The sequence below is a fragment of the Chroicocephalus ridibundus genome, chromosome Z, assembly GCF_963924245.1.
Source record: "Chroicocephalus ridibundus chromosome Z, bChrRid1.1, whole genome shotgun sequence".
NCBI lineage: Eukaryota > Metazoa > Chordata > Aves > Charadriiformes > Laridae > Chroicocephalus > Chroicocephalus ridibundus.
The window spans coordinates 46,777,292-46,893,115 of record NC_086316.1 but is presented as its reverse complement, the minus strand read 5'-3'; the positions used below and the strand labels follow the sequence as shown (position 1 = coordinate 46,893,115).

The following is a 115,824-nucleotide window of genomic DNA, read 5'->3' as shown; positions in this document are numbered from 1 at the left end:
TGTTGAGAAAATAAACTCGTGGTTTAACTTAAGGTTACAGCACTCAAGAGCAACCCAAGGGGAGAAGGTCCAAGAGGAGACCAGCAATTCTTTCTTCAATTATGAAGACTTGAATCACATTTAATTGACACATCATTGCAAAGCAAAAGGTGAAAAAAAGAAACCGTAACAGGGTTACAGCTCCTGGGCGTGAACAACTCCACCTGCCTACAAGAAAACCAGTGCGTGACCACTGTATTAATTAAAACCTTCGTGAAGTGGTGAAATTTGGATATAAACTCAAACTTTTGAACGCTGAGGTTCTTGATCTTCCTGTTCTGCTTCACTTACCTTTTTTATCACTTTTTCCACGCTGACAGAGAAAACCCAAAAGAGGAACCTCAGCACCCCTTCAGTCTGCCGCAGGGTTGCAGCCGTTGAACACGCTGAGGACCACAGCCATGGGGCCAAAACAAGCACCTGCAGCAACTATAGCCAGTTGCACCCAATGTGGACTAAGACAGCACACATACGCCATTCTCCCTTTATTGTGAGTTTCACTTTGTTTCCAGTTTCCTCTATTTCCTCCAACTTGTCTCTTAAACCTCACTTTTCTTTAAATCTGCATTTTCTTTTGTCCCAAACTTACCCTCTTCCTATAATCTACTCCAGCCTCTAGTTCTTTGGTATCTCTGCCCTGTCCTCTCATCCGCTTCCTGCCTTTTTTTTTATTTTATTTCACAGGTTTCAGTTGTGCCACTGTATTGCCTGTGAGGTCCAATGTCCGCCCGCCTCTGGATTTTATCTTTCTTTCCCATCCACTACTCTTTCTAGAGGTTTCTCTCATTTTCTGGTCTCTCTGTTTCTAATTTTCCTGCCCAGCCAAGACTCAACTTCCTCCATAGTGCCCAGCTCTCCCTCCTCCTCCACTCCAGGAGAGCCCTGCCTTCGGACCACGCTGTCTCAGTGCAGAAACCCAGGAGCAAAGCCTCTGAGAGCACCAGGCAGAAGGTACTCCCACTGTCAGGTCAAGCACCCAGGCTCAGCGGCACCCCGAAAACCAGTGCAGAAAAGTCTGCTCAGCCCTGGGACATGCCTCAGGGCCTTTTGAAGCATTAGCTGTTAAACTTAGCAGTGGTTTCACAGAAAGTATTCTTTCTAAGACAAGGAGGATAAGAAAACTTCTTCCAGTCTCCTCCCAAATGTAAATTTCTGCTTCTTACACTGATGCTATTTTGTCTTTAGACTTCTTACATAGTAGGCCTTAAAGAAAGTATTACAGCTTCCAATGACAGAATGCACTGCTAGGAATTTTAGCGGGTGATGAACAGCATGTTCATTCTTTCCCTAGTTACACCTTTTTAGATCTTAAATTATTTTCAATTACATTTTCTCAAACAAGTCATCCTGAGTCCGCACAGAAACTTCCAGCACAATTTGCTAGTTTCACCATGTTTATAAATGAAAGAAAGAAATGTTCTTTTAGTAATACTTATCAGTCACTGTTACCAGGCCTTTCTTCATATGAATCCGAACCCCATAAGAAACCTGAAACACAGGTATCCCAGCACATGCAGATGCTCTGGACTTTGACTGGAACATAGCTAGGTGTACATATTCCTCTGACTGCAAGCATTTTCTTAATTCCAAATTTCTGCCATTTCTTTCCAAGTTGTGCATCCTCTTTCAGTTATGAGAAACTCTCAGCTTTCCCTGGAATCAAGAGTCGTCATTCGTAATCTAATATGAAGACGTAAAAATCTGTTCTGCAAGGCCATACAAACCAATTCTCATACTGCAAATTCTCGCACCCCAATTCACCAGCACTTCACTGATATGAAAACACATGTGGTGTGTTTTATGACAGATATTTTAGTAGTTCAAAGTCTACATAACTACCATGTACTTTTCATCCTGTTATTTTTAGAAATCATAACTGCTGAGATGTCATCTCCTGCAGTCCTACTACAGAATATCAATCCTATTTCTACAGACTTACCTTAAGATCAGCGCTGTCTTGCTTGTCCATCCTTTATGCTTCTTTTTTTCTTAAGTCCTATATTCCCAGTGTCTAAGCGGTCACTTCAACAGCAGTGCAGCCAGCTCAATTCTTGGATGCCCGTTAGGAACAACACTTCATACCTCCTGCTTTTCACGTCCTAAGTAAGTGAAATGCAGACATGTCAAAGTATGACTGCATTAATTCTTGCATAACCTTCCATTGTTTTCCAAGTCCAAAAATCTGCTACCAAAAAGCGATCTTAAAGGAGGATAATACACTTAACAGAAACTTTTACCAAAACAGGAATGGCTTTGTTTCTGTTGTGACCATAGAGTGCCTGCAGAGGCGCAGCATCCAGATACCCACTCTGTTCACTGTGTTCTGTTAGAGCATACCTCCTATCCAGCAAATATATTAAGATGGTTTTTTCCGTCAACCATGTTTAATCAGGCAGGCTCTATTAAAGGAGTGTCCAGATTTTGGAATGAAAACGCCAGAACTAATCTACATCTTATGCACTGGAGGGAACTCCCAGTTTCATTGTTTCATCATCTACAAACACACTGAAGACACTGAATTTCGTAAGACTATCTACAAACTTTTACCTTTGCCTTAGTGCCCTAGCAGATCTTCAAGAACTGATGAAGCAGCAAAGAGAGGAGCAAGGAACGAAAGTGCTAAAGACTGCTTCTAGATTTCTCCCCTCATTCCATATCATCAAGAAATCAGCCTGACACAAGGCTGATTTACCTTTAGCTTCCAACATGAATAACAAAGTCTCATAAATTAGTCCAACACTGAAGGCCAGCAACAGATACGCTGAACACACCCTCCTCAGATGATGACTGTTTCAGCTATGCTTCAGCACGCTGTGGAAAGGCACCACAGCAGATTATTTTTCATTACAGCCCACAACTTAAATCTTCCTTTTTACCATGCAGGTTCTGGACTAGAACAGAACAGAATCTTCTGCCTTGGTCTTCCCCTTCAACTTACAGTGCATAGAGGACTCCTGGAGTGAGCTTAAGTCATCCTTTATTGCTTATTTCACAGTATGTGAATATGCAATGATTATTCCAGGTCTGATTGATTGTAGTAAATCTTCCCTCCTGCTGCCCACTGCATGCTGATATTACAGAATCACAGAATCAGAGAATCATAGGGTTGGAAGGGACCTCTGGAGATCACCTAGTCCAACCCCCAGACACTGATATTAGACACTGATCTGCCAACAAAGGTTTTTCCAAGAAGGAGAACACAACTTCTCTCATCACAAATAAACTGATTTTTTGATTGAAGTTAAGGATGACAGAACCCAGGCAGGCACGCATATAAATGTCCATCAGCTACATGATAGATGCACTTCAACAGGAGGCAAGAACAAGGACAGTCTTGAACGCTGAATTACACACAGCCAGGATGCCACGTGTTCCTACAGTGTTTTTTTAATCAGATCGTTCAGTAGTTGTGACAAGTAGTTATTGATATCTGAACATGGCTCAAGATCCTTCAAGATAGTTCAGACATTGTATTTGCATGAAGAATTATTCAAAGTCAAGAGGACTGCAGAATTTATTCTATGAGAAAAACTGGCTTTTTAAAAGTTTTAATTGAAGTCTGTAAGCAGCCAGGAATGTAGTGGGGTAGGTTTTGTCAGCTTGATGGTCACAGGCACAAATACCCAACCATCAATTCTGCCGAAATGCATTCTGTAAATACCTTTGAAGTCAGTGCAGACCCAAAGAACAAAATGTTTGTTCTCATTACCACCATGAATAGTTTCTGCGCTTCTAGTGATAGTCCCGTGAAAACCAGCACATAGTGCTTCCTCAGGTAGGACACCACTGCCCACAATTGAGAAGTAACATTTCAGATGGTGTCATTGGTCTCTGCTACTCAATTGTCATAATAGAGGTATGGAAATGAGTGAGGAAGGCCTAAGAGGACTCCGTGTAGGAGTGTGTTCTGCAGCTTTAAGACGTAGTAGTCTCCATCTCTTGAGAAGAAACACTTCACGGTGACAGAGAAGCACAATGTACTTTTGTAGGGCAACAATCATGGAGGCAAGCAGGAGGAAAACGCAGGATCGAAGGATAACCCCTTCAGCTGCTCTTCTTACCTCAGTATTAGAGACTCCTCAGATTATATGTGTAGCTAAACAGTAACACCTTAAAAAAATTTCTAAGTTTCTGAGGAGCTTTTCTTGAGTGTTAACACAATCCCTGCTTCTAAGAATAAAAAGTCTTTAAGGGTTTTGTAGAATAGTCTCAGGGAACACTGTCTCTCTCCAGTTTCCTCTGCCGTTCCTTTTATCCCTCAGGCTGGCTAACAGATTTTTCAAATGTGTCATCTTTCAGAGTACTCCTAGAAAACGTGAACTCTGACTGGTCAGCTCCCTGGCCTGGGTCAAATGATAGGCATATGGGTTCTTCAATGAGGCTTTCTTCAAATGTGACCCCAGAACTTTCAAATCCTCATGTTAAAACAATTTTCAAAATCTGTTAATTTCTTTCCCACCATTTTCCATACCAGAAACAATACACCCTTCTCACAGGAACCATACACAAAGTAGAACTGGGGGTTTGGAGGTTTGTGTTACTATTGACACATGCCAAAGGAAATGCTTCAAGCTTTAGAGAAAAGGAGACAAACAAAAAACCTCCTGCTTGAGACTGAAAAAAAAAAAACCCAAACCTTATGCATATGACCTCTTTATTTTGAACTAATCTAAAACTGTTTACCTAAAAATTAAACAGGGACGAATGTACAGGGAGTGCTGTGCTTCACAAAGGAAGAAGGAATTCTGTCCTGTAGTGACCCGTGGCTAGAGGCAACAGGAAAACCTGAAGACACTTATTAAGGTGTCAGTCAAGCACCCTGAGCACACGCTGAATTCGTCTGTACAGAAGACTTAATGACAGATTATCCAGTGTAAGAAGATGGGCTGATTCATGCAGAATAGTATTGTCCCAGGCCAGTCTTCCAAAGGCTGGGGGCAGCTTAAGGCACATCCCTGTTCACGTGACACTGTGCGTTTAAGGTATAATTGCTGACTGCTCTGCAGGCGAGTCCAAAACACTTGGCCGTTTGGTTTCTGGGGCTGTGCTGGCAATTGTGGATTTTGGGCAAGGGCTCCTCATGCGGCACAGCCTGATGGCAAGGCCACGGCACAAGAGGCAAGTGACCATACAGATTCACCCTATGAGCTGGATCTGCTCTTCAGGGCATGGCTTTGACCAGTCCCCACTGAAAGCAGCAGGCAGTCAATGGCAGGCAGAAATCCCACAGAAAAATACTGAGATGCGAGTGTGAGCTAGGCAGGGTGCTGTTGTGATTATTACTGCTTCCAGGCTGTGTTTTGAGGAGCTATCACATAGTACATGACAGAAACGCACCACATGGTGAACCTTCAAACTGATTAACTTGGCTGTTTGTTGCTGGCTGGTTAAGTTTCACCTTTAGGTACCTAGATTTCTAAGAAGAAAGCAAAGTAAATTAAAGCTTACTTCTATTCAGCAAATAAGTTTATTTTGGATTTCTCCTCTGGGCCAATCATCCCATTCAAAAACAACATTCTTCTGCTATGACCCAGTGCCTTAGCCTTTACACAACTTTTATACCAATGCATTTGCCAATTGCTATATTGTGTTTTTAAATGGTAGCTTTTAACATAACAGTGATCAGTACTGGCAGCTTAAATCGTTCTCTAAAATACTGACCTCAAATGAAAACACCTTATGTATTTTTTCTTTCTGAGGAAAAACTGACCAGCCTAGGAAAGGAAATGAGTTTGGTTGCATCCCTGGATCAAAGTGGTATATGTGATTATTTTTTTGAAAATGTATTATGTGATCAGATAGACTTATTTTTTTTTTAAGAAAACACACTAAAAATACTGTTAATTGTTTCCTTGACTACTTGAGTTTTAAGATAAAAAACAAGGACCTGCTCTTGCAAACAGAGTTACTGCGCATTACTGTGGGCTGTCCTGAAAGCATGAAAAGAAGCACATCGCATTTAGAGAAACTCCAAGTCAGAATACTGCAACTCAAAAAATCAAATTCCACTGCTTTAACCTGTAGTACAACAGTACCACTGAAATACAGACACCTTCAAAATCATATCTTGAAAAGGCAAAGTGTTTCTAATTTTCCATACTGAAAAGGAAAATCTAATACTGCACTTTTATCACTCTTCTAAGTCAATGATGGACACTGGTAATTGCTATACAACGTGGTCTAAGGAATTTGAGTAAGAGCATTTTGATTGATGAACTCATTATTGCAATGACTGGTCTTCGTAAATTAGCAATTCTGGCCTCAGAATAATTCAAGACCACCCAAACAAAGATAAAATGTGAATCCCAAAAGGGTTTGAGATTGGAATAGTTAGCACTGACAAATCCAGGGTATTCACAGACAAGCTGCATGATATAAATGGGGGAGAAAGGAATGCATTAAAATGCGGGTACCAGAATCTGTCTCATGGCTCAAAATAATGAGAAATAAAGATAACGGGGAGCCTCTTGTACCTTTTATGCTATTTGTCGGCATAAAAGCAAGTAGGCACTCTCAGTACCTATTTGTTTGACTCACTGACCAAGCTGTATCCTTAAAGCACTTTGGGCATATGTGCATTGTATGTATGGACTCTGAGAAGAAAAACCCCAAACATATTGGGCATCAAAACCATCATAATTTCTCTCTGAAGCCTTGCCATGTCATGGAAATTAAGGCATTTTGATATTTACACTCCAGGTTTGATAATACTATTAATATCCATAGTATAAATACTTTTTGCTTGTTAGCCATACCTTTCCCTCTCATATCATACCACATTTCACAATCACACTTTAGAATTATTTTTATGGCTTCAATTTAAACAGTGAAAAGCTGTCTTTGGTGTCTCCGTATTTGCACATTACACATTTGGAAATACAGAGGTTTGCCTGAAGTAGATTTTCCTCTTTTCAATCGCAGGTTTCTCCAATTCCTAAATGGTAAAAACAGAAAAACTATTGAGGGATACACAGATGCAACATGCTGTGCTTATTTGATAAAAAAAAAAACCATTGCAGTTTACAATTGACAATCATGAAACAGTAGGATTTTGGTAGCTTACTTTATGCCAAAGTAGTTCTTACATAATAATTGCCTTTTATGCAATCGGAAGAAAAATTGGTTTTTTAAAATGCCAGGAAGTAAAAGAAACTGAAAGCAATTTTCACAGTCTGCAAGTTGAAGCATCAAAAGGAGATATCCACAATACAGCATGAGGCTTCAGAGAGAGGATATTTGACATTTAGAGCAGATACAGTGGAATGAATTATCGTGTGTTCCAATTTAATTAGAAAAGCACTGTGCACTGCTCAAATGAGGGACATGACAAAATTCACCTATGTAAGAGAAGAGTGGACAGACGTGGCTCACTTCCATTCATAGCTCTGCATGAAAAAAACTTTGCTCTGGCTTTCACTTCATTGAGGATAGTACAATGCTATTTTTGCTTACTTTTCTCTCTCTCATACTTGGTAAACCATTTATTTCATCATATTCCAATCCAAACATGAACTCTCTGGGTATTCATATAAGAATACTGGTAAAAATTGTAATGTTTAGCCTGTCCATATCCCTTCTTTCAAAATTCACTATTATAATAGAAGAAAAAACAAACCCAGGAAAACTACCATCCACCACAATCATTCTTAAATGCAAAATAAAATTAGAAACAAAAATTGACTTTGTCTTCATCCTCCTTTCACAATTTTTCCCCTGGGAATGGTAACATATAAATAATAAGAAAACTATTTTTTCCTTCAGCAGTGAAAAAGTTACAATCTGTATGGCTTTAAGAAAAGAAAAAACAATTATTTTTAAGCCCTTAGAAGTGACTAAGAAGTCATGAATGCCGTTTTTTTGACCAAGAGCCTTTAAAACATACTTATTAATAACCAACGACTTCACTTGAAAATGAAGTATCAATAATTAAAATTTACTGTTTGCTGCATTAACATCAAATTCTCTAATACAAGAAGTTTTAAATAGGAATTTTCAGTAAGCAAGCTTTTAATAAGACTACTTGAAAAAAACTATTTGAAATTTCCTCATACATTTCTAATATACTGTTACCTATATGCCAACATTTAAACACTACTTCATGAGTTAGTTTCTCAGGAATTAGCACTTACCTTTTTCTTCCCCATATTTAAGAAGTACATTTCAAGTAGCCTTCAACCACCGACCGAGGTTTCCATCCAACATACAGTCCGATAAAGCTTGCTTTCCAGTTGTAACTGATGGAAACAGTGCTGAGCAGTGACAATGAATTCCCATGTGTTAAATTGGTAACTTTTTTCTTTTTTTTTGGCAGGGGGAAGAGAGAAACAAGAGGTGGACCAAAAATTCTTCACAAAATGTTTTTACTCCAATTATGCTGAAGATCTCATGTCACCTTTTAATCAGGAACTTGTGACTTGATCTGCCTTTATTTATGTATCACGGTAAGGAAATGATTAACATTCATGATGTCACTACTCAAATTTTCAGTAGCAGTTCAGAATAAAAGCATGCTCAAAACATTTTCCAGATTCACTGTAGTTTACTGGTTTACCGTGTATGTGTATTGCCACCTAGAGAGTCAAGGTTATAACTGTAGGCATGGAAATAATTAAGCCAGCCCAAGCACACTAGCTATTTTGACACGCTTCTTTGACCATAAGCTTTGCTATACCAAACAATTAGCCCATGCAGTCGAACATCTCCTATTGCAACTGCCATCAGCTACTTTCACATAAATAAATGTGAATTCCCCACAACAAATCCGCCATAAACAGATCTAGCTGCCAAATGCTGGACAGCAATTACCTTTGGTGCCACCCGGAAACATACATTTGCACTCTTCTTATTTTCAACATGAACGATCCTGTGGATTTTCCAACTACCTTGATAGATAAGTGTGTACTTTTTTAACGTCCATCAAATTACTGACTTTGCCAACAGGAAAAAACATCAAGCAGTAACAGTCAAAACACTGAAAAACCCTAATAAATTTACTGTTGATCACCATATTCACAGTGTTGTATATGTTGCTGTGCTGAAGATGGAGCCAATGCTGAAAATATTACTTCATGTCATTGCTCTGTTGGCTAACTATGCCTGCGCTCAGTTGCTATGCTACCTCATCATCACCTGTCTTCCATTCCCCACTTTCTTCTTTCTAATTTCTTTCTACCACAGTTTACTTACCCAACACATGGTCATTAATGCAGCCTGTTTTTCATAATAGTTCTTCACTTTCCTGATTTGAGGAAGCTTTAGGTTTCTCCTGGAGGCTTACCTATCTTAGGAACCATAAACATAGTACAGGCCTTCCATAAACACAAATCAGAACATGTAAAACAGGCTTTAAGTTTAGAAGGAGACAGGAAATTTACAAAGGCCGGCACGCTGATAATATTACTTTGCTGTTTATATCTGCTCTGAAACGTATTTACCTCCAGCATTTCACTTCTCATTAGAATGCCCATACCTTTACTGTCCTCCTTCCAGATACAACACCCTTACCAACCTGGGTTGGTATCTGGGTAGTATCTAGATGATCTCTGTGGTGACACTGTACATTTTCTTACTCCTTTGACAGTGGTTCTTCCTGTCACTGGAAGGACAGGAACATTTTAGGCAAATGAGAGAAACATTTTAGACAAAAGCAAACACCCAATTACCTAGAGAGAGTATAAACAATTTTTTTTTCTGAAAGTTTAAGAACATATCAAATGAAGATCATCAGTTGGTAGGTATTATGCTACTCCTGAGTTGAGTAAAATTTGTGCCAACATTTTGTTATTTCAAAAGAACATTTTCTTCTCACTGGATATGAATGCACATGCAAATTAAAACATCTTTAGTTTACTTATAGTTTATGCACAGCCCTTGAACAAGAGCTCTCTAGAAAAATGGAATCAGAAGTCAAGACCAGTGTTTTGGTAGCCCACAGGGTCACATGGTATACAGAGACACCAGACACTGCGCAATGACATGTCTTGATCACACCTTCTGACAGCTCTAATGCTAAGTTTATGTAACCCATCATTACTCCCCTTACCTTGCCCAGCCTTTTGTATAACCCAAACTCTCAGACCCATTACAGAAAGTTTTCCAAGGCTTTTAAATTTGCCTCTATTTGCAAACAGATGAATGGAAAAAATTAATCAGCTCAGCAAACACTCTGAAAGTAGCCATAACATTCCAGCCCATAACCCAAAGCCCACGACTGGAACAAGCTAAGAGGAAAGTGCTTGCCTACAGCATAATTGCAAATAAAGTAAACATACGGCCTACAACATAGTGCAAGCTTGATTTGTTTTAAAGAACTTTTTTATTTTGTATGGAAAAGCTCAAATATATATTTTAAATACATTAATAAAACCTCTTCTGTCCTTTGAATATAATGGAAAGGAGAGAGATTTTAACACTAAAATGCACTCTGTAGCTAGGACGCACCTACCGTGTACAAAGCTACAAGAAGTTTAAATGACTAAAGTATGTCTGCAAAAATACAAGCTAGTAACACAAAATACTGGATCCTGAGAATACTGGATGTTATGAAATATTACAAAACCCAAAAATATAGGAATGCATATACTAGCTAGGGTAAAAAAACAATAACAACAAACCCCAAAAGAAACACCTCAACAAATTAATAAATCTAATTCCTTACCAATTTATTTTTGGTTATAGTAAACATGAAATAGCAGTTGCATTCTTGCCAGAAAAAGAGTGTGCTTTTAAAAACAGTTGTAAAGTACTTCCTAAGACAAGCTGATGTACTTGAAATTTAAAAATCTAATTTAAAATGTGTGAGAAAAATAAATATTGTTTAAACATGTATCTAGCTAATCTGATTGCTGGTAGAAGCATATGTAAACAAGCACCACAAAATGCTTGAGTCACTAAGCCACTTCCTTTCTTCTGTGGGTAGTAAGAGACACTAGCAATCTAAACAAATAACCAATTAACAAATACAGATACCTTACAGCAGAAATAACTGAAAAAAAGTTTCCAAATGTTTACTAAGAAGACTGACAAGCTAACTAGTTTAAGCAAAAAGCCCTAATAAAACGACAAAGTCATAGAAGCAACAATCTTAAGACATAAAGTCAGGAACTTCACACAGTAAGAGTCCCAAAGTTTTCAAATACACACAGCCAAAACTTTATTGTCCTTAGCAAATACATTACTAAAAAAAATAAAATTCACAAGTTGCCTTCTTCAGTGATGATTCCAGCAAAAATACAGTGTTTGCTATCCTTAAAGACAAATCAAATCTGCAAAGTCTGACAGTCTGCCCATACAACTTCAGGCTATTATTAAAGACAAGTATTTCTAATTGTACTTCAGCTTGTAAATAAGTTACAGAAGACAAGCATTAAGTTTGTATTTCACGAAAAAGAAAAACCCAAACACTAAATCAATGAAAATTTGAAAAAAATTACTTGAAAAGATTTGAAAAAAAAATACGTTTGCAAGATCCACAGTCTCTGTAAAAACTACATCTCAGTCAGTCAAGTTTGAAAAAGCCTATGTGGTAATCTTGCATTAACTTTTCTTGACACATCTGCACACACCTGCCATTTCGATGCTACCGACTGGTTCAGAGCTAACATCACAAAGAATAAGAATAGCATTAACTCGAGAATGGACCAAAAACCTGAAAGCTGGGTGCCCACTACTTTGGATAATGTGAAAGGAGAAGGTGAAAATACTTTTTTGCAAGGAAAATGAGAAAAACTTAAAACAGTGGCAGTTTACAGAAAAAAATATCCCCTTTTCCTTCCTCCTCCCTGACACACTTGTTTTTGGTTTGCATAGAAAAGGGAATGTTTTGTCTGGTTTTGGTAGGCTCTTATTTTTTGGTTTAGCTATTACACAGAAAAAAACACATTAAAAATCACTACAGTCTGTGTGCTTTATGATAAATTCACATAAGAAATATTTCAGGTACCACAGTTACATCTTTTTGTTCAGGACAGGCAAAATGACTTTCCATTTCCTTTCAACAACATGTAACAAATCCACCCATTTCTTTTAATTGCATCCCAAAGTTCTAATTTTCTCTAGTCTTCTTTTAGCCTGCCTCCATGTGTTCAAGCATTCTTGCTTGACATCATAGCCTCGTCCACACTGTACACCTCCAGACAGCTTACTATTAAGTACCTAATAGCGATTATCCCATCCACTTAAGACAACTCAGATTTGCTTTTGCAGACTAACATAACATTGTTTCTTCAAGAATGCAGAAGCATGCTTATTTTTCTCCCAAGAAGAACAACCTGAATGCAAATGGAAACAAGTTTCCTGTGAGTAGATGTACAACTATGAAACAACTGATCAGGTCTCCATTTCAGTCTCCATGGTATCAGTCCTTGAAGGAGTTTTATTAGCTTCTGGTGGAGTCTCTCCATCTAGGTTCTGAATATCAGACAAATCAAGAGTAGGCAAAGGTGCTCTCCAATACAGGAATGAGTTATACTGACAGAATTCTTCTTCTTGCTATGAAAAAGACAAACAAACAAAAAGGCAACAAAACATTACTGTATATCACAACAGTACAAAATAATAAAAACAAACTTTTATATAAGAAACTGAAACAAGGAAGAGTTACTCAGCTGTTGCACATTAATGGTTCTTATAATTTTATACAGAAAATATATAAGCTATTTCTACGGAAAACACCACAGAAAATCTCAACCACATGATAATTTACTTTTGTCTTTTCAAATATTCTTGCAGAGGACTACTGTACAACATCTGGGAAATATTCCATAACTCCACAAATTTCTTCAACTTGCAATCTATTGCACAGAACAATACTGTAAAACTTGTGCAACTATTGGACTTTGCATACAAAAACTGTTCACTGCTTTTTCTTCTCAAAATGGTACACAAATTTAATGTATGTTTAGAAGCTGGTATTCAGAAGAATGTATTTAGCTATTTTACATCAACTCAGAGGATGATATTTGCAGAAAAAGTAAAGCATTGGGTAATGTTTCTACCACATTCTGCTGCTTCTTTTCTGTATCTACATTTTGTACTCGAGTATACATGAGAAAAATTAAGACCTCTTCTAGGGGCAGGAAGGGGAAAATTTAAGAACTAGTAAGTTGTAGAAGAAAAACCTTGGAGGAACACGTACTTATGTACTACTTCAATATGGCACCACAATTTAATTTTTATTTTTTTTTTTAAATCTCTGTTAGAAAACACACTGTTTGTTTATAATCACATGTTGTGGTTATAAACAGTAGCCAACTGTGCATATTTCTATGGACATGATACACATAAGAAGAGGTATTCTCAAGTCATTCCTTAGGTCTTGAGCATATACTTTCTTCTGGTATGTAAAAATATTGAATGCTGCCACAAACCTAAAATAATGCATTTCCATATAATATTGGTTTGCATTTTTCCTAACATACAATCAGAATTTTTAAATATTTTACTTTAATGTCTCAGCTGTAACAAGTGCTGAACAGAAGTATTTTTAACAAATGAACTGGTACAACTGTTTTGAAATGGCTCTTGAAAAATTTCATGCTTTGTCTGCTGGCTCTACAACAGAATAAAAAAATGTAATGTTCAAAAAATCACAATAAGTATCATCCATAAAGCCTCTCAGTTACTGGAAAAATTATGCTTTCCCCCTCTGCCCAAAAAAGAGAAGTACATAAATTCACCATACTTTCCATTTAAAGAATACATTTTTCTATTTGTTACCACACAAACCTCTCATGAACTACAATTTGTTGTAGTAGGTAGCCTGGTTATACTACAAAAACCCTGTATATCATGATTTTGTGATAATTAAGAAAGGCATGAAAGGTGTAGACATTTCATAGCAGCAAGATAGCTGCCTGTCTATAGAGTATTACTAATGTGAATTTGCTCACTAGGAAAAGATCATCTTCAGGAAAAATTAAAGAACCAAAGCTAGCATTAATGGAAATCAAGACCAAAACCAATTAAATAATATAGTGCCACAGCAACAGAAGGATTGATTATATGGAAACTGGAAGAAATCCAAACTATAAGTAGTTGCACATATTTGCATAAATATTCTTGTAAACTGAAATTTTTGTACTGCACAGCATTAATAACAGAGCGCAAAAGAGAAAGGAAGATTTTCCAGCCTGTGGAACCACCGATGCAGCGTCACTCACACAGAACTGTGCAGGGCAGGTGGCTAACAAATTCTTTGGAAAAAGTCTCCAGCAATGGAGTTTCAGAAACTGTCAGCCACCCTTACAAATTCTTCCTGTGTTTCATCTGAACTACCCTTATATTTCAGTAAGTTACTGCTCACAGTGTGATACCTAAGTACTTGAAGTCAGAACACCCCTGTGCTAGGTGCTTTGTATGCACAGAGTAAATGACAGCATTCTTGTTTCAAAGAGATTATAATCTAAAACTTCATAACCACAAAAATAAGCATACTCTTAATTTTAGTTATTTATTTAGACTCTTAAATAGTCTTAATTAAGACTGCATACAGGATTAATCTCAAGAGCATTCAAGTCTCCAGAAGAGCAGTACTGCAGTTTATTGGTACCTCCCAATAAACTGGGGGCATAAAAGACAGAAGCAAACGCTAAACATTCATATATAAAATGCAAAATAAAACATCAAATATTCACATTCACCTAAGTATCTTTCAAAACAAGTTTTCAGAAGAAATTCTAGCAAGGTAGGTACAGCTCAGATTCTGTGGATGAAGGTGTTTAATTTTTAAGGAGTTAATTTTCCAATTCTAGCAAATAAAACTCAAATAATATTTCCTGTCAACGGTAATATAATTAGAATTGCTCATAACTTTAACAAAAACACTATGAAATTTAAGTGTCCTGATCGTGATAACTAGTGTAATGAACTACACAATCCACAAAAGAGGAAAGAATAATCCCAACCTACAGCTGTATTTTCCAAAAGGTGCAGAAATCATCATCAGAAATATCCTTGTGAAAGACTTAAAATATACAGGTAGAACACACAAAAGATGGAAGAAACACCTCTTGTCTGCTTTATTTTACAGCAAAAAATATATTTTTTATACAATACTGTACTTCAGAAATCAACCTGTGAAAAATACAGTCTTACAAAAATATTTTATACAGAGAAATATTCTTTACTGTTTGGAAATCTAGGGGGCTTTTTTTTGCCTTCCTACCACTGGTAAACCTTACAAAACTATGCCTAATAACCCTACAGATAAGTAAAGAATTCAGCATCATATTCGTGATGGAGTTCCATAGAGGTCTGCTCAATTTGTTTAATTTGCTTTGCTTCAGAAGATGCTTGTTCTCTCTTCAAAAATGAAAGATGTGACTATGTTTAAAAGGTGCTGCCTAAAAAGCATGTGAAATTTTCATAGGACATAGAATTTTTTCCTCAATTCTTTTATGCCTTAATTCTACCATCCATCACAGGAAAAAACCAAAACAAACCAACCAACCAAACACCAAAAAAACCCACCAAAAGGCAAAGCCTGAAAAAGAAAAGCCACAATGTTCTTTACAGATCATAAATGCATGTTACACCATCAAAGGTCCCAATTTTTCAAAACCAGAGAGTCTAAAACCGGAGTTCAAAATCCATCTGACCTGATTAGACCTTCTGCAACTCCCACATCACTGGATCAAATATTTCAGTATCACTTAAAAGGTCCAGGTGGGAGGAAAGGTGAGTTTACATATTTCAAACTTATAGGCAAGCACGAAATTAGACCTAGCATTTTATTTTTGCAAAACTAAAACTTTTTCAGCATCATATTTTGTTTTCTGGCCTACTGTATAAAATGTGATCAAGGCCAGGGAAAAGAATGTACATTTTTCAAAGTCAACCAGAAACGTCAGAAGTCAACTGCGCATTTGTATATATCCTGATCATTAAATAACTGATCCTCTTCCCCTGACCACTGCCTTCACTTTCGTTCCTATCACTGCTAAATGCCCATCCCAAACAAAAAGAAAGAAAATGGCCAGATGTTGTAGTAAGCCTGAGCTGCAGCCTGAGCTGCACTCTCAAACAACAGAGATTATAAAAATACTATAAAATCTATAAGATACGTATATATATTAGATATTTAAATATATTTTTATATATCGATATATAAAAATACATGTTATCTATAATATATAATAAAAAGAAACTCTTCCAAGCTTCCACCACGCTTTTGGATGGGGGATGTCGCTGAATACAGACTTAACTAAGGTGAACTCCAGATAGGCTGTTTGCCATCAGTTTTTCTATAGGGAGGGAGGGGAAAAAGCTAGACGCGTTACTTCTTTTGCTTCGGGAGATGAAAAGAATATATAATAGCTTTTAAGGGGCCCACAACCGATCAACACCGGGAGGAAGGGCTGGGCTGCGGGGCGCCGGGGGACTGCGCTGCCCGCCCGTTCTGCGCCCATGCCGGCCCTCCTGGGTGACACCCGCGCCCCGGCGCAGCGGGCTGAAGTGGCCGCCGCACGGTAACGCCTCAGCGGCCACCGACACCGCCCACGACTTTCTCTCCCCGGCGGCAAGCAGCTCGGGCCCGCCCACCGCAGCATCCTCCCCTCCGGGCCTCTCCCGCCGCCCCGGCCCCGCACCGTTACCTCAGCGGCGGCGGCCCGCTCTTTTCCCCGGCCACCGGCGCATCCCTCCGCCGCCCGCTCGTCCTGGGGCGCCGCGGACCCGCCGCGCCGCCGCCGCCTGTCCGCCGCGTCCCCCTGCTCTCCGCGGGGGCCGCTCCCCCGCAGCCCGGGCCTCTTGCCCGGCGGCGCCTCAGCCTCCTCCAGCTTCCGCTTCGGGGCGGCGGGGCGTGCGCTCGCCTCTTCGCCCCGGGGGCGCCGCTCGGGCGCGGCCGCGCGGGGCGGGGGCGGCGGCTCGCGCAGGAGCCGTTTGACGGGCACGTGACACAGTAACGGCTCCGCGCGCCGCTTGGCCATGAGGGGGGCCCCGAGCGCCGGCGGCTCGGCGGAGCGCGCGCGTCCCACCCCCCCCGCGCACCGCTGCAGGCCGCGCCGCCGCGCGGGGGCAGGGCGCGTGCGCGGGACGCGCGGGGGCGGGGCGGGGCACGAGTGACGGGCGGGGGGCGGAGCAAAGGCCCCGCGGGAGGGAGCGGGGGTGGCGGGGGGGCGGTGGGGAAGGCCCGCCTCGGCCCCGAGAGTACACGGCCAGAAACCGCGCCGGCTGCGGGCTCCGCCAACGGGGCGGTGCGCACAGGGCGAGGTGGCGCTTCCCCTTCTGACCGCGCGTGCTACGCATAAATAAAAATACAGGACGCTTCACACTCATCGAACTCGTTCCGTGTCAAGGAGTACCACGCTGACGGTTATGCAGCATTTTATTTTACACCCGATACCACGTACAGTGTAACAGCGACCTAAATCACACGGCCTTGGCTTCAGCTGACAAACACCTGAAGGGCTTCTCCCTCCGTACGCAACCGAGAAGAAGAATGTGATCACAGTCAATAATACACAATTATTCCTGTGCATAAAAATACCAGCGATTAATTTTAAGGACTCACAAACAGAACTGCAGGTAAAACACTACTGACTCATACAGCTTATGCACAAGATTGTTCTGCTTCCAACTCGTTAATGCCTCTGTTAAAATTTAAAGGGAAAACATTGGGGAAAACTGGGATTTGTTTCCTAGATTAGAAACACAAGCACATTGCTATATACCTGACGTAAGTCAGTAAGAACATTTTCCAAAAACACACCGAAAAAAATGGCACTTGTGACAACATGGGGTGGCAAAGAACAAAACCACTGGAACAAAGGATACTGACATCCAGCCAGAAAGCAAGAGTTCCATTTCCTATTTGCAGAAAACAAGAACACCACATTCCAAGTGTAACTACAGACTGGGCAGGAGGAAGAAATCAGGCAATATTACAGATATATATACTACTCGGTAATGGCATAACTGACTTTCACCTCACCTTGTTTTATCCCAAGGAGCTTGAAAAGCACTAGTCATATTCTATCTTAAGGAAAAAAAAAATCAGAGTGAAGGCAAAGAATCATAAAGTCCCTAAAAAAAAAACCTAAATAGTACAATAAGGAAATTAAATCAACTTTAAAAAATTATTTTTAGGTGTGCAAGGGCTTGCTGCAGTCACCATGTTTCAGCTTTAAACACATTTTTCTTGGAACAGGGTGGAACTTTGACAGTTCATTTATGGAGCTAAATTTTGGTGGTGCACTTTTAGAAAGAAGAGACAGTTCAAATAAGACTAGTTTAAGCTAAGCTCTAATTGAAAACTTCTGTAGACCAAAAACCTTTATTCTCAATACGGATTCTCAGCAGAAATGGGCACAGTACTGAAACACACCCTCTCTTACGCAGTGCTAAAACTATTAAAAAAAACCCAGTTTCTGTTTTCCCTCCTTGCAGACTTTCAATTTAGGAACAAAGGCACAAATTTCTGGCCTTAATGGGAAAAATCCAAAAGCCAGTAACAGATCGATTAAAGAGATGCAATTAGGATATCTCCATGAAAAAAAGAGTCTAGAAATAGTGACAAACAAACAAGCTGTTTTCCAGGACCATTATGACCAAATATGAAAAATCAATTAATTCCTTATGATATTTTTGTACTTTAAAGAAATTTTTGAAAATGGATAAAAATGGTACTTAAGATAACCAATATATTTAGAAAACAAAATGGCTAACATGACACCTCCTCTCAGCACCGCGATTACTACTTAATGATTTCTCATGTACATCTGTCACTTCTAAGTGATAGAAGACCCAGCCTCTTGTATAGTGTCATGATTTGTAGGTTAAATATTCATGTAAGCCACATCTGCTAGTAAAAAAAAAACCCATTAGGATAAGGAACCAAGAAGTCACTAAGTCACAAGGCTAAAATGCCTGAAGTTCCAAGTAAATTGTCTACCAATTAGTCTGCATATGCTGACTCAGGTAGAGATGATTACGTTACAGCATGTGTTATTTACATGTAACTTTTTTTTTTCACCCTTTGAGAAACAGGCATTTTTCTGTTGCACTACCTACACATCGCATGGGTAACTCAGCTATGTTATCAACTTTAAAAAAAGAAAAGAGCTCAAGGTATGACTTTCTGTTAACTAATTTTAACAAAAAATACCGCTTCACTGTTTTGGCTTAAGCAGTAAATGACTTGAAATCAATATATTTTAAGACGGTAAAGCATCTAATATATTTATTTCAGTTTCAACACTAAGAGATTAATCAAAATTGGTGTCATTCCCAAAATGAGGTTCACACATGGCTTCTCTGTGACATGCTGCTTTTCCTTCACTCAGTACTCTGCTTTCACATAGTATTTGTAATTGTCTACAGGCTCTGTGTTTTGATTAAATTCGTAACAGTGGTACAAAGATTAGTATTTGCATAATAATGTATTTCATTTCAGTTCCACAGAAAATGCTGTATCAGTTCTGATGGCTATTGTATCTATCAAGAATAATTTTATCACTTTCCAGACACTTCAGACTTCATAATTTAAGTACACGTTTGGAAATACTTCTCTAAATGTGACAGTACAGTACAGTACAGGCTAGTACAGTAAGCATCTTTATGCATTCCTAACATCAGAAAGCAGAAAAAAGAAAATCGTTACAAATCTATGAAAAATGAGGCAGCATATGCCTCATATTAGCGTGGTTATGGAAAACATTAAATGTTACTCTCAAGAAAATGTTTTTGCTTTTATTTTCAATGCATTCCAAAGCACAAAGACAGTGTATGTGAACATCCCCTCCTCCATTTTCACAAGTATTTTACAAATATGCATGGCATAGAACACGTCTGGATAGCAAGAGATATTAAGAAAATAGACACTATCTAAATCCTATTAGGAATAAGAAGGCACCACTGATTTGAGGTTGTGTCCAACATCACCCAGTCCATTTTATTCTGATTTCTAGCTTTCAAGCCAACATTTCTTTCCGATTGGCCTATTCAGACCACTTCTATTCTGGTTTTCTCACCACAAACAACACGCATTCATAGTAGTACTTCATCATGGAGAGTTCATTCACAGTGTAAGTTGACAGTACAGATTCTTTTTCCACCTGAAAAAAAAGCAGCAGCTTTCAAAACACCTTCTCTACAAGAACTACGCAAGTTTCTCTTAATAAGAAAGATACTGCTATACACCTACTAGGTTTCACAGCCCATCTATACACTTTTTAAAAATGCGGAAAGCAAATAATTTGCAACACACTTACAAAGATGTAATTCTCTAGAAGTTATTAACATATGCAATTATGTTGAACTAAATTTAAGGTAAAGATTTATTCAAAGGAGTTCGTCTGGTTTATACCAATACTACTTACTGCAAACTACAGCATCTTCTTACCTCTATGTGGAATCCATATTGCAGTATAACACTTTTTATATCCTCATAGCTTAATTCTATAGAAAGTTCATTTCCCAAGTTTTCGAAGTGGTAAAGGAGAGGACCTAGAATCGAAAGATACAATGGAAATGGCTATCAAGAAGACAAAAATGTTTTAAAAATCAAAAGCACTGAAAGCACAAAGAATGCTTATACCCAGACTTATGTATTCAAATACAGACAAAAGAGCACATTTCTGTCACTCGAATATGATTTTTATAATGAATTTCAGAATCAATGCAAAATGAAAACAAATTAGTTCAGCTGCTTATTCAACAATGAAGTCTCATTTCCTACCAGGTTGTGTTTTCTGTATCTTAAAATTTCTTCAGTCTAGCACCACTGCTGTCTCTTTAGAAGAGAAGGCAGGACACCCTGTGATCTACCCAAGAGCTCTGCTTGCATTCTACGACTGGCCAGGACTGGTGTAATGACTGACTAGTGACTGACCAGTTTCTACAACACAAAATGTTTAACTCCTGAGTTTTGCGTGCCATCCCTTCAACTTAATTTTTCTACCGAGACAAGGCATACATAAATCTAATTCCCAAAGCTTCTGCTTAGAAGCAGCACAGTACAAATTAGAAAACAGATTAAGAAAAAAATGCAAGCATGTATTTACACACAGAGCAAGTTCCATTTCCTTACAAAAATAGCAAAAAAAGATTACAGGACACTGCATTTGTCAAATAACGAATGTCTGATGCACGAATGCAAAACCTGCCACTGGGAAGATCTACTTCTCTATTTAAAAATCACGTGGTCTTGACTCGATTATAACTAGCAAACATCCGGACATTTTCTGAACACACCTGACATAATTTCCAAGCCCTAGATGTTTCTAGCTCTAGAGTTTTCAGTACAGACACACTAATCCCCATAACTCTTTTCAACTACTAGATGCCTGTTATGAGATCTAACATAAGTCAGGGCTAGCGGGAAGAGAGGTTGGTCACACTTGCCTACATTTATCCATATTCCGCCGGGCTTTAATATTTTCCATATAGTATCAATGTAATCAATAACGTTATGTGCTGTATCTATGAAAAAGCAAGTTGCTACGCAATCCCATGTATCTGCATAAAAAAAGCGAAGTATACAAAGATTAGTTTCAATGTTTCCACCCCTGTAAAAGTTCATCATTTAATCCCAGCATTTGTTTATACGCTCAGCATTACGTTCAACTAACAACAGCTGAAGGTTACTAATTTAATTTACAAGTAAATAAAACATTTTGGTTTATGTTAACAACAGTTATGTTTGGGTTCATGTGACCTACAGATAGATATGTATGTGAATATATAAATACACACTCTAAAATATTATACGTATTTATTATTCATGCATCTTATAAAATTGTTCACACACGTTAGATAAAATGAGATATACTTACATTATATAATGTAAAATGTTAATATTGTAACATATTTTATATAAATGAAGGCCCAAGTGTGCTTTTACTCACCTGTCCTACGAACTCAATTACCACAACAGTTAAAAATACAACTGCAAAAATACCCAGTGATTTTGAGCCTTTCTACTTAATATCTAGAACAATACAAGTCTGTACACTTAAGTGTAGTTTCACAAATCACACAGCTTTAAAACATTTTATTCAGTATCTGAACACTTCTCAGCTGTTTTCTCCTAGTTAATTTGACAAGCAGGATCTTTCAAAGTCTACCTTTTAAAGCATGAGTCTCCCTGTTTTTCTCTAAACATGTGTCCTTGAAATTGCAAAAGTTTTAAGTTCTGTAAATAAAAAAATTAGAAGTCTCAATTTATGCCAGTATCAGACTTTCTAATGTAAGAGAACCTTCCGAAAATTATGCAACAGTAAGGAAGGCTCCTGCAAGAAAGTATCTGGAAGTCTACCTGCATAATAGAGGGTAGATTAACAGCTGTATAATCCATGTGAAAAATGGCTATGGGTCTAATAGGTACAGAAAGATGGAAACAGAAAATAAATGCCCGAAGTGATAATCCAATACTGTGTAAGGAGAAAAATGGTGACTTCTAAATAGGCTTATATTAGCTTATTGGACCACATATAAAAGAACTGGGTGAGTGCTACCCTTGATCACATCCTAAACATGTAATTGGTAGAGTAGGCACTACACAAGATAGTCTTCTGCAGGTTAATTCAACATTACGTGAGTCACAAAACATTACTCCATAGCTGCAATGAGGACAGCACAACTAACCTAGTATCACACGGAAAAATAAGGTTATTTGTACCGACAGAAGTCTCAATCTTTGATAATTATCATCCCCATAATGTGCCTCTGAAATATTTACTATTGACAGTCACTAAGTATATACTGTTTCCATTTCTAATTTCGTACTACTGAAACAGTTTGCTTTGCTTATACAACAGGAAATGAATCAACAAAAAAACCCTCTTTTTTTTTCAGTAAAGAAGGGAAGTCACTAGTTACATTGTTCCCTTTGTCACATCACTTTTCTAAATCAAGTGTATGCTGTCTTATTCTGAAAGAAACTACTGCAACAAAGACGTGTTAGGCAAGGAGGTGTCCATATTTTTTGATAACTAATAAGAAAAGCTGATTTGGAAAAAGAAAATTTTGCTACAGTTAGTACTTTATGCTTAATGTTTGTAGATACAATTCCCTTCTATTTGCAACCATTAACTGTCCCATAATAAATATTCTGAAGATACAGTTATATGGATGGCTTTGAAGTTTGCATTTACTCACTGCACTCGGAATAAATTTCTTGAAAATCCCCTGCTGTCATAGAGAAGTTTGAACCAGAAGGAAGACTGTGAGGATCAACATCAGGGAAATAAATTGGACGTATCTGATCAGCAGATCTTCTGTTATTGCTGAACTGATGAATCCAGGGGTAAAGCTTACATGAGTTAATTTCAGAGCATCTGCAAAATACAGAAATCATCACAATTCAGTTTCAACTAATTGCTTATCTATTATCCAGAAATGCAGGAGTCAAAGACTTTCACAAACATCCATTGTTTTGTTGATAAAATTCTTGCAAAAGCTACGCATTTTTAGGGGACTTGTATTTCACAACACTTCAGACTGCCCATCAATTTATGAACTGATCAAAAAAACCAATTTTACTCTGACAGACAAATTATCATCACAAAATAACTGTCCTTTTTAATTTTAAAATTGCCTTTTCCCACTTTTAATAATTTTCCCTGACTCACTTCTCCACTGAAAAAAAATGCACAAGATTCTTTTGTAAGATTAATGAAATTTATGATTTAGTATATTCAGAAAAGCTAAGCCTTTATGGATCATTTTTTCCTATTTAATTAAAAAAACAAAAAGAAAAATAGTTCCACTATTAGTTTCATTTCTTTAGTTCCATGAGTTTTATTGGAAAAATTCGTTCTCATTCTAGACTTTTGTCTTTTCTGAACCATAATCATAGGCATTTTGAAGCACAGCAGAACAGCAGCATTTTTCGGCTGCTTTTAGATTTCAAAAAATAAATAAATTCAATTTTGCAAAGCATAGTAGTTTTGCACTAGATATCTTTTTAAGTTAGCAACATCTGCAGCATTGCAATTAAACTAAGTAAACATGTTTTTGCAAAATAAAATTTGTGGGTTTACATGACCAACTAAGTCAACTCTTATTTTACAACGTGATAAAATATAGCATTGAAGTATAAAAAGCAGCTTTCCCCACAGCCATTTTCTTTCAGAGACAGAGGACGTATCTGTCCCATAAAACGCATGTCATCAAACACTTAATAAACCGCAAGCAATCTATCAGGTTATAGCAAGTGCACTCTTTTGGCTGGTGTATAGAAAACACCAGTGGTAAAGTCTCTGAAATAACATTTTTTACCTTCTTCATGTCATATTTGTATTTCATTTTATCAGTAAAAAAAATACAAAACCAATCTGCAGGCGGGCAGCAGTATACTGCAGTCACCAACCGCCTCCATATAAAATGAATAAATAAATATCAACCAGATATATGCAGTCAGTCAAAGCAAAGAAAGCATGGAAAAAGCCCTGATAACATAGGCATCATTTTCTTCAAGAAAGGCATTTCTATTTTGGTTAAAAAAGAAAAACAAACAAACATCAACAAAAAAACCCACCATAACACCACCACCACACACCCAAACACCAAAACTTCCCACTCTGGCCAAGAGAAGTTGTGTGTTAACCATTCTAGCATTCTCCATGTGTTCCCAGTCAATTTGTATTATCCTCGGAACGTTATTCTTGTTATGAATGATACGAAAATTTCATATCATACCAAAACCACTGAAAATTTCCCCAAAAGCAAGGTAAAGAAAATAAAGAGATCTGAGTAGATTAGAAAGGAGCTTTTTTCTGAGCTATAAGGGAACACAGACCTCCTTGTGGTTTTTTTTTTCCAGCATGAAGAATATTCATGTAGCCTTTTGAACAGCTCCCAAAGGATTTTCCAACTTAATATAAAAGACCAATCCCTCTCCATATTCAAGCCCGAAAACCCCCCTTTCCAGCTTCAGTAATCTATACTTCAAAACTATGTACTGCAGTCCTTTACAATTTCATCCTTCCAACAAAGAACACACGATATAAGTTATGTTATAAAAATTTAACATCTTTAACTAAGTTTTATGCACTTCACTATTTTCCATAGGGGCAGGGCATTTACTGTTCAACATTCAGTGGAAAAGACGTGTGTGTCAAATCCTACTTCGTGTGTGTCAAATCCTACTTCTGTCAACTGAATTAAAGATAAAATGCTTAAGAGTTTTCATTCTAAAGCATTCATGGACATGCAACAAATACAATTAATCAGCCTTCTCAGTGTCAAGATCTAAAGTTGCATTCTTTCTGGAAAGCACAGATTACCCAATTATTAGCACGAATTCTACTGGTATTAATTAAAGGTTTTTTAAACCAAGCCTACTCTGGACTTGAGTACAAAGTCATTTTATATTACTTCAGCTGAACTTTCTCAAATATTCATAAATGGGATTACTGCTACTGAAGGGCTGTTGGATCAAGACAACTGACCCTGTCCTCTGAATCTCCAGCTGCTGAAAACAGCAAGTCAGCACAAGCTGCTCCTGTCTCCTCCAGATAGATACGACCCCAGTGTTGTTTCCCCTCCTGTCAGATGTCAAAGTGAAGCAACGTGTGTCCTGTGCCTCTAGACTGCCTGAAAATTTTGGTATGCTTTCCAGAGGCAGGAAAACAGCTTACGCTTTGCAGTTTTTGCTCTTCCAAAACATGTAAGAAATTAAACGTGTCTGTACGTCACCAGTGATGACCTCTGCCATCTGTCATTGTACCCAGAACTCACCTAAACACTTGTCCTGGTTTGAGGTAGAACAGAACCAACTTTCTGTTTTGTAATTTTACTTTTTAGCTGGGCCTCTTCTAACTGACTAAACTCTGAAATTAACAGCATATTGTTCAGACACTGTTCACTCTCAGTGACAAGACCTGATTATACCAAGGAATGGTATGCACAGAGGCTCTTGCTTATACTTATTGCTATAACAACCAAGGTCAGCTAACTTCGCTGTTTGCCCCGTTAGAGGGTCAGATGCGGAAAAGCATAGAGGCGTCCCAGCCGCAGGGAGGAGCGGGCAGGATAGGTGACCCAAAACTGACCAACAGGGTGTTCCATCCCATATGCATCAGTATAAAAGCTAAGGGATCAAAGAGGCAAGTCTCTTTCTTCAATGGCCGATGTCTGAGGAGGACCCTGTCTGTTCCTGCCTTTGATCCCGATCCGAGCATTCCTGACTCCAGATCCAGAATTCAGCTCCTGTCTATTGTGGACTCCAGTTTGGGACTTTCCCTGTGCCTGCTGGTGACCCGGTCATCATCCTGGGAGCTGGATACGGTTGTGTATATATTGTGCACTTTTTGTTTATTTTATTATTATTTCCTTATTTATTATGATTTTCATTAAAGAAGTTTAGTTCTTTTTCTAAACCTGTAAGTCTCATTCTCTCTTCCTCTCCTCTCTTTGGAGACAGACAGGGCAGGGAGGGCCATCTGTCATTCTGATTGGCCAATCTGGCCAAAACCATGACAATACTAAAAAAACCCACCAGCAGTTAAGAACCTTACCCATACAAGAAAAAGCACAGTTTCCCATATGGGGACTGCAGCAGCCTTGGAGCCATTGTAGCTTACCTACTCCAGTGTCACTTTATTTTCAAATTAGAGCTTCTTCAGTGGAATAATGCTCTCTAACTAATTTCAAACACTTTTAGTGACCACAATTACCCCTGGATGCACTCTCTACATAGCATGCTATGCAACTTTATCCACAGTAACAAAACTTCACAACTTAAGAGAATTAGATTTCTTTTTACAGCAGATACCACTTTGTATACAGAAGACTTAAGTCACTGTACCACATCTAGGAGCCCACTGTTGTAGTTGGCTTGACACTCAAGACAGTACTTTGTCTTCCTAAAAATAAACCAAGGTCAGAGAAAGAAGGTATATCCAAACTGTAAGCACGTTAGCAAAATCCTCATGTTTTTACCAACTGAAAACAAAAAATAATTAAATTAAACCTCTAGTTAAAAGCTAATTTGAAAAATCCTTCTTTCTTACCACTCTTCCTTAACCGGTAAGTTTAGTTCATATTGATCATTCCTGTTTCTTCCAGTTCCAGGAAGGCAAACATGCCCATTTCAGAAGGCTAACTAGGAACAGACACTTAAGACTAAAATAAAAAATCACAGAAGTCCCTAAAACTTTCTTAATAGACATCCCAAGCCTAGGCTGGCAGAAAGGAATGCCTGGACTTCAGCTGAATTGGCTGAAATTCATACTCAGGTTAGCAGTATTCTCTTCCACACTAACAAGGAAACTTGTTACTCTTAACTTGCCCAGCAAGGATGAGGACTACAACAGCTGAGCAACACAAAATTTTGCTGTCTAAAATCTAATACTGTTAGCAAGTCTAATGCATATACACCTCTTTGTTAAATATCTTATATAAATAGGAAACTCCACATAAGCATTAGATGCTTAGAATGATTACTATCGTAAGCTAAGCATGGATTTTCATGAGAATTCCCCATACAGGCAGGAAGGACAAAAAACATGTCATCAGAGGTAGTTAGGGGTGAAGTTAACTTTCAGATTTGAAACACTGTGTCAGCTGATCAGCGCTCCCAAAGATGGGAAATGAAAACTTTTATGCTGCTTTGAATAATTTCAAAAGTTCTAAAGAGCCTTAGAGCCAGCAGGGCTGTAGAGCTAAGCATGAGAAGAATGTGACGTCCTTTCAGTAGCTGCAAGGCATTAGATCAGCTCAACTGTAATATGCAATTTCGCCACCAGATGAGTCATTTAAGAATAATGTAAAAAAAAAGAAGACATCAGCCTCTAGCAAATATTTATTTTCATCACATTGAACACTACTGTTTTAAGCAGACATGCACCAGGCATAATAAACAGTGTTTTCCCCTTGTTTTTGAACAGTAAGCTATAACATATTTAAGATTATCACAGTCCTCTGTGAACAATCAGGGCTCCAAAACATCATGATAACAGAATACAACAAGCCAATAATTTAGGTGTTTTCAGCAAAGGTGCATAATCTCAGACTGAAGAATGACCTGGCAAATTCTGTCTCTCTGAACTTGGTATAAAGCAAAAGCAAAACATCCGCCACAGACCTCCTTCATAGCTGCCCACCCACTACCAGACTTCCCACCCTCCTTCTTCAAAGAATGTTGCGTTTGTTGCCTTCTTTCCTCTGTAACGAGTTCATTATGAAACCAGGAATTTCCAGTGCGAGTGACAAGAGTAACAAATATAAAAATTTCACTCTAAGTTAAACCTATAAAGTGAAATTTACTACATTCAAATTTAGTACCTCAGCATTAACTGCAGAACTATTAACTATATTGTTTTAACAACTTGCTTAAGAAGCGGTTCAGCGTGCTTTGGTGGTTGTTCTTCATGTCAAAACAGTGCCTAGAATTTTAGTATGGAACGTAACACTTTCTTTAACACGTTTCCTGTTACTCATCACCACCACTAAGTACCACACACATATTAACTAGTCCATATTTGACACCGGTGAGACAGGTGTGCATTTTACAGAAACAGATGTGAAATAAATCATAAAAACCTATTCAAGATAATGCAGAAAATCTGCAGTACAGTCTAGAGATTCTAAGTCTCGTAACTTAAAAGCCATGCTTCCTGCTATAATCTTAATGACTTAGATACAACGCTTCCCTCCCCCATTTGTCCCACTGATTTACTTCTTTTTTCATTAAAACATCCTAAAAAGCGGTTCTGTGTGTCCTGTGCTAGGACTTACAAATCTGTTCTTGTGAGTTTTATTTATTCAAGTTTTTCTCATTTATAATTTTGCCTCCCTAGGTTTCAATCAGCAAGTAAAACATAAGCTATATACCTGTTGAGTACAAAGTTAGAAGAAAAGAGCATAAAGAGGCTCCATTCATTTCCTTGGCAAGCATAACCGAGCTTAGCTATTTCCCACGCCAATCTACCTAGCCCAGCACCAGGTACCAGGATATTAACTTTGGAGAAATCCCTGCAACAGAACAAAAATAATAGTTAAGACTTTATCTGATACCTCTTAACAAAACTTAAGAGGTCCAGTCAAACATTTTTCCCCCCATATACTTAGATACTATAATGTAATTCCTGTATGACTTTACTTTTAAAATACAATCTGAGCCAGTTCTGATCAGATTGGTTAACTGTACAAAATAATTCACAGAAATTATTCAAAAGAACATATACAACCCTCATTCAGAATACAGAGCATAATTACAAAATAATTTTTTTCATGAAAACTTTTGCAGTTATCAAGCTAATAATCTCTTAAGTGAATTGATGAAAGAACATTACCATATAGCACCATTTATTTTTCTATGAGGCCCACTGATAACTAGTAAATATTCTAGAAATCTTCTTGGTTACATCACATGAAAAATTAAGAAGTATTTTGACATCAGAAACACAAAACAAACAAAACTTCCATTAGTTGATAAGCAATTCAGACTGTAAAAACCTTAAAGTAGTTACCTTCTCAGCAACTGTAGGTTTTACATATGCTGTTCACCAATTTCACTCACATTAAGTAACGTAAGATTTTTCTAAATCAAAGTACATTGCAGCAGTCTAAGCCTTCAATTCCCTTAGCTAGGCATCAAGTTGAAGATGACCAGAAGACATCCAGCAGTGTGTGTTTAGTGTGATACCTACAAAACCTCTCCTATCTTTCAAGTTCAGTAACTAATAGAAGAAGAACCCCAAAATTTTCTTTCAGGCAGAAAGGCAATATATACGTATTTTAACCATTAGACTTCCACCTCAATGCAATCAAACTTTCAGTTATAAAACAAAAAACACTCCTACACCAAACTGAAAAGACACTTAATCTAAAAATAAGTAATTTTTCAGTTTCCAGTCATGAACAAGGCTTCATAATTTCATATACCAAAAAAACAAGTGTGAACATTCAAGACTACCCATCCTTTCACATATCACATTCACAGACAAAACATCCGTGTATCAATTTATATGCAACTAAATGAAGGAACCCACAATCAGCACTTCCAAACATATGATGAAAACAAAATGCAAAGCCTTTGACTACATAAAAATTCAGGATGTGAAAAAGGGTTCAAAACAGTTAGTATGCTGCATAAGCATGAACATGAGTGTAGGAGTAATATAAATTCTGAATAGTATATCAAAATCAAAAGAAAGCATTATTCTTTTCTAAAGGCCACACAAGCTAACAAAGCAGTCTTAACAGTCACTTTTGGTTTGTGGCTTAATCATCTAATTAGTGAAGCCTCCCAAATGGAAAATCAAAGTTCTTCTAACTCCTGATTTTCATTTCCCCTTGCATTATACTTTCAGATTCTTTGTTTTGTGATAATAACAAGAAGCAGGAAATTGAGACTTTGCTATTACTTAAGGAGCACTCCAGTGAAGCCACTTTTCCTCTGGTAGATACGTAATTGCAGCAGTTGCACATACATTTAAAAAAAATAATCCTGAACTGTAATAACCGATAATAACCCAAAGGCATCCACAGGGAAACCAGCCTTGAACTAGCCAGCAGTAGCAGGATTTCTATGACAGATCTAGCATTGGTTAGGAAGGTAAGTGGGTATCCAACAAGTACCCATTAAAAACCTGTGGAGCAACACAGAGGAGATACTGGCTTATTAACCTGACAGATGTGGGGAGAGGAGGCTGTCCAAGGAGCAGGGAAGAGGGCTGTATGGTAATGTTTGGCTCAACTACTGAAACTGCAGCAGTCTCTTAAAAATATAGTGGAGAAATATCATAAACGACTAAACTCTGTCCTGCCATTACTGTACTGCATTTTAGTGTGATGTATTTTCAGCTTTTAGAAGTTTAATGACGTTAATGAAGATTTTAACTTGCTGTTCTTTCTTTAAGGGAAAAATACGCTTGATAAAAACAGAGGCTTCTTATTTTATGACTATTGTGCTTTAACAAAAAAATAATAGTGCTGAAGACGTAAACTGAAGTTCAGCAAACGAAAAATTAGTGTGTCTGATCAAATACAAATCTCATTTTCATAAACTAAACACCTCAATTTAATGTTATCTAATGATAAGAAGTGATAAAACATATACACCCCACACACAGAAGATCAGTAGAAACACCAGCATAGAATCACAGTGTGACTCATTCTTTCCTGATGTCTTCTCTCTTTAACGTTTGTAAATTTAGATATTTTCCAAACTTAGCAGCTGAGGTTTATATACTTCCATGTAAATACCTGCAAAGACTTCAGTTGACTGCAGTTACAGTGAAAATATAGTTCGTTCTTAAATCCAATGTTTAAAGCAAAATTTATGCTAAGCGCTATTTTTGACGAGATTAAAACCCCTGCAAGGACAGATGTATTTTATATAAAGTTAAATTACATTTGTATAAAGCAGAAATTTTATCATCACTATAAACGTGACTGAGGATATGCAGGAACTATAGCCAAGCTTAGGCTTTGGACTAATATGCTACATTTTTCAAATAAAAAGGAAACTGTCCTGCCAGTATCTTGGAAAATGCAGTCAATTCCTGGACAGTGCGATAGATTTAAATTTCAAGTTAGAGGTTCCAGAGGCCAAGCTCATGAATAAAAGAAAACTTTGGAGAAAATACCTAAGTTTACTGTTCTTGGCCATGGAATCATAATTAACTAAAAGGTTAACTATTTCTTTGATTTCTTTTGGACAGGAAGCTGATGGTCCTTACATCCTTTTCACATAAGAAGTAACAGTAGATGTGAAAGGAAAATCAAAACAACAAAAGAAAAGGGGGATTAAAAAAAACCCAACATATTGGTATGCTTATTTAGATTTTTGACTTAATGTTTTCCCATAAAAATGCTTTAACAATTAATTCCATCAAGAAATAAAAGCTATCAATAAATAAAATGTAGAAAGCGGTGATCGTGGTTCATTCAGATACAAGAAATCAAAGAAATTTAAATGGCTTCATCGAAAGGTAGACAATACTATAGAAACCAACTGAGCTGAAAAACCATTAAATTCCAACATGAATAATGCAGGAAATCTGTGTGCTCTTCAGGAAGATCTTGTCTCATGGGACTTCACTTTAAACTGTTTTGTTGATCCTACTAACAGATTCTGTATTAAGGTGCTAAACAGAAAGACAGCATTATTTCTGAATAGGAATGGAAGGCAGAAACAGCTTTTGCCGTTTTATTTTATTTTTAGATGACAGTCTTGTCAGAAAACTGGACTGAAACACAAGGTAACGGCAGCACCTACTCACAAGACTGTTCTAATTTACAAATGCTGTCAACCATTGCTTGTATCTCTTCTGCTTCCCAGAAGGGGAAGCATATAGAGCATTTGACTTCTTTTCCTGTTCTTTGCATACCAACTAAACCAACATAGGCCAGTTTTGCAAAGAAGAGCAGCAATACAACATGTGCGTGCACAGAGCGAAACATACTTGAATAGTTTCAAAAATTTAACTCCTTTTTCACATAACTCCAACACATGGAACCAATAACGTTAACAAGTATTGTTAACTAGAAACTGAATGTATAATTCCACTGAAGCCATTAAAAAGGTGACTTGTACTCACAGCTTTAAATTTAAATTATTTCTCCGTCTTTTTCAATGCAAAGTACATCTAGACAAAGCTGTTTTCATCACCTAGTGCCAACAACATACTTTTTCTCTAGCACTTTCATCTCATCATCTCAGGAGACTTCAGCATTCTGTGCTACAAAGGCGAACTCTAAAGGAATGTAAAGCTGCACTATGAGGTTCCACCCACGGGCTGTTTTCCCACATTAGCACCCACAGCCAGTTCCCCCCAAAGAAAATGGACTTTGCACCCACTATATACAACAACCAGACAGAATAACTTCACTATGGTCAGTTCAGTCACTGTCCTTCCCTTCAAACTGAAAACCACTGCTCCCGTCCAAAACTGTAAAAAAGGAAGCAGATTTACCAATCAGCCTGCCCTGCCAGGGAAGTTACTTCTCAGACAAGGGTGGGGTGGCACTGACAGTTAAGCCTGATAATACATGAAGAGAAAAGGCCCTTGTGAACAACTCTGCTTCTTGCCTCAAAGAGGTAAATACACCTAAGTAGGAGAGCTTTTGGTCACTAGGAAAAAGAGTGAACTGACAACAGTAAGTAATAACGCATGAACTGAGAAAAGGTTTTGCATAAATGCCACGGCAGCTCCATAATGATTATCAATATTAAACCTTTAAATAGGTACGTAGATTTCTGTAGAGACAAAAAAAACCCCAACTGGTATTTCAGAGCCATCACAACAGGGGCAGAAGCACTGTCATGTGACTTAATGTTTGACAACAACAAACAGGATGCCTGGTAAAGAAGCACAAGGCTATCAACTTCAGATTCACCCAATCTGTTTCTTTCTAATACCAACTGGAGGGTTTGAAACAGAGCTCATTGACGATTAATGTAAAAGTCAAGACTTTCCAACTTCAGTCACATATCTCTTTGATATAAGTTACTTCTCCCATAGCCAAAAAAAGCTAGCACATAGAGAAAAAGGTGAATTGCTACCCTGAAGATTAGAATGACTACTTTTGAAACTAACTATGACTTTTCCTACAGATACACACATCAGAGGTATATCAGGTAACCTGTAGTATTTAATTCTTTTTTATCTTATTGACTGCACTATTAGCACTAAAAACATTGCCGAAACTTCACCTTCAGATAAAACATTTTCAGAGGTGCATACACCTTGAGATAAGTTAACCTAAGGCAAAAGAGAAACCAACCAACCATGTCCATTCCATGTTCTGCTGCCACTAACAGTCTTTACTAATGAAAATTAAAAGATAGCTAGTGGAAGGTATTTTAAAATTGGTACAAGTGCTTTATTAGCAATAACTGAGAAAAAAGAAAATCCACAGTAACACCTGACCATATCAAACCTCAGTTCTGACCTGTTACATTTACGAATACAAAGTTCACAAATTTTCCGAGTTTAAACTAAAGGTACTTTGTGATGACTGGGATGAATAAATGGCAGAACCATTAAACAAGGAATTCTTACAGCAGCAGTGCCCTCCAAGATTCTACCAGAACACTTCTACTTCAAGTTACCTAAAAAAACCCGCACTGATTACTACTTTGGTGGTGTTAACAAGACAACGCAGTTACAAAGCTACCCTCACACACGCAGCAAAGCTTTTATAATACTTGCCTTGTAGCACCTGTCTGAAACCAAGGCTAGAATTAAGTATTTGCAGGGTAAATTCTTAGTGCAATAAAACTGCGCTTGAGGTTAAGAGTCTTCTTCCCTCCTTCCTATTGCCCTACGAAGGGCAATACTCATAGCTGCTGCTGCCACAAGGGTCCTTCCCTTTATCTGCAGCACACACACTCCGAGAATCTGCTAACCTGCAAACTCTACCTCACCGAGCACAACTGAGTTAACTTCACAATCTCCTGAGGTCTCTTACTTGAGAAGTTAACAGATATCCCGTTACATCAAGCTGCAGAAAAAAAAATAAATTAATTCTGGTTTACCTGGTATTCCTTTGTGAAGATTATAACTATGCTCTTTTCCAGCACCTTGTATTAGAAACAAAAACTTTCTTGATTAAAAAATAAATTCCACTGCATTCATAGGAATTTATGTATTTTAAAATCCAAGCTTTTCATTACTCCATAAAAAATTTGTTAGATTTGTGCAAAGTGTATGCCCACATAAAGTTAAGTTTTAAAACACTATTACCATCTTTCTTTTGGAAAGTTCTTTATAATTTCATTAATGATTGGCTGGTAGCAGGAATCTCTCTCAGGCTTTCCCTCTTCACTCCAGTCTCTCACAAACTGCTTCAAAGTGGATTTTAATTTATCCATGTCAAATGTGGAAGCTGGTGTAATGTTCCCTCTTCCCTGATTAAAGTGGGGGGAAAAAAAAAAGTTAGTGGAAAATGTACCATGTATCTTTAGTCTTGAAAAAAAAAAACAAAAACAGAATTAAATTATAAACAGACAAAAGCCATGCTATAAGAGCTGTTGGGAGTTATAGCTGACAAACCACTCGCCTTTCACTCCTGGGACCAGGGCTCAAATCCAACCTAGAATCCTAAACAAATTCAGTTTGCTGGTCTCGATTTGGCACCCAAGAGATCACGTTCCACAACAACAAAACAATACATAGTATGGCACAGCGGAGCACATTTGGTAGTCCTTACTGAGGAAAGGACCAGGGCTTACATAATGCAGAGGCTGAACTGCTTACCCTGAGAACAGAATCCCCTTTAGGTACTGATGAGGCAACACTGAGAAGCTCACATTAGAGCTGCCCATGACTGTACCTTGCCTGCAGATACCAAAAAAGGACTTTAGTTTCCACCTCTGTCAGTCTTTTAGTCTGAATGGAATTTTGTTTGATAGAGATGCCACACTGAAAAAGCAGGTAAGCAGTGAAAAAGTTTTTACAGGTAAGAACATGAAAAATACTTGGCCTATCTAAAATTGTAACTGATTTAGAATGCCATAACATATAATAACCTAGAGTAAAACAGACACCACCATTTATGCTCTACATAGTTAACTGAAAAAATAACTTTAAAATGTAACCAGGGCAGAGCTAGAACTCTGGAGAGAAAAACTCTTTTTTAGAATAAGTGATTACTGTGATTTGCCAGACCCGCAGTTAGTTTTCATAAGTGTAACTACAAGGACTAACAACAAATACTTTTATTAAACATCAGTTCTACAAGATGTGAAAGACAAGAGTGAGAAAGTGTAAGCGAACACGAAGTAAGAAAGGAGAAAATAAAGAAGGCAAAAGCAAAGAAAGTTGGAGGCCTAAAAGTGTGAAAAATAAATGCAGAAAATGCCAAAGCGTACAGAATTTAATTTCGGAGTATGAAAAAGTCCATTTTAACATACGTCTTCTCCATATTCTTTGTTTTCAAACATATGAACGCAGTCATTCACGATGGTCTGCAGTATCTCTTGATTATGATCGATGCATTTCCGAATGTCGTCAAGGTGAGGACGGAATTGAGGAAGAAGACTCTGTTGATTAGCTGGGAGAGATTTAAACTGCCTCTCTGTTCTGTTCACTCGTTCATGCATATTCGTTCTAAAACGCAAAAGGTTTAAGGCCTTTAGATATTTAGAAGCAATACACACACTAAATATAAATAATTCACTCTAAGCTATTCCAGTTACAATTATTCATTGATTTAGACACAGAAAGTGATCAGACTTTGTAATTCTTTACTTGAGAACAAGTTTTCAAGAATTTTTAGGCAAAATGTCTGTTTAAGCTCTAATTCTTCACTACCACTTCTTAACATGTTGCAGTTTAAGATGACCATTGTTTTCTTCTTGCAGTTTCATCATCAGCCACTCATTTAGATCACTCATAGTGATCACCACCTTAATACATGGATCTACAAAATATAATGAACAACCAGCCCCCAAACTCACCAAATCCAGCCAGACTGTTTCACAAATCCAATTTAAATCGAATGAATAGCTGATACCATGGTAAACCTTGGCTACAGAAATAAAGAGAGGTGGACTGGGAATAGGGATCCTCAAAATCAACTGTTTTGGAAAGAATCGTTAAGAGTCACAGCTGGACCATAACGGAGTTCTAGCAGTGTCACTAAGATAACCTAGCTACCTTCTTTTAACAGCATATTCCCCTCAAGTACGAGTGCTGTGAATTTGGTCATGTAACTGATCCAAGCTAAAAATAAGTCTTCCAATTCCCCAAAATAAAAGTTCCATAAACAAGGTGAATCTACTGCCAAGAGAAAGAGGTCTATTTTTTTCTCTCCCCTTTTCCTCCTCCTCACCCAGAACAGTTCTGCCCTCCATCTTATTCCAGCACTCACCAGGCCTGCCACAAAGCTCAGTTAACTTGCTAACCGTGAAGAAACCTGTACAGATTTTGCTAGATTTGATTTCTATCAGTTTAGCAAGTCAAGTTGGCTGAGCACAGTCATAAGACATCTAGAGAGAGAGGTCAGAAAGCCAGGACAAGGGATACTGCCCTTTTGGCAGCACAGAATCATGTTATCAAGTAAAGTCATACTGCAGTTTCTCAAACTCTTGTGTCAGCATACAGCAGCACAGAGTTCAGAACTAGCCACCAGAGAGAGTAAGCTGCAATTGCTGCAATTTTAGTTGCAACCTCAATCTGGAGATTTGACCAGTTAGTATCTCCAACATGACATACGTGCTTCTGAGAAGGGCATGTTCATTGCAAAAGCTCCACTGGTTTAAAATGACATTTAAGAACAAAAAAAAGAAGGAACAGTTAAGAAAAATAATCTGATTGTCTATATAAAGGACATCACCTTAGCTTAATATCAACTTGAAAGTTTTGTCAGAAAAATTCTTTGAACTATAATCCTCCACTCTTTCCTGTTGAATTGCAACCTTCTAGTGGAATGAATAATTCACAGATATCAGAACTACACACAAAGAAAGATCATCTTGAGTGTCATCACACGGCACGTACAGGACAACAAGGTGATCACGCCCAGTCAGCATGGCTTCATGAAAGGCAGGTCCTGCTTGTCCTACCTGATCTATGACAAGGTGACAGGCTTAGTGGATGAGGGAAAGGCTGTGGATGTTGTCTACCTAGACATTAGTAAAGATTTTGACACCTTTCCCCACTGCGTTCTCTGGAGAAAATGGCTGCTCACGGCTTGGATGGGCATATGCTTTGCTAGGTAAAAAACTGGCTGGATGGCTAGGCCCAAGGAGTGGTGGTAAACGGGGTTAAATCCAGTAGGCAGCCAGTCACAAGTGGTGTTCCCCAGGGCTCAGTATTGGAGCCAGTTCTGTTTTTAATATCTTTTATCAACAATCTGGACAAGAGGACCGAGTGCACCCTCAGTAATTTTGCAGATGACACCAAGCTGGGTCGGAGTGTTGATCTGCTTGAGAGTAGGAAGGCTCTACAGAGGGATCTGGACAGGCTGGGTCAATGGGCCAAGGCCAATGGTACAAGGTTCAACAAGGTCTCAAGTGCTAGGTCCTGCCCCCGGGTCACAACAGCCCCATGCAGCGCTACAGGCTTTGGGAAGAGTGGCTGGAGAGCTGCCCGGCAGAAAAGGACATGGGGGTGTTGGTCAACAGCCGGCTGAATATGAGCCAGCAGTGTGCCCCAGTGCCCAACAGCATCCAGGCTTGTATCAAGAATAGCGTGGCCAGCAGGACTAGGGAGGTGATGGTCTCCCTGTACTTCGCACTGGTGAGGCCCCACCTCAAATACCCAAATTCAGTTTTGGGTCCCTCACCCCAAGAAAGACAATGAGGTGATGGAGTACACCCAAAGAAGTGCAATGAAGATGGTGAGGGGGCCTGAAGCACAAGTCTTATGAGGAGCTGCTGGAGGGAACTGGGGTTGTTTAGCCTGGAGAAAAGGAGGCTAAAGGGAGGAGACCTTATCACTCTCCACAACTTGATAAAAGTTGGTCTCCTCTCCCAAGTAACAGGGAATAGGACAAGAGGAAATGGCCTCAAGCTGTACCAGGGGAGATGCAGATTGACTATTAGGAAGTATTTCTTCACCGAACGAGTTGTCAAGCATTGGAACAGGCTGCTCAAGGAAACGGTTGAGTCGCCATCCCTGGAGTAGTGCTGAGGGACATGGCTTAGTGCTAACTTGGCAGTGCTAGTTAACAGGTTGACTTGATGATCTTAAAGGTCTCTTCCAACCAAAATGATTCTATGCCTCCAAAGACAAGAACTTTAATCTGAACGCATCTGAAAGTGTGTTATTGCCTTACTCATACAGATATTTCCAATTAAATGACTTTTAACTACCAAGATAGGTAATTTCACTTAAACTCAGAGTTATTTCTTTGAGTCAGAGATAATTTAATTCAATTTCTGTACTAGAAATTTCAGTTATAACCTTTTGTTATGTGTTTACCAAAACTGAAGTATTCAAAAGCGACCTAGAGTCACAGTCGAGCATGAGGTTGAGAAAGATGTTCCCAGCTTCTAAGGCCTGAGGATACAATTATATCACTGAAATAAGCAAATTACAGCTGGCTGTTGTGCTAAGAGTAATAACTAATGAAGTTTTTGGTATGGCCAAACCGATTCAGCAAATTCAGTCTGGAAGAGACAAAACATCAAAATGTAGAGCAACCTCCTGCTCAAATACTAGTCACAGAAAACAAAAAAAAAACCCGAAGATACAAAACCAGCAAGCAGAAGAGATATTATAAATATCACCCTTTCCAGACACGACAGTCATGTAAAAATTATGCTTGCATTACACTGACAAAGAAGGTGCAGCACATAATAACGATTCACATGGCAGCGGTTTGTCAACTGAAGTATACAAATATGTAGTGTAGCTACATCCCAAATTTGTTTCCCAAACCTAGACTAACAGAACACAATTAACCAAAATACTGTAGAGGACTGGACTTTTTCAGCCAGTCCTCCCCACCCCGCAATTTGAGTAACTTGTTTGCTCTTCCATTCAATGGATTCAGATATTAAACTGGTGTCGTGTCCCCGCCCCTCCCCCCCCTCCGTCCTTTACCTCATCCCTGTGGGACCATCAAGCCGTTTACTGACTCACAAATGTCTAGAAAACCACAGTTATAAAAAAAAAAAAAGTCACTCATTAGCCCTGTCAACAGGTCTTATCTCTTGTGTAAATTAACACGTCTTTCCAAAATCTCCTTAATAATCGAAACACCATTTTCATTTCTTTACTAGCAGGATCTGCTATTGTTTTGAGTACTTTACAGCGTCTTAAAGCGTTTTATCTTACAGAAAACAGACATTTTACACCCTTTTTAGGTGCGTCGTACTCCTTTTTTTTATTATTATTAATTTTTTTTTATTTTATGCTTCCCAGCTGGCAAAAACGTTGAGGCGTACCCAGAACCAGAAAGGAAAGGGGAGCAGAGCTCCTTTCCCGACTCCCGCCCCTGCACCCCGCTACCGGCGCGGCGCTCCCCACACGGCGCACAGGCCGAGAGAGGCGGCCGCACGCCAGGCTGGGAAGGGACAAGGGCCGCCCGCAGGAACGGCGAGCTCCTGACCCCTGCGGAGGCGGATCGGTGTGACAGGAGACCGCGGCGGCGGGGAGGGGACCCTCGCAGGGCCGCGCACACCCGGCGGCAGGTCTGGGTTACCCGTAGTATCGGAAGGCGTTGATGATCCTCCGGAAATGCTCCCTCTCCAGCCGCTCCTCCTCCTCCGCCCCGGCTGCCGTGGCCGCCGCCGCCGCCAGCGCCCTCGGCTCTTGCGGCTGCCGCCGCCGCCGCCGCTCGTCGCTCGGCGAGGCCGCCCGCTCCGCCTGGGGCTCGCCGCCCGCGCTCTCTCCCGCCCACGGCAGCTGCTCCTGCTCCTCCTGGTGGCCCCAGCGCAGCCCCCTGCGCATTGCCTTGGCCGGCGGGTCCCTCTCGCCCGGGGGACGCGGCGGCGGCGGTTGCGCTTTACGGGACACGGCGCACGTGGCCGACATCCCTGCAACGGCCGCCGCCAACGGCCTCTCACTGCCACGCGCGCGCGCACGCTCGCTCCCTCACTTCCGGCGCGGGGCGGGCGGAGGTAGGGCAGCGGCGGGCTCAAGCGCGCTCCCGCCGGCTGTGGGCGGGGCCTGGCGGGCGCAGCGGGCGTCCGGGCCTCGGAAAATGGCGGCCCACGAAGGGGAAAGGTGGAACCTTCCGACGCGAGGCGCAGGGCGCCTTTACCCCCGGACTGTCTTTTAGATCTGTGCCCTCACAAAGCACTGTCTGTCCAGGCGTTGGCTGTCACAGGGAGGGAGGAAAACTGTGGTCCCAGCCGGTGTGAGATGGCACATAGAATCATAGAATGTGTTGGGTTGGAAGGGACCTTTAAAGGTCATCCAGTCCAACACCCCTGCAGTAAGCAGGGACATCTTCAACTCGATCAGGTTGCTCAGAGCCTCATCCAGCCTGGCCTTGAATGTCTCCAGGGATGGGGGCCTCCACCACCTCTCTGGGCAACCTGTTCCAGTGTCTCACCACCCTCATTGTAAAGAACTTCTTCCTAATGTCTAATCTAAACCTGCCCTGCTCTAGTTTAAAGCCATTGCCCTTCACCCTATCGCTACGTGCCCTTGCAAACAGCCCCTGCCCATCCTTCCTGTAGGCCCCCTTCAGGTACTGGAAGGCCGCTATAAGGTCTCCCTGGAGCCTTCTCCAGGCTGAACAACCCCAGCTCTCTCAGCCTGTCTTCATAGGAGAGGTGCTCCAGCCCTCTCATCATCTTCATGGCCCTCCGCTGCACCAGTTCCAACAGGTCCATGTCCCTCTTGTGCTGAGGGCTCGAGCTGGACACAGCACTCCAGGTGGGGTCTCACGAGAGCAGAGCAGAAGGGGAGAATCACCTCTCTGGATCTGCTGGCCATAGTTCTTTTGATGTATCCCAGGATGCAACTGGCCTTCTGGGCTGCAGGCTGAAGGGCGCTGAAAGGGCTCCGGGGTGTGCCTCCAGAGGCCTCGCACAAAAACTGAAGTACAGGTTCAGCAAGCGGAGAACCCCAGCTCTCGCTTGGCCAGCCGCAGGCCTCCTCCGCCTGGCTGGCAGCTCGGGGCTGTGGTACAGTACACCGTGCAGCAGCCTCCGGCCGCCCACAGTGAGGGAGCTGTGCTGAGGAGAGGCAGCAGCCACAAAGGGAGAAAAGTGAGCAGGCAAATGTCTAGCAATGCATGAGTCACTAGACAATAGATTTCCACCCACAATAACACACTTTCACCCTAAGGACAATTGAACACGTCCTCCTCCAGCTGACAGAACTTGTTTGGCTGGGCACTGCCACCCTCCTGTGTGTCCCACAGCAAGTCACCTGTGCCTTCACAAGTGCTTTGAGAAGAGGCAGCTCGTACCAGAGGGCATTCTTTGTAAGGGCCCATCATCCCCCCCTCAGTTTGAGAACCTGAAGAGCACTGTTCTATGTAATGATTTAGTAAACCAAGTAACATAAAAGGGGAACAGAATTTTTTTGGCACACTGCCCTTCTCTCTGTGGAAATAACACACACTCTCACTTAACTCTTAATGTTTCCAGTTTTCTTTACTCTCACACTGCTGTGGCTCTCTTGCAACTACTTTAACTGACCGGACAGTTTTGACTACAAAGGTCTTCAGTGGCAGTGCTGGAGCGAGAGCACAGATATCATTCCCAGCTGGATGGACAAAAGAGCCATTGGTGCCAAGAGCGTATGAAGTAGTTTCTTAAAGTAGGAAACACTGTGTATGTGACAAAACCAATACCCGAATCAATGATACACAGTGTAAACAGTTAGAAATTCAGCTTTTAGAGTTAACTCTGAAGGTTAGAGACGGAGCAAGAGCTCTGCAACATGAAAAGTTTGTTCCTACTACATCAGTGCTTATGACTACTACACTGTTATGTTCTTTCCACTATTTTGAGAACACAAAGAAATCACCTTCTTGATGTCAAATTAATCCTGTACTTGCATTTCTGTGTTTCTTATATATAAGCCATTAGCCTTCTATAGAACAACGCCGCTTCTATTCCCACTGTGTTGCTGAACAAGACACTTCGCAAAACTTTCCTTCAGCTATGACAGCCTGAAGCCAGCACAACGTAACACCGCTTCCAAAAAAAAAAAAACATCTTTTCTTCACAAAAGAATCACAGGCTCCTCTCCTGCAGCTCTCCCCAGCCACTTTACAGCTAGCACAGCCCTGGTGGGCAAAAGGCATCTGCCAGGGGCAAACTAGATTTTTCCTCTTGGGGGCTGTTCCACCTTCAAAGCAAAAGCATCCTACCAACATACCAGCGTTGCAGGGGAATTCTGTAAGCTTTTATAATGGCACCTGAAATACTTTATCTCCCAAAGACACTCAGAGAAGTTCACTGTCTTTTCCCAGTAAGGTGAGTTGCTGTAGCAACTGTCAAGAGGACACACAATTCGGACACCACAAGTGAGCCTGGCCAGTTTCTACAGGCCATCCATGGTATAGCCCTGCCTGCTTCTACTGCTTCTTACAAGTGTGGTGTCAATGAGTCTTCCCAATCCGTTTTGAACTTGCTGGTACTGTCTGCCTCCTATGGCCTTATATCTCAGAACCTCACCGTCTGCTGTGTGAAATATCACCTTAATGTAATTGGTAAATCTGTTCCAAGTGAAGGAGGATTCCCCCCTAAACTAGTATTTGTACAATTTGGTGAATACTAGTTCTGCATACACTTGACTCACTGCTTTCAAGATTTTGTAAGCCTTGACCTTTTCCCCCCTCAGACTTCTATCAAGAGTGAAGGGTTGCAGCATTTTCAGTCTCTCCTCACAAAGCGTCTCTTCCATTCCCTTGGTCACATTAGTTGCCCCTCTTTTAACTCCACTATGGGCTCCCTCCAGATATAGAAACCAGAACTGCCCTATACTGAAAACTTAAGTCCACCAGTTTTACGTAGGAGCGAAGCAGCATCACCTGTTTTGTTCGCAATACACTTCTGTAAGATGCCTACCTAATATTTTGATGCTGCTCCACAACATGGTGATGGTTTCAGAAGAACTGTCAAAAATACCTGCTCTAAGCAGAAAGAAAAGGTAATATTAATAAGAAAATAATGAAATATATACAATATATACAAAACCATATCAAGCTCCCAGGATGATGATCACATCACCAGCAGGCACTGGGAAAGTCCCAGACTGGACTCAGCGATAGATGGGAACTGAATTCCAGATGTGGATTCAGGAATGCATGCATCAGGATTAAAGGCAGACAAACAGACAGAGTCCTCCTCAGATGCCAGCCACTGAAGAAAGAGGCTGACCCCTTTGATCCTTCGGCTTTTATACTGAGCATGATGCCAATGGGATGGAACAGCCCATGGGTCGGTTTTTGGTCACCTGTCCTGTCCGCTCCTCCCCGCAGATGCAACCCCTCTGTGCTCTCCCGCTTCCGACCCTCCAACAGGGCAAATGAGAAAGTTAGCTGACCTGAGGCATTATAGCAATAAGTATAAACAACAACCTCTCTGCATACCATTCCTTGGTATTAATTATAAACATCAGGTCTTGTCACTATTGAAGCAGACACTGTCTGAAAAATATGCTGTTAATTTCAGAGTGCAGTTAGTTAGAAGAGGCTTAGCTTAAAAGTAAAATTACTGAACAGAAAATTGGTTTGTTTTTTATCTCAAACCATGATAAGCCCATTCAGTCTTAACCCTTCACTTCCTATCCTTCTCAATGCATAAAAGGATCCCTGATATTCCTCTGAAACCAACATACCACTTTAAGTTCTACTCATGCATTTCTCCACATAAGAAAACACTTCAAAAGTTTACCAAAGGGGCACCATAAGCCTACAGATTCCATGCAGGGATGGGAAAAGCAACAACAAAAGATTTCTTCCCTTCACCATTGTATTGGGCTTACATGGCAAGGTTCTTCTAGCCAGGGGGCTACAGGAGTGACTTCTGTGAGAAGCTGCCAGAAGCTTCCCCCATGTCCAATAGAGCCAATGCCAGCTGGCTCCAACACAGACCTGCTGCTGGCCAAGGTTGAGCCCATCAGTGATGGGGGTAGCACCTCTGTGATAACATATTTGAGATGGGGAAAAAAAACTGTAAACTGCAACAGCAGCCAGAGGAGAGGAGCGAAAATATGTGAGAGCAACAACTCTGCAGATACCAAGTTCAGTGGAGAAGGAGGGGAGGAGGTGCTCCAGGTGCCAGAGCAGAGATTCCCCTGCAGCCTGTGGTAAAGACCATGGTGTTACCAGTGAAAAGGCAGCGCAGATCCCTCAGGGACAAGGCACAGCACTCAGCAAGTGAAAGCTTTGGCTTTATGGAAAGTGTAGCATTACCACAGTGGGAGCCCTGGGACTCTAATGCTAATCAAAATGGGGACCCAGCACAGTGGAGTCCCCTTTAAGAGTGAAGCTCAAAGGAAAGCACCACAGCAGGGGATAATAAAACTTGCACTGCTTAACATATCATACATATACGATGTCCTGTTCTGCTCATTAGCAAACTTTCTAATGTAATGTAATTGCTCAAATTCTGAGACTCACAGCTGACCTGTTGCTGGCGCCCATGCAGGGGTATGTGCAGAGGGCAGGGAAACAAACTACCTCAAGTTACCATAACAAAGAGATAAGACATGCTTGGGACTCTATGTACTCCATGGGGGAGGTGAACTGCCCCGGATTACTGTAGCAAAGTCTTCTCATGCCCTGCACATGATGAGGTCAGGCTCTCCCCCCTGCAGCCCATGGAGGTCCATGGTGGAGCAGATATCCACCTGCAGTCTGTGGAGGTATATATGGCAAAGCAGTTGGATGCCCAAAGGAGGCTGTGACCCTGTGGGAAGCCCATGCTGGAGCAAGCTCCTGGCGGGACCTGTAGACCCATGGAGAGAGGAGCCCACACTGGAGCAGATTTGCTGGCAGGACTTGTTACTGCATGAGGGACCCACACCGGAGCAGTTTGTTCCTGAAGGACTGCACCCCGTGGAAAGGGCCCACACTGGAGCAGTTCGTGAAGATCTGCAGCCCATAGGAAGGGCCCACATTGGAGAAGTTTGTGGAGAACTGTCTCCCATGGAAGGGACCCCACACTGGAGCTAGGGAAGTGTGTGAGGAGTCCTCCCCCTGAGGAGGAAGGAGCAGCAGAGACAACATGTGATGAGCAGACCACAACCCCCATTGCCCATACCCCTACACTGCTCAGGGAAAGGAGGTGGAGAATTTGGGAGTGAAGTTCCATGTAGGTTTTTGAAGATTTGTTCTTATTTGTTCCCTACTCTGATTTTACTGGCAGTAACTTAAATAAGTTTTCCCAAGTCATGTCTGTTTTTACTGTGACTGTAATTGCTGAGTGATCTCCCTGTCCTTATCTTGACACATGAGCCTTTTGGTGTATTTTTTCCTCCTGTACAATTGAGAAGGGGAGTAATAGAACAGCTTGGTGGGTCAATCCACCACAACCATCCAAGTATTAGCTAAATTTCTCCCAGTTGCACCCCTTCGAAAGGGAAATAAAAACAAAAATACAGTTTAAAGTCAGACAATCCATCACTGCATTTGAGCAAATGCAACTCAAAGTATTTTTACTGCAAAATAAAATTACAAAATATTATTTGGAAGCACTTTGTCTTAAACATAGCTTTATACAGCTCTAATCTGCTTAAGACCTTTTTCTTATATACAGGTTTAGGAGTCTTAATACTGTTAACAATAGAGCATTACATTTCAATCACCATGATCATTTCAGCTGACACATAATAAGTAATGTAGTCCATCCTTTGCTTTTCATGTCTGTAGATTGATTTTTATTCTGCCAGATAAAAATGTAAGGTATTGCATAGAAAATGTAAGAGTTAATACATTACTTATTCAGCAGCCGAATATGATTCAACTTTCCAGTTTCCTAGTTTACCTATGTACACAAATCTTGTAAAAAAATGTTAACATATTTTAGCATAGCTGCTTTCTGAACACTTTCAGTACTATAATTTCAACCTGAGCTATTAATATTAACAAGAATTATTTCTTCCTTCCTCCTCCCTGAAGCATGCATTTATTGTCTAATAGCCTGTGCCATCCAATCCCTGATCTGCACAATATACGCACTTAATCTTGTTAGCGATGCATCTGCATTCTCTCCAATATCAACATGTTATTCCCCCATCCCTTTCCAACAACCTCACTTCTCTTCAGATTTCTCTGGATTTTTTAAATATCCATTCCCAACTGTTGAACCAATATACAACATAAAAATTACTTGACAAACACAACAGAGGTATTTGGCAAGTCTAAGTAAGTTCAGTTACAAGGTATTCAATAACAGCTTCAGTTACTGAATAAGCAGTGTAACAGCTTATACAATCTTAAACTTACTATTGCTACAGCATATAGCTAGTTCCCCTAACCATGTTTACCAGCGATTAGAAATTTGTAAAAATATTAGAGGTAATCACTGTCCAATATGACCATTTCAAATTATATCCATCCATGTTCAAATATGCTTATTAATTGAACAGAACTGCCTATTTATAGTTTTGTTTTGAACACAAAAATATGCACATTCAATCAGATTTAAAGATCAGCCAAAGCATGACTGATTAAAGCAATTATAAAGAATAATGCACTGTTGATACTACTCAACAGTATCTGAGGCTTACCAAGTTAATAGTCACTACAAATCTACCCGTGTTGTATGAACTAGTATTATGGATGCACATGTAACATCGGCTCAGCTGGCTGGCTTGCCAAGTACGACACTCTTCAGGTTTTCAATTCGTATCAAATGTAACACAGGCTTTCTACATATCATGCTGTGACCGGCTGATCTAAAAAAAAAAAGTACATATTTAACTGTAGTGTCATTTGTCTGTTTGCATGCGACTTCACTGTATATTAGAAACTAGCACCACCAACACATCTTTCATTGATGCTTTGCCCTATATTCCTTCTGTTCCCCCCTTTTAATTATTATTTTATCATTAGATAATAGTGGATTCATCTATTATTTCAGAACTTAAAAGTTATATCTTATGATGACTTAGAGTAATGGGCAAACATGCATAAGGACTGTAATATATAAGGAGATATAGATCTATATAATCCTTGCAGTATTTCCATATAAAAGGATTAGCTTCTTGTTAACTTGGAAAGGGATAAACAGATTCAATTTCCAGTAACATTACTTACTTCCTTCCCTCAGCTTTTTTAATTCCTGTATTATATCACTATATACACAGGATAATAGCTCCTCTTGAGATTTTGTTCCATCCAAATAAACTAAGACAGACAAAAGAAAATGTTTTCATGAGTTCTGTGCCAGTTATCTGTAACAGCAGTTGGTAAAGTTTTCAGTATTCCTACGGATGCAATCAGAAGAAATGAAAAAATGAAAACCAAGCAACAGTATCTCTCTTTTCTTCTTTCCCAAATTCATTTTACATGTTAAAAAATAACAATGGAAAACTATCCTAGCTAAGAATGAATTTCCACTGCTTTGGGGTATGGAAGTCTCCATAAGGGAAGCGGTAATAACAGTAGGACAGTACAGCAGTGGAATAATTCAGCAGAAACGTTCCTATGCAGTGGAAGACCTCAGCTTCTTCCTCAGCTTCAGGGTTTGATCAAGGAAGGGCACCGTGGTTCCCATTCTCACTGCACAGTAAGGATGAAGCAATCGCCTGACTTCTCTTTCCTCTGGCCCCCACTCCAGAAGTATGCAGCCTAAGAGCTATGCAAGTGTGAACATCACATAAGCTCATGGCATTGCCCCACCAGCCTGCCCAGCTTCTCATGCAAGACTGGTGACTGTAGTGAGTACAGTGAGCACTTAGGAAGTATCTTAAGCTTATTACAGGACTTCAACCAGGACTTCAATTCTGTTCTGAAGAATTCTGCCACTGCATCAGCTATTGTCTCAGAAGCTTCCTATCTAGCCATATGCATGTATGCACACAGCTTGTTAAATGGACTTAATTAGCAATCAGAACCTTTCTATTTTTTTAACATCGTAATTTTCATTACTAAAAACACCACAGACTTGAAAAATAAACCAACAACACCTCCAAACCTACTGTCCAAGAGCCACAAAAACATCTGAAGAAAACTTTGTCCCATTCAAAAAAAGACCCTCAACCCAACAAAAACTGCTCAAATGCCACACTTAACCATTTTATAAGTTTAAAATCAAGAATACCATACCAATGTTACTTGCATTCTCTTCCAATTCACTTTTATATTTCAGATACATAGGCCACACGTGTCCATCGAAGTACCCCGGTGTATCTGCTGGCTGATAGACTCTGGTGCTACACAAAAACATATTTGCTTTCCCATACAAGTTTTACATTTTCCCCCATTGTCAGCTGGTTTAATAAGATCATCTACCCAAAATAAAAAAAAAAAAAAGACTGGCAGGCTGCATAACTGATGGAGCAAAGGATGTTCCTTTGTTTTAATATAATCTGCGATATGAACTCTTGCTAACTTACCTATTTCTGCCAATTAAGTTACACTTAAAATAACTGAAAAAGGTATTACATATAAATTAAGCTGTATTGAAAGCATCAGAAAAAATTACTTTTTCTCTTTTCTAATTGGGTAGAGAGACTTCTCAAGTTTTAAATGACTAGCAGTTTTGTCTAGTCACTTCCAGCCTGTACACTGAAGTCCTTTAAGGGTGAGTCTAGCGAGAAACCAAGAAAGTGGAATCAACAAAAGCCAGTTGAATAGAGGATTTCTTCACTCAGCCAGCCGATTCTGACTTTGTGCATATGTATTGCTCCAAGCACACAGTATTGCTCCAAACTTGGAGGCAAGTCAGACACTGGCTCAATGATCTAAATCAGTACAACTAATGCACGGTCTAAACAAAGCATACACTAAAACCACACATCAACATTGTTACTGTGACAATAATCATCATGTAACTGTATTCAACCAAGGATAAGACTGCTTAGTAATTTTTAACTGTTTTTCATTGTACTCCAACATGCAGTCAGTAACCTACACAATTTATCTGGACAACAAATTATCTTTTCAGTGTTTGTAAAACATTTAACATTTCTAAAATGAAAAACAAAACAAAGACCCCCATACATCTCTGCATGCTTTTGTTTATGTTGGTTAATACCCACAGTCTTCCCTGGGAATCACAGAATGTTAATCACAGAATCACAGACGGCACTAATAGCTTACATTTAGCAAGGTCCAAAGAAAAGCCAATACAAAAGAACCACTCCAGGTTAGGTTGTGCAGTGACCCTTTGTGAGCAATAACTGAATAATCTTACCTCCTTCTCCTTTTGCACTCTTCATAAGGAAGGGTCAAAAAATATCTTCTATTCCATAGTTCATTAAGTGGCCTAAAATAATAATATATTTAGTTCCCTCTTCCTTTTTAGGGCAGCCTTTAATATACCAGGTTACATATTGCTGCTTACTCATAATTGTATAGCAGAAAGCCTTCAACAATCAAAATATAAACATGATCTGTATTTTTCAGATTGTCACACGTATTCTCTGGCTCTTCTGTTACAACACCTGAGCTTCCTGGGTTTTTCATCCAATTGTGAATACTTTTGACCATTTCATCCATATAGAGGGCATCAAGTACTAGATGAAAACAGAAAGTTAGGCACCCCTTAAAAACAGAGAATTAAAAAGAAAAAAAGAGAACCCTTAAGTACCTCTAGGTTAATCATTAAGAATCAAATAATCTATGTACAAATCTAAATGAAACAGAACAGGATTACCCCAAAAATTCTGTCACACATATATAAGTAGTTCTATGTTTGCAACTAATGATACCCTGAGACCAAAGCTTTCCCCAGGACTGGGGTATTTCTGGTAGGTGTCGTCTTTCAACTCTGTGGCACCAAAAAGTGTATGAAATCACTGCACAGCAGTGATAGAAACTTGATGATAGAAACTACAGGGACTGTTCCCCCGTTCCACAAAACTTGTAAAAACTTACTCTGAGACCTCCACCCTTCTGTCAATTGTCACTGACAAATGTGAAGAGACCCAGCAATCAAAATTTTTTGCATTAGGTTTTTATTGGGTTCTTGTATTTGGAGCGTGGGGGTGGATGGATTGAAAGGAGGATGGCATACAAAGCAAAACAGCACAATGCAGCACCTGTTTTTGTCTGTAGACATGTAAGAACATGTTGAGTAAGTACTGAATGGTAGAGAGAAGGCAGCCTTTGGATAACATAAGAGCAAACACATTCTAGAGGAGCTTTTAAGAGCAACATTAAACCCAGATACTTGAAACAGAATGTCCCACTTATCCCTCCAGTTCCACATTCCAGTTTTATGAAGTCTAGAAGTTGAGCCAAAGACTGCCTAGCTGCTAAGAGTCAGTTTTCAGATAGAATTTAAGGTTCTGGCCAATATTCTGAGTAATGCATTTTGTGATTACCAAGTATCAACAGGGATCGGCTATTAAGCAACTGTTCACAACTACATGTGACCTGAATCAAAGCACTGGCCTAAGGTCGATCTCAATCTAGTTCATAAGGCTCAATTGGCATGTTGAGCCAGCATTAACCATGAACGTCAAAACATTTGGTCTCTACGTCAGATCAGACAAGAAACAAAGGTGTCAGGATCAGACCCAAGTTTTGACTGATTTAGAATATGACGATGAAAGGGGCTCAATAGTGATATCCCACAAGTTCAGTATCAAAGTGAAAAAAAACATCCACCATCACATAAGCTTAACCTCCGTGATGAGGTTAAGCTTACGCCAGTGCTGCAAGCCAAGACTTCTACCCGAACAGTACCATTTGCTACTGCACTAGACCCCACTGTAGAAACAGAGGAAAAGACTTAAGAGAAAATGAACAGCTGAGCACCAGCTTGACCTATTTACTAGTTCAGCAAGTTTTCTTGTTTATCTCAGTGAGCTGAAACAAACTGAGAAAAGGATTGCTCTGAAACAACCATTTGTTTACTGCCCTGCTCAGAAGAGGAGGGGAAGAAGTGCTGAAGCTCAGCACTACAGAATTTCAGTACAATGTTCAAAAGCAATGCATCAAAGTTACTGACCATCGTATAGCTTAAATCCACGTTCATCTGTTTCTACTTCAGACTCCGGCTGAAGGGGAAAAAAATTGAGTATTTTCAAGACTGCTTTTATGACCACTGTCACTCTTCAGTTACAAACATAAGGGTTATACACTTTTGTATCTCGATTGATTAAGTTTATCTTCAAAATTAAACTGATGTATACAACTGTTAAAATACAATGCAAACGCTTTATTTAATATGGAACAACAAATTCTCCAAATCATACCTCTTAAGTTCACTAGAGCTTTACGTAAGAAATAAGAGCTCCTTCACCCTCCTTAACAGCTCCTACATCATGCAAAAGTTGTTTTTCTGTTTTGATTTGGGAGAAAAAGAACTATCTGTTGCTGTATGGGTGTAGGGTTAACACAGTACCATTAACTTATTAGCACAATGTATCTTGAAAAATGCATCCAACACACCCATTCCTTATTTTAAAAGGGTATCAAAGAAGACTGTAAGCTTCTTTTTCTCGAGTACACTCACTGGTTTTGGCCACTGAAAGTTCAATTACCCCAGTGCTCATTTTATTTCTCTTTCTCATGAAGTCAACATTATTTTTGGCAGCATCAATTTTAAAAGTTTATCGATAGGAGAACTGAAAAGAGAAGAAACAATACTAAAATCTACTCAAGCTTTACTTTTACCTATCAGCTCTTTCCATTAATACTGTTACCTTAAAGAAGTCATCTTGAGAGATTATATCACAGTTGGGAAGCATTTTCTTAAGCTTTTCTGCCAGCGTTGTTTTCCCCCCATTTGTTACACTGCAACAGAAAACAGTAAAAACTGCATCAAGACAAAAATCAATGTTTTAAACCAAAACTCAATCTTTTAAACATATGTACAAGCTCACACACACATCTCTATATAGTTAGACACAAAGACACAATCCAAACTACCCCAAAAGTTTATTCACATTAAATACTCCCTATCTCTAGAAATTTTCTGGCAAGTTCCATCAGCTTTCAGACAGTAAATCTAGCAGTGCCAAGTAAGAGGTTAGAGAGAGGTGATACTTCAGATCTCCAATGGAGACAGAAAATTTTTTTAAGAGTTACATGCCATAAAGTGAGACAATTATATGTTGTATCTGGAATCTATTTTTTTAAAATATCCATTCAGAAATAGAAATGGCATCACTTAATTCGGAAAGGAAGACAAGTCTTGAGCTGTAGAGGAAATTTAATTTGCTAATACTTACCCTCCAAGGCCAATAACCAGTACTTTCATAGTTTGTTTTCTCCTCAGTTCTTCCTTTTCACTGCCAAAAATAGTAGCCAGTGAAAACTCTTAATTCAGCAACAAGGAAAGCAGCTACTGTATTATATCAAATACAGAAAAGACTTATTTTCTGTCCTTGTGTCCTTTTTTTTTTTCTTCTTTTTGCAAAGCTACTGTCAGAACCTCAACTGCTTGTTTTAATGCTAACAAAAAACCTGCATACACTTGCTCCTCCTCTGCTCCACCACAGAATAACATGAAGTCATTAAAATACTGTAAAGGCAGTTTAAGACATCCTAGCTAATTCAGCGCTGTGAAGGACTGGGTAGCACTTGATCTTCTCCAGAAGAGATCAAAGACCGAAACTCTGAAAAAGGTTACGTTTGTCCACCTATATCCCTTGTTGCTGCACAGAAACCAGCCCTGAAGCTCTGTCTGGCTGAACATCTTCAGCGGTCAGAGCTACCAAAAGACACAATCCTGTCTTTCCCCAGCTCTTTTCCTGGAACTTTCTTCTGGAGCAGGTGTTTGCAGAGTCTGTGGTGAACTATACCGGAGAAACTGAAAGCCAGTTCTGCAAAGGAGCGGGGGGAGGAAATATTAGTTTTCAGCTGAACAAATTTCCTCCAGTTTACCATCCAGTTACCCATGCCTACAGAAGTATGGTGTAGCAGAAGGACAATGGGGCTACTTCTCTTGGCAGCAGCACTAGTCTATAGAGTTTGTCAGACCAGTTTAACATTTGTCAAACATTGCTTTCCAAGAGCACACACCAATTAATAACTATTTAACCACATGCAAACACCCTGTTTTTCACCTGCTCTGTCCTCCTCAGTCACACATAAGGAGGTAAGGCCTATGACACCTAAGACCTGAAAGGACTAAGCAGGTAACACTGTCTCCACTCCTTGACAAACAGGTATCTGTACTATACTAGAAAAAAGAATGTTACAGGGCATCAGTATGAATGTAAAACCACACTATTTCTGTTAAAGTAAGTTTTAGACATATATGGAGTCTGAGGTAATAACATCCTTTTGCATTTGGTGCAATGACTGGAAGTTCAACTGTTTCACAGGTCTGTGATGTGATCTTTGAATGGTTGCTTCATCTGTTTTTTCTGTTTAAAAAAACCCCAGACATACTGACTGGGCCAAGCCATCACCAGTATGACAGCCATTGCTCTGCAATGGTTCTGCGTACCTACAGTAGTTGGCAGTGGCAAGTTTTATAAGGTAGCATACAAGGTTTTTCTAAGAACATTGTAATTCTCAAGTTCAATGATGTGGTGCATGTTTATTGTATGGGCAATCTATTCAAAGAGCTCAAAGAGATGATCTGTTCTCAGGAAGAGATGATACCCAGTCCATTTAAAACAAGAACAACAAAAAGTTTTCTAAAAATCATCAGTAAGGTTCGTGTTCCAGGGGATTAGCCTTTGTCCCACAAAAAATGCTATGTAACCAACTAAATAACATCTGGACACACATACTGAGCTTTGGACTCTAATTTACGTCATTGTCCGTATGAAGTTAATCACAGTTTAAGGCAAAAAACACCAGGACAAAAAAACCCCACCAGCTCTTCCTCCCCCCAGAGTAATGTGTAACACGAATTGCAAAGGTGTTATCCGTCACTATGTTGCAACACAGAAATCCTACTCTACTCTACCGGGTTTAGCATCTTTAAACAGAACGTAACCCCGTGATAACCCTAATTGCCACCACCCTGTTTTTAACGGCGCAGCCCCACAAAGCTCCAGCACACGGCAACGGCCGAGGCATGCTTCTTTCTGGGCACCACCACACGCGGGGAGGAAACGTCTCTCCCGGGCACCGAACCCACAGGCCCGGGGCTGGCGCAGAGGCCGAGGGCAGAGCCCCACGCCCCTCCCAGCCGCTCACCACGCTTGGGCGCCCCTCAGCCTGGCGCTTCACTTTAACCGCTGCTTAAACACACCTTCTGGGGGGGTACCCAGCAGAAACCGGCCCGGCCGAAGGCGAGACACCACCTCCCCCGACGCCCCCCGGTCTCTTACGCCCGGTTACGGAGCTGCCCGAGGCGGCAGGCCGGCCACCGCGAGGCACAAAGCTCCTGTCACACGCCCGGGACGGGGCACCTTGCAAACCCACCGGGACGGGGCACCTTGCAAACCCACCGGGACGGGGCACCTTGCAAACCCACCGGGACGGGGCACCTTGCAAACCCACCGGGACGGGGCACCTTGCAAACCCACCGGGACCCGTCCGCACTCCTCAGGCCTCGCCGCCGACGCCGCTCAGCGTCCCCGGAGCGCGCGCCACACCGCTTTACGCGCTCCACCGCCCCCGCCCCGCCCCGCCCCGCCGGGCCCGGCCCGCGCGCCCCCATTGGCCGCCGCCTCAGTCCCCTTCCCGTTCCCCGCGCCCCTCCCATGGGGCGGGGCAAAGCGAGGAGGGGGCGGGGCGGACCCTCGGCGCGGGCGGGGATTGGCTGGGCGCCTTGTCGGAGGCTGGCGAAGCGCCTGCGGCCGCCGCTGGGTGGCGCTGCCTCCAGTGCCCGCCCCACCCTCCCTCCGTCCGTCCGCTCCGCTCTTCCTTCCTCATCCTGACCGCCGCCGCCCGCCGCTCCTGGGAGCCCGGCGAGGGCATTGCGACGCCGCCCGCCCCGGCCCGCCCCGGCCCAGCAACCGCGGGCCCGCTCGCAGGCAGCCGATCGCCGCCCCACCGCTTCCCCCCCGTCCGCGCTCGGGCCGGCCCCCGCCATGTCCAAGCCGCCACCTAAACCGGCCAAGCCAGGTAAGGGAGGGGCCCGGCGGCCCGGCTCCGGCCGCCTCACCGGCCGCACGGAGCAGCCCGCTGTCGGCTGACAACGTGAACGGCCGAGGAGTCGGGTCTGGGCTGTCAGAACAGGGAGCCCGGCCGAGGGCGGCGTGGGGGGGGGGCTGGGATAGGGCCGACTCCCCCTTCCTTTCCCTGCCCCGCCGCCATTAACGTCCGCGCCGTTTGCTCGGTGTCGGCGGGGGAGGCGGCGCCGTTCGTGTCCCTAGCGCCGGCGGCCCCGCTGGAAGCCGTGGTGGCTCTGTTCTCGGCAGGCAGGCGTCGTGTCTGGGCGCGATGCCGCGCCCGCTGCGGCTCGGCAAGAAGGTTGGGGAGTGCCCCCGGGGCAGAGCCATCGCCCCGGGGCGGGCCCCCCGTGTCGAGGTGTCGCGCAGAGCCCCCTCACCCCGGCCTTCCTCCTCTGAGACGCAGCCCCGGCCCGGGAGCCGTTGTGGCCGAGGTGGCCATGGGGACCATGGTGCTTGGCGTGGTGGCGCGCCCAGCCAGCGGCCGCCGTCGAGGGAGAAGCTTGTGTGGGCTGAAGTGCACCGGAAAGAACCTGTTTTTCAACCTGTTAAGAAAAAGGCATTGGAAACTCTCTGAGGTTCGCCCTGTGATTGCGTGGATTAGCAATATATTGACGCGTAAGAGCGGTTTGATAGTATGGTCCCACACTACGTTCTTCTTCCATGGCATCCACGGGTTTCTCTTCCAGGACTCCCAACCTCCCCGTGTCCTTCGACACTCTGGTGCAGATGTGCGCAGTCACCCTTTCTGCTGCATTCAGCCATTGATGCATAAATTTTTGCTTCTGCACCCTTTTCAGATAAATTTAGTGCAAAGTAAGTTTAAAAAAATTTAATAAAAATCACAGATTTTTCTAAAAGTATGTTGAACCCCATTGGAAGTTGCACAGTTTTAAACCTCAAAACAGCAATGGCATCTTCCAGACAGAGGTGCGTCCTTCTGTCAAAATTTAAGCCAGTAGGTTTACGGATTTGTTTTTTTAAATAAGGAATTGATCTGGAAAATGCAATTGCTGTTTATCATGTTTGCATATCATCTCCCAGCATGAAAGGTTACATTCATACTTAAAAGGTAAAAATTCATTGTGAAGGTAATTAAATAGATAAGACTAGTTGGTGTCTTCCAGAATATGATTATCTGATCCCTAAATACAACTGAATTTTAGTATTTTTCACACTTAGAATAGTATTTGAAATATTGAAGTATTTTAGAAATAATTACATACATAACCTAATATAGTATTTTAACTAGCTTATAAAACAAGCTTTTAATTTGAAGTCAAGTAAATGCAAGTCTGGTTTAGACCATTTAAACCATCAGTCTCAACCTGCCCACAGAAGCAAAATCTGTTAAAGCTCTCTGAATGTGGAGTTTCATGTTTGGATGAAGCTAAGCCTCTCTGAAAACAGTTTATTTGAAATGAAAAAGACAGTAATAGAAGCATTGTTGTTGCGGACTGTCACTGAAAACCTGTACTGAGGAAATCTGTGGGCTTCTGAAAGGGTGTGGTGTTGCTTTTAAAAGCCAAATATGTAAGAAGAGTAGATTTTTCCAATGAAGTTGATAACTCAGCTTTCAGATTTGAAAAAAGATGAGTTACATTTAACCTAAGATTCTTATGAAGTTAAAGGCCGTAGCCCTATCTAACCTGCAGCAGATATCAGACTAACTCAAACGTATTATGTCTAATAATATGTGTCTCTCACTAGCTTGCTGTGGTGCAGTTTTGTGGTGTGTTTCATCTGATAAAATGCAGACTGACACCAAAAGGACAGGTTCCTTACTCCCTCCACTCCCCTGCCATCTCTTTTCCATTCCATTTAGTGACATGACAAGCTGGATTGGTGTTCTGACTTTTTATGTTAGGTTATTTTTACGTCTAATGAACTTGCTGAGATGGTTTACCGCATGGGTGCTTGACATAGCAAAAGGAAATGGATATAAATAAATGGCTGAAGAAGGAAGAGGAAGAGAACAAGACTCTCTTGGTAGTGGCTTTCAGAACTGATTAAGGGTAATGAGATTAATTTTGCTGAATCCCTAATTTTTTAAGAGAGAAAGGCTTATGGAGGAAAAAAACATTTTTTTCCCAAGGCATTTTCAGGAACGGACTGTCTTTGAGCATACTCCAAAATATATCTGTAGTTGTAGGGCTGTCTGTTCTCTCTATAGTATCAGTTATGTCGATGGTACTGTCATTGAATCTCTCAGGGCTATAGATGTTAAAGTGTGCTAATTAAAGACAGGTAAATACAGGAACTGCATGTGGTAAAACAGTTGCTACAGCAGCGTAATACTGTCTCTTTTGGTGGCTTTTAGACTGCGTTTGTTGGGATGTCTTAGTGTATTTGGTCAAGCTGTGTTAATTTTTCTTCACTGACTATTGTCAGGTATCTAGTCTATAAACTGGGCTATAAGCTGTGTCAGGGAACAGGAAACCTGCTTGCCTTGCTGCTGAATCATTACAATTCAAGACAGAAGAGAAAGCAAGACATTGGTTGCTGTAGTCCTTTCCTTTGTGTTCAGGAAAAAAAAACGGTGCAGGCTAGATAGAAATGGAAGGAAATATAACAGGTGGCAGGGAAATGAGAATATTTAGTGAAATAAATATTCATCATTTATAAAACAGTGACTGTTCACTGTTCATCACAGTGGTGTTGGGCATTAGAGTTGGATGGCTAGATGGTGCTTTAAAAATGGGGGGAAAAAAAGGAGGTGTGAAAGGAGAAAAACTAACTAGCCGTAGCATTAAGTGTGGTTTTCTTCAGTACTTAAGAGCATTTTGTCTGACAGAAGGCTCTTCTATTAATCCTGTGGCAAGCACAGCACATTAGGATTTCAGTTACAGAGAGATGGTTTTGACATCAGTATATTTTAGACAATCATCTGATATGTTTGTCAATCACCTGTGGTTAGCCCTTCAGTCATGATTGGTTTTAGAGGCTTTTAATTTCTAGTGTTTTGAGACTTTTTTTAGAAAACATGTGCCTAGCTTTGCTTTTCTCTTGGGCCTGTGTGTTGTTATTGTTTTCTAGCTGTATTTTCTATTTTGACTTGCTGTTGAAAATACAAAGAAGTGGCATGGGCGTTGAAAATAGCAGAAACTTTCTTCGCTGCCAGTGTTACGCAAGAGAAGGGTTTCCCTTCCATCTTTCAAAATCCTACTGATGTCTCAAACTACATTATTCTTTGCAGATTTCATAAACCTCTTAAACATTCTGTGTTGGATGTTAATCCTATGTACAGAAGTCACTTATGAAGTCGTTCACTCTACCTTAATTCTTAGGTAAAGTAGGAGCTGTGACAGTTAGCATTCACAGGAGGAGGAGATCTGCATTGAGTCACATGCCTAAGATCTTAGCAGTGTGCTTAAGTTTGTCTTAGGTGGTGGTCTTTTGGGTTCCTTCTGTAGTCAAAGGAAGGTTTCTGTTAGCTAGAGGGATGTGAGCATGTGAGTGTGCGGAGTTGTGGGGAGCAGTGCTGTGGCCATCAGCTCTAGGGGGAGAAAAATATCAGAGGAACAATTAAACAGTTCCAAGTCTGATTTCAACACGAATTTTAAACTTTAACTTCTGACCCTAAACCCTCTTCTTACTGTGAGCTGCTGGGGCCACAAACAAGCTTCCCACAAGTGAAGGTGTTCTGTGTATTTGCAGAAATAAAACTGGTAAGAAGTAGAAGATTTCAGCATGAAACTGTGCCGGTTAAAATTCATGTGTGAAATTGTGTTCACATACATCTTCTGTGAGAATATTCTTAATTCTGATTTTCTGTAAGCAAATTCTATTTGTTCCTTCCACTCTAGATACCAACTAGTGCAGTCCATGATTGTTCCTGGGCTACCACAGTTTGTCATCTACCCTGGTACCAGTCTAACCATTACATTCCTTTAAAACAGATTCCTAGACTTTTTTTGTTAGTTTAATACACCCTCCTCTCTCCCTCCCCTCTGATTTGTATGCCGTATGTTCACTTCCTTTTTCTGACTCAGTTGCAACAATCCTTAAATGCTGTGTTATACTCAGTTGTGTCTCTGTGCAAGATCGTGTGAGCAAAATGCCAGAATACAAGCTGCACTCCAGTGAAATGTATTTCCACTACTTTTATTCCTCCTTGGAGGTGTGGGTGTAAAGCACCTTATTTTCCAGTTCCTGAGAAGCCAGAAAACAATGTTTCAGTTTGGCCATAAGGTTGGCCATAAATTGGCCATGGCAATAAAATTGCACATCTCCTGAGAGATATGTAGATCATAACATGAACATTTACTTGTTTACTTAAGCAAACTGCAGGCATGTCACAGATTATTCTGATCTGTGGCTTTGATATTGTCACTTGACTAAAAGATTGTGACTTTGGATTGCTGGTGTTGCCAGGTTGCGTGGTTCCTTTTCAGGTTCTTAGGCCAACATTAAGAAAACAAACACACTGTCCTTTTGCCACCATGCTTTCTGTAAGGTCAAGCAGAAGATGCCTCTTACTTCCTTCAGAGACATTCATATGAACACGTATAAAATTCACATTCCCCATTATACATATTCTGGGAGGAGACTCTCAAACCAGCATAGGCCCTGGAACTTGCAAACTGTCCTTTTTCTTCCCCACATGCCAAATCTTACACGTGTTTTCTCTTTTTTGTCCATTTGTTACAGGTGGGGATTCAAATTATTTGTTTTCAATCAAGTTGGAGAGTACCTGATTCTCAGCTGCTTCAGGGAGGAGGCTGGCTGATGACAATTAGACCAGGATTAGCTTGAACCCTTGTAGGAGTTGGTAGACTTGAAATTTTCTAATTTTTCTGTAGATGACCATGGCCAGTTCTGATTTTCTAGACCACAGAGATTATCCGTTTCTCTGTACTATAGGTAGTGTTAGTGCTTTTGTGACACCCAGTGTGTTTTGATTAAGTTAATTATTCTGGTTTTTATGGCAGTCTATAGCTGTTCACTGTAAATATACCTAATGAAGAGATGCGGCATCAGCATCAATATCTGATTTGTAGAACCTTGTTTGCATGAATGAGATCTGATTGTGTCTGTCCATGGCAGGTGAAGCAGGGTGTCAAATGCTAACAAAAGACGCATGTAAGTCCACTGGGGACAACACTTAGCAGCTCCTGTGAACATTGGCTTGCTGCCATGATTATTTTCTTAACTAAAATAAATTGTTCCTGTACCAAGTGCTTTTTTTTTTTTCGCTTGAGAAAGTAATATAAATTGACAGCTAATTTCTTTCCGTCCCCTTTAGTGCTTGTATTGGGTTTGCGTGGCAAGGTTTTGGTAGCCAGGGGGCTACATGGGTGGCTTCTGTGAGAAGCTGGCAGAAGCTTCCCCTGCGTCTGACAGAGCCAATGCCAGCCGGCTCCAACACAGACCCACTGGTGGCCAAGACCAAGCCCATCAGCGACGGTGGTGGCGCCTCTGTGATAACATATTTAAGAACGGAAAATAAGTTATTGTACAACAGGAACTGCAGCTGGAGAGAGGAGTGACAATATGCGAGAGGAACAACTCTGCGGACACCAAAGTCAGTGAGGGAGGAGGAGGAGGTGCTTCAAGCACCAGAGCAGAGATTCCCGTGCAGCCCATGGTAAAGACCATGGTGAGGCAGGCTGCGCCCCCTGTAGCTCACGGAGGTTAACAGTGGAGCAGATACCCACCTGCAGCCGTGGAGGAACCCGCACTGGAGCAGGCAGATGCCTGAAGGAGGCTGTGACCCTGTTGGAAGTCTGCAGTGGAGCAGGATCCTGGCAGGACCTGTGGGCCTGTGTAGAGAGGAGCCCACACTGGAGCAGGTTTGCTGGCAGGACTTGTTACTGCATGAGGGACCCACACCGGAGCAGTCTGTTCCTGAAGGACTGCACCCCGTGGAAAGGACCCGCACTGGAGCAGTTCTTGAGGATCTGCAGCCTATGGGAAGGACCTACATTGGAGAAGTTCATGGAGGACTCTCTCCCATGGAAGGACCCCACGCTGGAGCAGGGGAAGTGTGTGAGGAGTCCTCCCCCTGAGGAGGAAGGAGCAGCAGAGACATGTGGTGAACTTAACCACAGCCCTCATTCCCTGTCCTCCTGTGCTGCTAGTGGAGAGGAGGTAGAGAATATTGGGAGTGCAGCTGAGTCCGGGAAGATGAGAGGGGTGGGGGGAAAGTGTTTTAAGATTTGGTTTTATTCCTCATTACCCTGCTCTGAGTTTGACTGGTAATAAATTAAATTAATTTTCCCCAAGTCGAGTCTGTTTTGGCCATCATGGTAATTGGTGGGTGATCCCTTTGTTCTTATCTCGACCCACAACCCTTTGGTTATATTTTCTTCTCTCCCCTGTCCAGCTGAGGAGGGCAATGGTAGAGTGGCTTTGCTGGGCACCTGGCCTCCGGCCAGGGTCAACTCCACACAGTGCTGGAAGTTTAGCCTAACTCAAATATCTAAATAAGCAATGCCATGCAGGGCTGGGCCCTTCCCGCCGCCCCCATCCGGGTCAGGTGAAGGCAGAGAATGCTTTGGTGGGAAGGTGAGTAAAAGAGGTGATTTTAATGCTAGTGTCTGTGGTGGTATGGAGAAGCTGGGGTAAAAGAACAGAAAGGAAGTGGGGGGGAAGAAGCATCGCTTAGAGAAACAGTAACTCCTTGTTTTGAAAACACTTAGCACTTCTTTGGAAACAATCCTCTGTTAATGATACTGCAATTAATTAAAAATAAACCTCAAAATTGCTAGGAGGAAACAAAGAACATCTAGTCTTTTGAGAAAATGGTCTTTTTTATTACTTTGTATTACAAAGCGCAGCAGTGATCTTGTTTCAGTTCAGTACATATCAGAAGCTTAATTTTTAAGCTGTTACTGTTTAGTACCTTAGTTTCTTTACTTTTATGCATTTAGCTGGGAAAGGGTCATATTAGAAATCTTAGTTGCCTCTTTCCTTTCCTGATAAAAGCAGAAGTTTATACGAAAAGTTATCCAAAATAATTCAAAAGGTATTGTGTCAGCTTAACCTGATAAAGGCATTTGGTTTATGTTGCTGGTTAATCGTTAGTTTGACTCCTTTACCCTGTTGTGTTGCTGGGGGAAGGTTTGCAAATTGTGGCTTGAGGAGTTTGTATGCTAATAATATTTGTATCAGTTTAGCATGTGTAGTAAGTTATCTTTTTTATTTGTCAAATAGTCGTTTTGCAGATGTTTAATGCAGATCCTGTGAGAAGGGAAAAGAGCCTTATGGCTAAAATATGGTATTGAAAAGAAGAACCATTTAAATTTGTCCTTGTGCTTAGATGAAGATTTATTGTGGGACACATCACTGCACTGTGCCTTCATTTCCTTTGTTTTTAAAAGGGATAATCCCCTTGTTAGTCATGCTGAGAATGAAGTCATTAATGTTTGCCTGGTGCCTTGAAATCTTAAAAAGGGACATGCATCTTCTGTATTCTAGTTATTTTGTTCTCTAGAAATACGTGGTGGGGAGCTGCAGGCAGTCAACTTTGGTAAGTTCAAATCAGTGCTAATGCACTAGGTTCTCCATCCTCCATGAATCCTACAATATGGTTTGTAGTGGAGAAATGGTAGGAAGGGAGAGCACGGGAGGTCCTTAGGTGCTGTCTAACTTCTTGCTTATCCCAAAGGACACCTGCCAGTGCAAGCTGTAAGTCTGTCTGCATGCCTAGGGGTGGGCATTGCTAGGTAAAGGTACTTCAAGTGTTTGCAGGTACGCATGTGCCTAGCAGAATACAATTTGTCAGTATTTGCAGAACAGAGATTCAAGTTTAATGTGCCCTTTGCATCCTTACGTTCTGTTATTTTACATCATCTAGACTGATTTTTTTGCATTGAAATTTGGCACAAATAATTGCCATGCCAAGTGCTGAAGTCCTGTTGTTCTTAGCTCTTATGTGCAGCAGCATAACCAGGCTTAATGTCTAATTATAATATGTAATAAATATATATTACATATTTAAAAGATTGGTGCCAGTAGTAAGTAGTGTTTAACTCCCACGTAAGGTGCTGTAAAATTAACATTAACCAGACCTGCAGTTCTATAGATGCAAATCTGTACTTTGTATTTCATCACAGGAAAATGTTTTAGAATGTCTTATGCTATGTGTGACACCACAGCTTGACATTTGGGGAAGTAACTCTCTGTTTCAGTTGTACTGAATTAAAAACAAACAAAAACAAAACCCAGAAAAAATCCCAACCGTCAATTGCCTTTTGTTTAAAGAACATTTCAGCAATACTTTTATCAGCATCAGTGTTTCCATTCTTCTTTTCCTCCCCTTAGGATGTGATGGCTTTAGAAAACCTGTTGACACAGATGCAGTACATTAATACAGGAAACACATACCACACACAGAGAACTATATTTCTTGCTTTTCCCTATCTTCTGCCATTTTCGCATTTCCTCTTTTAATATTTCTTATTCTTCCATTTTGTTGTCCATTTCCTCCTTTTACTACATAAACCCTTGAAATTTGGTGTGTGATGGCTCAAGTCACCAGAGTCGTCAGTGTGCAGTTCTGTCTTGCATTTTTCTGCCATCTGTCTAAGAAAGCCAGGGAGAAGGGACAGCACTCTTTCACTTACCCTGTTTTGTCATCTCCTGTTCTTTTTTATTTTTTTGTTTATTTTTTTTGTTTGGCTTCTCCCCAGCTACAGTTTAGACATTTCATTCTGAAACTCTTAGATCTAGAACACGTCTGCTGTCCTTGTTCATCATTTCTGTATGGGTAACAAACAGAACAGATGCTTCATCCTTTTTAGCTGTTGCCACAGTGCAAGTATTTAGTTTCTGAGGCAAAGGTCTGAGAAGTGTTGGACCTTTTATGTCTCAGAAATGTCTCCTGTGTGTGAGAGAGAACCAGTAAAGCCAAATTGAAATTCTATGGTGTTATTAAAAAATAAGATCTGTGGGGAGTGTGGGATACAGTTACACATTGGAAGAAAACTCATATACACAGGGTCTACATGTATTTGGCAATCTAGAAAGTTTATACAAATTTATTTTATGGTTATATTTTTACATACACTTAGCTCCAAAAAAGCCTGAGACAGAGGACTACAGAAATGGTTTGCTTAGTAGTTATGCCTTGGTAAATATCACTTCATAAGTATGTGCTGTGGCATGGTGCTTGCTAGGGAATATCCAGAGGTATTTGAAAACACGTATTAAGAGCCACCCCAAGACTGTGGGGTATGCTGCAAAATGGCAGCTTATACAGTTGAGTACCGTACTCCTTTCTCAAGCCTGTCAGCATATATACATTTAGGCTGACATTACTGAAGCCCTTAAGTTAACTTCCTAACATGATCACTGTTGTGGGTAGGCTTTTTTAGGTACTTGGGTAACAAAGACTACATCTAGCAAAAAATCAGGCAAAAAATTTCTAGCAATGATTCTTTTTTACAGAAAGGTAAAGGCTTACTCTTGAGACATAAGGAAACCTACTCTCTCATTACTCAGGTCTTTCCATATAATATACTACACAAGATTTTTGTGTACGCACGTTTTATTGTACAGTACTAACCTTTGGCAGAAAGTTCATCAGTTTCTCTGAGGATACAAAATAGCCTGGGCTAAGTGTGGTCTAAGCAATGCGTTATCCTGATGGACCAAATACTGCTTCAATCACAAGTTAATCTATATAAACATGTGAAGTGTAGTGTAAGAACCTGAAACACAGCTACATACTTAAGTTATTTAAAAGTAAACAAACCTACATACTTAAGACTTCAGATATTCAAAAGTAAACAATACAGAACAGTCTGCATAATATATTTGTCCATTGAGTTCAGTGGACTTCATCAATTCAGCTAATAAAATTATGTAAGATACATGTTTCTTCTCCTGTATTCACCTTACACTTTCTACTTGGTGCTCTTGAAATGTACCTTATTGAATTTTTAAAAAATGTTTATAGGGGTGCTTCTTTTGCGGTTTATACAATTAAATTTGTACCTCTCTGCATTAAGGTTATTTTTTTCTTGGCTTGGATGCTGCTGACAGTCTCTTTAAACTAAGTGTTGCCCACTTAGTGGAATTGTAAACACTATTCCTTACTTTAAGCATCTGAACCGACCACCAGGTCAGCTGTGCATTCCATAAGTAGGACTCAGTGACCATTTTGTCATTTTTCTTAAGTGCAATTATTTCTGTGCTACTGCATTATTTTCCTAATTAGTAAAGACTACAAGTAAGTATGAGAACATGTTGCAGATATTGGTCGTTGTTTTGTTTCTTTACTCTTTCCTTAATTCTGTATCCTTTGACAAATCTGATATTATTAATAAAATATATATACAACATGTATGAGTGTGTGTGGGTGTATATGACTGAAACTACACTTTGCCTGAGAAACTGATGGCAATGCTTCAGTTGACACACGTGGTGAGCTATGAAGACCGTATTAGATATGGACAAGAGGCAGTTTACATTTAGCTGGTCAGTTGGCCCATTTCCTTCAAAACCAATGCTGCTGGGTTGAGTCTTTTCATCATGATTTTCATTGACAGAGGCATAGCACAAATTCATTCACCAAGACCTTTAAGGATTAAGGAAAGGAATTTATTTGGATCTGAGGGCTGTATGTGTGTGCTGCGTTTAGAAGGCATGATACTGATACTGTTTGTTTTTTTCTTTTTTAGGGCAGGTTAAAGTTTTCAGGGCCCTGTACACATTTGAGCCCAGAACGGTAAGTACATCTAGATTTTTAGGGTTTTGAGAAGCTTAATTTTAATCTTGTCTATAATAACATTTCTTCAGTTCTGCTCAGGTTGGCCTGTTAGACTTACTATACTGTTTTCAATGAAAAAGGCCGTTGGTTATCATTCTTAATGTCACTAAAACTGCCGCATTAAGCATCACTCTCCTTTTTTAAGCCCCACTCTTTTTAAAAGCAGCATGCTTTCTTCTCTTGTATTAGTTGCAGTCTAAGATCAACAATCTAAGTGATTTTTTCTTCTTGTCTTCCAAAGGCAACAAAGATAATTGAGAACTAAAAGATTTGATGAACTGGGACCAGCCAAAATGGGGATGAAGTTAGCAAACACAAGATACATTTCTCTGCTTTTGTTGCATAGTGGTCTATTGGGAAGGCCACAGGCTTTTTCTCTATTGTCAGGAAGGTCACCGATCCACAAAGTTGGCTGTAGGCAAGTCAAACTATAGTATGAAAGACCATTGCCTACTTGCTAGAGAATTTGAGTGACTATTCTTTTGAACGAAGAGCGGAATATACTCTTCTTTGTCCAGGTATATGTTTTACATAAGTGCACACTTTCAGCTTTTTGCTTACTCTTCCTTTTTTTAATTTTTTTTTTTTTTAAAGCCAGATGAACTGTACTTTGAAGAAGGAGATATCATTTACATCTCAGACATGGTGAGTCTAAGACATCCCATACAGATTGAATACTTCTGAGATGCAGTATATCCCTTGTAAAATATTTTCTCTTTTCTCTGCAGAGTGATACCAATTGGTGGAAAGGAACTTGCAAAGGGAGAACTGGACTAATTCCAAGCAACTATGGTAATGTCTAGAATATTTTCATTTGGTAAGATCATTCACAATCAAAGGAAATTACTAAATAAAGATAACTGATACACTTATTTTCAAAAACTGATCACAGTATTCGCATTTAACAGTCCTCTACCAGACCGTTTCAGAAGACATCAGCAGTGGACAGGCTGTCTTATGTTTTTATAACCTAAAGATAGCTTGAGTTTGCCAAGTGTTCATATTTCCGGTTTTGGAGGTAACAGCAATAGATATTCTCAGTTTTGAGGGGAAGAACACTTAGATCTAAAGTATGGTTTTACAAACAGCACATGAAACTGATAGGCTTGTATTCTTCATACCCTCAATAAACGTATTGCAGTTTTTAAGATCGTCTCATTAGCAGTCTCCTGGCTATATCCCTTCAGTGTGTACATTGCCTTTTTCTTAAGTAGACCCAAGGATCGACAGACACAGCTTTTAGTAGCTTTGAGATCAAGAAATCTTACACAGTGTGGGGTGGCTTCTTACAGAGGTAGATAATCAATACTGGAATTTTTAGGTAAACTTGCATATGGACAGGGAGCTAACACAGATTGTGAGCAATTCTGTAGACCTCCTTTGATTATTTCTTTTTTTCCACTTAAGGAACAGTGCTGGTTTTTTTGTCATTTGTTGCTTTCTAATGAATATATTCAGCCACAGAAAACGTTGTTTTCTTGGGGATTGCACCACATTAAAAGTCCCATACCTGTTTGGACTGCATAGAAATTGCTTTTTTAGATTGAACTAAAGTCACTTTGAAAAGCCATGAGTACAGACAACGCAGCACAATTCTTCTCAGTCCTCCCAGGAAATGTAGGCAGAGTAGCAGCATCACATGGCAGATTGTGTCAAAGCTGCTAATACGTTAGCAACTGTGGTATTTTCATATTGTTCCTTCTTCACTGGGAGATGTGGTAGCAATGCAATGGTTCCCTATTCTGACTTACAGTTAGTAGAAATACATGAATAGAAGCCTGTGGTTCGGTTATCGATACCATGACATCAAAATTCACTTCAGTTTGTGACTTCCAGACTGATTGTACTCTTGCCATCTGACAGAGGTGGTCACTGTTATATACAGGAATAGATCACGCATGCTTACCTACACTCAGATTTCTTTTGAACATTGAAGTGTGTTATATTTGAAATGAAACCAACAACTTACTAAGTTTGTGTTCTCATCGAGATAATTTGGAAAAGTTGCTTCCAGACTGCTTTACTGAAAAGTTATCTGAAGAAGTTTAACTTCCATTTCAGGCCAGGCGGGGAGGGTAGGGTCTGCACATTTGCAAAGATTTCACGTGTAAGCAGGACGGAAGCCTCTGCAGACCCTAAGAACGAAGAGTATATGAGGAACATGTCTTCTGATTTAGACAAATCACAAAATCCCCAAGGGGCTAGTTGCCACCATTAAGACTGCCTAGGTTCAGTCTTAACCATTGAAACACTGTGATCTCTTGTGCTCATCTCCAACCTTTTTGCAAATGTTGGAGACAGACTTGAGACTGCTGAGCCTCCGGTGGGGTCTTGTGCTCCATCTGCTGGGCTTGAAGGAACACATCTGAAAAGACTGAATGGAAAAGCTGATGAAGATAGAATCAGTGTTAGCTGCATTGAAAATACTTACTACTAAACATCTGACAAGAATTTTCTAAAGACAAAGTTATTTTTAGGCTTTTAAGTTCTTGCAATGCTTTCTGCTGTGCATAACAAGCACTGCTCGATATGACTAGCATGTTCTGCTTGTGTAATGACTGTCTGCTCTGGGACTGGCTTCTCCCAGTCTGCTTTAGGATTCTGTTTAGTGTTTGCACAAATTTTTTTTAAACTGAAATGTTAGAATCTAGCATTTGTGTTTTATTTTACTCACAGCTACAGATAAGCATGTGAAATCTTGCAATTACAAGCATTATGGGAGAAATACACACCAAAGTAAGGAAAGATCTGGATAGGCCACAACAGTCTTGACACTTTTATTTCTGGTAACTGACATACATTATATTTGCCTGCATTGCATCTGATTACAATAACGGTTTGATCTGAGGAACACCCTTTCACATTCTCCCTGCCTCCTGTAACAAGTCGTAATGCAAGGGCTTAGAGAACCTGCTCATCTCAGATGGTAGACTGACCTGCTTGCCTGTACCCTTAGTAGTCACACGGTTTTCCACCTAAAAAAGAAGTTTTTAAAAAGGAGTTTCCAGATTATGGTCCCACACCCAACTGTTTCACAGCGCTGTTCAGTTTCTTTTTGCTGTTGAAACAGCACAGTGACCAGGAAGTGTTTGCTGCTTCCCTCTAATAAAACCTAAAGCTTGTGAGATCAAGAAAAGTCTACAGAAGCCTGAACTTCAATCTGCCCATCACTACACACATTGTTTAAGCAGTTTGGATTTGCGGATCTCCTGCAAGTTTTCCAGGGAAAATATAAAATCCCCATAAAACAAATAGGAATCCTATTGACAAATTTTTTTAGTTGTCCTTCCCAAACCCCTTGGAAATAATTCACTCATAACTACAGACTGTTCAAACCTATCTTACAAATGTAGGAAAGGAAGTAAAAACAGAGATGAAATATTGCCAGATTCCTGGTGTCTTGCAACCACTGATCAATTTGATGCTGCTGTTTGAAGTTTTCACAAGCTCTTCTCGAATTTCTTTCCCATACACAGGAAATTGAAGTGTATCTGACTAGTCCATCACTCACAAATCCCTTTTCACATTAGAATCAAATATGTATTATTGGTTCTTCTGGAATAAATGAAAGTTCTGTTTCCGGGTGTCAGATATCTTTCAGAAGTAGTTAGAATTTACTCTCTGTTTCATTTCAGTGGCAGAGCAAGCTGAGTCTATTGATAACCCACTGCATGAAGCTGCCAAACGTGGTAAGTGTGATTTGGGTTTTAGTTGTGTAATGCTAAAGGATGATTTATTTGTTTGTTTTCTGCCACAATAATAATATATTTAGAATGAAGATGTCCTGTCTGTTTTGGTTGTCTGGCATCTTGAACAAGTTATCTAGTAAGTTTTGCGGCTTTCAGAAGTTTACAGCCTGGTAGAATTGCCACTGTGTGATTGTATAGATGTTTGGTGTGACCTGAACTGGTTGTTTTATGAATTGTAAGTGTTGCTGCTAATCACTTTTTCTCCTCATAAGGTCATAGGAGAACTGATACCCTTCAGAAAGAACGATATGCCTTTAATGGTTCTGTTAACTTTTCAAATGAAAAAAAAAAATCATCAGAACTGAATTTGTCTTTCAGGCAACCTAAGCTGGTTGAGAGAGTGTTTGGATAATCGAGTTGGGGTCAATGGCTTAGACAAAGCTGGAAACACAGCTCTGTACTGGGCATGCCATGGAGGCCACAAAGGTATTGGAGAATTAATTTGAATTTACTGTTCTGTGGTTTTCTTGATTCGCTTGTTAGACTGATTGCAAAATTGCAGTACTAAATAATAAAGCCAGGATTTTTTAAATATCATTCTAGTTTTTTTAAAAGAAAAGTTAAATCTAGAAGGGAGGTTCAGCTCCATCAAATCCTGTGTGTTTTGTTGTTGCTGTTGAAGCAGGCATTCCAATCTGTGTAACTGTTAGAAGTGGAGTGGGAAGAGGGACAGACCAAAAATAAGTGTTGTATTGTTTTGGGTATTTTATGCAGTAGCATTTCTTTGTGACTCATGTTTGTTTGCTCAATGCAGTTTGACTGTTACAGATTTTCATTAGCTGATTGGATTGCTCTTTCATTAAATCTTATCCACAATTTATACTATGAACAAAAAAAAGCCTGTTTTGCTCCCACTAACTTTTTCTCTTCATTTCCCCCTGCTATTTTCTGCAGATATAGTGGATGTTCTGTTTACCCAGGCAAACCTAGAGTTAAACCAACAGGTAAGTTAAACCAACAGACCCTTACAGTAGAGGTGTGATGTTATTCATCCTTGGTACAAGCTGAAAGTTTTTTTGCTGTATTTTAATCCTGTTGCTTTTCTAACTCCACAGAACAAATTGGGAGACACAGCTTTGCATGCTGCTGCATGGAAAGGTTATGCAGATATTGTAGAGATGCTGCTGGCAAAGGGTAAAGATCTTCACCAAGATTTCAACAATCTGTGTGGCAGACTAGATTCCTGAATGTTTATTAATCTGTATTTTTTTAACTGTTTTCCTATAACCCAGGTACAGTCCTTAGCCAGCTTGCCTGCCTGACTTTGTAAGCCTTGCAGAAAATTCTGGCAGCTGTTTGGAAAGTAGACCTCTCACCTGCTCAAGATAAATTTCATCCTGCTTTGCAGACAAAATTAGGCACTTAACCCCAGAACAGCAGTGACATCTGCTGCCTGGAAAGGGAGAGCAGCCAGCGAATTCCCTAGCCAACTGTAGCGTATGGAAGAGCATCCGTAGCTTTTAATCTGCTTCAGAGCAGTCCACAGATGAGGTTCCATTGTCCATTACTGTTCTACCCATGCTACTGAAATTCATATCATAATACCATTGCTGAAGAAATAGCTGGGACAGTGATTGATGATGAAAATTTTCTATTATAAAGGGGCAAGAACAGATCTGAAGAACAATGAGAAGAAACTGGCTTTAGAAATGGCAACCAATGCAGCTTGTGCTTCCCTGCTTAAGAAGAAACAGAGTGCAGGTATTTCTGGTTTTGTTATTCTGATACCTTTTTTCTTTTTAGTGGACACTTAGTATTTTGACCAAATATCAATACATTGATAGCCATAAAAGCCACTTGGGAGCTACATGGGCTAAGAGCTGTGTTTGGAAGGGTTTGCTCGAGAGTTCAGCAGAACTATGGTAGAGACCTGTGGTTTGTCACATTCAATGTTGCTGACTCCACACAAAATGCCATCTTGCATCAGGCCCTTCAGAGTGCAGAGACAGAAAGCAATGATGGAAACTACTTTAAAAGCAGTATAGCACAACGGATAGGGTATGAGAGTAAAATGTTGTGCTATGTCCTCCTTAATCCTGTCTGTTCCTCCAAGCAAAGCCAAACAACACAAACAGACGCTCCTCTTTTATTGCTAAATTTTTAAAATTTTTTATTCCTATGTCTGAGTGACTCTCTAATAGAGAAATAAAGAATGCTTTCAGGTGTTTATCAAAATCATCTCACTGCCTCCCACTTGTGTTCATCTCTTCTAATAGTACAGTGTCCATGTACAAAAGAGTTAAAGAGATACAAGGCTGTTATAAAAAGCTGAACATACACTGAGTGGTTCAGTATCACATAATTAATGTTACTTGTAGCTTTCAGGAGGCTGAACTTAGAGTGGAAACCTTAGGTGAATTACACACGAAATGAGAAATTACTTAAAAACACAGGCAGAGTTACAGCTTGTATCAGTGAGATATGCAGTCTAGCAACTGTATTGTCACAGGGCTAGCAATGGGAAATGCTAACCCGTGGGTGATTAGCGGTTATGGTAATTAAATGGTGGAATAGCTGACTGCAGCTTTAAAAGGCCAAAAAGTGCAGTTGCAGCAAAAATACTGTCTAGCTTTTTGATAGACGTAATATCAGGATTTTCCAGAAAACCCTGACAAATCATTTCCTTCAGTTTTGACTCTGAAGAAAGCAGTTGTAACAAAGGGCAGAATTTTTTCTGTTTCCATATTTTTTTTCTAATGTTAGTTAATCCCTGTTAGGAGCACTTATTTAATCTTTGCCTGTCAATTGTGGGTACCTGATACAAGAGTATTCTCTGTTCTAATGTCCCTAATAATTGTATTAGTGTTTCATTTTCTGAAACTAGGTAACTTATCTTCTACTTCTGGTGCATTTGCTTCACTCCCTCTAAATTAATTTTGTTTCATGGATGACTGATTTTTCATCCTTCGTCACTTCATCTATCCCAGTCTCTGGTACTCTTGCACACTATCTTTTCTTGTTTGCCTTGATATAAGAGCTGATGCTCTCAGCCTAACTGCAGTTTCAATATTAGCTTTCTTGTTTGTTTTTCTATCTTAATTTGGCCTTTTATAATCTCACTTGACACCACTGATCTGTATACTTTCCTTGTATTTTGTATTTTTTTGGTTATTTTTATTCATTTCATTCTTCTGTGTCTGTTGATTCTACATTTCAATATTTCCAATGTGAGTAAGTGAAACAATTGCTCTTTTTCAGAGATTCAGTCCTATATCAGTAATCTTCCTGTCCCCAGTTTCAAATCTGTTCCTATTTAGATGTGGATTCTGTCATAATCCATCTATAAAACATTTTGTTTTGTCCAAGGAAGCTTATTTTGCTTCCACCTAAACGTTTGCTTTTGTGTTTATGTGTATACACACACATTCAAATGTCATGATTGCTGAAGTATATTCTAAGAATATATCCAAGTCTTCTCATAGAAATGCAAAAAGATTGTGCTTTTTTGCTCCTGAAAAAGGGAACAATTGTTATATAGAAGAAATGGGATTTGTCCTTTCTTGAAGTATGGCCCCTTGAGCACAGGGCTCTACAATTTCTTTTCTTTCTTTCTTCCTTTGCTGCTTCTCCTACTCAAAAGGAAAAAAAATAATTTTTTTTCCTTCGATTTCTTTTATCAATGTACTTGAGCAGGTCAGTTTTAAATTTACTCATTTTTCATCTTCCAGAAGTCTAGGATAGTATGGTTATTACTTCTGTGAATTATGTCAGTCTTGTTATGTTTGAACCTGTTATTTTTAATATTTTGGTTTAATATGTTATTGCAAAGCTATGACTGACTAGGATCTTGTGCTTCCTGGCTCTTAGTAGTACAATGTCATTCCATTATCTATAATCCATATTCCTATTCCCATATATTTGAAAATCTGTAGGTAAATATTAATCTATCACAAAAAGCCCATGCTCTTTATCTTTGTGCAGTCCCAAAGGTAGAGGTAGTTCTCCAGGCACTGTTGCGCATCTGGTGAATATACTGTAATACTCCTGTTTTCTGCTTAGCATCCTCCAAAAGCAAAAGCTCACAACTGGATCTAAGAAATACTTATTCAGGAAAAAAGCTGGGTGAGAAAAGAGGGAAGGGAGAGAATAGACGGAATGCATTTGATTTTTAAACAGAGAATGGCAGCCAGCTAGGCATTCAGAATAAAACCATAGAGGCTTTTCCACCAACTCACCCATCCTTTCCTTTGCAATTTAGAGGTAATATATGCAGAAAATGGAATTCAAGAGTTCCAGCTCTGCTGTACAGGTTTCAAGGAGCCAGAAGATGGCTTTTGAAGGTCACTAACAGACTAAATCTCATGTATAGGAGATGTGATTACTGGCTCAGCCCTGCCTTTGAGATCCAGATCTACTGCCCCATCTGTGTAGCCCTAACATCTCTAAATGATAGAGGAACTGGATTTCTCAAATACTGCTTTGCAAGCATTGTGAATGTGAGGCTTTTTCTGATTTTATCTGGATTAAGAGAGATCTTTGTTTCTTTCCAGGTACAGTCCGAACATTAAGTAATGCAGAAGAATACCTCGATGATGAAGACTCTGATTAGCTTTTTTCATTCAGCCTAAAGAACTATAACTTGCATTGCCTATGGCATTCCCCAAATATATCTTTACAAGTGTAAAAATATCTTACTTAGAGCATTGCAGTCTTCCAATATAGCATATAAATGAGAGGGTGAAATCATGCTTTCCAAAGGAATAATCTTTATGTGTGCCAGAAGATGCTACATTTTAAATCAGTGTTCCTTTGGAATTTTCTCACAGAGGAAGTGTGGCATACCCTTATCATTGAATGGGCAGAGGACCATCTTCTAAACTCACAGGCGTCATCTCATGCCTTCCCAGCAAGTGCCTTGTGTCTCTGGAATACACTCCTCAAACTGAAAGGTCCCTCTGGGACAGCAAGATACCATTGCTAACGTTTCTCAAAATCTCCCTGGATATAGGTTCCTTTGTGCAGATAAGATAATACTGGCAGAGGCAGTACCGGCTGACAGGCATAAATGGAGATGCTGCTATAGAGGGTGACAATCTTTTGCCCACATAGAGCCAGCAAGACAAAGTTTGATCTTATTTTTTAATATTTTTTGGCAAAAATTTTTTTCCCCCATTCCTTCCTGTACCCCTGTAAATAAGGGGTAGAATGACATGGGATGGTCTGCCCTTTATGCTTTGTCTTCTCTATTGCTATGGGCCCAATCCCTGAAATGTAAACTCAGGTGAAATGCTTGCTTAAGTCAGTTTTGCTTGAGAAATACACTTACTTCTGACTTAACAACTTTATTATTTTGCTTTTTGAAGTGCATTATGCTGAAACTATTCATAGTGAAAGGAAGACAGAATATTTTTCTATTTATCCTGCCTAATTTTTTTTTACTGATCTCTTGCTTTTGTTTTTTAAAAATGTTCTTATATTTTATCCTAAATTACCTCAAAGCTTAAGTGTGTTTGACGGAATGAGGGAAGATATATATCAAATATACCAGAGTTATCTTTAGGAGAGATATCTGAAGCTGAATAAACATTTTAAAAATGTATTCCTTCTTCCTGTGAATTAAAGAGAACTGAAAAATAAATTGATCCACTTTCAAGCTTCCCTACAGAGTTAAAAAATAAGTACTTCCTTCAGATTGCTCAAATAGCAGCAGCCAATTATTATACCCTACTGAGGGATACTTCCTTACTGTGATGGTAAGAAAAGTATTTGACATACAATCTCATTTTTAATTTTTGTTGCTAACTTCCCTATTAGCAACATATAGCAGTCTGTGATACTTAAAAAAAAAAAAAAGGAAAAAAAAAAGAAAAAAAGGCAAAAAAATATCTCATGTGAAAGACTGGGGATAAATGAAAAGCTTGTGTGAAAGATTGGGGATAAATGAAAAGCTCGTGTGAAAGACTGGGGATAAATGAAAAGCTCTTGTGAAAGACTGGGGATAAATAAAAATCACACTAAGTATTTTAGAGATTAAAAGAAGTCTAGAGCACTCTAACATCCCACTTTAAAAATGTACTGAACCAAATTTTTTGTATTTTTATTATCTGGAAAGAACTAGATACAGGTAAAGCTTGTTCTATGAGCACTTACCAAAGAAGGCAGCACTTGATTGACCAGAATTATAAGATAGAGCCATTGCACAAATAGTCATCTGCAGATATAATTCTAAACTGTTTAAGTGTTAAAACCATACAACAAATGATTTAGCCCTATGAAATACTGTGGTGGACTGGACAGTGATGTTTTATTTTGTGTGAACTTGAAGATCCTAGAGGGAAAGAAATTAAAAACAAAGCCACCAAGTTTTTCTCTCTAGCTTTCATTAGAATAATTGTTGAACAGAACTTATAATAGATGGAAACTGTCCTGTTTCACGTTTTATCAGACAGCTATTTTTACTCGCTCAGACATCTATGACAGTCAAGCCGCATGCATGCTGTTTAACATGATGCAGTTTCCCAGTGCAAGCAAAAAAGGACCTGTAGTAGGAGGCTAGAGAAGCAAGAATGTTCATGTACCTGTTACAGGAGTCTTTTTCCTGCATAAACAAAGCTCTCAAGGTTAAAATTCTTCAGTGTCACAGGATGTGGAGAGAATGACTCTTCCAAGTCATTGTTTTCTCTGTCAAGCTTTGGAGGTGGAATTTGTGGTCATAAATAACTCTTAATGTGATGCCTTCTGCTGCCACGTGTTCAATATCCTAGAAGTTAATTGCAGCATCTGATATAAAAATCTAATGTTGTGCTCACATCTGTGGAATTAGCTGCTGCCGGAAGACCCTGTGTTCTTCTGCAGGCAGATCTAGGTGCTGCAAGGGCGGAATGGTGGCGGAAGCACAAGATGGGCCCAAAGATTGCCTGTGAAGTCCTTACTGCTGTGTCCTGAAGGAGGCACATTTACATCACAAGGCAGCTAGCTAATGCTGTAATTTGTTTCTAGGACCAGAATTACTGCTTTTTTTTCCCACGACTTTGTTTTTCCTTATGCAACTGTCTACTCAGCTTGTGAAATAGAAATCACTGTGAAAACTTTCAGGCAATAAATTACTTTTTGCCTAATTCTAGCAGTTAAGTTTTGATTTAAAAAAAAAAAAAAGAGCACAGAGCAAAAGTCCTATAGCTAGAAGGAATTACAGCTGGAGTAAGATGATACAGTATCTTACTAGTTATGCAAACCCAGTTACTCCCCTTACTTTTCTACAATGTGTGTGCCACTGCAGGCTCTTGGATAAATTCAAGACTCTTTCCAAAGACATCTGCCTTCAGGTTTGTAACAATAAGAAAAATAGATTTTTAAGAGGAGCAGCAAAATGAAAGTTGTCAAGCTCATGGTGTCTCCTAACTGCACATTGAAGGATATTCTGTCTTGTGTACTTCTGTTTGAATTAAGTGTGTGCCTTTCTATTGAAAATAAGCTATGTTCCAATTAGAAGTGCTATGCTGTTAGGGGATAGAAATTGTTCTGATTTATTTGAGGCTTTTTCAAACTACACCAGTAAATTTTTTGTCTGCTTCATCAAAAATAAAATGCTTAATCCCTCTTTTCTAGAAAATAACATGGGACATTTCTTGAACTGTCTTTAGTATAGTTCTTAAACAGTCCGTGTGGATAATCTTCAAGTTATTACGCTGTTTTACTAAGACAAAACCCACCTTACTTAATTCAGCTCTTGCATGTCCTATCACCTGAAATATAATTTGCTTAAAATGGTTAAGGTCACATTAGATGTTTAAACTCAGTGGCCCATTTTCGAACACAGTGTCCAGTTTGAACCCTCCCTGAATCCTAATTTCCGAAGAGAGCATCTTGTTTCTTGTGTTTGAATTTTATATCAAGGACCAAAGACTGCTGAAAGTAAGTTAGCCTGACCTTCTCAGTTCTGTGCTACCAAGTCAGGTGTTTGAGCACGGGGTACACCTCACTGAATTAAAGATTTGTTTTCAGACATTGCCACCTTCTAATGAAGCCATTGAAACGGCACAAAGAGCAGAGTGAAAAGTAACAGGCCATCTGTCTGCTGCTTCTTGAGACCAGACATAAGTTGAAGTTACAAAAAGTGTTACAAAAAGTGATCATATCAGGAGACCGAAACAAGCAGAAATGGTTTTGAAGAACTTGAAACAAGGTTCTTCAAAGAAATTAATTTGATGCAAAACCAGTATCCTCATTCACTAAACAGATGAAAAGGCCACAGCTGGATTTCTTTAAAAGCTGCACAATAAAAGAAAGTGGAGAAGCTAAAAGTAAGACAATAGTACAGAAGCAGTTCAGAAAAATGTAACTCTACATCACAAGTTCTGGGGCATAATTTGGACTGGTGGTAGAGTTTGGCTATGGCAGGGGAAAAACTACCAGGTACCCGTTTACCTCATGCATGCTGTTTCCCAGCTGAAAATTGATGTTTAAGATGATGGGTTCAGTCTGCATCACTACTTCATCATTCTACAAAGCTTGGTGGTTTTCCTTTGGGTTCTGTAGAGCAGGTCTGTAGCACAGCAGAGAACTCTGCTGGAAGAGGTATTTCTGTGAGACAATCTTAACTGACCCACGAGCAACATCACTGGAAAAATGAGTGTAGTCCAACGGTCACCCTCTTAGAGAAGCAGGGGCAACTTCCTGTGTCTGAGCAACTGCTGAGGTCAGAGACTGAGGGAGCCTGTTGCAAAGAATGGTAATTTAGATGGAGTTTTTCAGCGCATGTAGAACAGCACAGATCTTGGCAGGGTACCAGCGCTCACCTGTTCCACATGCATTAAGTTTATGCATCCAGGAAAGAATCCATAACTTAGCCTATTACCTTGAGAGTTAGAGCTTTCACTGAAATCCTGAAGCACACATCAGAGGATCTGTATCTGTTCCTCACCATCACCTGGGAGCTTTTTCTTATCAAGATGGATTATTTGGAATATGTACTATTTCTTAGCATGAAAATTCCTATTTATTCCTCTTCTCTCCAAAGACTGACTCTTAACTTAAAGGACTTCAGTGAAATTTAACATAAAACTGGCATGAAGATATAAAGTACCACAAGCAAATTGGACATTTAAAAGTTTATTATAATCATATTTCTGATTTAAAGGTCTGAAGCAAGTCTCTGGAAACCAGTAAAGGTACATGGGAAACGGAGGACCTCTTTCTTTTAGCTCAGCACAAATCTATTTTTGTTCTCTTGATTTGTGTTGCTGAAAGACTACAGAGTGCTCTCTAGTCAGACAAGATTAATTCAAAAGCATGAACCATTGCAGAAGCTGAGCCAGTGCGAATACTTCCTCATCGGTAGGAATGTCTCTGAAGATGAACTGTTCACATATGCTTTTTCTAACTACTGCTGAAAATGCTTGAATTACTTCCGTAGGTGTGACAAGGTTATAGAATGGTTAGAGTTGAAAGGGATCTTGAAGACCATCTAGGTCCAACCCCCCTGCCATGGGCAGGGACACCTTCCTCTAGACCAGGTTGCTCAAAGTCTCATCCAACCTGGCCTTCCAGGGCCAGGGATGCAGCATCCACAACTTCTCTGGGCAACCTGTTCCAGTGCCTCACCACTGTCACAGGAAAGAATTTCTTCCTACTGTCTTCTCTAAATGTACCCACTTTCAGTTTAAAACCATTACCCCTCGTCCTATCACTATACTCCCTGATAAAGTGTCCCTCCCCATCTCCCCTGTAAGGCCAATTTTTAGTACTGCAAGGCTGCTAATAGAGTCTCCCTGGAGCCTTCTCTTCCCCAGGTTGAACAACCCCAACTCTCTCAGCCTGTGTTCACAGGAGAGGTGCTCCAGCCCTCTCATCATCTTCATGGCCCTCCTCTGGACCCGCTCCAACAGGTACATGTCCTTCTTATGTTGGGGGCCCCAGAACTGCATGCAGTACTCCAGATGGGGTGTTACAAGAGTAGAGTAGAAGCGCAGAATCACCTCCCTCAACCTGCTGGCCATGGTTCTTTTGATGAAGCCCAGGATACAGTTGGCTTTCTGGGCTCTGAGTGCTCATTGCTGGCTCATGTTGAGCTTCTCATCAACCAACATCCCCAAGTCCTTCACAGAGGTGGTTTTAATCCATTCTCCACCCAGCCTGTATTTGTTCTTGGGATTGCCCTGACCTGGGTGTGGGACCTTGCATTTGGCCTTGTTGAACTTCATGAGGTTCGCATGGGCTCACCTCTCAAGCCCATCCAGCTCCCTCTGGATGGCATCCCTTCTCTCCAGCGTGTCGATGACACCACACAGCTTGGTGTCATCGGCAAACTTGCTGAGGGTGCACTCAATCCCAACATCCATGTTGCTGACAAAGATGTTAAACAGCAGGGTCGTGCGAGTTAAATGAGAGTGACATGAACAGCCATTATTACACTAGAGAAAATAGGTTGAAAGGGTCTGGTAATACTTATATTTAACAAGGAGTCATTTCTATTGAGTTTTACCCAAAGCCAGGCGACACCAGCCACAGCTTCATCAGTTTTCTTACCACTTAAAGATTCCAGTTTTACTTGTATCATTTTAGGGAAACTACAATTTAGTGTTACCTTACCATTTTAAGGGCTGTTGGCTGTTAATTATCTGAGCTCTGGCTTTGCACTTTTTCTAGTGACACCAATTGCCTGCAGCCTATGTACTGTTATTGTTTGCATTTCAGTCTAGTACTTAAAAAAGTTTGAATGAAATTTGATATTCTTGTACTAGTCTTAGTTTTCCTGTTGTTCAAACTGGATGACAGACTGAAGTGCGCTGTAGCCCTCTCCTTACCTCGGTGACGGAATTTCCTTAAGCAGTTAAAAGTATCTTGATAGTTAAAGAAATGGAAAAAAATAAATTAAAAACTAAACCTAGCACATGGACTTTATAAATCTAATATTTTTGTTGACCTATGGGTTAGTGAAAACTCATGTGTCATCTGAGATGCGAAAAGGTAAGAGTTAGTGCAGTATGGCATCTCTTTGCCATAGATAGGTAGATAGGCCTGCTGTTTAAGTACCTGCACACCAACATAATAGCATTATTTTTATGTAAATCCATACACGCAGCGTGAAATTACTGTTGCCTGATTGTATAATTAAACTGTGCGCATATCTGTGGCTTGATTTCAGGCTTTTTTAAAATTAAATTTGTCACGACTCTGTTTCTGGTTTTCAGGAAGCATTTGTTTTGGCCTTATTTCAGAAAGGGGAATTTCAGTCTTGTATGAAAGAAGTAAAAAGATACTTTTCGCATGTTTGGTGTTTTTACGTGCCCATAACTTAGTGCTTTGAGATGTGAGTTGAAAAAAATCTGCTTAATACTTCATGTATTAAGACACAAGTTGAAAAATACTGCTTTTTACAAAGTGATAAAGAGCCGCTAAGCACTGATTGATTTTAAAGTACTTCCCATTTGTGTTAAAGGACAATTTGACCTAGACTCTGGTGTGTTAATGTATTACTGATTTTTGCTCTTCTAGATCAGAGCTTTATTATTTATTCAATCATTTTGATTTTATTTTAAATGAAGTTATGTGAACTAGTGATTTCCTGCATACTGTGCACTGAAAATTGGTCACACAGGCTTGGTGGACCCAAATGCATCGCTTTCATTCCCGTATCAAGTGGACTTTGCTAATCAGCTAAGTGGTTCTCCTATTAGGATTTGAAAGAGCAAAGCTGAATTCTTTTGCTTTCCGCATAAGACATATAAAGTCTACAGACCTCATCACATTCTCTATGCAATTCTGTATTCTGTGTTGACCAGATCCTAATCATTACGCTGTACAAACAAACTTACTGCCTGCACAAGGTGACTACGCAGACAGACGTAGCAAAATGCAGCTGCACTTGAAGTCGAGAAAATTGAAGCTGAAGAGCTGTGCCCAGTCTCTCGATTTCTGGTTAATAGATGCAGCATAAGATAGCACAAAAATATTACTGGCTCACTATAAACTGAGTGAATTTCTTTATTTGAATTTTTCATAACTCTCTTCTGTAAAAATGAGAGTTATATTTAGAGTTATGTAGAGAACAAAGTCCGGTTGGTAAAAGAACATTCTGATTGGTTCCCTGACAAAAACACATGGAAAATTTTCCTGTATTGAGCAGTTTATTAAACATAATCATCTCAGCTTACATGAATGCTTACCCTGTGATTGCAGTAAAACTTGCTAATTTTGATCGAATAATCTCGGCACTTTGCAAAAACCCGTTAACTGATTCTTCAGAAGTTTACTTTCATTTCACTAGGCAGGCAAATATTTATTTTGCCTAGCTGAGTAGCATTCCTGTGAACTAAACTTGTCCTGGGTGCAGAGCAGGGTGTGTAACTAAGTGTATAAACAATGACAAGATTTCCAGGCTCAAAAAAGAAGTCTAGATGTGATTCGAGGTCAATCTTCATGTTTTTACTACTTGTTCCAAACCAGCTATTTTCAACTGTTTGGCAGTGAGGAAGACTCTTGAAATAGTCTATCAATCACGGAACTACATCCAGAAACTGGGATTAGGCCAGTCTGAGCGTGTGAGGGATCATCTGAAGGAAAGTTACCAAAATCAGCGTAAAATGTGGTTTTTTAAGAGAAAGGATGCATGGATATACATGCAGACAACTCTGGCATCAGGGTGGTTCCCCTGTTTAAATATTAATGTGTGAATTCTACAGTAAAATTCTCATCCCTACAGCATATTTGCACCAGTTTTTAGCTGGTGGACTTAACCTCCAAATTCATTCATGATTGCTTCTTTATTATTTCTTAAAGTATATAATGTTATATATAAATACCTCTCTGTTCAGCCTGGGGGATGAAGAAGGAAAGGGAAATGAGAGGGAAGAGCCAAGACTTCCTTAGGTTTGTGGTTAGTCTTTTCGTGCTCCCCTGTGCTTCAAGATATGCTGTATCTCTCCCCCTCCTTAAAAACATTTTTCCTGCTAATGTAATTTCCTAGCCTTCTACCAATTACTTGGAAAGATGACTTAGTTCTCGCTTTGAAAGGCAAAGCGGATATAATTTGTGGGCAAGACAAGTCACTGCATTCTCAGTTACCTAAATTTTATTGGTTGTTGCAAACGCAACCATTTGACACATTGGTGTCAAATGTGTCAAATGACACATTATGCAGCAGAAAATTACCACCTTCAGTTCTGCACTAGAGTGGATAAATAGAGATTGTAACACGACTAAGTGAAAAGGAGGGTCTGGCTGATTTTTGGCAAGCGTCAAAAATCTGATAAGGGCAGGCCATTCCATACCCTATTCTGCTGACCCACCATCAGGACCATGCACACAGACCTCCCCTTCACATCATGTAATACACGGCTGTGCTCCACCACAGGTCTAGAAAAACACGTTCCTACCTGTACTGTACTTTTCTTAAGGTCATGTCAATATATGATCCAGGGGCATTTCAAGAAAGTATGCGATGGCCAGTATGGATTGTTCTAAGGAACCGTATCATGGTTGGCCATCTTAGTGTAAGCACAGCCCAAGATGCAGGAAAACCAGGGGAGTTAATAAAGGAAGAATGGTAATACGAATATTCTCATCCATTAATATATATCACGATGAAATGTTTTCCACTTCCTTATTATGAAAGGCTATTAACATTGTTAAGGATGAGTATTTAAAGCTGGAAAATAACCCTGAACACTAGAACGTTCCAGGCAGACAGAAGAAAACTACTGTTGGGTCCATACAGAGGAAGCAAAAGCAGCACAGCTGCAGTAAGCCTGCAGAGACTTGATACGATGGAGTTTATGAATGAAGGCTAGCAGTGTAAAACCAACGGACCATTAGCCTGAGTGTCTCATCAAACCTGGTGGTGCTATTTGTGCAGTTTACCAATTTTCAGAAACAGCATATCTATTTTCATACAAGGTATAACTTAACGCTGCGTGATATTCAAATACAGTTATAATGCAAGATATGTCTACTAACTGTCTCACATCTCAAAAAAAGGTCTGTTTTGGCACAGATTTGTTAAATGCTGAAAACTACGTAACACATCAAGTATACCAAAATGCACAGTCATCGTTGACCAGATCTGCGGATGTAATAACAAACTTGTGGAACAGTAAATAATAACGCTGTTTATTATTTATGAGGATCTGATCAAATTAAGTGTTTTTTAAGAAAGCCAGATGCAAAGTTATGCACCCAGGAAGGAGGAAAGAAGAGGACAGAGTTACAGAATAGGGAATTGTGATTTTGGTCAGGCTGTAATCTCTCTCTAAAATCAATTTCCTCTGAGGGAGAATTTGTAAAATATTTTCTGCCCTTTTCCCTGTTCTTACCAGTCCTTGCTGTACACAAACGGATGAATCAGTCATCCCAGATACCTTTTGGCACACAGCAACCAAGGGTGGAAAATTTGAAATTTGTTGTGGGTTTGGGTTTTGTTTTTTGGGGTTTTTGTTTGTTTGGTTTTTTGTTAGTTTTGTGCAAGTGTGAAGGAGATTTTATTCTGTTTTCACTAAATTATATATTGATTTGTAGCAGAAAAAAAGTTAGTAATATTACTGCAAAGCCAGCACTACAAACTCACTTTATACAGTGCTTCTCCACAAATGCTAGAGAACCTGTTGCAATCCAAGCAGTCAGATTGTGTGATAGAATTTGGCTGATCTGCAGTAAAAGAAATCAGAAATTAAATGAGAAAAGGGCTGGTGTCTTTGGTGGGGAAAAAAAATCACAAACAACAAACAAAAACACACAAAAACTTTGTATATCCCACTTCCTGGTGTGTAAGGCTGCAAGACCAAATATCTCTCAGTCATAATTGATAAGTGGCATTCTTATACCTGATTGTATTTTAGCATTTCAATAGAACCTTTTCATACTAATGTAAAAATAAATCCTCAGGGGCAAAACTCTGCTGTTTCCAATGACCATTTTACTACTAGATGGCCTTTTTCTATATAGCTGTATTAGCGCTCTAGCAGGTCCAGTTTTCTGCTAATTTTTGACTGGGTGTTTTTTTCACCTTTCTTCTAGATTAGTACAGCTTGCAGCTCTACTCTGGTGTGTATTTCCACTGTAGTAATTTTTTTAAAGGTAAAGCTGGTTCCAAGCTAAGAACTATCTTTAAGGCATAAAAGGCAATTTTAACTGCGCTTTAGAAGTTTTCTTTTGTCTTTTTTTTTTTTCTTGATTGCCTCTTTTCTCTGTAAAAGAATGAAAGCTTCTATATTCTTGGAAAAATTTGTATCAACTTTTCCATTCCCTCACCAGATACCGTAGGGATGTCATCTTCAAGCAAGCTAGTACACACCTGGAGTTTAGTAGTTGAGATGATAGTTTTTTATGTCTCATCTCATGTAGAAACTTCTAAATGTCTTGAGCATCTCTTTCAGTGACCCTTTAGAGGAATACCACCAACCCAAGCATGCTGCCTGTCTTGGCCATGAGCAGCAGATCCCTGAAGCAATTGGATTTCAGCACAGATGCCCCCAACAGCTCTTTTTTGAAACCCAGAAATACAAAATGGTATTTTGTATCATTTGGTAAGTGTCTGGGACACACATTCTTGGGACTTTAGTCAGCAGACTCTGAAGTGACCTGAATTTCCTAGAGTCTCAAGCCAAATTTCCCCATTCCATTTTGGGATGACACCTGTGGCTACCCTGCAGAGTACTACACGACTCAGGGACTTCCAGTATTAGCTTTGGTTTTATCTGTTGCTTGACTTTGGGGTTCAGCTGTTCTGCAACTTTTCAGAAAGCACACGTTTACTCAGTGTCAGTAATGTGATGGGTAATACCAGCCCTCCCTCACTTGGATAAAAAGCCCAAAGTAAAATATTTGAGCGAAGCTCAGATACTAACTGCATCCTTCTTTAACTCTGCTGCTTTGTGTGTGTGTTTTAATCTGGCGGACATTTCCTCTTCTGAGTTTGATTCAGGGAATATAGTCAATGCTAACTTCCAGTCTTTTCTTTCAACAGTACTTTTAACAGCTCTACAAGAAAAATATTTTTCCATTTATCTGGCAGGTCAATATCACAACTCACTGAACCGACTTGCCTGCCACTGTAAATGTTACTTACCATTTTGTAAAAGGTGACAGCAACCACGCTACCTTGTTCCATGTGTTGCCAGGTTTATTTCTCCTCTGAGTCACCTAATTTACCTCATATCTGGATTATCTGTGCTGAGATGAGAAACGTCTGCAGGCTTTCCACTCCTCTTTATAATCAGTCTGCAGAAGAATCTGAAGTTCAGTCCTTTTCAGTTTTCTTAGTAGTAACTAATGTGTCATGAACCTATGGTGTATGTGCAAGTGGAGAAAATCTCAGTGAAGTTTTGAAGATTTAAAAAATGCTAATAAAACATAAAGCAGCAACTTTTCCTTGTGCTGGGGATCTGTCTGCAAATACTTTTGTAGCTTTCCTCTGAGGGACTGATTCATTTGCTACGCTACTCTGTATGTCTGAGGAATATAAAAGGTCACTTGAATGGCCTCGATTTCTTCAAATTTGATAAAACTCCTTTAACATAGATATGTGGAAATCTGTTCGCGATCTGCTACTCTGTCTTTTGGGATATAAATAGTACTAAAAAGTTCAAGCAGTTCTTTTGTGATTCTTTTGACAATGCCCCCTGAAGCAAGTCATGTGTCAGAGTTACCTACTGTATGCTTACGTCTGAGCTCCCTCCTGGCAGACCGATGATTTCAGTCCTTACAATTGCATACCTGTAACAGGCATGAGAGTCCCCAGACCCCTGGTCTGGCACCTACCCCTGAACAAAGCTCCAAGCAGATCAAACCACCTCTTGGAAGTTACAGCAATAAAATCTCAGAGTCAATCAGTTGTTCTGCCTGTTTTTCAGGTTTATGATGCTCTTATAGCTTTTTGAATGTGCCCTTTTGCCCAGATTTTTCAGATCTTGTTCATGGCCCCTGACACTACCCCAGAGCCTTGGGAGCTGGTCCAAGGTCTCTGCAGCAGAACAGGAACACAAAGGAAACCTATGTCTATGAACTAGTGTGAAGAGCTTGCACCCCTTCTATTAAGTTGCAGATTGAGAGGACAGTTTTTACTAGATAGCTGTAATCTGGAAGTCAATTGCCCCCAAATGCTGTAGACATAACTGATACTCCAAAAGTGATAGGAGGGCTACAGTGGCTGCTTTTGTAAACATCCTGAGACCAGCAGGAACACTCACATGCTTATGGTTTGTTTAGACACATCTGTCTACTGACAATGGCAACTGGTCATGGATGATGGTTCATAAATCACTGTATGGGACACATACAGAGATGCATGTGCAGAAGAATGTAACACTTCCTTGTAAGAACAAGGAGAGCTTTTCTGTACTGCTTGTGGTCTGTCCACTACCTTCTATCATTCTAGCTTGTTTAGCTGTATTATAGCCACACAACTTTTGTAAAAAGCCATACAATTTTTGCAAAAAGCCATAAAATTTTTGCAAAAACCCAAAGGTTGCCAGTGGATCATACGTTTTCCAGGCGGAAAGTAGGACCACAGAAATGTAAACGGCCCATATTCCCTGTGTCACTGCAGTAAGCCATGTTCTGTGTGACACCTGTGGGTAAGAGGAAACAGGGGGGACTCCGGACACTCTTGGTTTGCAGGCATGCCACCAGCAGACAGAGCAGCAGTCTCAGCAACACGTATTGTGAGGGCTAATACTATAATAGTTGGCTGCTTAGGAGTTAAGAGGAACGGCAAGTTAAAACAAACCATCCTGTGCCTTTCATCCTTTACCTCTGACAATGTGCAAGGAAAAAGAGCTGTTTCTATCTTTGTACCCCTGCCTTCTTCTCATGTGATCTCAGACCCCCAGCTCTGTGACAACTTGACAACTGCTTTGCTCAGTCTGTCAGAAGTTCCTGAGCACTTCCTGATACTAGATACAGCAACTGCTGCTCACACTCTACACAGACTGCTCCTTGGATTGACCAGAAAATGCAGTCAATAAACTCACTCGTGCCTCTACGAGGTCATGGTCATCTAGCACTGTGAGCAGCTCCCAGGATATCTCTCAGACTGTTTTCTGGAGCACCTCCTGTCTCCTCCTCCAATCTGCTCATATCTTATCTGCGCACTTCTTATCTGCTCACTGGGCAGTGATTGATTAGGGTAGGTCAGTGGGATATGAGCTCAAGGCCCAGACTCCTCAAAGCAGGATGGACTTGTCAGATTTGCCAGTGCTGTTCTTAATTTTGTCGTGCAGGGGTTTCAGGCGCTTGATACACTCCCTACCCTGGATATCTTACAACATGGACCAGTGTCTTTGCCAGCTTCTTGCAGTAGCTTCACATGAATGCAAATTCCAGGCACGTGTCGAGGAAATCATGGGTTTTGTGATATTCCCCTCAACAAAATCCTGTAGTTTCCCAGAAATGTTCCACAGAAACTGGGGCAGGCTTCATGGAGAAAGTCTGTTAACACCTGTGGTTTGAATTTAAAGTGACCAAAACCTACCAGCGTGCAGGAGGGAATGACCGAGAAGTGAGCAGACAGAAACCCAGGGTAAGAACAGTCTCTGGGAGAATGAAACGCCAAGATTCTAGCAGCATATAAAGCCATCTCCCATGTAGCTCGTCCTTTTCCTTAGACAAGGCTTAGAAGGAGAGATTCGACGTACATGCAGGTGGACAACTCATGCGTCGACGCTGGAGGGAAGTCAAGGGTGGGGGAAGTGCGCAACAACGTATGCGGAGAAACAAGTGGGACAGCAGCAACGTGGACTGTTCTCCGCAGTCTCCCATCCTGGTCCAAGCGAAATATTCTCCTGGCACAGCAGTATCTGAGCCACAAGAGGTCACTGGTAACAGCACTAAAACCAGCTCCCAGGTTTCCCAGCCTCGGTGTTCTTTCTCTGCCCCTCGTATCTCGTGCTTCGAGTAGCCAGGTAGCACCTACACCATAAACTGCACCTAACCTGCACCTATCAGCATTTGCAACAAGCCATGCACAGGTCCACAGCGGGCACGCACCAAGCAACCTTCCTGCAAATCCCCAGCTGACTACAGGAAGGCATGTGCTGTTTGTTTGTAAAATGCAACCACCCACCCAGCAGTGGTCAAAGTTTTCTCAGCACAAGGGTGTTGTATTGATTTCAGTCAAACTAACTGAAAAACAGAAGCTTTATTTTGCCAAAGCTTTGGACATTTCAACTTTTTCCTCTCATTGAACTACATTCTAAACAAAACCTCTCTTGTGTTTTCAGGAAACAGGACCATGTCAGCACGCCTGTGGGTGACCCGCAGGATGAAAACCCTGACCCAGGACTCATCCCTTCCTCTTTAACTGAGGAAGAGCAAAAGTTTGTTTCAGCTTGTTTGTTTTTTGTTGGTGTTTTGTTTTTTTTTTTGTTTTTTTATTTTAATCCTAAATACTTACATAGAAGGCACGAGAGGCTTGTGCTCAGTTCTTCTTTCTGCCTCATGTGGCTCCCATGACCTGACGAAATTTTGCTAAGCACAGACTGCTAGACACGCTCTCATGAGCCCCCTCTCCTCTGCAAGAACTTGTCAAAACTGATTTTTCTCCACAAAATATTCTGGTTTGCATATAGCATTGTATTAGGGCAACATTTGTTTTACAAGCTCTAATTTATATTACTATATCAGCAGGAATGCCCCCATCTTATCAAATAAGTCAGATTGTTCAAACACTATTGTGTAAAAATACTTATTTGCCATGACTCCATCATTAACCCATCACAGAATCAAGCTCACACATTCCCTAGGTATGAGATTATGGTGAATTGATTTGGTTCACTGGGATTTTAATGTAGTCCTTGATTTGTCATTTCTTTTATTGTAACAGCTGTAGTACAACAACATACCACATTTTGCTGGAGCATCGGTAAGAGGTCAAGCTTCAACAAAGTGCTAGGAATATTACCATGTGGAAGTGAAACAGTTTTCTGGATGGAAAAATACAGACAGAAAGAAAATGAGAAATCAAATCAACAAACAAAACTTTGCTCTCTAGCTTTATACTCTAAAATGTATATGAACGAGGTACCCCGGCTCCAAAGAAAAGGCACCATGCACGTCGCAGCGAGGAGATGCCAGCAGTCTCCCCTGCCACGCTCACTACTGCACGTGGCTGCCCGGACAGGCGGTTGACAGGGTTTCACTGTGCAGGAGCAAAGTTGAAGAGGAATAAAGCCAAAAGAAGCTTTAAGAAAGTTGAGGGTGCTGTTCATTTACACAGACGGGCACCACTTACTTTGACAGCATTTTGACTACTTGGCAGCTGAGTGGAGCAAGATGTCACGGTGTCTGAGAAACTGTGCATCTTTAGGCTTCGCTCGGAAGCATCCCTGGGCAGCAGACGTGTCTTGATGTCCCCGTGCATTTCCTCGATCAGGTCCCCTGTCTGTCTGCATTCGGTTTTATGAGCTGTTTGAAGGAACAGCAGAGCTGTTAGAGGTTTTCTGTAAATCAGATGTTGATCTACTGGCCTCCCTCTGTAACCCCGAATCTTATCTGTTGTTACCCTCAGCTTTATTACCACTAAAACCATTTGTTTGAAGGAAAGCCCTTCTACTCAGACTACCTCATTCTCACTCAGAAAAGGAATTGAGGATGTTTTGATATATATCTTGGTGCATCCTCAGTTCTTTTAATTCCACTACTCCTTATAAAGCATCTTTGCTGTATCTGAACTAGACCATAAACAGCTTGAGTCAGAAATGAATGTTATATGACTGGGTATTTACAATGGCATGTAGGAAGTCACAATTGAACTTTTATTGCGCTGACTACAATGTATAAACACTTCGGCTCAAAGCTTAAGAAAACAGAAAAAAAAAACCTGAAAAAGAAACCTTAAAGATTCCAGGTTTTGGAAAGAGGAGAATTTATAGACTATTACAAGCAATAAAAAGGTACTTTTGGTCAAGCATGAAGCCTAAGCTGCAGTACATGAGCTTATTCAATGAATATCAGAACTCTTAACCTTGCTGACTATTCCCAGCATCCCCGGGGAGACATTAGGCTACATTCCTTCATAAAAAATATGAAAAATATAAAGAAAAGCAAGAGCAATGGTGACTGAAACTCATCCAACTATACAGCAAGGAAAAAAAAGCCTTTTTTATTTGCTGCTTACCAAGGTTGTATCCAGACTTGTCTCTTTTCAAGGAAATAAGCTCTGAGAGACAGAGAATGGAAAATCAATTCACCTTACCCGAAGTCAACTATGCTGAGTGAATTTACAGTTACACTGCCGTATCCCTTTCACACAATACAGGTAAATTGTGTTAATATGCAGTATTTTTACCTGAACTGATGGAAAGAGGGGCCCAGTGGATTTGGGGGAAAAGGGCTGTTCTGCTGCCTTGCCCACAATTCAGCAGCCACTGTGGGAAGGTCTCTTTTGACAAAACCGGCCCATTGGGACCGGGCAAAAACCATTTCCCAGCTGGTAAATTTGTGTTTGAGCTTTATTGCCTGAGGCCAGAAGACACGGCGAGCCAAACCCTCTTCAGGTAAACCTTGTGCTGGCTGAGGTAAAGGCCCCTGGTTTGACCCAACATTGAAGTCACCACAAGTGACAATAGGGATGGTGTCTGTGCATTTGTCCTAGTGATATTGAAAAGACATTGAGGTGCTGGAGCAGGTCCAGAGAAGGGCAATGAAGCTGGCGAGGGGTCTGGAGAACAAGCCTTATGAGGAGCAGCTGAGGGAGCTGGGGTGGTTTAGCCTGGAGAAAAGGAGACTGAGGGGAGACCTTGTTGCTTTCTACAACTGCCTGAAAGGAGGTTGTAGAGAGGTGGGGGTCAGTCTCTTCTGACAAGTAACAGGCGATAGGACATGGAAACAGCCTCAAAGTTGCTCCAGGGGAGGTTTAGGTTGGATATTAGGAAAAACTTTTGCACTGAAAGGGTTATTAAGTATTGGAACAGGCTGCCCAGGGAAGTGGTTGAGGCACCATCCCTGGAGGTTTTTAAAAGGTGGGTAGACATAGTGCTTAAAGATATGGTTTAGTGATGGCTTTTGTCAGAGTTACATTGATGGTTGGACTAGATGATCTGAAACGTCCCTTCCAACCTAGGCAGCTCTATGACTCTATGACTCTATGGTTCTATGATAAATCCATACACAATCAATTGACTGAGCAAGCATTTGCTGTTTATTGATGGCAACGCCAGCTAGGGTAGCTAGAGTAATGATTTTAACCCCACATTAAAATTTTTCCATTTCCCGTGTTTCCTTCCCATTTGCAAGCTCTTGTTATCTGCTGCAGCTTGGAAGGAAGACTTATCAAAACTGTTTTCATTGTGTGGTACTGAAGACAGTGCACACTTGGTTAAATAATATATAAATTTTAAAAAAAAAAGGAAAACCCTGCTGTCTGGAGCACCAAGTGTGTCAGAAAACTGGGAATTTCAGAGCTGTTAGGTCAGGGCACATTAACGGCACCCTACAGTATATTTTCCTCTGGTAAAGAGGGTGTTTTTGGCTGCCGCTATTCTGACAGCCGCATGTGTTAATGACCCATCCATCAGGCGCTCTGGAGGGAGCCTTTCCCTACTTTATTCTCTGGTCTGCCTAAGAGCATATGCTGCAAGTGTGCTGTCTGCACACTCATCTTTCTGAGTGAGAGATCAACCGGCTGCTGCTGTATTGTAATTGTTATTAACACACTTGCAGGAAAGCATGACCTTGCGTGCCCCTGGTCCACGCTCATAGAAAACATGCAGTTTAAGGTACAACAAAACTTGTGTTAGAGCTTCTGATTTTTATCGTTCCAACACGCGGAAAAATTTCTGTCAAGAAATACAGCCAAATGATCTGTCCGTTTGACAAGCCTCTGGCATACAGAATTTATTAATTTTACTTTGTGCCAGCGACTTCATTTTTGTTCTCCTTTTCCAGCTGAACCTGAGCTTTTCCCACTGTGAAAAGAAACCTGTCCCATGTGCCCTCCCTGTGCTCGGTAGAAAGGAAAGAAATAGCAATTTCTCTCCTGTTTTCCTGGAGAGCCTTTTTGTTCTAGTCACCTGCTGGAAACGCAGCAAAGGCAATTTTAATTTCAGGAGCTTCCTGCTTTTCATATGCTTAAGCCTGTTTGGCTCAAGTAGCCTCTGTCATTCTAACCATGATGGGCAGGCTCCTTCCCTAACTCCCTGTTTCACCCCTCATCTTTTCACATTTGGCTTTCTCAATTCAGAAATGAAGAAGTTTCCTGCCTTCACTGAAGGATTTTAGTGCTTTCGCTTTTGACCTTTTTTTTGTTGCTGTTTCAGTTGTCCCTTTCCCCAGCATTTAATGTTATGGCACAAATTTTTAGAGTAAGTTTATTCTCCTGGGAAAAGCTGAGTGTATTTTTTTCCTTGTGTGCTCCAAGGCTCCCATGCTAACTGCTGTCTCAAGGGTTAGGAAATTAATCCTTACAGGGTCAGAAAAGGCTTACAAATGCAGTCAGCTAAGAGAAAACCAGAATTCTAGAGGTAACTTTTTCTGTCAAGTCTTGTGCAAAATTCCAGCAGCGGTAAAGGAGTAGGAGTAAGTGTGTTGACACGCTTCAGTTTTAGCCCTTTCCCTAGAGTTAATGCTTATGCTCTCTGAACCTTTGACATCTGTGAGGGCACTCCTCAATTTTTCTAGAATTTATTCCCTGACTAGGAATTGCTAACTTCCTTAGAAAAAATGGTGGAGCATATTTCTCCCGTCATATTATAGACAGACAAAAAACTATGACTCATTTAATAGCAGCCATCACTTTGATACTAATTTTTCAATCTACTTATATAACATCAGTTGTCATTAAAAAGAAGAGTTGCTCAGGAAGGTGCTTGAAATATGTTTACCAATAATTTATTTGAAATCTACAGTGCAGTGCCTTTTGTTACATGACTTTTAAGTCACTGTAGTATTGCAATTCCAAACACCTATAAAATTTTCATTGTCTATGATATGCTATTTGAGAAGTAATAATTTTTTAAATTAACAACAAAAATGCCCTAGTAATAAAGACCAGAGACTCCCCAGCGTTACAGTGAGGGATTCAAGTATTCAAATAGAGGAATTATTTTGAAACAAAGACACTACAGGAAAAAAAAAATAAATCAATGCATGCCTTACTGCAACAGCTCTTGTGCTTTTGAAAACTTGGTAACTTGAAGAAGCCAAGGCAAGTTTCCTTTCAGAGCTACGTAGCCTAGTGGATGCCCCCATAAGATTAAAGTACTCTGTCTGCAGCTCTTTAAAGTAGCTTCAGAATTGTTTTCTGAACACTTGAAGAGCACTCAGCAATGCTTAAGTATTGCAAAAGAGGAAATTCTTTTGTGATCTCAGACATACATTTTTAGTGGTTGCAGATTTTCTACCTCGTCTTTGCTCTAAGAAAGATGCGTGCAATTTTAATTTGACACAAAGTTACTGTGACCAGTCATCCCTTATGTTAAAGAACATCTGTCTTACATTCTTCTGGTCACACAAGTGAGAAAGCAGAAGCAATAAACTCTTTGCAAAGCCACTCTAAGCAATGTCATTTTTGATTAAATCTTGCTCTGGGTGTAACAATCTGTCTGAAAAAAACCCCATATGATTTAAAAAATACCATGAACAAGGCAGTAATAGTGCTTTTTTCAGCCTTTTTTTGGTGGTCCTAAAGTGGCAAAGAATTGCAATAAAAATAAAAAGACCTCCATAAAATCAGGACTGCATCTTTACGTTTAAAATTGCACCTGATCAGATGAATTACTTTGTTATTTACCCTTGCAGCTGAGGCAAAGAAGTTGTATTACAAGGAATGACACTTCTGAAAACTTACCTTAAATGGTACTGCAAATGTTTTGGCAAAGCCCAGTCCAACATTTGCATTGGTATCAATTTATTGCAAAGATGTGGCGAGTACTCTTTGTCAGGTTCTGATTCGAAACATGGGCTTAAAACTCCCAAGCCAAGTTTCTGTCTTTGCTCCCAGGGGGCCTCTGGCCATCGGATGGCTTTCCTCTTTTAGGGTGGCTGACATCTCCACAGTGCCAGAAAGATTTAAGGAGTGACATGAAGACACTGGAAAAAGAAATAGGTTAATTCTGGAATTTGGCCTGGACGAATAAACGTCCTTTCACTCTCCTCCTGGCCGGACAGTTCTTCCTTCTTCCCAGCTCTCCCTTCTGTACTTGCCCCATCCCCTGGAGAGCAAATACAGAGCCAGCAGGAAGCTGTTTACTGGTTTTGACTTGGATCACCCTCTTACCTGAATATAATCCTGTTTTCCCAAATCACTTCTCGGTTCAGTTTATTTTTATGCTACTTCTTTACCTCCAAAAGGTCCCGCCAGTTTATAGATTTTAAAGATACAGAAATGCTGTTTCTTACCAAGGGGAAATTGAAAAAAAAAATTAAAAAATTCCAGTCTGGCTAAGTACATTCCAAGTCTCAAGCCTAGCTAAAGGCAATGCCGAAAGAAAAGGGCTCTGTGGACTTAATTTTCTGCTGTCTTTACTCCCCTTCCCCAGCAGGGGAAGGGGCCGTAACACTGACTGTAGACATAATTTGCCATCCAAACAGAAAACACACTCCTAAAGTGAAGATTCTGTTTGAGCAAGCAATCATGGCAGCAGTTGTTATCGAGTTTGCTGTATCCAATGCAAAAGAAATTCCTCGGACACTTTTTGTGACATGTGAGATGGAGAACAGCATGCCAAAAAGACACAGGTCTACTGTGATCCCTTAGACCGTCTGTCTTGAACCTTCTTTTTAAAGAAATTTGAAAGCACAGCAAAGCACAAGGTGGCTGCTTTGAAGAGCTACAGGAGGGCATCACTGAATTTTCTAAAAACCTGAACAGAGTTGAAAGATTGGAAGCTGATGGAGGACTAGGTATGAAAGACTCACTAAAGTGTGTAAACACTTCAGGAACCATATGTTGGGAAACTGCCCAGTGTAGGAACGTGTCTGAGAGAAAATGGCCATGTGAGCCAGCCTCCCTACTATGAGAGATTAGATTAAGAGCAAAACAGGTGGTAGAAGATGGAATTAGTACATGGGAAAAACGGGAACTGAGAAGGTAGAAAACATGTTGTGCTAATGACTAAGCAATTTACTATGTGAATTCTTGTAACCAACATGATCTGTGAATGAACTGCATGGACAGCGCGTGAACAGAGACTGTAAGCCAATCATATAGCTGCCGCTAGCGCGTGCTCTTATTGCCTGTCTATATATACTCTGTGACAACTGGAATAAAGGGAGAACGATCATACTCATATTGAGACTCCATCGTTACTCCAGGTCCGTCTCCCACTCCAACAGCCCAGTGTTTTAAAAATTTGAGAAAACCAAGATTCAAGGATAAGATGTGTGGAAACTATTACGTCATTCTTATCTCACTGCAGAAAAGGAAATAATATTTCCCTTCTGTAAACCAGACATGAACAGAGCTTTGGAGACCTGCAAACACTGACTATGCTGAGGCGGAGCTTCAAAATAAAAGTCAGTCTCTGTTGGTCACATGTGGCGTCTTAAGAAGAAAGCAAGGAAGGATTTAGGTGCAGTAAATAGCTTTTATAGTACCACCAATTGACGTAGAAGGTAATAATATTAATAATTAAAAAAAAAATCTCAATAACTGATTGCATGGTGAAGGGCAATAGAAATTCAGGCTCAGAAGGAAAACCAGAATATACGGTAAGTGGAGTAGGAATGCCCTTTAAGGCTCTCTGAAACAAAGCCTTCCTGTTCCTTCATGTGCATTAGATTTTTCTGATTTTTTAAATCAGCTTTATCTGAGTGTATTTTGCCACGAGTTGGTCTTTATAGCCATTAGCTGTGCATTATCCTCTCCTCCCTCCTCATCCTACAGCAATTTCATTGCACTGTTTTTTGAATCTAAGGACGCACTGTTTGAACAAATGACATCTTATACGGCCTAATTTCTAGTCCTACCTGTTCCTCATGCTCCTGCTCACTAGTCATCAGAAATTTTATTGCTAGGAAAGAATTTCAGGGAACTGCTGTTATCTCTGTTCAAAGATTTGGAAAAGAAAGCAGCAGAGAGACTTGCCAACTGCCTGATTTGTTTCAGTGTAAAAACCAGAAGGAAAACCCCCTTCTTGAGGGCACCAAGTAACCTTCAAGAAACCTCATTATAACAAATTCCTTTTCCAGTGTCAAGATGTAGGTGCTATTTGTCACCCGTGTTTGGTTAGGACTTGACCACATAATCCTTAGTCACATTTTTAACTTTTCTTTGCAAATAAGTCTGGCAAAATCTGCAAATGTAAGTATGAACTGTGAGATGAGCTCTACGAATTACAAACTGTTGTGTTGTTATGCAACAGCTGAAGCGTGGCTCGATTTACCTCCAGGTATGCTTGCTAAGCACGTCCCATTTGGATGCATTTTACTGTGCCTGGGATTATTCTTCTGCTGCATCAGCCCCTTTTTAGCATCGCTCCACAGACGCAATCTGAAGTGTTTCTTCACAGTAGAAGAACTATGCTTTGAAATTATTATGAAAGCTGTAGAGAATTGAGAGGAAGGGAGACTCTTTCTACTTTTGTTCCTCTTTGTCTCACAGCACCCTTTTTCCCTAATGTGGAAGCATCACAATTTGTCTCAGAAACATACTTTCCCTGAGCAGCAAGCTCTCCAAGGCAGGCATTTTGTACAGAATGTAGTAACTGTACACAACAATGATGCAAAGCTGATCACAATTCATGGTTGAAAGTTTGCTCACTTAGAACAAAAATGACCAGTTTGTGCAGCTTCTGAAAACCAGGATTATAAAACTGTTTCTACTATAAGTTGGTTTTCTACACGTATTACACAAATTCACATTCCTGAGTGAAACACAGATTCACTTTCTATAGACTTCTGGATTAGCTGCATGAATTAAAAGGAGCTTTCCACTAATAAAATTAGCCTTGATCCTGTAAACAATTTTTAAACACCTCTGCTAAATGCTCTTCAGTTCAAATGATATGCGATATTAGCAGCACTCTTGCTGTGGGAAGCCACAAAACTGCTATTAATACATGATACTTATTCATATGGTACTAAGAAATCCCCTATTTTATGGAATTACCTGGTGGTTATCATGTACAGATTAGTAGTTCACTTTTGTACCACCTATGTTTAGACCTTACCCTTGACTATAGCAGCGCCGTAAAAAAATACCAAGATCCTCTTGATGCTAATCTTCTGCTCCTTATTTTTCCACGCTTTTTTTTGTCTTTTCACTGTGTGATTTTGACCAGTTTGCTCAAATATACAAATGCTTTTTCAGCTTACACAGTCCCATGCATGCAACTGTATTCAACAGACAGATAAAACAAAACCAACATGGAGGGTGTTTTGAATACTCAAGTGCGAAGCTGATCTAAAATTTCACGCAAAGTGTAAACCCCAGTTATTTGGGGATACAGGCATTACTTTGGAGATTAGCGTGCTGGAGGGACCAAATTGCTTGGTCCACTGTTTCTATTCTAATTCTAACATATTTCACGCAGCTCAGTCTTTAAATGGATTTAGCATATAGGTTTAGCCTCAAAGTACACCTAAATAGCTCTCATATCTGATAAAAAAAATCATACCAAATTTCATTTTCCCTACGGAAAAGAAAAAAATCCCACCCACTGAATGGTACCTCTGGTTCTATAGGATATAATCATCCTCTTTAAAAGCTGGAACACTATGTGCTCCAATATATATCACAACACAGACTGGATGTACATTTATTGCACGTGTATAAACCACAATTTTATTGGAAAAGCTCATCTGGCAAAATAATAAGAGCAATGAGCATATTCATTTTCTAAAATACAATATTGAAAATATAAATCAAAATCAGTGAAAGATATCCTTCCTGTATAGTAAAGCTGACTAAAAATATAGTCAGTCCAACATCAGTCTTCAGGGGAGAGAACATAGTTTTGCATTCAGTTAAAGTGGTGATGTTCATTTTATGTGAAAAAATCTAATACCTTAAATTCTGAGAAATAGCAAGTTATGGAACTGGCAGATAATTTGCTTTCTATAATAAGAAATATTCCAATCTGTATGTTGTAATTGTACCATACATCACAACGTACCTCTCCTTCCCTTGCGGATACATACGATATTGAAATTCGTGGAGGTGCTTCAGATGCAGAAACATTAGCAATCCAAAGTTTGGCACTGCAAGAGTTTGAAGTTTTTACGCAATGGCATGCAGGAAATCCAATGGGTTAGAACTATGTTTTCTTTAAAAAATACTAGCATGACCTACAAGAGATTTCAAACCTTAACACTGATTCGTTTCTTTTATGCTTAAAAATAATCTTACTCATTATAAAATGTTATAATAGCAGCTGTTAAGTTTAATGTTAAAAGCATTGCAATTGGAACATCTATGTTGTCCTCCAGAACCTGAATTTATCACTCTACAAACTTCTCTGTCTCAGTCCTGCACTGACATATCGCCAGAATTAACCGTTGACCGTAATGCATTTTCTATTTCATTAAAACATGGGCTTGGAAACCGCAGGTATTCACCATTACTCCTTGGAAGTCTTTAGCACAGATTTTGATCCCTCCTGCATCACAGCATCTTGCTTCAGAGCGATGAATCTGGCACTTTGACTGGGACAACCAACAGCTAGCCCTTGGAAGCCAGTCCTGGCTGTAGAGAGTTTTAACCCACTGCTGATGATCTGCCAGGTGTACATGGCACTATTACTTTTATTGGTCTTACTACGAGAATTTGTAAGGTTCCTTAAGTAAGACTAACCAAGAATTTTCCGGGGTCCATCATTATTTCTTGTTGGATAGGTAAAACGATAATTTCTCCATCTTTGCAACCTGGGAATTTCAGCAGTACCCACAGGTTCAGACTTCTGGCAAGTTGTTGGGACTGTAACAGCTGTGCCAACCACCTCGTATTCAGCAGTTTAGTTTCATAATATTGTGACAAAAAAACTTCAATTCAAAGATATTTTTTAATGATAACAAAGATTCTCATACAAGAGTCACTCTAATGCCTTTTCTCTCCTGAAAAAGAAAAGCACAAACCTTACTTTAATATTGCAAAAAACATTTTTTGAGAAGTGTCATGGCAGTTGCCTCTACACAAGCAAACTGTCAGTAAAAAAGCTGACACTTAATTCCCTGTTGATGATGGCCTCAAATCTTTCACATCCCCATGGGCTGAGCATCAATTTATCCTCGCTGGAAGCCAGCCAGCTGCCCAGGCAATGTGAGCACTGGGAGATTTAGCAGCTTTAGTTTGTGGGAACATTTTATTCTTAACTGTTATGAGACAACTGATTCATACTTTCTCTGTAGATCTGAAATTTGTGGAGGCTTGACATAAGGGCAGCAGGGGTACAGGGCACTGCTCAATGCAGAAGTTTCTAGCAGTGGTTTTGCCTCAGTCAGATTTAGGTAAAGCCCTCTTTTGGTAATTCCAGAGGAAACCTCCCTCGTTTTAGTCAGGGCAGTCAAGCCAATTAATTTAAGATTATTTTTTTTTAATATTTTCAAAACCAGTTTTAAATCGTTACTTACAAGCCACGTGGCACCAATCGTGCATTAACTTTAAAACAAAAAGCAACACTGCATGAGGTCTGTCAGAGCTACCTGGACCAGAGTTTACCACCAGAAACTAGCAACGCAGAATGGAAAACCTTGGAAAAGTGAGCGGGGGATCAGCCCTAGTTAGTATGGGTTTATGAAAGGCAGGTCCTGCCTGACGAACCTGATCTCCTTCTATGACAAGATGACCCAATTATTGGATGAGGGAAAGGCTGTGAACATTGTCTATCTAGACTTTCAAAAAGCATTTGACACTGTCCCCCATAGAATTCTCATGGAAAACTGGCAGCTCATGGCCTGGATGAGCATACGATCTGCTGGATCAAGCACTGGCTGGATGGATGGTCCCAAAGAGTGGTGGTCAATGGAGTTAAATCCAGCTGGCGGCCGGTCACAAGTGGTGTCCCTCAGGGCTCGGTGTTGGGACCATTTCTGTTTAACATCTTTATTGATGACCTTGATAAGGACATAGAGTGTATCACCAGCAAGTTTGCAGATGACACGAAGCTAAGCGGGAGTGTTGATCTGCATGAGGATAGGGAGGCTCTACAGAGAGACTTGGATAGGTTTGATCGATGGGCCAATGCTAATGGAATGTGCTTCAACAAGGCCAAGTGCTGGGTCCTGCACTTGGGCCACAACAACCCCATGCATCGCTACAGGCTTGGGGAAGTGTGGCTGGAGAGCTGCCTGGCGGAAAAGGACCTGGGGGTTCTAATTGACAAGCAGCTGAACATGAGCCAGCAGTGTGCTCAGGTGGCCAAGAAAGCCAATGGCATCCTCGCTTGTATTAGAAATAGTGTGACCAGCAGAAGTAGGGAGGTGATTGTCCCCCTGTACTCAGCACTGGTGAGGCCACACCTTGAGTATTGTGTCCAGTTCTGGGCACCTCAATGCGAGAGAGATATTGAGGTGCTGGAGTGAGTGGTGAGGAGGGCAACGAAGCTGGTGAAGGGCCTGGAGAATAAATCTTATGAGGAGCGATTGAAGGAGCTGGGACTGTTTAGTTTGAGGAAGAGGAGGCTGAGGGGAGACCTCATCAGTCTCTACAACTACTTGAAAGGACATTGTAGAGAGGTTGGTGCTGGTCTCTTCTCACAGGTAATTAGCGATAGAACAAGAGGGAATGGCTTCAAGCTGCAGCAGGGTAGGTTTAGACTGGACATTAGGAAAAAATTCTTCACGGAAAGAGTGGTCAGACACTGGAATAGGCTGCCCGGGGAGGTGGTGGAGTCACCATCCCTGAATGTGTTCAAGACTCATTTAGATGTGGTGTTAAGGGATATGGTGTAAGGGAGAACTTTGTAGAGCAGAGTTGATGGTTGGACTCGATGATCCCGAGGATCTTTTCCAACCTAAATGATTCTATGATTCTATGAGTCTAACCATGAAAATAGCTAACCATGAACTGAATCCAACGTTTAGTTAACACCTTGATGATTTATAAAGGACAGATCTAATTCTTATCAGTCAGATCATTGTTTTCTATAAATAAATGACAAAAAAAGGACATCCTGAGTCACAAACCTGGATAAAGTTCAAGATAATGTAAAAACTGCTTAGGTTGAAGGCAGTGTCTAGATGCAACGAGGGGACCACATGGGAATGAAAGAAGAAATCTGGAAAAATTGAGAGGCGTAATTTGGTTAAGTGTTTTAATTCCCTTCCCATGACACAACAGGGAGCCCAATGAAATCTTCTTGTGTTAGAGGATGTGATGACACCAACAGGGCCTGGTTCTATGAATTGAATTGTAACCAAAGTTTCTATTTCAAGTAAAATAACATTAATCATTTAAGAAGGTTAGTCTTAATCTTCAAGGAAAGAAATCAGCAGTCATTTCATCTGTGAGAAAATGGGAAAAGGGAACAAAAGTTTTTTATCAAGGGAAATACTGAGTATTCTTAACGCCTTTCTATAAAATATCCTTTAGGCATTCTTCATCTTTACAGACAAAAAAAAAGGGAAAAACAAACTGCTTTCAGCATAACACATTAATAGAAGTAGATAAGGAGCACAAGTTTTGCCATGCATTATCTTCTGCGTACTATTAAAAGCAGTGTGATTACATTTATGGTAATCGATAAGGTTTTTACCTGATAATGATCAGAGATCAGGGGTTTAAAAGCTACAGTGGAACTTACTTTCCCCACAAAAACAAAACAAAGCAAAGCAAAACAATAAAGCAACAAACAAACAAACAAAACCTGGGACAGGATTTAAAGCTATATTATGACTTGTTGTGAATCATTGTTTTCTAGGACAGGGGGTTCTTTTTATTAACTCCTTTGTTAAATCTTGATCCCATATCTCATATTTTTTCCTACCTTTTTCTTTCTAATTGTCATTATTTCTTTTACCTTAATAGTATAGTACACTTCTTTAAAAGAGTTAAGTTTGCAGATGGGAGACAATGATCTGTGAAAAATTGCAGGTGAAAGTACAGAAAAACAGAAAGAAAGATTTAAAGTCGACACACTTGTATTATATTGCCAGGTCTCTTAATTTTAGTGCAAGTTCTGTCATATTTGGCTTTTTTCCTTTCAAGCCTGGGCTGCCAGAAATCAAAATCTTTTCTAAGAATCTCAGTCCAGTTTTATTAAAAGTTCAGACATTTCTAGCCCTTATAATTGAAAAAAAAACCTTCAGGAGAGCAAAGAGAGTACAAATGTAATGCTAAAAACAGGTGAAAAAGATTATTTTCCTGCCAATCATTTTTAAAACAGAAAGCATGAAAGCATTTTTATAATCCACAAAATATTGACAAAAATAAAGGAACCCTTCAAACAGCTATTGCTATCCTCATACGACCATTTAAAAGAAGAATCTGTTGTTTCAGATGTTTTCTATTTTCTAAACTAGTGATAATCAATCCCAATGCACACAGTAAGGTAAAAATTAAGATGTCCTTCCCAACTGCAAAGCTCCAACTGTTGAGAGAGCATCAAGACTTGCACACAGCCATGCCTATTGCCTGTGGCAACATGTAGCCTGTAGGCAGAGGCACTTTGCTTTACACCCCTTTGTCACCTAGCACCCACAGATAAATCTAAATGGTTACGTTACTGCCCTTACGAGCAGAATGGCACTCACATGTATACCGACAGCATGTTTTGGATGAACACCAGTCTGAGCTGAGCATTAGCCCTGGCTTCTATAAAAGCACAGCACACTTAGAGGCTGGGTCTCCACATTTCTTTCAGCGTATCTCAGAGCAACTTTTATAGAAAAGGTTAAAAAAAAAAAAAGGAAGCATAAAACCTCACGCACCTTTGCCCTGGAGCTACCGATTCCTACACCTAAGTTTCTGACTAGGGTCTCTAGACAGCTACCTTCATGCACCCGTTCTGATTGTCCACTGGCTCCCACATCTCCAACCAGCCTTTTATGGACACCTGGGCCACAAGCCACCCCTTCTCAAGCCATAGCTGCAGGTTCACTTTAATCCAGCATCAATGCATGGCTCTGCTGGCACACACCAACCATTTTCAGATGAATCACTTCCTTTACCCTGCCTGACACATGGCCTCACAAGTGCCTGTGCTAGCATGAGCCATGAGTGGTGGTGAAGCAGCTCCACTTCTCCTACAATTAACACGGATTTATACTGGGTCGAAGCTACCCAGTAACCACAGACACTGGCTACGCAACTGTTGAGTGCTTCTCACAGAATTATGCGGAAGATTTTGGTTAACAGGAAGGCTTCAGCTACAGAAAAAGAGAAAAGAGAATATGGGACCAAAACCAGAACAAGGTGAACTTCATCCCTTTGGTGTCACATTATTTTATCTGTTTGTAACACATACAGTCCTTCCTTGGCTGATCATCCTGCCCCATGCATTTCCTAACAAGTAGCAGTCATCAAAGGTGGCATTTTAGTGCAATTATTTTACTGGCATAAGTAGATACCAGATAATTAGATGTTAGAGCTAGCTACCAAATGCTGTTATCTTCTTTTGCCAACGGGTTTTCCAACTTCCATCTGACAGATAGCCACTGTGATACAATATATCATCAGTGTACATTTCTATCTGTGGAGAAGTTATGTCAGAAAATGAAATAACTTAGACAGCACTTGTAGGACAGGAAAGGGCTAACTTTGCCCGTATCTTCTTCTCAGGCATTGAGAATTAATGTAGCTTGATTTGGGCTCCTCGTTGTGTAGACATTAAGAAGCTGTCAGGCTGTGAACCTTTCCACTTGTTCATTCCTCATCCACCTAGTCACAGAGGGTGACTTAACTGCCAGTGCATTTTCTCCACACATATATGTACATATGTGTACACTTGTATGTACACACATACATCTCCGTATATATGTGCATATCTCGGTCACGTCCACACTCTCCCTTAAAATGAGTTATGTGTCTAAAGGAATTGGAATACCTTGAGGGAGCTGTCTGGACGCAGCAGTAGCAGATGACACAGGGAAGGTGTATACTTGCTATATAACAGTACATCAGAAGGTATCCGCATCATTGTATTCTCAAGGAGCACGTATACATACACACGGAGTACACATACACATATATCTGCTTAAGCACTCACCTATTAGTGCACAGTCCATACGCAAGATCAAATCCAGCTCATTGTGTCACTCCACGGGGGGAAAGTTAAACTTTCTTCTTCTAGTCTTAGGGCAGCGTGTTAATGCTTATTGAAAGATGTTGCATCTCTGCCTCAATCTGTAGCAGCTTATTCTCGCCTCTGTCAAATGTTGCTATTTCTACTTGCTGCTTGGCATTTAAATTCTGTCTATTTCTGTGATCTCACCTTCTCTTCAGATAATTTTGATATTCATGCAGGGTATGGAGCAAAGAGGTGATTTTCCTCTGGAAGGCCCCCTCCTTCCCCTTAATGGCAAGAAGTGTTGATCTCTCGACCCCCGGGCTAACTGGTATGATCTTCCTCGAGATGGTACTTCACCACGTCTGAAATGGCCGTGGCCAATATCAAACTTGATCCTTATGCGCAAGAATTATTCTGCAGAACAGCTCACAGAAGAACCATTAATTGGTTTCTACGTATCCTTGTAGAGAAAAGTGCATTCACAGAGCTGTCAGGGGTGAATTGGCCTGAAAGTCCCCAAGATAATTACTTTGCTGACATTTGTATCACAACGGTGCTGAAGGGACTCAGAAGGGCCAGGAAGGATGAGTCACAAACAAACCTGATGGGTAACCCCTTAAATACCGTCAGGGCTTTATTTCTCAAAATATCCATTCACTTAGGTGTTTCCAATATTGCTTCTACCAAGGGAGTGTCTAAATATCAAACCTCTTTCTCAGCTGTTTTTAGTAAAATGTAAACTGAAGATGCTCTCGTTTTAGATAGAAGTCTTTATTTCTTGCAGAGTATCAGTGGTACACCACTTAGAAGACCGATTGAAGTTTTATGTTGCACGATGGGCCTTCATAGTCAGGAGATTCCTACAATCTTTGTTCACTTCCAATGGTGGAAATGTAGGAAGAAGGGACCTCGGCGTTCCTTGAGCATCTGAGCTCCTGCAGCGACATGCTTATCTCTAGGGCCGTATTCCCACTGGGGACTTGAAGGTATAACTACTCGCATAATGTTAGAGCAGTGAAACTTATGCAGCCAGACGCGCATCAGCAACAGATTATCCACAGGAGGATTTATGCTCCTGTAATTCTGCCAGTATTTTATTTCCAGGTGGACAAACTCTAACTGGTAATCTGATGATCCATTGCTTACACCTGCTCTTCATTAAATGCAGTTAACTCTTCATACAATTCCACACTGTGGAGGATGGCATCTTTAGAGAACTTCTATTAACCAAATACTGAAATCTGTGCTCCCTTTCTGCCAGTTGCACACCTTTTAGAAGCTATACAGTTTTCTATCAGTAGATGGCCATGTCGTTTTACAGCTATTTTCCCCTTCTGATTCCTTGGATTAAATCTTAGAAAGACAAAAGACCGTAGCAGGGCCCAATGTGATCTTTTTAGGCTGCAAATTATTAGAGGCAAAGGAGTTCTGTCTTTGCTGAGCATGCACACCATGGAGCTTGCCAAAGCCTTTGCAAATCAGCTTCATATGAAAACAGGTGAGAAAAGTTAAAAAACTCTCCCTGAGAAAAGTTCCTACATTTCCAACCACAGGCCACTACATGCACTTTCTTTTGATTCAAATTATCATGCTGTATCAAAGTCTAAACCAAAGGACAGCAGGATCCTCAAAAAAAAAGTGGAAGGACCAAGCCATTAATCATAGCCACAAGGTCAGCATTCTTTTAAAGATTTGTCAGGTTAGGCTTTTCTGCGTACATTCAATAAATATTCAGTATTAACCACAACACTCCTTAGTGATAAGGTGACAGTCAAATATTCATAACAAAAATAATGGTCAGGCATCAATACAAGAGAACTACCAGGTGCTTTCAGATTCTAGGTGAAGTTTATCACAAATCCACCTTAAAAAAAGAAAAACAGGAATTGGCTTTGGAATTTATTTTGCTGTGAATTGTACTGACAAAAAGACTTTTCAAAACACTGTTCCTCACACAAGTGAAATATCTGGTTGGTAGTGTACTCAGCCAGGATTTGGGAAGCCCATCAGGCTACTGCTGATCACACATTCCATCCGAGGCCAGAAAACCATTTTAGAACAACTCTGAACCTAAGAATCCTTTTCATGAAATGGACTGGTTATATTGACTTTCTTATGAAAATAGTTTGTTAAAAGTTATTGGTTAGTTCTACACTTAAGGCCCACCACCACTTGTATATAATACAGTAAGCATCCTCAATTCTGTCCAAGGATGAACGTTCCTGTAAAACTGAAAGTTAGGTCTCAATTTAAAATGACATTCTCTAGTTACAACATAATATAATGCGCTATTCTACAAGGTAAATACAGGAGTGTTATTCCACGATACCTACAGAAATGTATTTAGAGATCAGTTTCTCCATTTTATTACATAAACTTCATTCCAACATCACCGACGGACGCACCACTGATACAAGACAACTGGTTTATCAGACCTTACGTTGTGCAAGAGAAACTGCAGTCACCATGAACTCCGTCCTCTCCACTCCTTCCTCCCCCTCGCCAGCCCCCCGCCTGCCCTCACTCCAGTGTTAGGCACACCAGCAACGCTGGGGGAACGCACCAGCCTCCCCCTCTTCCTCTTCAAAGGGTGCGACCCAGATGCTTCTGAGGCCACACATTCAAGCTGGTAGCCTGATAGGTGCAAGACTGGTTTCCAGGGCGGTCCTGAGGTTGTTTTCAGCTGGATTGTTTTCAGGTTGCACTCATAGTTCTACTGTGTTACTAAGGGCAAATTCTCATTTCTGTAGGCTGCAATTTTAATTATGTCAACACCTATAGTTTTATACCCGTAACAACAACTTTCATAAGATGCAATTCAGGAAGAAAAATAGGACTTTGTAGTATCACCTCAGGTGGCATTTCCCACTACTTCCAATGTATCCACGTAAGCTACATAAGCCATTGTGCACCGTGCATTTTGTTTACAGGGTGATGTCTTCAGCGGGTGTGGAAATCATCGCACATGGGTCTGCCTTCATGTTAACGTCTGGGCTTCCAGCTGCAAATGGTGGTGGCTGAATACTCACAACAAACATTTTTTTAAGAACACAGAAAAGAAAATAAAGGAGAGAATTCACTTGTTAGATTTTTCTAAGCTTTGCTCCCCATGGGGTGGTAATATCAGCACTGGTGTTGCTACCTGACCTACAGAAATATGCTTCATTTGTCACTACTAATAGATGTGGCATTTCCCATGAAAAACTGACTTGAGGAAGTTAGCACAGGCTGTAGCTGTTTCATGCCGTGATGTCCCACAGTGGAAGAACAGCAGTGAGGGAAACCCTACATCGGATCACACTGCTCTGTAGGGTCTTTTGTTAGAGGTCCCTTGGTGTTTGCTTAAGGCAGGTTAACTTCAACAGGCGCTCACTCTTTCTTCTCCATCTCCTTTCTGTTGACAATGCAGCAGGGACAGCCAAACAAATCTAGATGCCAGAAGTGTCCTAAATTGGTACCTTCTGCCAAGAAGCAGAAGTGCTTCATTCTGATGTAAAGCTTTATTTCCGCTCTGTCAATGGCACACTATGCTTGCTGGTTAAGTCCAAAAGATTCATCCACCACTTGAGCTTGTAAGCCGGCATTTGACTTCTGAGACCATCATAATTGTAGCTGTTTTGTTGTTGTAATCTGCTGGCTACCTGGGAACTGCCGTTCAGCCTCAGCTCTGGCAGGTGCAGCCCACCAGCTCCAGAAGCAGTTCTGCTCATACATGCAACAAGTGCTCTCAGCACACCAGTGACAGGGTTTTAATTGCCAGATCGTAACTGAAACTCTTGAGGTTTCGTCTGAGGAGCTTTTGTAAGGGATGATTTGGAGGATGCTATTCAGTCTGGGCTTTGAACTCCCAAAGGGAGTACGTGCAGATTTTTCTTACCCAAGACAGACATAAAAGCTTGCACAGCTCATGCCCACAGGGGGAGAAATGTGGTTATGAACTGTACTGTACACCTGCACACAAACTGCTTTGTCTCAACAAACACAGTCTCTTGCATGACCAGGAAATTAGCAGAACAATAACTGGGAAATAGTTTGACCTCTCTCCTTTCTGAAGAGGACCCATAACCTTTCATTACCAAGCTATTTCTTCTGGCTCAGTGCCCCTTGCAAAAAATTGCTCATTTCCTCCAAGTAAAGACAGTCATTAGGAGTAAGTTTCATACATCCTCCTGTTCATTCCAATTTGCATTGTACGTGCTATGTACATGTTGCAACTTCATCTGAACTGCCAGTTGCAGGCCCATACAGACTCCAGGTAAAATTTTCAGTATGGTTTAGAACTGAACTTATAGAGGAATTCAGGACATTCAGTTTCCATTATTTTACTCTAAAGAAACCCCACCCTGGATCTTTAAGCATTTATGAATTGAAATCCCCTTAATTGTCAGTAAGACGTTGGGCCTGTAGTCACATTAGAAAATGTCCTCTGAGCTTATTTTTATTTGACTTATTTAATATCTTCAAAAATATTTACAAGCCACACATCTTTTAGGTAAAATGCTTTTTAATTATCATCATCTTCTCCAAAGAAGGCAGCTGTAAGTGCATTCACTTAGCCTTTCTATTTCTCAGTTGCAGTTTGTCCTTCACTCACTGCTCCCCTACTCTCAGTAGGTGGCTTCACTCTCCCTTGCCATCAACTATATGAAAACTGGATAACTTTTCCAAAATGTAGAAACAAAGAAATCCCATGCAGTTTGAACCAAGGGACTATATTTGTTTTGTTTGGACCTCGCAAGCAAGAGTTTCCCATGTAGAGATGTACATAGTCCAAGCACAGGCAAAAGAGCTAGCAAATCCTAATTTCTACTTCAGTTTCCCTAGCTCGTCTTCAGCATCTCTTTCATATTTCTGTTTTTCAGTTCCTGCAATACCAGGGGGAATACTCAATTAATACCTCGTGAGAGTCAGGATTTGTAATGTTTTGAAGGTAGCAAGTATTGTTAAGTACTGTGCCACCTCAGTTATTCTATTGTGAAACTTCACCCATACTTTCCTTTCCAATTTTCCCTCCCAAAGGAGAAACACTTTCAGTGTTTTGGATGGAAACACAGTGGATTTACAAAATGTTGCTTAGTGTTCTAAGCAACATCATGCAAAGCTATTATGATTTTTTTCCATTCCCCCCCATCTAGACACTTATTCTCTAGATGCTGTTTTTGGCATATCCAATAAAACTTGAAATTTCTGGAATGTACATTTTGTTTTACAGTTGTGGCACTTGGTGGGGAAAGCAGGGCTGATGACCTACTAGCTCTGTGGCTGATTATTTCAGCCAGTAAAACTCCAACATCTGTTTCTGTAATAAAAAGTCAGTAAAAGCAATATAAATCATTTTCACCTTCATTTCTACTTTAAAATGTTGATCACCTCCAGTTCTGGTTCAGGTTCTGAAATAGGTTGCACTAGCTGAACTGATGCTATGGAATGAGGTCAGTAGCTACAACTGTCCAAAGTCCAATCAAACATGCAACAAATGAGGAACCCCTATCCAGGGACCTCTCAGGTAGTCAGATTGCACTAGGTGGAGTTGGTGAAACCACTGGGTATAATTCAGCAGAAAGACATTATTTCAGTTTAACAAGACAACATGTTGATGGTCTGGTAGTACTACTCAGGGCACGGCTTACGTGAAAAGTCCAATCTTCAGCTGGAATGCTTGTGAAAAGATAGAAATCCCACCCTAACCTACCATGTTTTTAAAAAAGCAGTTATTATTTGCTTCTGTAATCCCAAATATTTTTGTGGATGCAACAAGATTGAACGAATAGCTATTGGTCTAGGTGGGTGCTATACTCAGTGACACATTTGTTCTATGGGAAGCCATCTGCAGCATTCCTCCCATTCCAGCAGGGTTTTGATTTGTCCCCAAGAAGACAGAAGATGGTTTTGCATTGAGCAGTACTACTATGCAGGGAAAGGAGTCACTGAAGGCCTGGTGCTAGGAGAGCACTGGAATGCTGTTTGGTGACTGATCTTCAAAACATTCCAGTTAAAACTTACTTATCTGTTTTCCTTTGAACTATTTCCTCCATCTCCTTCCTCTGTGGCTTTGAGCTAGCCAAGGGTGTCCTTCCGTCATCTTAACCTATAACATCATTCTGCAGAATGTGGAAATGTTGACATGCTTATAAAGTCCTAGTTCAATAAAGCAGTTGGTTTTACATTGCTTAGATGCCTTGGTATTTAGCTCTTTGACCGAGCACCATCCCAGCTCACACGCTATGATTGTAATCTCTCTTGTTGGGGTATTTTAAAGTTGCGTAAAGTAGAATTATAACTGCAGCATCAAGGCACCTGCCTAATTCTCCTTGTAGTAGGAAGCTCTTAATCTTACCGCATCTGGTTTGGTAAAGCCCTTCAATTACTGAGGTGCCGTTTGTCCATTACATCTCATGTCACAGGTGATTCAGTTTGGTTATTTTTAATTCAGGGACCAGGTCACTGCCTGACTTCACAAGAAGGTATGTGATACAACCGTGTAGGGGTGGAAGGGAGAGTAAGAATTACTTGAAAAGCTCTCAAAGGAAAAAACATCTCGCATCTGGGATTGCCAAGTACAGGCACAGCCAATGCAATTGTGACTCTCCGTGCTGAGCGGCAGGAGTGGAACTTTCTCCTCCATTTCCTCCCATCACTGTGCAAACTACCCACTGCTCCATCTGCCCAGTGGTCAGTGTGCCAGAATTAAGAGACTTTCCTATTAAACTGTGTGAAGCACAACTTGCAGTAATTTTCCATTCCTGTCCATCCAGCCTAGGGTTGAGAAGGCAATCCAGAGTTGAAAGATTCAGTTCTTTGCTCAGCCAGCCCTTCTTGGTTTGCACTCAGCTTGGAAAAATCTCTTAAAATCAGTAGTGGGACACACATACATCAACTCCCTATCATAAAAATGCCAGAGTAAAATGACAGTTTACTGTGTTAGACAACTGGGAAGAAGTTTATGCTATGTTTTGAAGTAAAACCTCTTCTATAAACGTAGGATAGTTAATCATCCATTATGTTTACAAACACTAAAATTTTGATGCGCATAGAGAAAATTTACATACAATAGTCTTAAAATGTGTCATATCTGTTCACATGCAGACATCTTCTCCCCAGAGTAGCTTAATTGTTTCTTGGCTGACATCGAAAGGGCTGCACAGCGTGAAGCTGATGGTAGAGCATTGCCACAAGGCCATTTGTACACTAATTCTTGGCTTGGCAAATTGGAGATACATGTCAGGGACAGCCTTGCTGTATTTCATCTTTGTATTTGCTTTCATCTTTCCTTACAAGTAAGAGCAGAACAAAATCTAGGGTTTTGTATATAGTGCACATACATCAACCAAATGATCTTTTAATCCTATCATAAATGAGTCAGAAAATGTATGTAGTCTCGTAATTGAAAATTTGGCACTAAGAACATGAACAATTTTCTTTTAATTGCTAATGATGTGTCACTTTCAAACAGACCCAATCCTTTAAACATAGACGAATCACATATGCCAAAGCTTAGCACCTGATGAGGAGTCTGCTCCTGATGGCTACTGCAATTTCAGTAGCATGATGTGGCTGTATCTCAATCACTGAGCACAATTATTGTGTGCTGTGTGTCTGTTTCACTCATTCATGTGAATCAATTAACACAAGAGACTTCTGCCAAGCAGATTCAGACTGACAACAGCAAAAATCCAAGTAACTTCGAAGTACAGAACATTTTTCAGAAGAGCGAACATATGGTAGTATAATAAATACTGAATTTTCCAGTTCAGCAACTATGCTGCAGGAATGAACAAGGATCTACAGAATATACCTATGCATTGATATCGTGGTGGAGTGTGCAGGGTTGTGTGTGTGTGTGTGTGCACCACAGAACACTGGTGCGGAGCAGGCAAGGAAAAACTGCCACCGTCAGCTACCTAGCTTCATGATTGCTCTAAATAAGATTTCCAGGCATGAAATTTGAAGATGGTGCTAGGGAATTTGGCACATGGCTCTTCCGAGGTTAGTATAACTTACCCGGCTAAGTACCTGCACAGTGATCGGTTTTACAATTTTTAGCCTTTTTTGTGTTTTTGACTTGCTGTTGCATTTTGATGTTGATGGTGGTGTTGTGCGGGTTCCCTAGTGAACACATTTATGCCCCTGTAAGGGGCACTGAAGCCACCCCTACAAGCCAGTCATGTAACCGGCAAGCAGCAGCTTGGCCCTTGTCATTGCACCCAGAATAACTATCCATGCCAAAATACAGAGGTAATAAGTCTCAAGGTAGTGTCTTTATGACTGGTTGTGCTGCTTCCAGGAGCTAAGGCCGTATCTCTACGTCGCACTACATAGTAACAGGCAATAAGCCAACTATGCCAAGCATCTCTGCCTTGTACAACATGAATATGTGACTAGGTGCAGAGATCGATGCATATGGACCTGAGGAATGTATGCCTAATATCAGAAAGAAAAAAAAAAAAAGAAAACTGCAGTGTTAGCAAACAAAATTTAGCAAACAAATTTAACCAGTACTTGTATTTAGCTGTACAACTACAACTTCAAAAAACCCGAGACAATTCCACCTACTTCAAATCCTTCTGTCACATTGACGTATACAATTGGGGTTGCAGCTCAAGGTCAGCTAGAGAAAGGATGAGCTCTTGTGTCAGAGACACAGCATCTCCTTACATTTCACTCTCCAATAAAGTATACAATGGTCTCTTCCTTTTGAACTTTACGGTGGGTGGAGAGTTGGCAGTTTGCGGACCGTGCTGCAGCTTCCTTAGCTTTTTGCGTCAATTGACCCATGATTCAATTAAGCTCTGTATTAGCACAGAGGACCTAGATTACATTCCCAGTATGCATCCAGTGCCAGTGTCCCCTTCTCTGCACCACTGATGAAATTCTAACTTCAACAACAAAGCTGCCAAAATGCTGGACGTTAAGTGATTTTGTTCAAGTTTGTCCAGATTTACCTGCTCATAAATGACAAGAGAATCTGACCAAAGATCTAAAAATAAAAACTGAAACAGTGGCAACTTTAATTGCAGAGAAATTGCTGGTAGTACCTTCATTATCTGCCACTCTCCAAAATTTTCATTCATTGCTTTTAATCTGGTTTTGTCATCACTACACTTTCCAAGCCATTGTCTCCTTTATCTCCCCGTGCAATAATCTACCCTTACCCCATAAGCTCCTCATAAATGCCAATACAGTAATACTAATAATCTTTGCTATCAACTGAAAGGCAAGAACTAAAATGCACTCTCAGGAACGTTTCTTGCAGTTTCATTTTTGTAGCCCCCTGAAACATGCTCTTACAGTTGATGATATTTGCTACTTATGCCTCTGGGTTGAATTACAGCTTTTTGTAATAAGCCAATAGCTATGCATTATCAGGTGTGTTTTTCACACGTAGGAGACACTTCTGACTTTGGGAGATATACCCCCAGCTACTTCTATTTAAAAAGAGTGGTGTCTAAACCTTGGAATACTGACAGCTTCATTAACAAGATCCCAGACCCCTGTGAGCCATGCCAAGTCAGAGAAGATATTGGTTCATTTTTGCAGCTTTTATTATTATTATTCCTAAAGTCATGTCCTCTGCTTGCACTTCCGTCTTTTCCCATTGCTCAGAAGCAATTGCTTATTTCAGATCAACAGCAAGGAAATGCTGGGACTGATCAGGATTACGTTTGTCCTACCATTACACGTTATCTTTTAGGATTCTGCTGAGCTCTCTTGGATGAAAAAATGCATCTTGGGTGCCACTACTCTTAAATAAAACAATATGGGGAATTAAAAATACTAAAATTATTCTCCTCTCCACAAGGAACTGTATGGCATAGGAAAGATCCTGCATTTGACCAGGGGTGTGTGAATACATTACCAATTTTATTCAAAAGCTGAAGCAGAAAGGTAAGGAGAAAACTAAGGAAAATTCAGCGTTCACATGGACTGTATTATTATTTTTTTCTGCAACAAATGAAAAGAAAAAGGAGAAATGTATTTTCTGTTGAAACAGATGTTCCATTTAATTGGAAATGAAAAGCTTTCCTTTTGGGACAGTTTTGGGAATGTCTTTGGAAAGGAAAATCCATGTTCTCAGGACGGGCACAGTGTGTTTCCTCTGTGTTTGGCACTCACTCTGGATCACTTGTCAGCTCTGCAATGAGTGCCTTAACTCATTGATATCAAATGATATCTCATTCAAGTCTTGATAACTCTGAAACCCTGGTGTACAGACATATTCACTGGGCACAACCACTCCCAGCGCCACACCATGCTGCCGATCTCCGTGGCAGTGTTCGCTTTCACATGAATGGTATCTTCATCCTCCTTCATCCCTCCTCTGCTGCTCAGGGCAGGTCAGCGAGGAAAAACCTTCATGGCTGTGGCTAGAAGAGGCTGGAGATAATGAGAGGGACTGCAGGGGAAGGTCTGTATTAAACAGCAAATATGACTGAGGGAGGAAAACTGGTGTAAAGGCAAAGCTTGTAGGCCTTTTAATCTGTTTTCCAGAGAAACACCATCTCCATCCAGCCCAGGCAGCCTGGTTGGGTCTGTTAGAAAGAAGACAAGAGTTTTTCCTCCATGTGCCCCACTGTATTCAATGCCACGTGGAAAAATGCCAGCAAGACAGGTTTTACTGGAGGGAGCTGGACGTCAGTTGGTACAAAGGTTTAAAATCAGTGTCTCCTGCTTTCCAGATAAGCCTGTGTCTTTAGGACTTGTTCACCGATGGATACTGTTCAACACCACCACTCTTTAGAAGAACCCAAGACCACCAGAGCAGCCTCTCTTGTTGGCATAGTGCAGGTAACTGT

General features: G+C 40.4%; 4 protein-coding genes across 15 annotated transcripts; 1 reads left to right on the top strand and 3 right to left on the bottom strand.

Annotated features, from left to right (window-relative positions):
* Nucleotides 1-10,373: 10,373 nt before the first annotated feature.
* CZH9orf40 (chromosome Z C9orf40 homolog) lies at nt 10,374-17,062 on the bottom strand. Its single transcript, XM_063320867.1, has 2 exons — nt 16,632-17,062; nt 10,374-12,528 (listed from the first exon to the last, which is right to left on the bottom strand). Exons 1-2 carry the CDS (start codon nt 16,962-16,964, stop codon nt 12,367-12,369), a joined length of 495 nt encoding a protein of 164 aa, XP_063176937.1. The 5' UTR covers nt 16,965-17,062; the 3' UTR covers nt 10,374-12,366.
* A 276-nt stretch (nt 17,063-17,338) lies between these two features.
* On the bottom strand, nt 17,339-40,498 carry CARNMT1 (carnosine N-methyltransferase 1). The gene is made up of 8 exons (XM_063319424.1): nt 40,081-40,498; nt 35,843-36,038; nt 34,674-34,837; nt 28,813-28,953; nt 23,134-23,312; nt 21,379-21,492; nt 20,378-20,481; nt 17,339-20,090 (listed from the first exon to the last, which is right to left on the bottom strand). The coding sequence occupies exons 1-8, from the start codon at nt 40,410-40,412 to the stop codon at nt 19,989-19,991; spliced, it is 1,332 nt and encodes a 443-aa protein (XP_063175494.1). The 5' UTR covers nt 40,413-40,498; the 3' UTR covers nt 17,339-19,988.
* Nucleotides 40,499-45,985: 5,487 nt separating this feature from the next.
* Nucleotides 45,986-55,037, bottom strand: NMRK1 (nicotinamide riboside kinase 1). Of its 11 annotated transcripts, none has more exons than XM_063319425.1 (9): nt 54,948-55,037; nt 52,692-52,807; nt 52,164-52,254; nt 51,467-51,515; nt 49,856-50,027; nt 49,706-49,777; nt 48,616-48,722; nt 47,605-47,694; nt 45,986-47,243 (listed from the first exon to the last, which is right to left on the bottom strand). In XM_063319425.1, the coding sequence occupies exons 2-9, from the start codon at nt 52,718-52,720 to the stop codon at nt 47,224-47,226; spliced, it is 630 nt and encodes a 209-aa protein (XP_063175495.1). In that variant the 5' UTR covers nt 52,721-52,807; nt 54,948-55,037; the 3' UTR covers nt 45,986-47,223. The 11 variants fall into 11 exon arrangements, with proteins under 11 accessions (XP_063175495.1, XP_063175498.1, XP_063175496.1 ...); XM_063319428.1 differs by having other exon boundaries at nt 54,896-55,033; XM_063319426.1 differs by having other exon boundaries at nt 52,692-52,751; nt 54,948-55,013.
* Nucleotides 55,038-55,263: 226 nt separating this feature from the next.
* Nucleotides 55,264-77,731, top strand: OSTF1 (osteoclast stimulating factor 1). Of its 2 annotated transcripts, none has more exons than XR_010069074.1 (10): nt 55,264-55,488; nt 66,161-66,207; nt 66,844-66,894; nt 66,978-67,041; nt 69,885-69,938; nt 70,317-70,424; nt 70,893-70,942; nt 71,054-71,132; nt 71,231-71,699; nt 74,489-74,538. XR_010069074.1 is itself a non-coding variant. In XM_063320238.1 (10 exons), exons 1-10 carry the CDS (start codon nt 55,455-55,457, stop codon nt 74,545-74,547), a joined length of 645 nt encoding a protein of 214 aa, XP_063176308.1. In that variant the 5' UTR covers nt 55,264-55,454; the 3' UTR covers nt 74,548-77,731. The 2 variants fall into 2 exon arrangements, 1 of the variants encoding a protein (XP_063176308.1); XM_063320238.1 differs by having other exon boundaries at nt 71,601-71,699; nt 74,489-77,731.
* The last annotated feature ends 38,093 nt before the right edge of the window (nt 77,732-115,824 follow it).

Bases quoted from the DNA above. Each gene is read 5' to 3' on its own strand.
- CZH9orf40 (XM_063320867.1), bottom strand. From the start codon at position 16,964: ATGGCCAAGCGGCGCGCGGAGCCGTTACTGTGTCACGTGCCCGTCAAA. The intron at 12,529-16,631 runs GTAACGGTGCGG...TCTTTTTCATAG, and splicing joins AGCGGGCCGCCGCCGCTGAG to CAAGAAGAAGAATTCTGTCA.
- CARNMT1 (XM_063319424.1), bottom strand. From the start codon at position 40,412: ATGTCGGCCACGTGCGCCGTGTCCCGTAAAGCGCAACCGCCGCCGCCG. The intron at 36,039-40,080 runs GTAACCCAGACC...TTTGCGTTTTAG, and splicing joins AACGCCTTCCGATACTACGG to AACGAATATGCATGAACGAG. The intron at 20,482-21,378 runs GCAAGTGTGACC...TTTCGATTCTAG, and splicing joins CGGAATATGGATAAATGTAG to GTCCTCTCCTTTACCACTTC.
- NMRK1 (XM_063319425.1), bottom strand. From the start codon at position 52,720: ATGAAAGTACTGGTTATTGGCCTTGGAGG. The intron at 51,516-52,163 runs GTAACAGTATTA...TTTCCCCTTCAG, and splicing joins CTCAAGATGACTTCTTTAAG to CCGGAGTCTGAAGTAGAAAC. The intron at 47,244-47,604 runs GTAAGTAATGTT...TTTTTTTTTTAG, and splicing joins AAAAAAGCTGAGGGAAGGAA to ATCAGCCGGTCACAGCATGA.
- OSTF1 (XM_063320238.1), top strand. From the start codon at position 55,455: ATGTCCAAGCCGCCACCTAAACCGGCCAAGCCAG. The intron at 66,895-66,977 runs GTGAGTCTAAGA...TTTTCTCTGCAG, and splicing joins TCATTTACATCTCAGACATG to AGTGATACCAATTGGTGGAA. The intron at 71,700-74,488 runs GTATTTCTGGTT...GTTTCTTTCCAG, and splicing joins TAAGAAGAAACAGAGTGCAG to GTACAGTCCGAACATTAAGT.